General features: G+C 44.9%; 2 protein-coding genes and 2 long non-coding RNA genes across 12 annotated transcripts; 2 read left to right on the top strand and 2 right to left on the bottom strand.

Annotated features, from left to right (window-relative positions):
• Positions 1-17,426: 17,426 nt before the first annotated feature.
• Positions 17,427-19,626, top strand: LOC126994391 (uncharacterized). 8 transcript variants are annotated; one of them, XR_007749093.1, is made up of 5 exons: positions 17,487-17,631; positions 17,827-17,950; positions 18,146-18,278; positions 18,407-18,616; positions 18,752-19,626. It is a non-coding gene; the product is annotated as an uncharacterized LOC126994391 (long non-coding RNA). The 8 variants fall into 8 exon arrangements; XR_007749090.1 differs by having other exon boundaries at positions 17,827-18,015; XR_007749088.1 differs by having other exon boundaries at positions 17,827-18,080.
• On the bottom strand, positions 17,488-18,912 carry LOC126994392 (uncharacterized). Of its 2 annotated transcripts, none has more exons than XR_007749094.1 (4): positions 18,792-18,912; positions 18,439-18,724; positions 17,853-18,370; positions 17,488-17,589 (listed from the first exon to the last, which is right to left on the bottom strand). It is a non-coding gene; the product is annotated as an uncharacterized LOC126994392 (long non-coding RNA). The 2 variants fall into 2 exon arrangements; XR_007749095.1 differs by having other exon boundaries at positions 17,918-18,370.
• A 3,350-nt stretch (positions 19,627-22,976) lies between the features above and the next one.
• On the bottom strand, positions 22,977-110,177 carry LOC126994390 (protocadherin Fat 1-like). The gene is made up of 31 exons (XM_050853700.1): positions 109,389-110,177; positions 108,679-108,949; positions 107,308-107,999; positions 106,862-107,011; positions 106,468-106,679; positions 106,185-106,366; positions 104,615-104,638; positions 97,967-98,178; positions 97,528-97,741; positions 90,568-90,762; positions 89,567-89,705; positions 87,584-87,747; positions 86,480-86,688; positions 84,975-85,119; positions 83,462-83,623; positions 80,105-80,361; positions 79,664-79,798; positions 79,316-79,562; positions 79,056-79,192; positions 78,835-78,955; positions 78,480-78,715; positions 77,352-77,532; positions 76,189-76,386; positions 74,599-74,787; positions 68,794-68,902; positions 41,714-41,816; positions 26,203-26,838; positions 25,427-25,757; positions 25,157-25,267; positions 23,459-24,622; positions 22,977-23,158 (listed from the first exon to the last, which is right to left on the bottom strand). The coding sequence occupies exons 1-31, from the start codon at positions 109,863-109,865 to the stop codon at positions 22,977-22,979; spliced, it is 7,785 nt and encodes a 2,594-aa protein (XP_050709657.1). The 5' UTR covers positions 109,866-110,177.
• Positions 110,178-114,608: 4,431 nt separating this feature from the next.
• LOC126994393 (uncharacterized protein K02A2.6-like) lies at positions 114,609-115,388 on the top strand. Its single transcript, XM_050853701.1, has one exon. The coding sequence runs from the start codon at positions 114,609-114,611 to the stop codon at positions 115,386-115,388; it is 780 nt and encodes a 259-aa protein (XP_050709658.1).
• The last annotated feature ends 2,112 nt before the right edge of the window (positions 115,389-117,500 follow it).

The following is a 117,500-nucleotide window of genomic DNA, read 5'->3' as shown; positions in this document are numbered from 1 at the left end:
CAGCTGCAGTTCGAGCCACAGGCAGCTGCAGAATACAGTAAAAAAGATCACATTAACTACAAACGTACAGCCAGTAAGACACACGGCGTAAGAAAACCACACAGCACCAGAAAATACAGCACGAAAGCGTAACCCGAAGCGTAGAAATACATGTTGTTGTGCGCGGGGGAATGGTACGTAAGAGATGAAATTACATTTACATCCATTTGGCCTTATGACCGGCGGCGGTACTCCGTTTTTGCCGCGGCGGGGCAGGGCCGGCCGGGGATGATGAGGGCCCGTGCTAACCAGCTCTCGCGCCCACTACGGACCGGCCCCTTGCTTCTTGCCGCCCGCTTCTCACCGCCCGCCGCTCGTCCCTGCCTCGAGGGGCGACAGCTGAGCAAGGGAAAAAAGCTGACTGCATAAGGCAAGGCGTGTACTGTGCGGAGGAGGATGAGCAGGAAAACGGTGAGATATGTTAAATATGTTAGGTAAGGTGTGATTTGCTGAAGTTAGACGTATGGATGAGAAGGAAAAATGGCTGGGTAAGGAGAGTCGTGGTGTGAACAGTAGCTTGCGAGGGAAGATGAGAAGACGAAAAATATAGAAAAACGTTAGGAAGCTTGGCAAGGTATGGTTCGTAAGAGATGTGAAGGAGTATCAGAAAACTGGGCAATATGTGGTTTAGAAACGGTAAAACTATCGAGGAAAGAAGTTAAAAGGTAAAATAATAGAAAACGCAAGAAAAATTGGCACGGTATTGTTTGTAGCCTGGAGAGGTATTATGAGGAGGCAAAATTTTATATTATAATTAAAAAAAAACATATTAAGAGAGACATGACAAGGTAAATTAAGACAAATAGGCAAGGTATACTAGTTTGCAGACTGGAGAAGTATTGAGAAGAGGTAAAAATTGATAATATAACAAGAAAATACATTCAGGCAAAGTACGATTTACAGAAGGCAGGAAAATAATGCAAGAGAAAAAATAATACAACAATGAAGAAGTCTAGGAAACTGAACAAATTAATGGAAAAGAGACCTAAAAAAAAACATCAGACAGGCATGAACAGCAAGCCATGAAAACCCAACACTTGAAAGCCACCAAAAAAGTCAAGGAGCCTAAACAAATTAAAGAAAAAGAAAACCTAAAAATAAACATCAGGCAGGCAAGAACAACGAACCCAACACTTCAAGCTACAGAAGAATAAATAAAATAAAAAACTAAAATTAATGGAAATGAGACCTAAAACTAAGCATCACACACCCAAACCCAAACCATGAACACCTAACACCATGAGAGCTACAGACAGAACAAAAATATCACACCTTTTCTCTACAGCAGGGGAGGCAGGCAGCTCAGGGTCAAGTAGAACACAAAAACACAAAGGAACACAAGGCCCGCTAGACACAACACAAGAGAACAGAAGGAGAGGCCAGAAGAGAGGTCAGAAGAGAGAAAACTTATTTATTACTGAAGTCAGCGCGTATCAAGGAAAGAACACAGAAGGCGGGTTAAGCTAATAATTAAAATCAGCACATTGAGAGCCTTTTGTAAATTAAGATATGAGTTAAGAAGAAAACGAGGAATATCTTTTAGTCTAACCAAGAGAAGAGAATTTTAAGGAGCTGAAGAGATGGGATGAGAGGAGAGAGAGAAGAGAAGAGAGGAGAAAGGAGAGGAGAGGAAGAGAGAATAGACAACAGGAGTGGAGGAGGGAAGACAACATAAGAACATAAGGAGTTTGCAAAGGCCTCTTCCTCCTCCTCCTCCTCCTCCTCCTCCTCCTCCTCGTCCTCCTCCTCCTCCTCCTCCTCCTCCTTGTGTTACTTTTGTTTTAATTTTTTTACCTAACCTCCTCCTCGTTTTCCTATTCTCCATACTTCACCTATCCTCCTCCTCCTCCTCCTCCTCCTCCTCCTCCTCCTCCTCCTCCTCCTCCTCCTCCTGGTCTTCTAAGTTGTTATGAGTTGTAAGTCCTCGGAGATAAATAGAAGGATGACGATGCAGAGGTATTATGACACGTCCCTTGTGTGTGTGTGTGTGTGTGTGTGTGTGTGTGTGTGTGTGTGTGTGTGTGTGTGTGTGTGTGTGTGTTTCATGTTCCTATATTCCCTTAACTCCTATAGGCTTTTCCTGCGTAAGCTTCATCCTCATAATCATTACAGTAACCATCTGAGTGTCTAAAATTTAACCCTCAATATAATTATCATCATAACTCATTCTAGGAAGAAAGTCAGATCCCACGTCAGACCTTCGCGGCTTATCTCACTCCCCGGCTGAAGGAAGTGGGAGAGGAGGAAGAGGAGACAGAAGAGGAGGAAGTGGAGGAGGAAGAGAGGGGGAGGCTGGAAAGGGGGAGGTGGGGGAGAGAGAGATAGAGACGTAGGAAAGAGGGAAAGGGGGAAGGGATGGAAGTGAGGAAGGAAAGGGGGAGGAAAGATTGAGGATGGAGGGAGGGAAGGAAGAGAAGGAAAGATTGAGGAGAGGAGGAGGGGCTAGAATAGAGGGCAGAGGGAGGGAAGGAAGAGAGGAAGGAGGAATCATGTTTGGGAAATGACTGATGAGAGATACGAGAAAAAAATGAATACATAAATAAATAAATAAAAGTTAGTTCAGAGAGAGACCTCCTATAACCTTAAGCTTAACGATTTTCAGTGAGCGTTGAGAGTCCTTGAAAGGAACATAGATATGGATAGACAGACAGACAGATAGATTGACAGACAGATAGATAGCCAGATAGAAAGAAAACTCATATATAAAGACTGACACACATACACCCCACCCACACCCACATCCACACACACACACACACACACACACACACCATCCCCACACACACACACACACATACACACAGATATCACACACACACACACACACACCACACACAACAGCAAGAAGAACATTAGGTGACACACACACACACACACACACACACACACACACACACACACACACACAGGCCAGCGATACAAACATGATGACGGGGTGATAGCTAAATGTCAGATGGTGTGAGAGAGTGTGAGAGAGAAGAAAGGACCAATAATCTCCAAAAGAGTAGGTACCCACGTAAGTAAGAGAGAAATTAAATACAGAGAGATTACAGGAACGTGACAAGTATTCACATTCATATACACCCACATAGAGACTTACACCACTCCCATTCATACACCAAAGACATAGACATATACACCCACATAGAGACTTACACCACTCCCATTCATACACCAAAGACATAGACATATACACCCACATAGAGACTTACACCACTCCCATACATACACAAAGACATGAACATATACACCCACAGACAGACTCCACTCTCATCCACCCACAGACGGTATTTATACACCCACAAAGACAGACATATACCACTCCCATGCACCCACAGAAAGACATACACACCCACTTGGACAGACATATAATACTCCCACAGATCCACAGATATATAGGAATACACCCCCACTGACAGACATACACCACTTCAATATACCCATAGACATAGACATATACACCCACATGGATAGACATACACTCACTGACATAGAAGTAAACACATAAACCACTTCCATACACCCACAGAAAGACATTCACTCACATAGAGACGCACACCACTCCCCTACACCCACAAAGACATATTCACTCACATAGAGACATACACCATTTTCCTACACCCACATACACCCACAGAATGACAACCACACCCACTTTGACAGACATACCCCACTCCCATTCACACAAACATAGATATATTCACCCACATAGATAGACACACAAATAGACATAGAAATAAACACTAACATTGGCACATACACCACTCCCCTACACCACAGAAAGACATATACACCCACACTGACAGACATACACCACTCCCATACACCCACAAACATAGACATACGTATATAATCAATTTGACAAACATCACTCCCCAACACCCACAGAAAGACATATACACCCACTTGGACAGACATATAATACTCCCATAGATACACAGAAATATAGGTATACACCCACACTGACAGACATACACCACTCCCATACACCCACAGACATAGACATAAACCCTCAAAGAAAGACATACACCCACAGACATAGACATGAACCCACATAGATAGACATACACCCACAGACATAGACATTAACCCACAGAGATAGACATACACCCACAGACATAGAAATTAACCCACAGAGATAGACATACACCCACAGACATAGACATTAACCCACAGAGATAGACATACACCCACAGACATAGAAATTAACCCACAGAGATAGACATACACCCACAGACATAGACATTAACCCACATAGATAGACATACACCCACAGACATAGACAAACCCACAGAGATAGACATACACCCACAGACATAGACATTAACCCACAGAGATAGACATACACCCACAGACATAGACATTAACCCACAGAGATAGACATACACCCACATACATAGACATTAACCCACAGAGATAGACATACACCCAAAGACATAGACATTAACCCACAGAGATAGACATACACCCACAGACATAGACAAACCCACAGAGATAGACATACACCCACATACATAGACATTAACCCACAGAGATAGACATACACCCACAGACATAGACATTAACCCACAGAGATAGACATACACCCACAGACATAGACAAACCCACAGACATAAACATAAACCCACATAGACAGACATACACCCACAGACATAGACAAACCCACTGAGACAGACATACACCCAGAGACATAGACAAACCCAGAGACAGACATACATCCACAGACATAGACATAAAGCCACAGAGACAGACATACACCCACAGATATAGACATAAAGCCACATAGACATACACCCACAGACAGACATAAAGCCACAGAGGCAGACATACACCCACAGATATAGACATAAAGCCACATAGACATACACCCAAAGACATTGACATAAACACCCACATAGACAGACATACACCACTCCTATACACCCACAAACACAGAGATATACAACCCATATATAAACATACACCACTCCCGCAAGAACACCCACATATATAGAAATACACCGATCCCACAAAAACACCCACATATATAGAAATACACCGATCCCACAAAAACACCCACATATATAGAAATACACCGATCCCACAAAAACACCCACATATATAGAAATACACCGATCCCACAAAAACACCCACATATATAGAAATACACCGATCCCACAAAAACACCCACATAGACAGACATACACCACTCCCATACACCCACAGACATAGAAAATTACTCCAGAATATACAGACATACAACACTCCCATTCATACACCCAAAGACAAAGACATATACACCAACATAGACATACATACACCACTTCCATACATACACCCACAGACAAAAACATACACCCACATAGACACATATACACCACTTAGCCCTTGAAAGAGATAAAGAGGTGGATAGATAGACAGATTGAGAGGCGGTTGAAGACAGCCAGATCGATAGGAAGCTCATATATAAAAAGTTAAGCCCCACCCACCAACTCACTCACACCCACCCACCCACCCACACACACACACACACACACACACATACACACACATATCAAATGGGTTGCAAAAAGTACCCTTCATAATAGATTCTACAAGGACATTAGGTGGAGAAGGAAGAGGAAATCACACACATCTATACCTTCACACACACACACACACACACACACACACACACACACACACACACACACACACGCGCGCGCGCCAGCGATACAAACATGATGACAGGGTGATAGCTAAATGTCAGATGGTGTGAGAGGGTGTGTGAGAGAGAAAGGGACCAATAAACAGCAAAAAAGTAGGTACCCATGTAAGTAAGATAAAAATTCAATACAGAAAGACTACAGGATCGTTACAAGTATTCACACACACACACACACACACACACACACACACACACACACACACACACACACACACACACTTATACATCATAACACACACACACACACACACACACACACACACACACACATACACACACACACACGCCAAGAGATCCACATACACATCATTTTTAATATATCAGACAGGTGTTGATCGTGGGAGAGGAAAAAAGAGAGAGAGAGAGAGATTTACATAGATTTACATAGAAAGTCAGACCACACAGACCCCATGGTCCAGACTTGGTGGTCTGTCCTTAAACCTAAGTGATTTTACATTAATCAGAAGACTCCAAAACGTTGCATTTCTACTCTAGTTGATATTAAGTTGAAGGAAGTGACGGTCGAGCTTATTTTTGAAGGAGTCAATCGTGTTACACTGGACCACTGACGGTGGAAGCTTATTCCATTCTCGCACTACAACGTTGGTGAAGAAAAATTTGGTGCAGTCTGAATTTACTTGTCTACATCTGAGTTTTACGCCATTGTTCCTCGTGCGCAAAGTGTCATCGATCATAAACAATGTTGATCTGTCTACATTCGTGAAACCATTAAGTATTTTAAAACATTCGATCAGTTTTCCTCGGAGGCGACGTTTCTCAAGAGAGAACATGTTAAGGGTAGAAAGCCTTTCTTCGTAGGATTTGTTGCGCAAGGAAGGGATCATTTTCGTTGCCCGACGCTGAACACCTTCTAATCTAGCAATATCCTTTGCATGGTGGGGAGACCAAAACTATACCGCATATTCCAAGTGGGGTCTGACTAAACTGTTGTAGAGCGGGAGTATTACATCTTTATTCTTGAATACAAAGTTTCTTTTAATGAAGCCCAACATTCTGTTCGCTTTATTTGCTGCATCGATGCATTGCTGTGAGAATTTGAGGTTTGACGCGATTTTGACCCCCAAGTCTTTGACGCACTGAACGCTTTTGAGTTTAACGCCGCGCATTTCGTATTCGAACTTCTTATTCCTCGTTCCAACTTGAAGGACCTGGCACTTGTCTACGTTAAAGGGCATCTCCCATCTATCCGACCAAGCTGAAATTTTGTGCAAATCCTCTTGGAGGCTTTGCCTGTCTTCGTCAGTGAGAACCGAGTTGCCAATCTTTGTGTCGTCTGCAAATTTACTAATGCGGTTATTGAGTCCAACATCCACGTCGTTGATGTAAATAATGAAGAGCACTGGGCCAAGGACCGAGCCCTGAGGGACGCCACTAGTGACAGGCGCCCACTCTGAGTTAAATCCGTCAATCACTACTCTTTGTTGTCTGTTGCTCAACCAATTCGCGATCCATTGGTTTACTTGACCGTCAATACCTATTTGCTTTAATTTGTAAAGTAATTTATGATGCGGGACTTTATCAAACGCTTTCTGGAAATCAAGATAGACTACGTCCAGTGATTTGATACGTCATAAACAGTGAAGAGGTCGTTATAAAAGGTTAATAGGTTTGATAGGCAGGATCTTTTGTTTCGGAAGCCATGTTGTGAGTCCCCAATCAATGAGTGGCTTTCAAGGTAATTCACAATTTTGTCTCTAATTATGCCCTCAAGTAGCTTACCCACAACCGAAGTTAGACTAATGGGCCTGTAATTACCTGGTACTTTTTTGTCTCCTTTCTTGAAAATCGGTGTCACGTTAGCCTTTTCCAATCTGAAGGGATGATGCCTTGTCGCAAGGACATATTGAATACGGTTGTGAGGGAGGAGAGTATTTCGCTCTTTGTTTCTTTCAGCAGAGTTGGATATACTTTGTCAGGTCCAGGACTTTTATTTGTTTTAAGTGAATGGAGAGCTTTAAGGACTTCATCGGTTGTTATTTCAAAATTAGGCAATGCATGCTCGAGATTTACAATAGTACTGGTGTTGGTGGTAGCGAGAGGAAGACTGTTAGTATTAAACACCGAGGAAAAGTAATTGTTTAAGAGGTTTGCAATGTGTTGGCTGTCAGTCACTAGTGCACCGTCGCTGTTTGTTAAAGGTCCAATACCACTTTTGATCGCCTTTCTGTTGTTTATGTAACTGAAGAAAGATTTCAGGTTATTTTTACAGTTGGCTGCAATATTTTCTTCATATCTACGCTTTGCCTGACCTACTAGTCTTTTACTCGTCGCCTGGCATCATTATAGAGTCTAATGTTCTCAGGCGTGCTTTGTTCTTTCTTTAACCTGTAAAACAATTTTCTCTCATTGACTGATTGTTTAATTTCGCTATTAAACCACGGTGGGCTTTTATTAGTGTTAATTCGCTTCTCGCACAAGGGGACGAATGTGTTCTGCTGAGTGAGTAAGTGATTTTAAGGCAGCCAGGCTTCCTCTACGTTGCCGTCATCTGATAGTTGTATTTCTGTTAGTTTTGTCAGATTTCTACGAAGTTAGCTCTTTTGAAATTGGGCACCTTTACTTTATTTCCAGTCACTGATGATTGAGCTTTAATGTCGACGCGCACTAATTTATGATCGCAAGAACCGAGGTGTTCTCCTACCGTGACACTACTGACAAGGTTATCTTGGGTCGTTATAACAAGGTCGAGTATATTATTTTGTCGAGTTGGCTCAGAAACCATTTGGCTTAGATAATTTTCTTCTAGAAATTCGATCATTCTATGTGACTCGCCTTCTGTACCTGACAGTGTCGCCCAGTCGATATGGGGGAGGTTAAAGTCTCCTAATATAAGTGAGTCGTTGTTATTAAGTTACAGCCTTAAGACGCTGTACATTTCAAGGTCGTCATCAGTGATTGCCCGGGAGGTCTGTAGGTGACAGATATATTTAAATTGACTTTTGCAATGTTTACTCGCACGCACAAATGTTCAACGTTACTGTTTCCCGGTGTTTTGTCGGTGGGTTGCAAATAGCTTTGACATAAAGGGCGACGCCACCGCCTCTACGGTTTACACGATCTGTGTTGAAGAGTCTGTAGCCATCTATGTTGTATTCGGAACTTAAATCAATATTTGTGGTGTCGATAAATGTTTCGGTTATAGCAATTATGTCAAAATTTTCTGTTAAAGCAAGACATTTCAGTTCATCAAATTTGTTTCTTAGGCTACGCGCATTGAAACTAAGGATTTTTAAGTTATCTAGAGGCTTGGTAATACAGGTGGTGGTACTTGCGGGATCACGGTTACGGGTTTGTTGCGATGCACGGCGTCTATTTACACGGGTGGGGTGGAGGACGTGGCCGTGACCCGATGTTTGCTCGGATGACACGCACTGCTTCGTTGAGGAGCCTTCCGAGTCTGGCTGCCCCGATGGGAGAAAGGTGCAATCCGTCCCTGTGGAAAAGTTCATTTTGTCCATAGAAATTGTCCCATGCGTTTAGGAACTCCACGTCAAGCTCCCTGCAAAGAGTCTGTAAGCGGTTGTTTAGGCTGAAGGCCTTACTGAAAAGTCGCTCTCCGCCCAAGTCCGTGGTAGAACTCCTGAAATCAAAATGTTAGGGATTTAGTCTTATACTGCTGGCTGAGCCTACGGTACTTCTCCAGGAGTTCCTCAGACCGGGTCGTGGTGACGTCGTTCGTACCTGTGTGGATAACAAACAGTGAATCATTAGTAGCCTATATATATATATATATATATATATATACATATATATATATATATATATATATATATATATATATATATATATATATATATATATATATATATATATATATATATATATATATATATATATGTATATATGTGTATATATATATATATATATATATATATATATATATATATATATATATATATATATATATATATATATATATATATATATATATATATATATATATATATTTATTTTATTTATTTATTTTTTTTTGCAACAAAGGAAACAGCTCAAGGGCACACAAAAAAGTGAACAATAGTAAAAAAAACTCGCTTCTCGCTGCTTACAAAAAGAATCCAAAGAGGTGGCCGAAAGAGAGGTCAATTTCGGGAGGAGAGGTGTCCAGATACCCTTCTCCTGAAAGAGTTAAAGTTGTAGGCAGGAGGAAATACAGAAGAAGGAAGATTGTTCCAGAGTTTACCAGCGTGAGGGGTGAAAGAGTGAAGATGCTGGTTAACTTTTGCATAAGGTGTTTGGACAGTATAGGGATGAGCATGAGTAGAAAGTCGCGTGCAGCGGGGCCGCAGGGGGTGGGGTGGGGGAAGCATGCAGTTAGCAAGTTCAGAAGAGCGGTCACCTTGAAAATATCGATAGAAGATAGAAAGAGAGGCAACATGGCGGCGGAAATTAAGAGGTAGAAAACTATCAGTAAGAGATATATATATATATATATATATATATATATATATATATATATATATATATATATATATATATATATATATATATATATATATATATATATATATATATATATATATATATATGTATATATATATATATATATATATATATATATATATATATATATATATATATATATATATATATATCTATATCTATATATATATATATATGTATATATATATATATATATATATATATATATATATATATATATATATATATATCTATATATATATTGTCATTCTATTATTATATATGTGTTGTTACCTAACTCTACTAACTATGTAAAATTCTTTGACTATTTGAACTCTTAAGTGGAGCACATCTTGACTCACTCTCCTTTCGCTGCAATCTCCATCTTGGGAGATTTCAATGTTCACCACCAGCTTTGGCTTTCATCCTCTTTCACTGATCAGCCTGGTGAACAAGCCTACAACTTTGCTCTCCTCAACGACCTAGAGCAGTTGGTTCAGCACCCTACTCGTATTTCCGACCGTCTTGGAGACAGGCCCAACATTCTCGACCTCTTTCTTACCTCTAATCCTTTTCCTTACTCTGTCAAACTGCTCTCCCCGCTGGGATCCTCCGATCATGACCTTATTTATGTATCCTGTCCAATCACTCCTGTACATCCTCTGGACCCACCGAAGAGGCGATGCTTTTGGCATTTTGCTTTAGCTCGTTGGGATGACCTGAGGACATACTTTTCCGATTTTCCGTGGAATGATTACTGCTTCCAGGAGAGAGACCCCAATGTGTGTTCCCTGCACATCACAGAGGTGATTGTCTCTGGAATGGAGGCATACATTCCACGTTTTTTCTCTACTCCTCATGCTAAAAAGCCTTGGTTTAATCATGCTTGTTCACGTGCTGTCAATGATACAGAGGCAGCTCACAAAAGGTACCAGAGCCTTCAAACTCCCGCTTGCTTTGACCTTTACATTTCAGCCCGGAATCGTGCCAAATCTATTCTCCGACTTACCAAAACTGTTTTTATCGATAGAAAATGGCAATACCTTGCTTCTTCTAATTCGGCCTGTGACTTCTTGCATCTAGCAAAAAATATATCCTCCAATTTCATTTCTTCCTCTTTCCCTCCTCTCCTTAATCTTGACGGCAGCACTGCCGTCTCATCTGTGGCTAAGGCTGAGCTCTTCGCTTAAACTTTATATCTGATCGCCAGTATGGGTTCCGCAAGGGGCGTTCTACTGGCGATCTTCTTGTTCTCTTAACCGACTCTTGGTCATCCTCTCTTAGCCGTTTCGGTGAAACTTTCTCAGTTGCGCTAGACATATCGAAAGCCTTCGAAAGAGTATGGCACCAGTCTTTGCTCTCTAAACTGCCCTCTTTCGGATTCTATCTCTCTCTCTGTTCTTTTATCTCCAGTTTCCTTTTCGGCCGTTCCATCTCTGCGGTGGTACACGGTCACCGTTCTTCCCCTAAACAGTGGTGTTACACAGGGCTCTGTTCTATCACCCACCCTCCTCCTGTTATTCATCAATGATCTTTTTTCCATAACAAACTGTCCTGTCCACTCATACGCCGACGACTCCACTCTGCATTATTCAACTTCTTTCGATAGAAGGCCATCCCAACAGGAAGTACACGACTCCAGACTGGAGGCTGAAGAATGCTTAGCCTCAGACCTTGCTATCATTATGGCAGAAGGAACTTTGTGTCCTTCAATGCCTCAAAAATTCAATTTCTCCACCTATCAACTCGACACAATCTTCCAAACACCTATCCCCTATTCTTCAACAACACTCAGCTGTCACCTTCTTCAACACTAAACATCCTCAGTCTATCCTTAACTCAAAATCTTAACTGGAAACTTCATATCTCCTCTCTCGCTAAATCAGCTTCCTCGATGTTGGGCGTTCTGTATCGTCTCCGCCAGTTCTTCTCCCCCGCGCAGTTGCTATTCATATACAGGGGCCTTGTCCGCCCTCGTATGGAGTATGCATCTCACGTGTGGGAGGGCTCCACCCACACAGCTCCTCTGGACAGAGTGGAGGCTAAGGCTCTTCGTCTCATCAACTCTCCTCCTCCTACTGATATTCTTCTACCTCTTAAATTCCGCCGCGATGTTGCCTCTCTTTCTATCCTCTATCGATATTTCCACGCTGACTGTTTTTCTGAACTTGCTAACTGCATGCCTCCCCCCCTCCCGCGGCCCCGCTGCACACGACTTTTTACTCATGCTCATCCCTATACTGTCCAAACCCCTTATGCAAGAGTTAACCAGCATCATCACTCTTTCATCCCTCACGCTGGTAAACTCTGGAACGATCTTCCTTCATCTGTATTTCCTCCTGCCTACGACTTGAACTCTTTCAAGAGGAGGGTATCAGGACATCTCTCCTCCCGAATCTGACCTTGCTTTTGGCCACCTCTTCTGATTCTTTTATGGGAGCAGCGATTAGCGGGCATTTCTTTTATTATTGTTTTTGTGCCTTTGAGCTGCCTCCTTTGTCGTAAAAAAAAAAAAAAATATATATATATATATATATATATATATATATATATATATATATATATATATATATATATATATATATATATATATATATATATATATATTACATGTGACCTATAGCCCCAGTAGGCTAATTCATATGGGCCTGATGGTCGGTCCGAGGCCGTCGTGGCGCAGGCAGTTGTTTATTGTGGCGTCATTATTATTAGGTCATGGTGCCCCCCGGAGCTCATTCTTGATTTCACTTGCGCTGTACATCTTCTTGAGTCTGGGTTGATAAGTGAGCCTCAGGACAGCATGTGGGTAGTCTGTGGCCACTCGGCTGTTATTGAAAAATCCCTGGTCAACGCGCGGTTTGCTGGGCTGGCACGCTAGCCGTTCAGCCGCCCCTTCCCCCTGTTTTATATATATATATATATATATATATATATATATATATATATATATATATATATATATATATATATATATATATATATATATATATTTATATATATATATATATATATATATATATATATATTTATTTATTTTGGGAAAGCTGTGGCTGAGTGATTAGCGGGTTGACCCCGCATTCGCCGCGTATTGGATGATGCGTGTTCGAATCCGCCGCTACCACCTAGGATTTTTCAGTCACCGCCAAGTGGCCTAAGACTACCCACATGCTGTCCTGAAGATCACCTATCAACCTGAACTCTCGAAGAAGCTGCCCAAGTGAAATCAAGAATGAGTTCCGGGGAGCAGCATGTGGCAAGAATTATGGCGCCATTATAAACAACTATCTGAGCCTTAACGGGCTCGGGCCAACCATCAGGCCCCTAAAGAATAGCCTACCGGCAATATATATATATATATATATATATATATATATATATATATATATCTATATATATATATATATATATATATATATATATATATATATATATATATATATATATATATATATATATATATATATGTTTGTTTGTGTGTGAGTGAATGTATGTATGTGTGTGTATGTATGCTTGTGAGTGTGGTCAGGAGGAGGATGGGAAGGAGACCTCTTTTAAGAAGAGTGTATCAAGACACCTCTCCACTCGAAATTGACCTCGCTTTTGGCTACTCTTGACCTTGTACTTTTGTGGGAGCTGCGAGTAGCGGGCTTTTTAATCTTTTTGTTACCCTTGAGCCGTATCCTTAGATGTAGAGAGAGAGAGAGAGAGAGAGAGAGACGGACAGGCAGACAGACAGAGAGATCATCATGGATTAGGTAACAAACACAAAATAAAGATAATCTAATAACAAACAAGAACGATAAATGGACTCGGCGGGACACAGCACGCGGAGAACTGACATCAGGAGGACAGCCAACGCAACAGTGACGACCCAGAACATGTACACGTCAGGGCGGGCAGAGAGCGAGCAGGTGGAGAGATTACATTAGATCATTAGCCGGAGCAGGATGGAGTACACTAACATCAAACAGAGAAAGGTAGAGGAACAGACAACTGGGAAAGGCCTTTTTAATAGACTAGTAATAACTTACGATGATGAATATTAGAGTATTGCAGTCACTTAAGTTAGAGCATTTGCCGGAGCAGGATGGCGTAATCTAACATCAAACAGAGAAATGTGAAGGAATAGAGATGAACCATTGAGAAAGACCTCTGTTCCGCCATAGACTGACGATATGAAGTGTACAGTGTCAGTCCCTAAAGTTAGAGCATTTGCCAGAGCAGGATGAAGAGGTCTAACACCTAACATAGAAAGGTGGAGGACGTTGGGAAAGGCCTTTGTTTTGTATTGGACTAACAAGGCCTTAAGATGAAGATTAGATGAAGTTTGAGTATTTGCCAAACCACGATGGAGTATAATATCACGGAAAGGTGAAGGACGTTGGGAAAGGCCTTTGTTTTGTATTGGACTAACAAGGCCTTAAGATGAAGATTAGATGCAGTTTGAGTATTTGCCAAAGCATGATGGAGTATAATATCAGGGAAAGGTGGAGGACGTTGGGAAAGGCCTTTGTTCTGCAGTGGACTAGCAATGGCTGAAGATGAAGATTATATTATTTAAGAGTATTTGCCAAAGCACGATGGAGTAATATATCAAACAGAGAGGGGTGGAGTACGTTGGGAAAGGGCTCTATGCTGCAGTGGACTAGTCATGACTGAGGATTATGAGGACCAGAGTGGGGTTAGGTTAGGTTAGGTGGGGTTAGAATAGGTGGATGACGTTGGGAAAGGCCTCTATGCTGCAGTTGACTGGAAATGGGTGAAGATAATGAAGATCCGAGGGGGGTTAAATTAGGTTAGGTGGGGTTAGGAGAGGTGGAGGACGTTGGGAAAGGCCTATATGCTGCAGTGGACTAGAAATGGGTGAAGATTATGAAGATCAGAGTGAATAGTGACGTTAGGTGGGGTCAGGTTCACGGGAGCTGCCTTGTATACGCCCACCGGCCTGTTGCAGACTCCTTGGTTAGTATTGGCAGACACTTCCGCCTCTCACACCAACTATTTCCAAAGGCCAAAAATGGGATCAATTGGGTTCTCATGAGAGTGTTTTCAGGTTCATGGTACAGAAGAAGAATCAAACTACTACTAGGACCATTAAAATACTCCTGGAAATACCGAAAACTCATACGAAAACCGTGTCAAATATGTGAGCTCGGGCGCCGAAATGGGTTAAGATTCGTTTTAAGTCCGTGCCAGTATCTCATTACCTACTTTATGAAACATCAGTATCTCTTCATATATCTTTTCTAGAAACCTTCAACAGTCACGGAAACGCTTTGAAAATCCAATTCAAGGCCTCTTTTTTTACTCCTGAAAATAGGTGTCGCCTCCTCTGGCGGCGGCCGCGGCGATGCTGCAGCCGCTGTTACGAGAAATACCTCGTCACTGAAATAAGTCACATATACATGTGGGGGGAGGGGTCAATGGGGGGCTGGTTAGAAGGGGCGGTCGAGGGGGGCGCGGACCCCCCGTTAGTAGGTCGTAAAGTTCGGTTGGAGTAATTTAACTATGCTCCCCGACCCTAAACCCTCTGCGAGATATTTCACGGCTGCGGCGACTGCAGCGTCGCCGCGGCCGTCGCCAGAGGAGGTGACGCACTTTCGTAAACATACAGCACGTTTGTAAGTGGAGGAAGAAAAGGAGGAAGAGGAGGAAGCAGCGGAAGAGGTGGAGGAAGACATTAATCCAGACCCAATAATTCGTAGATAAAACTTTCTTCTCATAAGGATTGATCCCTATTTTGCTTCCCCATCTCTTTCAAAACATTTACCCGTTCAGTCATTTTTTCCGACATACTCATAGAATAAGTTCCGCACAATGGCAATATAAATAAAAAAAAGCTGCATGCTGAACTTTCATCAACATCAAATGAAACTCCTGTGATGTGAAAAATCAACGAAAGAAAAGAAAAAAGAGAAAAAGCACTTGATGGAAGCTAGTTTTTTTCGTTTGTTTGTGTTAGGAGAAGTGGTGCACAGACTTTTTTGTGTGGTATTGTTTTACCTTTGAGCTGCTTCCTATGTTGCGAAAATAAACAGATAAATGGGAGAGAAAAAAATAGAAAAAGCATATTATGGTGAGTGTTTTCTGATAGTGTGAGAAGTGGTTATGTTTTTGTGTGTGTGCTGTGTGTTAATGTTTGCCTTCTATGATGCGAAAATAAATATATAAATGAGAGAGAAAAAAACAAAACATGATGGTGAGTGTTTTCTGATTGTGGGAGACGTGGTTGGTGTTTTTTCAGTGAGTGTGTTTTGTTTTGTCTTTGAGCCGCCTCCTGTGATGCCAATAAATGAACAAATAACTAACAGTGCATATCCTTAACCCAACAAGAGGACACTCGACTTATACATGACAACTCCTAGGCCGGTATTCTCAGACGCTTCTGTCTCTCATACCAACTTTTTTCACAGGGGTCAAAGGAGATCAGTCGGATTCTCATGAGTGTTTTTTTTAGGTCCATAGTACAGATAGGAGGTCAGACTACCACCAGGGTCATTAAACTACCCCTGGCAATACCCACAACGCCTACGAAAGCTGTGTGTGTGTGTGTGTGTGTGTGTGAGAGAGAGAGAGAGAGAGAGAGAAGTGGGCCCCGATGCGAATGTTAAGAAACTCTAGCGGGCCGTCCTCGTGAGCGTCAGCACTCTCACTGGTGTTTTCTCTCCGCAGGTGTGTGGGTGCAATGTATACCTGAATGATGTTAATTGGTGAACAGATTCCTACCAAGTAAAATCAATCAATCAATCAATTAAAGAAGGATAATATAATAAAAAAGAAAAAAATGGAATGAGAAAGAAAAGGGAAACGGATGCTGCGTCGCAAGCCGTCGCGAGGATTCCTTTGGATGCTTGTGCGCGTTTCCCATGCCCGTCGGTCTTCCATCCCTGAACCGATAAACGCGGTGACCGGCGCCTTCACAGTAATTATCATTATTTTTATAATCCAGTCTGGTAGTTTTAAGAAGCGAGTTCTTGCATCCTCACCTCGGCGGGGGTGTGGAGCGCCAGCGAGCCCAAGGTCTCCCTGGCGAGCATGGCAGGACTGGAGGGCTCCAGGCAGGGCTCCTCGGCGTCCCTTGGGGCCCCGACGGAGGTGCCGGTGATCTTCCGGTTACAAACCCGGGCAGGTGGAGCTCGTTAGCCGTGGTAGGCAGTCTGCCTAGGAGAGCAAACTCCGAACAATAAACCCGGGCAGGTGGAGCTCGTTAGCCGTGGTAGGCAATCTGCCTAGGAGAGCAAACTCTAAACAAACCCGAGCAGGTGAGGCTCGTTAGCCGTGGGAGGCAATTCACCTAGGAGAGCAAACTCTATACAAACCCGGGCAGGTGGAGGTCGTTAGCCGTGGGAGGCAATTCACCTAGGAGAGCAAACTCTAAACAAACCCGGGCAGGTGAGGCTCGTTAGCCGTGGTAGGCAGTTCACCTAGGAGAGCAAACCCCGAACAATAAACCCGGGCAGGTGGAGGTCGTTAGCCGTGATAGGCAATTCACCTAGGAGAGCAAACTCTAAACAAACCCGGGCAGGTGGAGGTCGTTAGCCGTGATAGGCAATTCACCTAGGAGAGCAAACTCTAAACAAACCCGGGCAGGTGGAGGTCGTTAGCCGTGATAGGCAATTCACCTAGGAGAGCAAACTCTAAACAAACCCGGGCAGGTGGAGGTCGTTAGCCGTGGTAGGCAATTCACCTAGGAGAGCAAACTCTAAACAAACCCGGGCAGGTGGAGGTCGTTAGCCGTGGGAGGCAATTCACCTAGGAGAGCAAACTCTAAACAAACCCGGGCAGGTGGAGGTCGTTAGCCGTGGGAGGCAATTCACCTAGGAGAGCAAACTCTAAACAAACCCGGGCAGGTGGAGGTCGTTAGCCGTGGGAGGCAATTCACCTAGGAGAGCAAACTCTAAACAAACCCGGGCAGGTGAGGCTCGTTAACCGTGGGAGGTAATTCACCTAGGAGAGCAAACTCTAAACAAACCCGGGCAGGTGAGGCTCGTTAGCCGTGGTAGGCAGTTCACCTAGGAGAGGAAACTCTAAACAAACCCGGGCAGGTGGGGCTCGTTAGCCGTGGTAGGCAATTCACCTAGGAGAGCAAACTCCGAACAACAAACCCGGGCAGGTGGAGCTCGTTAGCGTGAGCAGTTCACCTAGGAGAGCAAACTCCGAGCTAAAAACACGGGCAGGTGGAGCTCGTTAGCGTGAGCATTTTACCTAGGAGAGCAAACTCCGAACAATAAACCCGGGCAGGTGGAGGTCGTCAGCCGTGGTAGGCAGTTCACCTAGGAGAGCAAACTCCGAACAATAAACCCGGCCAGGTGGAGGTCGTCAGCCGTGGTAGGCAATCTGCCTAGGAGAGCAAACTCCGAACAATAAACCCGGCCAGGTGGAGGTCGTCAGCCGTGGTAGGCAGTTCACCTAGGAGAGCAAACTCCGAACAATAAACCCGGGCAGGTGGAGGTCGTCAGTCGTGGTAGGCAATCTGCCTAGGAGAGCAAACTCCGAACAATAAACCCGGCCAGGTGGAGGTCGTCAGCCGTGGTAGGCAATCTGCCTAGGAGAGCAAACCTGAACAATAAACCCGGCCAGGTGGAGGTCGTCAGCCGTGGTAGGCAATCTGCCTAGGAGAGCAAACTCCGAACAATAAACCCGGGCAGGTGGAGGTCGTCAGCCGTGGTAGGCAATCTGCCTAGGAGAGCAAACTCTAAACAAACCCGGGTTTGTGGTGCTCGTTATACTGTCGTAGACAATCCACGCGATGGGAACACCAAAGAAAAGGAAAATAAAAAGGAACACCAGAAAAATGGAAAATACAGAAACGAAACATCAAGAAACAAAAAGATCATCCACCTTTAGGCCCTAACATCGCCAAAATTATGGATGGGTCTCTTCTGGGGAGAAAGCGGCTCATCCAGACCAAAGAACATCAACCAAAGGATGATATGAATAAATGAAATAAAAAAAAGCATAAAGAAAAACACATCAAGGAAAGAAAAATATAACAAACATCATCCACCTTCCGGCCCTGACTAACATCACCAAAATTATGGGTGGGTCTCTTCTGGGGAGAAAGCGGCTCACCCAGACCAAAGAACATCAACAAGGGATGATATAGAAAAGAACACCAAAAAAAATGGAAAAAGATCAGAAAAAACATCGAAAAAGAAAAGCAACAGAAATAAATGAACAACATCAAGAAAAGAGAAATACAAAGAAGCATCATCCACCTTTCGGTCCCAAACAACATCACCAAAATTATGGATGGGTCTCTTCTGGGAGGAAAGCGGCTCATCCAGACCAAGGAACATCAACAAGAGGATGATAGGAAAAAAGAACATCAAAAAGCATCAATAAGAAGTAAAAGAAAAAGAACAGGAAAACATCGAAAAGGAAAACTAAAGCAATAAAAAGAACGAAAAACACGACATCAAGAAAATGAAATAAAACAAACATCATCCACCTTTTGGCCCTAACAACATCTCCAAAATTATGGGTGGGTCTCTTCTGGGAGGAAAGCGGCTCACCCAGACCAACGAACATCGACAAAAGGATGATAGGAAAAAAGAACACCAAAAAAGAACATCAAAAAAGAAAACCAACACCGAGAAAACACAAAGGAAAAAAGAAAGAAAAAGAAAAGAAAAAGAAAACAAATAGAAAAAAGAAAAGAAAAAAAGAAAAGGAAAAAGAAAAAAAAATAATAATATAAATAAATAAATAAATAAATACAGAATATAGTAAAATTAACTAACTGACTCTAACTGCTTAACTAACTATCAAACTATCTATTTAACTAACCTACCTAACTGACGGTAATACAGCTGTTTGACTACCCATTAACAAACAAACAAACAAACCACTTAACGATCTAACATGGATAGTGAGGTAAGGTGGGATTAGACTTACAGGAGCTGCCTTGTATAAACCAACCGGCCTCTCGCAGACTCCTGACGTTCTTATGTTCTTTTACGTTTAAGAATATGGCCCTTAAACCCCATTCACACCTGTACTAATACCTGACTGGTTGGGTGACTCTTCTACCTCTGCCTGCCTCCCCTCCTGCTACTGTCTCCGCTATGAGCACACAATCTACGCTCCCCCATAAAACCCACACCTAACCTAACCTAACCTTCATGTATATCCCCTTCACACCCGTACTAATACCTTACTGTATACCCCTTCATACCTGTGCTAATACATGGCTGGCTTACTTCCCTACATTCAACCACTAACACCCCCCCCCCCACACACACACACGCATAAAACTATCAAACCCTCATTTAAAACAATATATGAAGCACTCACAAGAAAAAACACCAGGACGCAACACTGTATAAGGCAAAGATGATTGTGGGAAGAGGGGTGAAGGGGGGGTGGGAGGTCACACGATAACCTACGCATTACCCCGGCGCGCTCCTCCGTCCCCTTGGCCCGTGACCCCGCGCAGGTAACAGCAGACCCCCTCAGCCGGCGACACAGGACCGATTGTGACACGCAGCTTACCTTTCCCAGGCATACCCATTTCACTGACCCACGCGTGAGGAGGAGGAGGAGGAGGATAAAATAGCAAGGGAAAAAGACGACGAGGTAGAGGTCAAGAAAGGGGAGCTAGCGAGAGGGAGAAAAAGGAGGAGGAGGAACACAAAGAAACACAAAGGAAGAACAAACAACAGCAGAACTGATGGTCCTTACGAGGCTGTTTGTGACAAGCTACACTAACTATCTAATCAAAGGTGGAAGATGAAGGACAGCAAAGGTGAAGGCTCCTCCCCACCCCCCCATCCCTCCAGCCAAAGCTGGCAGGAAAGGAAAAAGAACCATGCAGCATGGAAAAACTGCATGGAATTTATGTAGGAAAGAGGAAAGAACTACCATTACTGCTACCACTAACCGGGCGATTAAAGCGGACAAAGACACCAGTATTCGAAAAATCTTAACGTTATTACGACAATGAGTAATATCTTAGTTGCTGGTTGGATTCAAAATACTTGTCTAATCTATTCTTGAAGGCCGTAACTGTTGTACTATCAACGACATCACAGGGAAGAGAGTTCCAAACATTAACAACTCGATTGAAGAAGTGTTTAGCTTCGTGCGACGATAATCTTTTACCACTTATCTTCAAATTGTGATTTCTTCTTGTTCTATTTGTGTGGGGGGGTACGTGTGTTTGTGTTTGTGGGAAGTACGTGTGTTTGTGTGTGTGTGTGTGTGTGTGTGGGGGTACGTGTCATTGTGTGTGTGTGTGGGGGTTACGTGTGTTTGTGTGTGGGGGGGGGTACGTGTGTTTTTGTGTGTGTGTGTCTGTGTGTGTGTGTGTGTGTGTGTGTGTGTGTGTGTGTGTGTGTGTGTGTGTGTGTGTGTGTGTGTGTGTCTAAGCCATCTACTCATATTTATCTATCTGCACATTACGTCGATATCTGAATCTATCCGTTAATGATATTTAAGAGGCAGGAATTGGTTGTTTTTTGTGATGAAAATTATTATCCAAGCTTATGACGATTACAAAATGTACAAATTGCAAATATTAACCTCGCCCTGATCCTCTTGTTTCAATCACATACAGAAGAAGAGCTAAGTTATTAGGCAATAGAAACTCCACAAGTAAACGCAAGAAAGTGTAAATACTGACCTCTTCCTGATGCTCCAATTTCTAACATGTACAGAGAAATCTTAGGTCGGCACTGTCAGACCCCTCCTCACCTCACATCAACAATTTCCAAATGCCAAAAAGAAGACAAATCAGGTTCTAATGAGTTTTTTTTAAGTTCTTTGGTACAAAGGAAGGGCCAAACTACCACCAGGGTTATTAAGCTACCCAAGGAAATACCCAAAGCTCCTAGGAAAACCGTGTCAAATATGTGTGCTTGCGCCGATATGTTTAAGAGTATGTTTGTCAAGGCCAGGAGGTTCAGATGGTTATAGGACTGATTGAAGCCAGAAGAACGGCGGCAACTACTTCAATCGAGTCCAAGTATGATTATACCTTCACCAGGTTTCTAAGGAAAATGATCAAAACAACCAAAAGTGGAAGTGTAAACATGTTGAGGTACAAAGTCCAATACACCTCCCGTACTCTCCACTAGACCGCGACAGGACCCAGGGAAAGCGGCAGCCCGACCCGGCAATTGTGAGTGGTGCCTCGTGGGAAGAGACGCCCGTTGCGGTGATGTAGAGACGCACACTGCCTCGTAGACGTCACTCGATGGAGGAGGACGGGCTCAGCAGAATGTCAGCTGCCTGAGTGCCCGGGGTAGACGGGGAGCCAAGGACGAACAAACGGTGTCAGCTCGGCGAGGAGACGAAACTGGGTAGGTGGGACGGAGGCGCAAGCAGGCCGTGCCCAGTGGACTGCGGGGCTCCAAGGTTGAGAGGGAGGATAGGGGACGCAGGTCCAGGATCGCTCTTGGGTCAGTTCCGCTCTGCCTCAGCTCTCGGGCAACCACACCACCTTGGCTCGCTTCGACGCTGCGTGAAGTCAGGGCGCCGACCGTGAAGCTGAATGAGACTGCATCGCCACCAGGAGCAGCTTCGGGTCGGCGAACAAAGCAGGCTGGGTGAAGCAGGCTGGGTGTAGCGGCAAGCTGGGAATAATCGAAAGAGCATCAACCCTTATACTGGTGTGTGTGTGTGTGTGTGTGTGTGTGTGTGTGTGTGTGTGTGTGTGTGTGTGTGTGTGTGTGTGTGTGTGTGTGTGTGTGTGTTAGTGGTAGTTCAGCCCTCACATAAGCCCCCTTACAAAAATCTACCGTAGGTAGATTAAACTGAACTAACACGATACAACAAGAAATAAGCAACCAGAAATGACAAAGAGGAACGGCTAACGTTCACCTCCTAAGGAGCGACTCAGAAAGTCTGCGCCCACGTTGTCTCGGCCGGCAAGATGAACCAACCGGAACGGGTAGTTCTGCAGCTGAAGGGCCCACCTCAACAGTCTGTCGTTGGAGCACTTGGACTTGTGGAGATATACCAGAGGTTTATGATCTGTTTCTAAAATGAACTCTTTACCTCTGAGGTAGAAGTCAAACTTGGAGATCCCGAACAAAATGGCAAGGGCTTCTCGTTCGATGGGGGCGTATCTCCTTTCCCGGTCAAGCAGCTTCCGACTGGCATACCAGACTGGATGGGGGGTGTCTTTGTAGTACTGCAGCAGCACAGCTCCCAACCCGAAGTTCGAGGCGTCTGTCCTAAGAACAAAAGGCAAGGCGGGGTTAGGTAATCGTAGGACTGGCTGCGATGGCAAGGCGTCCTTCAGTTGTTCGAACCGTGATAACAGGTCTTCAGTCCACGGCAGCGGCTCACGTGTGGGTTTCCGGGGAAGGTCGGAGATAGGTCCCGTGAGCTCGGCAGCCATGGGGATGAAACAGCGGTAGAACGAAGCCATCCCCAGGAAGCTGCGAAGACTTTTCTTGGTAGTAGGAGGGCTGATCTGCTTCAGGGCCTCAGTCTTGTCCCGCATGGGGCGAAGGTGCACCACGTCAATCACAAACCCCAAGTACTGGATAGAAGGGAAGCCAAACCGACACTTGGATGGTTTCGCCGTCGGCCGGTGATGACGAAGCCGCTCAAGGGCAGATGTTAGAGCTGTTAGGTGACTGGGCCAATCTGACGAGTAAATGAAGACGTTATCAAAATAAAAGATGTTAGGCAGATCCGCGAGAACAGTCCTCATGAGGCGGATGTAGGTGGAGCAGGCGGTGACGAGACCGAAGGGAAGTCGACAGAACTCCATCAATCCTTGGTGGGTGGAAAAAGCAGTGAGAGGCTTGGCACGGTCGGTCAAGGGGATCTGGTAGTAGGCCTTGCACAAGTCAAGCTCCGAAAAGTAGGTAGCTCCTGCAAACTTGTGCAAGTCCCCTTCGACGGAACAGGTGGGCTCAGCATCAAAAACAGTAACGGAGTTAAGTTGCCTGAAGTCTATGGCCATTCGGTAGCTCCCGTCAGACTTGCGTACCATTACCACGGGAGAGCAGTGTGGAGAGGACGACGGCTGGATGATGCCTAGTTGGAGGAGGTTGTTAACTTCCTTCTCAAAGTAAGGACGGAGGTGGATCGGCACAGGGTAGTTCTTCGTGAGGACTCTGTTGGTGGTGGTTAAAATTATGTCATGTTGCAGGGTGTTGGTGCAACCTGGAGTCTCTGAAAATACGTCCTTAAAGGTGGAAAGTACGTCTTCTAACGATGAGCGCTGGTTCCACTCCAGGGACTTGTTGATGTCCAGCGCCGGGTTGAGGGCGGAATCAGGAACGGAACAGACCAAAGGACAGGGAACAAGGTCGTCAGGGTCCTCTGCTTCCAAAGGTCCTGTGGATGAACTGTCATCATCCGGCGCTGAAGTATCGTCCTTGACATACGCGAAGTTTACTTGAGCGCGGCGATGGTACCTTTTTAAGAGGTTGGCGTGGTACAGCTTAGGCCCCCTCGGGTCATCAACCAGGTAGCCCACCTTGTTTCGTCGTTCCAACACTTTGAATGGGCCACGCCAGGAAACGAGGAACTTCTTGGTAGAGTCAGGGAGAAGAACTAGGACCTCGTCGCCAGGCTTGAATTGTCTATCTTGGGATCGCAGGTCAAAATAAGACTTGTACTTTGCAGTACTTACGTCAGCCTCCCGGGCGGCGAGCTGAGCACATTCGGTCAGTTTCTCCCTGAGCTCGATGACGTATTGCAGACTCGTCCGTTCTTCCTCCTGCAGGTCACGGTCTTCCCAAAGTCCTTCAGGACAGTCAAGGGCCCTCGCACAGTGCGCCCGTAGAGGAGATCGAGGGCCGACAAGCCGGTGCGGTCGCTGGGCATTTCCCTGAGGGCAAACAAAGTCGGAATAAGGTAGCGATGCCACTCTAGGCTTCTCGCTGCAAACCTTCCGTATAGCAGCTTTGAGGGGCCCATGCAGCCTCTCCACTCGACCATTACCACTCGGATGAAACGGTGTGGTGAACTGGGGCCTCACACCAAGTAGCTTGTGAAGCTCGGCAATTAGCTGAGAAGTGAATTGAGTACCTCTGTCGCTCAGAATTTCCCGGGGAATTCCGACCCTGGAAAATGAAGACAGAAGAGCCTCAGCAACAGAAACAGAGTCCACATCCTTGAGTGGATTGGCTTCAGGGAACCCTGTGGCAAAGTCAATCAGGATGAGAATATACCAGTGTCCTTCTGCAGACGGCGGAGAGAGAGGGCCCACCACATCCACAGCAACTCTGGAGAATGGTTCCGTGACGACAGGCAATGGTTGGAGGGGGACGGGTTTAACCTGGCCCTTATAAGACTTACGCTGGCATATGTTGTAGGACCGACAGTAGTCACGGATATCGGCCCACATGCCAGGCCAGAAGAAGTTATCGCTCACCTTCGATTCCGTCTTCCGATGAGAGAAGTGACCGGCGAGGGGACTCTCGTGGGACACTTGTAGCACGATTTGACGGCAGTCAGAAGGGAGCACCAACGTCCGAGTCCCGACCTTGCCGGGCCGGCTAGAAGCGACACAGTCTCTATCCAGGAGTCCATTCGTCCAGGAGAACTTGTAGGACGCTCCATTCCGGGCTACATCGGGCAGTCCGGCAGTAGCCTTGGCGCGCACTGCGCCGAGGGAGGGGCAGGTCTCCTGTAAACGAGCAAAGTCGGCGGGCGTTACCTTGAGTGGTTGTAAGTCGGAGAGAACAGGCGGATGCAGGCGTCTCACACGCGCTGAAGCAACACGAGTCTGAACAACACAGGCTAATTCAGACTCGGAAGGAGAGGAGACGACCTGAAGCGAATTAGAGGAATCTTGCGTAACAGGCGTTGAACGGAGAGGAGGACGAGCATCTTGTTCCTGAGGAGTGGAGATTGAGGCAGGCGCGGTTAAATCAGATGTACAGACAGGGTCGTCAGGCTTACGGGCCCCGGGAATGTCACCAATCATAGCGGTTGCAAACTTGATAGGTGCACGGATGGCATCAGCCCAGCCTTCATAGTAGGGACACTTTAGGTAGCACCGAACGACGGGGAAGGTGTCTGGCCGACCTAGGTAGTCGTAAACGGTTACCTTCTTACAGTTACGTTCCAACATCTGGCAAGGCCTCCTCGGAAACGATGAGGCTGGAACAACCGGCGTCACGGATGATTGTAGAAGTCCAGGCGCCGTTGATGGTCCCCGCAACACAGTAGTTGGAAACTTTCCTGTCCTCCCAACAGAAGCCTATGTTAACTGAAGAGGACGGTGCGTCCTTAAAGGCGCGAGGATTCTTAGGGCACCTGGGGCGGATATGGCCTACCTCCCCGCATTGATGGCACTTCAGGGTGAAGGCAGGAACTTTGGCGGCAGGAGAACTGGAGTCGAAGGAAGCTTTATCTTTCTTGTGTGTCTTCTTGCTGGCAGATGACGACTTGGGAGACCTGGGATATGAGTGGCGCGCCGATGACCAGTCGTCGGCTAACTGTACGGCGGCCGCCAGCGGCCGCACTCCACGTTCCTTAATAAACGTCCGAAGGTCAGGGAGAAGAGAGGAGATGAACTGATCTAGCAACATAAAGTCCTTTAAAGAAGTGTAGGTGAAGTCAATATTGGAAGCCTCTAACCACTGTTCAAACGAGCGGCCAAGTTGAATGCTGAACTGCTCGTAAGTTTCACCTGGCTGAATCTTGCCTGACCTGAAGTCCACTCTAAAGCCGTCGGGAGTCTTGCAAAAGCTCTTCAGCAGGGACTTCTTCAGAAGATGGTAGTCAGCAACAATCTCAGGAGAAAACGAAGTGTAAATCCTAGCAGCTTTACCAGACAAACGGGCTCCCAATCTTACAGCATAAGCATCCTTGTCAACCTTCAAAAGCTCAGCTATCCTTTCGAATCTGGTAAGGTAAGAAGCAAAGTCATCTCCATCCTTGTAAACAAGGACGGTCAGCACACTCACCGTCAAAACGAGGAGCAGACTTACTCGAAGCGGCGATCCGAGCCAGCTCCAGTCCCTTCTCGGCCTCAAGCTTCGCTAACTCGAACTTTCGCTCTTCTTCCTTCTGCATTTCTTCAATTTCTTTTTTCCTCTTCCGTTCTTCAATTTCTTTTTTCCTCTTCCGTTCTTCAATTTCTTCTTTCCTCTTCCGTTCTTCAATTTCTTCTTTCCTCTTCCGTTCTTCAATTTCTTCTTTCCTCTTCCGTTCTTCAATTTCTTCTTTCCTCTTCCGTTCTTCAATTTCTTTTTTCCTCTTCCGTTCTTCAATTTCTTCTTTCCTCTTCCGTTCTTCCATTTCTTCTTTCCTCTTCCGTTCTTCCATTTCTTCTTTCCTCTTTCGTTCTTCAATTTCTTCTTTCCTCTTCCGTTCTTCCATTTCTTCTTTCCTCTTCCGTTCTTCCATTTCTTCTTTCCACTTCCGTTCTTCAATTTCTTCTTTCCACTTCCGTTCTTCCATTTCTTCTTTCCTCTTCCGTTCTTCAATTTCTTCTTTCCTCTTCCGTTCTTCCATTTCTTCTTTCCTCTTTCGTTCTTCAATTTCTTCTTTCCTCTTCCGTTCTTCCATTTCTTCTTTCCACTTCCGTTCTTCAATTTCTTCTTGCCTCTTTCGTTCTTCAATTTCTTCTTTCCTCTTCCGTTCTTCCATTTCTTCTTTCCTCTTCCGTTCTTCAATTTCTTCTTACCTCTTTCGTTCTTCAATTTCTTCTTTCCTCTTCCGTTCTTCAATTTCTTCTTTCCTCTTCCGTTCTTCAATTTTTTCTTTCCTCAACTATCAGATGACGGCAATGCAGAGGACGCCTGGCTAAACTTTAAAAATCACTTACTCACTCAGCAGGACACACTTGTCCCCTTGTGCGAGAAGCGAATTAACACTAATAAAAGTCCACCTTGGTTTAATAGCGAAATTAAACACTCAGTCAAGGAGAGAAAATTGTCTTACAGGTTAAAGAAAGACCAAAGCACGCCCGAAAACATTAGACTTTACAATGATGCAAGGCGACGAGTAAACATATTAGTGCGTCAGGCAAAGCGTAGATATGAAGAAAATATTGCAGCCAACTGTAAAAATAATCCGAAATCCTTCTTCAGTTACATAAACAACAGAAAGGCGATCAGAAGTGGAATTGGACCTTTAATAAACAGCGACGGTGCACTAGTGACTGACAGCCAACACGTTGCAAACCTATTAAATAATTACTTTTCCTCGGTGTTTAATAATAACAGTCCTCCCACCACCAACACCAGTACTAATGTAAATCCCGAGCATGCATTGTCTAACTTTGAAATAAAACCCGATGAAGTCCTTAAAGCCCTCAAATCACTTAAAACAAATAAAAGTCCTGGACCTGATAAAGTATATCCAACTCTGCTGAAAGAAACAAAGAGCTAAATACTCTCCTCCATCACAACCGTATTCAATATGTCCTTGCGACAAGGCATTGTCCCTTCAGATTGGAAAAAGGCTAACGTGACACCGATTTTTAAGAAAGGAGACAAAAAAGTACCAGGTAATTACAGGCCCATTAGTCTAACTTCGGTTGTAGGTAAGCTACTTGAGAGCATAATTAGAGACAAAATTGTGAGTTACCTTGAAAGCCACTCATTAATTGGGGACTCACAACATGGCTTCCGAAAACAAAGATCCTGCCTGTCAAATCTAGTCACCTTTTATAACGACCTCTTCACTGTTTATGACGTAACCCACTCACTGGACGTAGTCTATCTTGATTTCAAGAAAGCGTTTGAGAAAGTCCCGCATCATAAATTACTTTACAAATTAAAACAAATAGGTATTGACGGTCAGGTAAACCAATGGATCGCGAATTGGTTGAGCAACAGACAACAAAGAGTAGTGATTGACGGATTTAACTCAGAGTGGGCGCCTGTCACTAGTGGCGTCCCTCAGGGCTCGGTTCTTGGCCCAGTGCTCTTCATTATTTACATCAACGACGTGGATGTTGGACTCAATAACCGCATTAGTAAATTTGCAGACGACACAAAGATTGGTAACTCGGTTCTCACTGACGAAGACAGGCAAAGCCTCCAAGAGGATTTGCACAAAATTTCAACTTGGTCGGATAGATGGAGATGCCCTTTAACGTAGACAAGTGCCAGGTCCTTCAAGTTGGAACGAGGAATAAAAAGTTTGATTACGAAATGCGCGGCGTTAAACTCAAAAGCGTTCAATGCGTCAAGGACTTGGGGTCAAAATCGCGTCAAACCTCAAATTCTCACAGCAATGCATCGATGCAGCAAATAAAGCGAACAGAATGTTGGGCTTCATTAAAAGAAACTTTTTAAGAATAAAGATGTAATACTCTGCTCTACAACAGTTTAGTCAGACCCCACTTGGAATATGCGGTACAGTTTGGTCTCCCCACCATGCAAAGGATATTGCTAAATTAGAAGGTGTTCAGCGTCGGGCAACGAAAATTATCCCTTCCTTGCGCAACAAATCCTACGAAGAAAGGCTTTCTACCCTTAACATGTTCTCTCTTGAGAAACGTCGCCTCCGAGGAAAACTGATCGAATGTTTTAAAATACTTAATGGTTTCACGAATGTAGACAGATCAACATTGTTTATGATCGATGACACTTTGCGCACGAGGAACAATGGCGTAAAACTCAGATGTAGACAAGTAAATTCAGACTGCACCAAATTTTTCTTCACCAACGTTGTAGTGCGAGAATGGAATAAGCTCCCATCATCAGTGGTCCAGTGTAACACGATTGACTCCTTCAAAAATAAGCTCGACCGTCACTTCCTTCAACTTAATATCAACTAGAGTAGAAATGCAACGTTTTGGAGTCTTCTGATTAATGTAAAATCACTTAGGTTTAAGGACAGACCACCAAGTCTGGACCATGGGGTCTGTGTGGTCTGATTTTCTATGTAAATCTATGTAAATCTATGTAAATCTTCCGTTCTTCCATTTCTTCTTTCCTCTTTCGTTCTTCAATTTCTTCTTTCCTCTTCCGTTCTTCCTTTTCTTCTTTCCTCTTTCGTTCTTCAATTTTTTCTTTCCTCTTTCGTTCTTCAATTTCTTCTTTCCTCTTCCGTTCTTCCTTTTCTTCTTTCCTCTTCCGTTCTTCAATTTCTTCTTTCCTCTTCCGTTCTTCCTTTTCTTCTTTCCTCTTCCGTTCTTCCTTTTCTTCTTTCCTCTTCCGTTCTTCAATTTCTTCTTTCCTCTTCCGTTCTTCCTTTTCTTCTTTCCTCATTCGTTCTTCAATTTCTTCTTTCCTCTTTCGTTCTTCAATTTCTTCTTTCCTCTTCCGTTCTTCCTTTTCTTCTTTCCTCATTCGTTCTTCAATTTCTTCTTTCCTCTTTCGTTCTTCAATTTCTTCTTTCCTCTTCCGTTCTTCAATTTCTTCTTTCCTCTTCCGTTCTTCAATTTCTTCTTTCCTCATTCGTTCTTCAATTTCTTCTTTCCTCTTTCGTTCTTCAATTTCTTCTTGCCTCTTCCGTTCTTCCTTTTCTTCTTTCCTCATTCGTTCTTCAATTTCTTCTTTCCTCTTTCGTTCTTCAATTTCTTCTTTCCTCATTCGTTCTTCAATTTCTTCTTTCCTCTTCCGTTCTTCAATTTCTTCTTGCCTCTTTCGTTCTTCAATTTCTTCTTGCCTCTTTCGTTCTTCAATTTCTTCTTGCCTCTTTCGTTCTTCAATTTCTTCTTTCCTCTTCCGTTCTTCCATTTCTTCTTGCCTCTTTCTTTCCTTAATTTCTTGTTTCCTCTTCCGTTCTTCAGTTTCTTCTTTCCTCTTCCGTTCTTCAGTTTCTTCTTTCCTCTTTCGTTCTTCCATTTCTCCTTGCCTCTTCCGTTCTTCAATTTCTTCTTTCCTCTTCCGTTCTTCCATTTCTTCTTGCCTTTTTCGTTCTTCAATTTCTTCTTTCCTCTTCCGTTCTTCCATTTCTTCTTTCCTCTTTCGTTCTTCAATTTCTTCTTTCCTCTTCCGTTCTTCCATTTCTTCTTGCCTCTTTCGTTCCTTAATTTATTCTTTCCTCTTCCGTTCTTCCCTTTCTAAGGCGCGTTTTTCCCTTTGTACGGCCTGTTGTTCCAACACATAGCGGCCGACTTCAGCTCCCGAGAGGCCCAGTACCAGCGTACGCCCGTACCGAAGGTAAACGAAGATCAAGCCTCTACCTGTAGCCCCTGAGACTACACCTCACCCATCGTGAGTAGTGGGGGGGGATTCTGGAGCTGCCCTGTGTAGGAAACTCGGCCTCTTGCAGTCTCCCTGTGTTCTTATGCTTTTATGTTACAATAGAGTATACGAGGCAGCTGACAATAATGAGAGTTACGATGTAGTTTATCTTGATTTTAGTAAGGCCTTCGATAAATTATCGCACCAGAGACTGTTAAATAAAGTCAGGGCTCATGGAATAGAAAAGGAGGTTTATGATTGGATTAGGGCGTGGATTTACGACAGAAAACAGAGGGTTACCATTAACGGTAAAAAAAAATCCGAATGGGGTAATATCACCAGTGGGGTTCCGTTTTAGGCCCACTTTTATTCATTATCTACATCAATGACACAGACAATGGGATAACTAGTGACAGGTAAATTTGCGGATGACACCAAAATAGGACGCACTATTAGGACAGGGGAGGATGTTAGAGCACTGCAGGAGGATCTCAACAAACTGTCAGCTTGGTCAGAGAAATGGCAGATGAATTTTAACGTCACCAAGTGTAGCGTACTTAGTGTAGGAACACGCAACCCATTACACGGGTATAGTTTAGACTCCACAGCGATAGGCAGATCAGAGTGTGAAAGGGACTTGGGAGTGTTAGTGAACACTGACCTAAAACTAAGGAAGCAATGTTTTAATGCGAGGAATTGGGCTAACAGGGTATTAGGCTTTATTAACAGGACGGTAACCAACAAAAGTGCAGAGGTCATCCTCAGACTCTATTTAGCTTTAGTTAGGCCACACTTAGATTATGCTGTCCAATTTTGGTGCCCACACTACAGAATGGACATCAACTTGCTAGAATCAGCTCAGAGGAGAATGACCAAGATGATTCAGGAGCTGAGGAACCTTCCATATCAAGATAGGCTGAAACATTTAAACTTACATTTACTAGAAAGACGAAGAGTGCGGGGAGATCTGATAGAAGTATTCAAATGGGTCAAGGGTTACAACAAAAGCGATATAAGTAAAGTACTGAGAATTAGCCAGCAGGATAGAACACACAGTAATGGATTTAAATTAGAAAAGTATAGATTTAGGAGAGATATAGGCAAGCATTGGTTTAGTAATAGGGTGGTGGGGGAATGGAATAGACTCAGCAATCACATAGTGCAGGGACGATAGCTTGTTTTAAGAGTAGACTGGATAGCTACATGGACAAGGATGACAGGTGGCAGTGAGGTGTGGGTGCAGTTTATCTCTCACCTAACTCTACCAACTATGTAAAATTCTTTGACTATTTGAATTCTAAAGTGGAGCACATCTTGACCCACTCTCCCTTCGCTGAAATCTCCATCCTAGGAGATTTCAATGTTCACCACCAGCTTTGGCTTTCATCCTCTTTCACTGACCATCCTGGTGAACAAGCCTACAACTTTGCTATCCTCAACGACCTAGAGCAGTTGGTCCAGCACCCTACACGTATTCCTGACCGTCTTGGAGATCGGCCCAACATTCTAGACCTCTTCCTTACCTCAAACCCTTCTGCTTATTCTGTCAAACTGTTCTCTCCGTTGGGCTCCTCCGATCACAATCTTATTTCTGCATCCTGTCCTATCGCTCCTGTACACCCTCTGGACCCACCGAAGAGGCGATGCTTCTGGCATTTTGCTTCAGCTCGGTGGGACGACCTGAGGATGTACTTTTCCGATTTCCCGTGGAATGATTATTGCTTTAAGGATAGAGACCCCTCTGTGTGTGCTCAGCGCATCACAGAGGTGATTGTCTCTGGAATGGAGGCATACATTCCTCGTTCTTTCTCTACTCCTCACGCTAAAAAGCCTTGGTTTAATCACGCTTGTTCTCGTGCTGTCAATGATAGAGAGGTAGCTCACAAAAGATACCAGAGCCTTCAAACTAATGCTAATTATGAACTTTACATTTCTGCCCGAAATCGTGCCAAATCTATTCTCCGACTAACCAAAAATTATTTCATTAATAGAAAATGTCAAAACCTTGCTTTCTCTAACTCTTCCCGTGACTTCTGGCATCTAGCCAAAAACATCTCCTCCAACTTCACTTCTTCATCTTTCACTCCACTCCTCAGTCCTGACGGCAACACTGCCGTCTCATCTATCTCTAAGGCTGAACTCTTCTCTCAAACTTTCTCTAAAAACTCCACTCTGGACGATTCTGGGCATATTCCTCCTACTCATCCCCCCTCTGACTCCTTTATGCCTGTTATAAAGATTCTTCAAAATGATGTTTTCTATGCCCTCTCTGGCCTCAATCCTCAGAAGGCTTATGGACCTGATGGAGTGCCTCCTATTGTCCTTAAAAACTGTGCCTCCGTGCTGTCACCCTGCCTGGTCAAACTCTTTCGCCTCTGCCTGTCAACATCTACCTTTCCTTCTTGCTGGAAGTATGCCTTCATACAGCCTGTACCTAAGAAGGGTGACCGCTCCAATCCCTCAAACTACCGTCCTATTGCTTTACTTTCTTGTCTATCTAAAGCTTTTGAATCAATCCTTAACCGGAAGATTCAAAAGCACCTTTCCACTTCTGACCTTCTATCTGATCGCCAGTATGGGTTCCGCAAGGGGCGTTCTACTGGTGATCTCCTAGCCTTCTTAACTGACTCTTGGTCATCCTCTCTTAGCCGTTTCGGTGAAACTTTTGCTATTGCGCTGGACATATCAAAAGCTTTTGATAGGGTCTGGCACTAATCTTTGCTTTCTAAACTACCCTCCTACGGTTTCTATCCTTCTCTCTGTACCTTTATCTCCAGTCTCCTTTCTGACCGTTCTATTTCTGCCGTGGTAGACGGTCACTGTTCTTCCCCTAAATCTATTAACAGTGGTGTCCCACAGGGTTCTGTCCTATCTCCCACTCTTTTTCTGTTGTTCATTGATGATCTTCTTTCCAAAACGAACTGTCCTATCCATTCCTACGCCGATGATTCCACTCTGCATTATTCAACTTCTTTTAATAGAAGACCCACCCTTCAGGAACTTAACGACTCAAGGCTGGAGGCTGCAGAACGCTTAGCCTCAGACCTTACTATTATTTCCGATTGGGGCAAGAAGAACCTGGTGTCCTTCAACGCCTCAAAAACACAGTTTCTCCACCTATCCACTCGACACAATCTTCCAAACAACTATCCCCTATTCTTTGACAACACCCAGCTATCACCTTCCTCAACACTAAACATCCTCGGTCTATCCTTAACTCAAAATCTCAACTGGAAACTTCATATCTCATCTCTTACTAAATCAGCTTCCTCGAGGCTGGGCGTTCTGTACCGTCTCCGCCAGTTCTTCTCCCCTGCACAGTTGCTGTCCATATACAGGGGCCTTGTCCGCCCTCGTATGGAGTATGCATCTCATGTGTGGGGGGGCTCCACTCACACAGCTCTTCTGGACAGAGTTGAGGCAAAGGCTCTTCGTCTCATCAGCTCTCCTCCTCATACTGATAGTCTTCTACCTCTTAAATTCCGCCGCAATGTTGCCTCTCTTTCTATCTTCTATCGATATTTCCACGCTGACTGCTCTTCTGAACTTGCTAACTGCATGCCTCCCCCCCTCCCGCGGCCCCGCTGCACTCGACTTTCTACTCATGCTCATCCCTATACTGTCCAAACTCCTTATGCAAGAGTTAACCAGCATCTTCACTCTTTCATCCCTCACGCTGGTAAACTCTGGAACAATCTTCCTTCATCTGTATTTCCTCCTGCCTACGACTTGAACTCTTTCAAGAGGAGGGTATCAGGACACCTCTCCTTCCGAAACTGACCTATCTTTCGGCCACCTCTTTGGATTCTTTTTAGGAGCAGCGAGTAGCGGGCTTTTTTTATTAATGTTTACTTTTTTGTGCCCTTGAGCTGTCTCCTTTGCTGTAAAAAAAAAAAAAAAAAAAAAAGGAGACAGGGTACTGGCGCGTACGCCCGTACCGAAGGTAAACAAGGATCAAGCCTCTACCTGTAACCCCTGAAACTACACCTCACCCATCGTGAGTAGCGGGGGGAATTCTGGAGCTGCCCTGTATTGGCCACTCGGCTCTTGCAGTCTCCCAGTGTTCTTATGTTCTTATGTTCTTTCGGAACGTTCTCTCCTTCCTCCCATTTGTATAACATGATAATATTTTGACGTAGGGAGGGGATTTTTTTCTTGTTTTTATTTTCTTGATTTTTTTCTCTTATTGTTCTTGGTCTTCCTTGTGTTCTTCTTCTTCTTCTTCTTCTTCTTCTTCTTCTTCTTCTTCTTTTTCTTCTTTTGTTTCTTCACTTTTTCTCTTCATATTTTTATTTCATCTATTCATTCAGTATTATAATTGTTACTTTTTATTTTTCTTATTATTCTTATTACTTGTTATTTTCTGCTTATACGCATTCAATTTTTTTTTTGTCTTGAAGCGAAAAACAACGAATAAATAACAAAGAGTGGTGATTGACGGATTTCACTCGGAGTGGGCACCGGTCACTAGTGGTGTCCCTCAGGGCTCGGTTCTTGGCCCAGTGCTCTTCATTATTTACACCCATCAACGATGTGGATGTTGGACTCAATAATCGCTTTAGTAAATTTGCAGACGACACAAAGATTGGTAGCTTGGTTCTCACTGACGAAGACAGGCAAAGCCTCCAAGAGGATTTGCACAAAATTTCAGCTTGGTCGGATAGATGGGAGATGCTCTTTAACGTAGACAAGTGCCAGGTCCTTCAAGTTGGAACAAGAAATAAGAAGCTCGATTACGAAATGCGCGGCGTTAAACTCACAAGCTTTCAATGCGTTAAGGACCTGGGGGTCAAAATCGCGTCAAACCTCAAATTCTCACATCAATGCATCGATGCAGCAAATAAAGCGAACAGAATGTTGGGCTTCATTAAAAGAAACTTTTTATTCAAGAATAAAGATGTAATACTTCCGCTCTACAATTGTTTAGTCAGAGCCCACTTAGAATATGCGGTACAGTTTTGGTCTCCCCACCATGCAAAGGACATTGCTAAATTAGAAGGTGTTCAGCGTCGGGTAACAAAAATGATCCCTTCCTTGCGCAACAAATCCTACGAAGAAAGGCTTTCTACCCTTAACATGATCTCTCTTGAGAAACGTCGCCTCCGAGGAAAACTGATCAAATGTTTTAAAACATTTAATGGTTTCACGAATGTAGACATAACAAAATTGTTTATGATCGACGACACTTTGCGAACGAGGAACAATGGCATAAAACTCAAATGTAGACAAGTAAATTCAGATTGCACCAATTTTTTCTTCAGCAACGTTGTAGTGCGATAATGGAATAAGCTCCCACCATCAGTGGTCCAGTGTAACACGATTGACTCCTTCAAAAACAAGCTCGACCGTCACTTCCTTGAACTTAATATTAACTAGAGTAGAAAAGCAACGTTTTGGAGCCATCTGAATAATGTAGAATCACTTAGGTTTAAGTTCAGACCACCTAGTCTGGACCATGGGGTCTGTGTGGCCTGATTTTCTGTGTTCTCTCTCTCTCTCTCTCTCTCTCTCTCTCTCTCTCTCTCTCTCTCTCTCTCTCTCTCTCTCTCTCTCTCTCTCTCTCTCTCTCTCTCTCTCTCTCTCTCTCTCTCTCTCTCTCTCTCTCTCTCTCTCTCTCTCTCTCTCTCTCTCTCTCTCTCTCTCTCTTTACATCTAAGGATACGGCTCAAGGGTAACAAAAAGATTAAAAAAAGCCCGCTACTCGCCGCTCCCACAAAAGTAAAAGGTAAAGAGTAGCCAAAAGCGAGGTCAATTTCGAGTGGAGAGGTGTCTTGATACACTCTTCTTAAAAGAGGTCAAGTCATAGGCAGGAGGAAATACAGACGAAGGAAGACTGTTCCACAGTTTACCAGTGAAGGGGGATGAAAGAATGGAGATGCTGGTTAACTCTTGCATAAGGGGTTTGGACAGTATAGGGATGAACATGAGTAGAAAGTCGTGTGCAGCGGGCCGCAGGAGGGGGGGAGGCATGCAGTCAGCAAGTTCAGAAGAGCAGTCAGCATAAAAATATCGATAGAAGATAGAAAGAAAAGCAAAATGGCCGCGGAATTTAAGAGGTAGAAGGCTGTCAGTAAGAGGAGGAGAGCTGATGAGACGAGGAGCCTAAAACTCCACTCTGTCCAGAAGAGCTGTGTGAGTGAAGCCCCCCACACGTGAGATGCATACTCCATACGAGGGCGGACAAGGCCCCTGTACGTATATGGAAAGCAACTCGTTATCTTCTTCTTCCGTTTTATTCCGCAATTTGTAAATTAGTATTAGTATTAGGTATTTACCTTGTTTACCTAGTTGTGAAATACAGGAAAAGAGCCGTACTAGGCTCGTGCTGTCCCGTCTCCATAGCGCTTATTATCCAGTTTGGCTTTAAATTCATGAATCATTTTTGCACACACAGTCTCCTCGTCAAGTCCGTTCCATGTTGTTATGCTTCTGTATGGAAAACTGTATTTCTTGACGTCTTTCCTACAGTTGCTCTTCTTCAATTTCTTACCCTCTTTTCACACTCCTATCACGTACCACTAGGTCTTCCGTCCAATTTCTCCAATCCCTCTTGTATCCTATATTAGGTCCCTTCTCTCCTTCTCTCCAGTGTTGTTAGTCCCAATTTCTCCAGTCTTTCTTCATAAGTATGTTCTCTCAGAGTTTCCGGTAGTTTGGTCGCTGCTCTCTGTATTCTTTCCAACTTTCTAATGTATTTCTTCAATCTAGGTGACCACACTAACGCTGCATATTCCAGTCTTGAACGTATCATCGATGCTATTAGTTTCCTCACCATTTCTTCGTCTAGATGTGTAAATGCTGCTTTCATGTTTCTAAGAAGATTGTATGTTTCTCCAGTTATCCGATTTATATTCTCTCCAATGGATAACTTTTCTGTTATTGTTACTCCTAGATCTTTTTCCTGTTTTTTTCATGATTCTATCATTACTCAGAGAGTAGTTCCCCGATATCCGTCTACTGCTCTTACCAAACTCCATCACGCTACACTTCTCTCTGTATTGAATGTCATTTCCCATTTGCGTGACCATTCGCTTATTCTATCGAGATCTTGGCTCAAGGCTACACAGTCTTCTTCATTAGCCACCCTCCTCATTATTTTAGCATCATCAGCAAACATATTCATATAGCTTGTCACCCCTTCTGTCATGTCAATTATATATATTGCAAAACTAATCGGAGCCAACACCGATCCTTGGGGGACTCCACTAGTCACTTCCGTCTAGCTTGATTTATTGTTCCTGATAACTGTTCTCATTTATCTCTTCGCTAAAAAGTCTATAATCCAACCCTTATATTATATTGCATCATCCTGTAGGTTTCTCCAAATAACTTGTTTATGTGCTTTTCTAGGGAGTAGGTCTTGCATCGTTACTCCCAAATCTTTTTTCTTCATGTGCTAACTTTAAGTTTTCTTCTCCCGTCCTGTATGTCTTCCTTGGTCTTTTTATACTTTTCCCCATTTCCATAACATGGCATTTGTTTGCATTAAATTCCATCTCCTGTAACTGGCTCCATCTATACACTCTGTCCAGGTCTTTTTGCAGTTCTTCACAGTCTTCCTCCATCTTCACTTTCCTTATTAATTTTGCATCATCTGCAAAACGGCTCATATAACTTTTTATATCCATTGGCATATCATTTATATATATTATTAAGAACATTATTGGTGTTTGTGTCATTTCAGGTAAAATATATGTATCATGTATATAAAAAAAAAATAGTCCTGTTAGGCTTGTGTGGGTCATGTCACGTGTTTGTGGAGGTCATCTTAGGTCCCAAGGGTGAGGTGATTTTTTTTTTTTTTTTTTTTTTACCTCTTGGCCTATTGCGCCGGTAGGCTTCCTCCCGGTGAATCCTGATGGTCGGTCCAAGGCTTCTTCCAGGTGGGTCCTGATCATGGAGGTATTAAGGTCCTGACCTGATGGTCCGCCCAGCCTGTTCTGGCGCAGACGAGTGTTTATAGTGGCGTCATCTTGCATTGGCTCATGCTGCCCTCCCGAAGCTCATATTTAATCCTAGAATCTAGAGTCCGGGTTGATAGGTGGTCTTCTGGACAGCATATGGATAGTTTTAAGCCACTCAGCGGCGGTTGAAAAATCCCAGCCTGGTGGCACCGGTCGGGGATTGAACTCGCGTCCTCCTGAACGCGGGGCCGTCTTGCTATCTGTTCAGCCACCGCCTAAAGTGCCTGTTCCAGAGCCTCAAGGGAAGTGCCGGTAGCCTGGAAGGGGTTTGGGGGCCCCTTATTCAGAGTGCCTTAAAATGTGTGTGTGTAATTCACCACGGCCTGATCACAAGTTACATAAGAACATAAGCACGTTGGAATCTGCAAGAGGCCGGTAGGCCTATACAAGGCAGCTCCTTTGACCCTAAGCTCCCGTGTATCTAACCCCACCTAGTATCGCTGTCCATGAATTTATCTAATCTATTTTTGAATGTGGCAATTGTATGGGCACTCACCACATGACTGCTAAGCCTATTCCACTCATTCACAACCCTGTTGGTAAACCAATTTTTGCCTATGTCCCTGTTGAATCTGAATTTTATCCGGTTTAAACCCATTACTTCTTGTCCTACCCGATTCTCTTACCAACAGAACCTTATGAATATCTCCCTTATTAATGCCCTTCATCCATTTATAAACCTCGATCATGTCTCCACGCACCCTTCGCCTTTCTAGAGAATGCAAGTTTAACTGTTGGAGTCTTTCCTCGTATGGCAAGTTTCTCAACCCCTGAATCATCTTAGTCATCCTCCTCTGCACTGATTCTAATATTTTGATATCCATTCTATAGCAAGGTGACCAGAACTGAGCCGCATAGTCAAGATGAGGTCTAACTAATGCTAAATATAGTTTGAGGAAGACTTCGGCGCTTCTGTTGCTTACGCTCCTTGAAATAAATCCCAGTACCCTATTTGCTCGATTTCTAGCTTGAATGCATTTTGCCCTTGGACGGAGATCAGAGCTCACTAAAACCCCTACATCTCTCTCGCACCCAGACCTGCTTATGAGAGCGTCATTTAAGCAATAGTTGTGAGAGGGGTTGTTCCTACCTACACTCAGAATACTGCACCTCCCTACTTTGAACTCCATCTGCCATTTATCCGCCCAGTCATACAATCTGTTTGGTTCATCCTGGAGAATACTAGCGTCCTGATCCGACTCAATTACTCTACCGATCTTGGTATCATCTGCAAACTTACTGACATCACTACTAATTCCTGTATCTAAATCATTAATATAAATAATAAACAAGAGTGGACCTAATACCGAACCTTGTGGGACCCCACTCGTAACACATCCCCAGTCAGATCTTTTACCATTGATTTGCACTCTTTGCTTCCTATTGCTAAGCCACGCCTTGACCCAGTTCAAAACCTTACCCTCTACACCGTGAGCCTGTAATTTAAGCAACAGTCGTTGGTGAGGAACTTTGTCAAACGCTTTACTAAAATCAAGATAGATTACATCATAATTTTCATCTCTGTCTACCGCCTCAAATACTTTACGGTAGAAGGACAAGAAATTGGTGAGGCATGACCTACCTTTCGTGAACCCATGCTGCGAGTCATGCATTAAGCTGTGTTTCTCTAGATGCTCCCGAATATTCCTGGCTATTATGGACTCCAGCATCTTGCCTATAACCGATGTTGGTCTCGCTTTCGCCAGCAGGTACCCTCACGACGTGAGCAAGTGCTCACTATTGTCGATCTCTGGATACTGCCAGGACTTCACACACCACACACCCCATCCCCCTTGATCAAGGGGGGACAGTAACCACTCCTAGTCAACGGAAAGAATCCGGCCTGAGCGGGGCTCGAACCGCCGCCTGTTTGACCGTGAAGACTTGCAGCGCAACGCACTACCGATTAAGCTACCGGAGCGGTGTATATATATGTGTGTGTGTGTGTGTGTGTGTGTGTGTGTGTGTGTGTGTGTGTGTGTGTGTATATATATATATATATATATATATATATATATATATATATATATATATATATATATATATATATATATATATATATATATATATATATATATATATATATATATATATATATATATATATATATATATATATATATATATATATATATATATATATATATATATATATATATATATATATATATATATATATATATATATATATATATATATATATATATATATATATATATATATATATATATATATATATATATATATATATATATATATATTTATATATATATATATATATATATATATATATATATATGAAAAACCAGGCTAGGAAAAGATCACGATTTCCCTTATAATGATAATTTTTTTATGCTTTTTAATATTTGTCCTGTCTGTTTACAAATTACATCATTTAGCAAATATTTACTTGTATTTCTTAGCTTTTGGAAATGCGTATCATCACTTTCTTTGCTAATATCCAGCCAGCCATCTTGTTTCTTTCTTTACTTATCAAGTCCTTCCTTGCTCTCCAGGAATCAGCATCACCAGACCTTGGGAGCAGCAGCAGCCCAGTGCCAGCACCACGCCACTGGACCCCAGGCTGCCCAGCCCACTGCCAGTGCCGGGGATCTTCAGACCCGTCTCCAGCCTTTGGGTTTGGAGGGCGGAGGGCTGCATTGGCGGTGGCGGCTGTAGTAATGTGTCAACAGTATTTTTTTTCTGCCTCTAGGTGTGGTAGTCTTTCTTGGTGGTAGGTCCCGTCGGTCAGCCCCAGCCCTCTATGTTGCAGGCAAGGGTTTATAGTGGCGCCATCTTGCCTGGCTCACCATTTGGTCCCCTCTTTTAGAGAGAGAATCTAGAGGCTGGGTTGACAGGCGTCCACCAGGACAGCATGTGGGTAGTGTTGGGCCACTCGGCGGTGACTGAAAAATACTGTCTGTGGTGGCGGGCGGGACCCAAACTCCCATCCTGCTGCCTCCTGGACACAGTGCCGGCACTGGTGGTCACTTTTTGTGTTATCTATTATTACTGTTATTATTATTTTTATTATTATTAATATTATTATTATTATTATTATTATTATTATTATTATTATTATTATTATTATTATTATTATTATTATTATTATTATTATTAATATTAAGGGAGTCTAGTGGGTCATTATTATCATTTCCTTATATTGAAAAAAATTGTATTTGTTTTGCAGTTTTGAGTCAACAGGAAAAAGAAGAAGAAGAAGAAGAAGAAGAGTATTTGCTACTACACATTCTCTCTCTCTCTCTCTCTCTCTCTCTCTCTCTCTCTCTCTCTCTCTCTCTCTCTCTCTCTCTCTCTCTCTCTCTCTCTCTCTCTCTCTCTCTCTCTCTCTCTCTCTCTCTCTCTCTCTCTCTCTCTCTCTCTCTCTCTCTCTCTCTCTCTCTCTCACAGGTCACACAGGATGTCACCCACAGGTAGTTGATAACATCCCACAGACACATGCCCTCCCCCAGACACATAATGGACCCTGCCCTGACCCCCCCCTCCCACCCCCCATAACCAACATAGCCCCCCTACATAGCCACATGACCTTCCTTATGTTACTATGTGTATGTGTGTGTTTGTGTTCTTGCAATAAAAATATCAATTTGCAAAGTGTGTTCTGTATTACATTCAAATGGGTTTTGAGAGAGAGAGATGAGAGAGGACGGGAGGTAAAAAGATGACAAGAGAGAGAGGAAGAAAACATCGAGAACAACAACAGTTTCCCTTGAGCTGCTTCACTAAATAACAATAAAAAGATACACCTAAGAAAGGAATATGGAACAGAAAACCCATTTAACTAATACAGGAAATCTCTCTGGTGTCCAACTAGCCAGGAATAAATAGCATAAGATACCAGTGCCAAGTCCTAGTATAATACATGGCTCCATGGTGCTGTGGCTGGCATGCCTACCTACCAATCCGCTGGCCAGGGTTTGAATCCTGGCCTGGGCAGTCAGTATGCAGGTCATCCTAAATAATATATAGTAGTGGTGGTGGTAGTAGTGACAGTAGTTGTAGTAGTAGTAGTAGTAGTAGTAGTAGTAGTAGTAGTAGTAGTAGTAGTAGTAGTAGTAGTAGTAGTAGTAGTAGTAGTAGTAGTAGTAGTAGTAGTAGTAGTAGTAGTAGTAGTAGTAGTAGTAGTAGTAGTAGTAGTAGTAGTAGTAGTAGTAGTAGTAGTAGTAGTAGTAGTAGTAGTAGTAGTAGTAGTAGTAGTAGTAATAGTAATAGTAGTAGTAGTAGTAGCAGCAGGAACAGCAGTGTTAGTAGTTTTAATAGTGGCAGCAGCACAGAAATGACGCACTCCCAATGTATATAACTGTGTTACTACCACACAATTGTGGAGTACCTTACGGGTCAATGTTGTGACTCATCTTTTTGCCATATACATCAACGGTTTAGACGCAGGACTGAAATCCTCCTCATCAAACTTTGCTGATGGTACCAAATTGAGTGGAAGGGTCCTCACCACGGCCGATTGCGAAATTATCGAAAAGGACCTTAATCATATTTAGCCAGTGATTTGAAAAGTATCAGATGTCCTCCAGTTTTGGCGAATGCAAAATCATGCACTTAAGGACGTTGAAGGTATGGCAGGGGAACCGTAGAAGAATGGGTGCCCAAGACGGGGCGCGGACGAAATCAGTGTTAACTACTCGGGAAACCATTAAATTAAAATGAACTTGACTAATACAAGGAAAACTGAGCGACGGTAAGTAACATGAAGCTTGCAGGATATTAAACCTTATTATTCGAAGCAGCGTCAACTTAAAATAAACTATATTTATATAAGAAAAATAGCATTGCTGAAAATTAAACTCAACTATTTTGAAACAACGTTGGATTAAGATGAACTTCACCAATAAAGGAAAGCTTATAACTTATCTACCTTATTAATTCCTGTTATACTCAATTATTTTCAACTTTTTTTATTACTTTTCCTCCTCCTCTTCCTCGCTTTGTCTCCTCCGTGAGAGCATGACTGGCTATCAGCACCCAGCCCACCCAGCTGGTCATCCTCCCCTTCGGGCTGGTCGATAAATGGGTGCCTGTGGAAGCCTGGGGAAGGCAGACTGTTTTCTTACTTTCCACAGACACAACGGCCAATGAGTCGGGGATGAGCACCGAGACCACGCGCAGCTATAACGTGTGCCCCTAACTATATCTTTACTTTCTTTCCTCCTCTTCCTCCTCCTTCCTTCACTTTGCTTATATTTTTACTTCAATTAATTTCTTCTTTCCTGTTCTCCTCCGACCACTTAGTTTTTCGTATCCTCCTCTCCTCCTCCTTCACCTCCTCACCTTCCAACAGTTTTCTTCCCTCCAAACTTTATTCCTTCTCCCTTCCCTGCGTCATCACCTCGTGTTTCCTCCTCCTATTATTTCTCCTTTCGCTCCTCCTACTTCCACTTCTTTATACTTTTGAGTTATCTCTGTTCTGTCCTTCCGTGTTCTCTCCTTCTCTTTGAAATACTTTTTTTTCTGTTTGTTTCCTTTAATTTTCTTTCAGGCATATCACTGTCATCCTCATCCTCCTCCTTCCCTTCATTTTACTCCCCTATCTTCTCTCTTTACTTTGCTTTTTTTTTACAGCAAAGGAGTCAGTTCAAGGGCATAAAAAAGGAAACATATATGAAAAAATAAACGCTAATCACTGCTCCTAAAAAGAGTTAGAGGAGTGGTCGAAAGAAAGGTCAAGTTTGCGAGGAGAGGTGTCTTGATACTCTCCTCTTGAAAGAGTTCAAGTCGTAGGCAGGAGGAAATACAAATGAAGGAAGATTGTTCCAGCGTTTACCAGCGTGAGGGATGAAAGAGTGAAGCTGCTGGTTGACAGGCAGAGGCGAAAGAGTTTGACCAGGCAGGGTATCAGTACGGAAGCACAGTTTTTAACGACAATAGGAGGCACTCCATCAGGTTCATAAGCCTTTTGAGGACTGAGGCCCGAGAGGGCATAGAAAATATCATTCTTAAGAAGCTTAATAACAGGCATAAAGGAGTCAGAGGGGGGATGAGTAGGAGGAATATGCCGAGAATCGTCCAGATAGTCCGGTGAAAAAATGGCCATTTTTTAGTGAATCTGGTTTTGAGACATTTACAATGTTTTATTGCATTTTATGTTGTATTAGGGTCTACTTATCAGAAATCAGCCGCAAGCCAAGCTGGCATGATTGTAATTTTTTTTATGGACGAAAATCCAAGATGGCCGCTTTGCAGCTATGAAAATTCTGTTTTTCACCATAACTTTCTTAATATTTCATGTAGAGGCTTGATTATGGTGTCAAACCATAGATTTTGGGGATCAAGGAATTCATTTGGAAGCAATAAATGTATGTATTTCAACACCGAATTCGCAAAAAATTGCATTTTACACTGGACTATTGGCGAATGTCTATGGTTTCGTCACTAATAATTATGAATAAAGTGCTAATACATACATATATGTATATAATGCTTGCTTTCCTTTTTTTTAGAGGAGTTTTATCGAAGATGAATGACGAGGACTGCTTTTTGAAGAACTATACAAACGGTTGTAGTCGGAATAGTGAAGGCGGCTTTTGTAGTGTGGGCGTATAACGTCTTGGAAAGTCGAGCATTCTCCGCAATGATGGACTGCATAAACATTTTCCCAGTGATGAATCTAGGTCTACAACCTACAGATGCCTCTAAAATTGCATCCCTACCTGCAGCTCAAGACATCATATTAAACGGTCTTCAAAGCCTCAAGGGATAGAACCTGCACCAACAAGTGCTGAACCTGTGACGAAGCGATGCAGAAGTGTCACCGAACGCTGCTTTAGTTTTAGAGAGCACTGTATCTTCTGTGGAGAGAAATGTCTTCCATTTGATCCACGACATGCAGACAGATGGTGGAGGGTTGTCTTTTGTAGAACTGCAGATCGGGTAAGTCACAAAAGTCAGTCATAGAAACTATCCTTGAGATATGTAGTGAACGGAATGACATATGTGCAGAAGACGTTGGATTTAGAGTACTGCAAGCTACAAGCGACCTTCATGCAACCGATGGCCAGTATCATAAGGACTTTTTCATCCTTCTCTCTCTCTCTCTCTCTCTCTCTCTCTCTCTCTCTCTCTCTCTCTCTCTCTCTCTCTCTCTCTCTCTCTCTCTCTCTCTCTCTCTCTCTCTCTCTCTCTCTCTCTCTCTCTCTCTCTCTCTCTCTCTCTCTCTCTCTCTATATATATATATATATATATATATATATATATATATATATATACAGGTAAGGCCAATTAAGGTAATGCAACTCTTCACTAATGATTCTCTCCCTTCTCTTCCAGGTGAGTAGAGAGCGACTAAGTGACACACGCACGCACACACCTACGTCCGTTAAGTATGCCATTAACCGTAAGTGTCTGTGTGTATGTGTATGTATATGTGTGTGGGGGGGGGGGGAGAGGGGGAGCAGGTGTTTATGGGTACTCTTCTTCCCTCTATTTTCCTTTTTATTACACCTAACTTTTTCCTCTTCTGCATTTTGCTTTTCTACATAATTGGTGTAGCATAATGTGTGTGTGTGTGTATGTGTGTTTGTGAGAGACAGGACAGGTGTTTTGATTACTCTACTTTAACTCCCTTTTTATTGCACCTAACTTTTCATCGTCTACATATTTACTTGTATCATTATTGGTATAGGGTAGTGCAAGGTGTACTCTGTCTATCAATTATATTCTTTCTCCCCTCTACTGCGTCAATTTCCTCCCGTTCTCTATCGTCCTGTACAGTTTACTTTCTTGTGGTACCGTTGATGTGGTGTAATGAAAGGGGGGACTCAAATGGTTTGGTGTATAATTATATGTTTTTTCTTCCTCGTATAGAATTTCATGCTCGCAAATAGACAGACAGACAGACAAAAAGAGAGGCAAACAGGTTCACGCACGCATGTACACACAAAAATAAACACCCACACACACATGTATACCCGACCACACACACACACACATAAAACAAAACATACAGACAGAGACAAACAGGCTCACACACGCATACACACACACAAAAAAAAAAAAAATACTAGCCCCACACACAAACACCCACGCACAAACACACATGAATTAGTTGCCTTATATGAAAACAAGTAAATAAAAAAGAGACATATAGTAAACGTTTTCAGCAGAGGGGAGGGATCAAGTGCACACCATGACATTAAAACGAGAAGAAGGTAGTATGGTGGAAAAAAAACTACAGCCCTTCTAGCCTTCCTTCCCTCCCTTCCACTGCCTTCTGACGGGGCGAGGGAGGAAGGGGATTAATACGACATGGAACGAGGGGACAAGGACGAGAGGGAAGGGAAAATTAAGGTCACACAGTACTCACAAGGGACGCTGGAAGGCAAACATTTAAGGACCTTTTGAAGTAGTTGCTGGAATGTTGTTGTTGCTGTTGTTATTGTTGTTGTTGTTGTTGTTGTTGTTGTTGTTGTTGTTGTTGTTGTTGTTGTTGTTGTTGTTGTTGTTTTGTCTACACATTTTTTTGTGTGTGTATAAATGTTTTAAAGTTTGTTTGTTTTATTGACACGTGACTGAGAGGGTTATATAAGTCATGAATTTCAAACACTATCTATTACTTTTGTAGACATTATTTTTGTTATTCTTGTTCTTGTTCTTATTCAAATTTTCATCATCACCGGCTATTATCATTATTATTATTATTATTATTATTATTATTATTATTATTATTATTATTATTATTATTATTATTATTATTATTATTATTATTACTATTATTAATATTACCTACTATTACAACTGGCATTCACAATACTATAATAATTCCCCCCTAAAGGTTACGTAAAGTCAGTGTCATTACTTGCAGACGACTCAGTATATAATCAAAAACAAGACCTTTGAGCCTCTGAAGTAAGGGAACCATTTGCGCCAATCGTGCCAGAACCCAGCGAGTCAAACCCACACTAACACATTCCTTAACAAACACATCACAAGGGAAACCAAGCACTCCACACCTCCACCTCCACCCACATCATCATTTACTCCACAGCGAGGCTCACCTTTCGTCCTTTCACTTCTAATTCACGTCACAGGTAGCCCGATGTCCTGTCTGTCCCTCTGACCTTACCCTTCCTCTGTCTGCGCGGGAGGAAATGAATGTGATAGTCTTTGAAAGGTCGAAGAGAGACCGTACATATCCGGTAACCTCGGGCCACATCTGGGAACCTACCTAGCATTAATCTATCAGAGAGGTGAGAGAGTGAGAGTGAAGTAAAGGGACAGTTTCTAATTATCAAATGTATATTCTTTATGGTGATTTAATTTCCTCTTTCTTACCTGTGCCTGAGGTGTGAGGTGTTTGGTCCCAGGTGGTGATGCTCGGGTACCAGGTCGTCATTCCTTCCGTTGATTTCATTGGATTTATTCTTTCTGTAGACAAGGAAAGAAAATGTCACCAGTTGAACGCCATTTACGGGGAAAAGATGTTATTGTGGTTTCATTTATTTCGTTTTGGGATTAGTTTACAGACTTAGACGTAGGCAGGACTGAAAACTGATTGCAAATGAAAACAAGTTAGATAATGAGGACAAAGTGTGTGTGTGTGTGTGTGTGTGTGTGTGTGTGTGTGTGTGTGTGTGTGTGTGTGTGTGTGTGTGTGTGTGTGTGTTATATGAAGAAAAAATGAAACTGGAAAGAACGGACGGGGAAGATTGGGAAATAAAAAGATACAAAACTCGAAATAAAAAGATACAAAATAAAAATACAAAATAAAATAAATAAAATAAAATAAAAAAGATACAAAAATCAGAATAAATATGTACAAAATAAAGATACAAAACTCGAAATAAAAAGATACAAAATAAAAAATACAAAAAAAAGATACAAAACTCGAAAGAACGGAGGGAGAAGATTGAGAGATAAAAAGAAACAAAAACTAGAGCACAGAGTTTGAAAGATAAAAGAGGAAGAGAATCGAAGAGCCACACTGTATCAGAAGAGGGAGTGACAGACAATAAAAAAAATGTCTATGAATGGAATAGAGGAAGGAAGAGAGGAAGGAAAGGGAAACTAAGAAAAGCGAGATGAAGTAATAAAAAACACACTCATAAAAAAAGGTGCTAGGACAAAATGAAAAGAGAAAACGAAAGAAAGATATGAGAGAGGAAAAGTTCAATAAGGACGGAATGCATGAAGACAAAGAAAGACGAGAAAAAGAGGAGCAACAGAGAGAGAGAGAGAGAGAGAGAGAGAGAGAGACAATCGCAAAAAAACAAGAGAGATAGAGAGAGAGAGAGAGAGAGAGAGAGAGAGAGAGAGAGAGAGAGAGAGAGAGAGAGCTGTGAAGGATTAGCTCCGTTCACATGACAAATAAATGGAAAAAGGGATATGCAGGTATTAATACACACACACACACACACACACACACACACACACACACACACACACACACACACACACACACACACACACACACACACACACACACACACACACACAGAAAGTAAGTTCAGAGAGGCAGAATGACAGGGCAGAAAAACACATGCAAAAGACAAGGAAAAAATAAGACACACGAAGATGTAATTATAAAACTTTACTTCCTTACTTTTCTTTCATCAGACAAACTCCATTTCTTTCATGTCTGTGTGTGTATGTATGTGTGTGTGTGCGTATGTCTGTGTCTGTCAGTGTTTACCTCTCTCTCTCTCTCTCTCTCTCTCTCTCTCTCTCTCTGCGACTTTCCACATAGGAGAAATATTTTTTCAGGTGACAAAAGAGAAAGGAAATATTCAGAAGGAAAACCATATTCATGAGAGAGAGAGAGAGAGAGAGAGAGAGAGAGAGAGAGAGAGAGAGAGAGAGAGAGAGAGAGAGAGAGAGAGAGAGAGAGAGAGAGAGAGAGAGAGAGAGAGAGAGAGAGAGAGATGGGACACACGGACATAGCAGATAGAAAGAGTCGCAGGCGGAAAAACACCAGAGAGAAAGAGTGGACACAGGGTCATAAATAAGACAACAAGACTATCCCCGAAGGACTGAAGACAAGGCGCCGGTGGACAGGTGGAGGGAAAACAAACAAATACACCAAACCGAGAGAAGAAGAAAAATAAGATGAAGAGGTGAAAGAAACAGAGAGCAAAGTAAAAGGATAAAGAAAAAAGAAGAAAGGTGGGAGAGGAAGGATGAGAGGAAATGAAAAACAGAAGATAGAGGGGAAAAGAGCAGAGATATAAGGTAGAGAAACTAAACACGAAAAGAAAAAAGGAAGAATTATGGGAGAGGAAGGATGAAAGGAAAGGAAAAAGAGAAGATAAAGAGGGAAAGAGCTGAAATATAAGGTAGAGAAATTAAAAACGAAAAGGAAGAAGGATGGTAAAGAAATGACGCAAGTGGAAAGTAAAGAAAATAAAAGGAAGACAGGGTAAGAAAACAAATAATGACAAACCAACGTAAAGAAAGAGGAGGAAAGATAGAGAAGAGAGAGGACGTGAAGAGAGGGTAAAAAAAATAAGAGAGAGAAGGAACAAACGGCGGAATATATTAAAAGAAATGATGGGAGACAGAGAGAGAGAGAGAGAGAGAGAGAGAGAGAGAGAGAGAGAGAGAGAGAGAGAGAGAGAGAGAGAGAGAGAGAGAGAGAGAGAGAGAGAGAGAGAGAGAGAGAGAGAGAGAAACGGGAGAGAAAAAATAAGATTGAAGAAGAAAAGGAGCGGAGAGAAAAGATGAGAGAGGAAGAACGAGAGGGAGGGAAAGATAAAATATTAAGAAAAATGAGGCAGAGGGAGAAAAACAGGAAAGCAAACGGCGGAGAAAAATTAGGAGGAAAGATGAGAGAGAAAAGAAAGAAAACCGAGTAAAAAATAAAATGTGGAGAGAAAGAGGAAAGAGAAAATAAGGCACAACAAATGGCAAAGAAAGAAAAGATGAGAAAGGAAGGATGAGAGGTGGGGAAAAACGAAGAAAACAACATAACAAAAAAAAGAGAAAGAGAGGATAAAGAAGTGGAAGAATGGGAGAAAATGAGATAATAGAAAAGCTAACTACTAAAAAAGAGGAAGAAAGTTGGAAAAGAAGGAGGAGGAGGAGGAGCAGGAGGAGAAAGAGGAGGAAGATGGAGAATAACACAGCATGCAACAGAGAACGAGAAAACACAAAATTCAGACAGAAGAAAAAAAAGGAAGAGGGAGAATGGGAGAAATAAAGACCAACAAAAAATGGGAAGTGTTAATAAAGAGAAGTGAAGAGAGATATGACTGATGAAAAAGAAAACAGGGGCGAAGAGAACACGAAAGAGAGTGAAACGAGTAAAGAGAGACAACAAAAAAAAATGAGAAAGAGGAAAATGGAGAAAACGAAGAGGGAGAGAAATGCGGAAGGAGATTTAAGAGAGTGTGACATGAGAGAAGGAAATACTCTCAACACACACACACACACACACACACACACACACACACACACACACACACACACCTTGACACTCCCATTTTTTCACCACAGCCTCTCACACTAATTCTCAGCACCACACCATCACACCACTCATACCACCATCACCATCATCACCACCAATGGCACTTTACCAACACCACAATACATCGCATCACAACACACACACACACACACACACACACACACACACACACACACACAACAGCACGCCATTCCACCAAGCTTTCCCAACATCACAAAGACATACAATTTCCCGTCAAACGCATTACAACCAAAACCGACCAAGGAAAAAGATGAACTACGAAGCTACACGATAACTTATTTAAAGCTACCCAAATGCAAGCCTTTACCAACACACCCACATACATACACCAACTATAAATTAAAACCACCAAGCTACGATCACCCACCAACCGGAAAAAGACGTTCAACCAAGGAGCATTTCAATCTCTATTTTATTTATTTTTCTACAGCAACGGAGGCATCATCTCAAGGGCATAAAAAACAAGAACATCAACAAAAAGTCCCGCTAACGTCAATGAAAAAAAGCCCGCTACATCAACAAAAAATAACGGTATATTCAATGCTGGCCTCTCGTTCATTTTTGCTTTCGTTCGGAGCAGCGTCTAGCGGGTTTTTTTTTTGTGTGTGTTTTATTCCCTTGAGCTGCTTCCCTTTGCTTCATTTTCTTAATATTTTCTCTTTCCCTCCCTCTCGTTCTTCCTCTCTCATATTTTCTCTTTATTTCCGTTGGTTTGCCTTTTTTTCCTCCCTGTTCGCTACACCAACAAAACAGCGTGGACGAAGGTCTGGACTAAGGTCGGTATTATAAGACCTTTTCGGTTCTCACCACCTATTTCTAAAGGTCAAAGAGGGGCTCAATCGGGTTCTAATGAGTGTTTCTTTAGGTTCATGGTACAGAAGAAGGGCCGCACTACCACCAGGGTCACAAAACTACCCCTGGAAATGCCCACAACGCCTACGAAAGCCTTCTCAGTTATGTGTTTCTTAGGTTCACGGCACAGAAGAAGAGTCAAACTAATACCAGGGTCATAAAACTACTCCTGGAAATGCCCCAAACTCCTACGAAAGCCTTGTCAAATATGTGTTTCTTAGGTTCACGGCACAGAGGAAGGTCACACTACCACCAGGGTCACAAACTACCCCTGAAATGCCCACAACTCCTACGAAAGCCTTGTCAAATATGAGAACTCAGGCGACGAACTGTTTAGTAATTTGGCCCTAAGGCGAAGGAAGCAAATAGCAGTGATGGTTTAAATAGTCAACTGATAAGGAAAACGGAATAGGTTGCCTCCATCTTGATTCAGCAATGCAGGTGAAAGATAGATGGGGAAGGAGAAAGGAGAGGAGAGAGACCGCACTGAACAGGTGTATAAATTATGGGACGGCATATTTTTCCTGAAACAATTACCGGGAGAGAAGGGAAGGAATGAAGGGCACGGGAAGAGCGGGCGAGTGAGCCAAGGTAAGGGAAGGGAAGGAAGGAAGGAAGGAATGAAAGGCAGGGAGGGGCGGGCGAGGGAGCCAAGGAAAGGAAGAAAGGGAAGAGGAGGGAAGGGAAGAAGGAAATGAAAGGCAAGGGAGGGGCGAAGGAGCTGAGGAAAGGAAGAAAGGAAAGGAAAGGAAGGAAGGAATGAAAGGCAAGGGAAGAGTGGGCGATGGAGCAGAGGAAGGAAAGGAAAGGACAGGAAGGAAGGATTGGAAGGTAATGCAGAGAAAGGAGGAGAATCAGATATTAGCATAGAAGGTCATGAGTGAAAAAAAGAAAGAGTTGGAAAGAATAAGAATAGGAAGAAACTACAAAGAGAAAGAGATTTGAAAGTACTGAATGAAAAAAAAGTGACAATAAACACAAGGAAACTTACAAAAAAAAAGAGAAGGAAAAAAATGGAAGAGAAAGAAAAGATAGATTAAACAGACTGAAAAGGAGTAAAAGAAACACAATCATGTGAAAATTTAGTCTAATAATGTCCTTTTTATACTAAGAAAACGGGAAAAAAGGAGAAAGAAAAAGGAAAAAGGGGAAAATAATAGCAATAGGAGGGAAACTAAACAAATTAAAGGTAAAGGTAGCGGGCTTTTTTTACATCGTTTTGTTGCCCTTGCGTTGCTCTCTGTGCTGTAAAAAAAAAAAAAGGAAGGAAAGAAGAAAGCAGGCGATGACAAACAAACTGAAAATCGCACAATGGAATCCTGAAATCTTGTTAAGTGGAATTGGCTTTAGAACACTTTGGATCATCAGGTTGATTTTACAAAACTGATGATTGAGAAATATACAGGACGAGCGTGACATTTCATACTGCAGAGACAAGCCCCACACGACCTCCACACACACACACACACACACACACACACACACACACACACACATATCTATTACAGGAAAGGAAGTGAGCCATTGTTGAAAGCGGTATTTGCTCATGGGTATAAAGGCATACATATAGAAATTAAAAAAGGTAATATATCCGGTGAGCTTACAATTGTCGGCTGCTTATATATTACAGAAGAGGAAATAAACAATTGTTGAAAGCGAGTAATTGATCATGTTTTTAAAGGGATACTCGTTGAAAAAGGAAAGTACACAATGGTCTGACTCAAACGTATTATATCCGGACCACTTAAAATGATCTGTTTCATGTACATTACAAAAGAGGAAGTGAGCCATTGTTGAAAGCGTTAATTGGTGATGATTTTAAAGGGAAACCAGTTGGAAAAAAGGTTAGTACAAACGATACACTAAAAAAAATGCCCTGACCCATATACGTTACCGACCAGGAAGGTAACTCTTTATATTTTTTTACTGTTCCGCGGTTGTTATTTCAGCAGGCTTATGTTTCATTGCGGCGCGGTAAGACAGTATCATCCCGCATATCAAAATGGAATCGCCCGAGCTGCCAGTACCGCTCAAAACTTTATATGAAAATCATTTAAATATTTTTTTCAGATGTTTTTTTAATAGCAGACTTTTTTTTAGTGGGCTTGTTTTCTAATGGTCTTCTTTTCTGGCGGGCTGGGAAGAGTAGTCACAGAGGAAAAAGTGTGAGCTTCCTTGTAGCGTGTTGCCAGTAGAGTTGTGATGTATGCTGATCAGATGACTTGGCAATGACTAGGGAAGAGTAATAACAGGAGAAAAGAGTATCAGGGTATTTTTTTTATTATTGTTTCCTTTTTTTGTGCCCTTGAGCTGTCTCCTTTGTTGTGAAAAAAAAAAAAAAAAGGAGTGGTGAGCTGCTTTAGACTTGACATTGGTTGAAATTGGACGCTGACAAGAGTATATATTGGACTGTATGCTGCCTTGGTGACTTGACAATGACTGGGGAAGAGTAATAACAAGACATACAGGAGTGACGCGAGCTGCCTTAGACTTAGACGTGATTGAGAATGGGTGTTTACAGGTGTATAGAACTGTTGTGAGCTGCCCCGGTAAACTGACAATGACTGTGGAAGAGTATTAACAAGTAGAAGTGAAGTGACCTGCCTTGGCCATGACAGAGAAGATTACAACTAAGAGGTAGGAGTGAAGTGAGCTGTCTTAGACCTAACCATGACCGAAAAAGAGCACGAACAGGAGTATAGGGGCTTGTATGCTGTCTAGGTAACTTGGCAAATACTGGGAGGAGTAAGAAAGGAGTGATGTGAGCTGCCGAAATATCGAAGGGCCTTACAATGGCAATCCGCATTAACAAAAGCATAGAAGTGTTGTTTGCTGGCCTCAAGACTTAACAATCGCTAAGAGTTTTGAGTTAAGTATAAAACTGATGTGTGCTGCTCTGAAAGCACACATCCAAGAGTTGTCACCCTCCCTTACACTTTGAGGACATTTCCCCTCCTTTCCTTCCTTTCTACAGGTATTCTACCCAGCCTCTAGTCTCAGTCCTCCTCCGATGTTTCAGACACACACACACACACACACACACACACACACACACACACACACACACACACCAGACTTTACATCCCAATTTCTCGCCGTCGAGTGTGTTCCTATAACGGAGGAAGACCCGAGAGGATTATTTTCCATGCCCGGTCTGTGTTCCGGAGGCCATTCTGTTTTCCATCCCAGACTGGTTTTCTGTGACAAAACCCTAACTCTTCTTAATTTTATAAACTTTCATTCAGCAATCATGAACCTCTTGAAAAGGTTTTGCCCTCGGTGACGGAAGAAAAACTCCCCGTTGTGACAAAGGAGAAGGTTGTTGAGCAGGCTGCCCCTTCGGTGACACAGGAGATCGTAAGTGTCTCTAAGGAGCAAGCAGAGCTTCCTCTCGTGGCAGAGGAGAAGAAGGTTATTGAAAAGATTGTCCCCTCGGTGACAGAAGGAAAAGTCCCGGTAGTCCCTCAACAGGAGGTTGTTGAAAAAGTTGCCCCTTCGACGACAGAAGAAAAAATTCCTGTTGTGACACAAGAAAGGGTTATTGAGCAGAATTTCCCACAAGAAAGGGTTATTGAACAGTCTGTCCCACAAGAAAGGGTTATTGAACAGTCTGCCACACAAGAAAGGGTTATTGAAAGAGCTGTCCCACAAGAAAGGGCTATTGAACAGGCCGCCCCTACGGCGACAGAAGAAAAAGTTCCTGTTGTGACACAAGAAAGGGTTATTGAACAGAATGCCCCACAAGAAAGGGTTAATGAACAGAATGTCCCACAAGAAAGGGTTATTGAACAGAATGTCCCACAAGAAAGGGTTATTGAACAGAATGTCCCACAAGAAAGGGTTATTGAACAGAATGTCCCACAAGAAAGGGTTATTGAACAGAATGTCCCACAAGAATGGGTTATTGAACAGAATGTCCCACAAGAAAGGGTTATTGAACAGAATGTCCCACAAGAATGGGTTATTGAACAGAATGTCCCACAAGAAAGGGTTATTGAACAGAATGTCCCACAAGAAAGGGTTATTGAACAGAATGTCCCACAAGAAAGGGTTATTGAACAGACTGTCCCTCAAGACAGGGTTATTGAACAGAATGCCCCACAAGAAAGGGTTATTGAACAGAATGTCCCACAAGAAAGGGTTATTGAACAGAATGTCCCACAAGAAAGGGTTATTGAACAGAATGTCCCACAAGAAAGGGTTATTGAACAGAATGTCCCACAAGAAAGGGTTATTGAAGAGAATGCCCCACAAGAAAGGGTTATTGAACAGAATGACCCACAAGAAAGGGTTATTGAACAGAATGTCCCACAAGAAAGGGTTATTGAACAGAATGTCCCACAAGAAAGGGTTATTGAACAGAATGCCCCACAAGAAAGGGTTATTGAACAGAATGTCCCACAAGAAAGGGTTATTGAACAGAATGCCCCACAAGAAAGGGTTATTGAACAGAATGTCCCACAAGAAAGGGTTATTGAACAGAATGTCCCACAAGAAAGGGTTATTGAACAGAATGCCCCACAAGAAAGGGTTATTGAACAGAATGTCCCACAAGAAAGGGTTATTGAACAGAATGCCCCACAAGAAAGGGTTATTGAACAGAATGCCCCACAAGAAAGGGTTATTGAACAGAATGCCCCACAAGAAAGGGTTATTGAACAGAATGCCCCACAAGAAAGGGTTATTGAACAGAATGCCACACAAGAAAGGGTTATTGAACAGAATGCCCCACAAGAAAGGGTTATTGAACAGAATGCCCCACAAGAAAGGGTTATTGAACAGAATGCCCCACAAGAAAGGGTTATTGAACAGAATGCCCCACAAGAAAGGGTTACTGAACAGAATGTTCCACAAGAAAGGGTTATTGAAAGGGTTGCCCCACAAGAAAGGGCTATTGAACAGGCTGCCCCTACGGCGACAGAAGGAAAAGTTCCTGTTGTGATAAAAAAGAAGGTTACTGAACAGGCTGCCCCTTCGGTTACAGAAGAGATTGTCACTGTTTCTAAAGAGAAAGAAGAAGTCCCTGTTGTAACAGAGGAAAAGGTTCCCGCTGTGAGAAATGAGACAGTTATTGAAAAGATTACTCCTTCCGTAACAGAAGAAAAAGTTGTCAATCAACGGAAGGTTGTTTCTTACGAAGATGCTACAGAAAATCAGGAAAATCAAGTTACTGGAGATGAAGAAACGGACAAAACTGAATTGAAGTTTATCATCACCATACAAGAGAGAATAGTCCGTGAACAGACAGTCTCGATCATACCCGTGATGGACAAGGACGCCAACACAAGAAGGAATGGAAAAGTGGCGAAGAAACAACTGAAAAGAATAATGAAGGTGGCCCGCGCCGTACGGGAAGAATTAAGCAAGGAACACAAGACAGCGGGGTAGAGACAGTAGCAGGAGAAGCTGTAACCAGTGTGAGGGAACAGGCTGCCTCTCCACCAAACCGACAGCCACCACCACCAAAATGTCCCCTCAACACCCAGCTGCTTGCGATGGGATCCCTAAGAAAGTGTTCCATATTTTCTTGTCTTTTCTTATCTATCTATCTTACTATGGTGTACATTGTAGTATAAACACTTACACTTTGCGTCCCGATGAAACCCGGTGTAGCTCTTTCCAACTGACTGAAGCAACTCTTTTGAGATAGGAGGAGAAGGAGTAGGAGGAGGTGGGGGGTGGGGGGTGGAAGAGAACGATTTAAAATAATAAAGAAATAAGAAAATAATAATATAAATAAGAGTAATACTAAATAAAGGAGGAGGAGGAGGCACGAAGAGGAGGAAAGGAAGAACGATGCTAGACAAGAAAAAAATGAGATAATTAAGGTAATGGTAAATAAAGAGGGAGCAAAGGAGTGAAAAACAAGGAAAATGGAGGAGAGAGGAGAAAATCGGGCGTGAAGGAAAATTCAGGAGACCGGGTCGTGGTGACATCGTTCGTACCTGTATGGAGAACAAAAGTGAGTCATTAGAAGCCTCAGCGGAGACCTCGTCCACGGCAGCTGTGATGTCGTCAACTCCAGCTCCGGGAAAACAATAGTTACGCCTACGACGGGGGACTCTGCCACAGAATTCAGCCACCTGATGGCGAATCATAGAGAATCATTGAGAAAAAAAGATGCCTCCCTCCTCCCTCTCCTTCCTCCTCCTCCTTTTCTTAAGTTCTTTTATTCCACCTCCTCCTCTTATGCTCTTATGTTATTGTGTGTCTTCCCCCTGTGTTTCCCTTTCCTCCCTCTCCCACCCTCTTTCACTCCTGTCTCCTCTTCCCTCTTTCTATCTAGTTATTCTAGTATATCTATCTATCTATCTATCTATGTCTCCCCGCTAAGTTTTCATGGACTTGCGAGCCTGCGGTAAACACAAATTGTTGCGTGTGGCAAATAAAGTTCCCCCAGCTACACCTCCCCTCTTCTGCATATTTCCCATTTCTATATCTTGGTCCTGTCCCTCTCCGGTTACGTCACTACTACTACTACTACTACTACTACTACTGGGTATGGGTGCGAGAGGGATTTAGGGGTCTTAGTGAGCTCTGATCTCCGTCCAAGAGCACAATGCATTCAAGCTAGAAATCGAGCAAATAGGGTACTGGGTTTTATTTCAAGGACCGTAAGCAACAGAAGCGCCGAAGTCTTCCTCAAACTATATTTAGCATAAGTTAGACCTCATCTTGACTATGCGGTTCAGTTCTGGTCACCTTACTATAGAATGGATATCAAAATGTTAGAGTCGGTGCAGAGGAGGATGACTAAGATGATTCAAGGTTAAGGAGCTTGCCATACGTGGAAAGACTCAAACAGTTAAACTTGCACTCACTAGAAAGGCGAAGGGTGCGAGGAGACATGATTGAGGTTTATAAATGGATGAAGGGCTTTAATAAGGGGGATATTCATAAGGTTCTGTTGGTAAGAGAACCGGGTAGGACACATAGTAATGGGTTTAAACTGAATAAATTCAGATTCAACAGGGACATAGGCAAAAATGGGTTTATTAAGAGTGGTAGATGAGTGGAACAGGCTGAACAGTCATGTGGTGAGTGCCAATACAATTGTCGCATTAAAAAAATAGATTATGTAAATTCATGGACAGCGATATTAGGTGGGGTTAGATTCACGGGAGCTTAGGTTCAAAGGAGCTGCCTTGTACAGGCCTACCGGCTTCTTGCAGACTTCTACGTTCTTTGTTCTTATGCTCTCTCTCTCTCTCTCTCTCTCTCTCTCTCTCTCTCTCTCTCTCTCTCTCTCTCTCTCTCTCTCTCTCTCTCTCTCTCTCTCTCTCTCTCTCTCTCTCTCTCTCTCTCTCTCTCTCTCTCTCTCTCTCTCTCTCTCTCTCTCTCTCTCTCTCTCTCTCTCTCTCTCTCTCTCTCTCTCTCTCTCTCTCTCTCTCTCTCTCTCTCTCTCTCTCTCTCTCTCTCTCTCTCCTGGGGTACTACCTGCCACTCACACGACACGAATAAATGAAAAATTGCTGAAGGTAACCATTCTTAGCTTACCCTTGAAGTCCCTCGTGTGTGTGTGTGTGTGTGTGTGTGTGTGTGTGTGTGTGTGTGTGTGTGTGTGTGTGTGTGTGTGTGTTCGGGAGGAAAATTCAGTTTATATCTTTTGTGTGTGTTTGTGTGTTTTCTGGCAATAAATGAGAACCAGAAAGTTTCCCGGGGAGTGTTTCTTGACCATAATGGAAGGCTTGAGAGTTGGCCAGTATCTGCAGCGCCACCTGGCCACACTTTAACACACCAGAGAGTAGACGGAGGCAGACTCTTGAATCACCTGGATAGTCTCGCGAAAGGAAAGTGAAAGGAGATCGTGAAAAGGCAGGGAAGGATAGGAAAGAGGGTACTGAGAGAGAGTGATTTACCTGGACTGTCTAGGAAGGAAGGTGAAAGGAGAAAGTGAAAAGGTCAGGAATGAGGGGAGAGAGTGTGTGGGAAGAGTAAACACACACTCAACCTGTTAAATAAAGAATGGAAGGTGAAAGGGAGAAGGATTAGAGAGGGATAGAACGCAGTTGAAACAGGGAAAAGGTAGAAAGGCCGTTGAAGAAATAGGAGAGGAGGAAGATGACCTCGCTCCTTACTTCTCATTTCGTCGTCATAAATATGTGATTCTGATTTTTTTCCTTTCACTATTTCTATTTCTCCTTCTTTCTTTCCTTTCCTTCTCGTCCCCATCTTCTCTTCTGTCTTGCTCCTTTCTTTTCCTTTCGTTATCCCGTCTTAATTCTCTGTATCTTATCCTCTTCTTTCCCACTCTCTTCTCCTTCTCTCTTCCTCGCTTCTTTCTTTTCCGTTCCTTTCTTCGTCTGAAATGTACCACTACCTCCTTCCTTTCCTTTTTTCCTTTATTTTTACGACGAGAGGATTAAACCACAGCGTCTCACACCTCAACGCCTCTCTTTCCACCCATCCCACGTCCACTCTCCTCGACACCCTATTCAATACCTTTTTTATGGGTATTTTCTGGCAGCTTTCCTCGATCCATCTTCCAGCGCCACTCTACCTTTCATAACCTGTTATTACTATTCCGCCTTCCCGCCTCGCCCACAAGAAAAATGAAAGTGGATTGGGAAAGATTTATGCCAGAGTAGATTTCCTTATTCCCGCCGCAATCTGTTATCCGTATAGGTTTCAATGTGATTTTATTCTTCTCCCTTTATTATGGATCCGATTTCCCTCTGTTCTTCTTTAATCTTCCTTACTTCTCAGTGCTGTTTTTTTACTTCATTTGCTTCTTTTCATCTTTTCAACAATATGTATTTTTGTGAATCAGCTGTTTTTATTTTTACTAATACCTCGTTTTTTTTTTTGTCTTTTTCTTTATCAGCTTCCTTCCGTCTTCCTCTTCGTGTTTACCTCAATCTTTTATCGTTCATTTTTATCTTCTTTTCATCTTCTAAACAACATGTATTTTTGTGAATCAGCTGTTTTTCTTTCTACTAATACCTTCGTTTTTTTTTTTTTTGTCTTTTTCTTTATCAGTTTTCTTCCATCTTCCTCTTCGTCTTTACCTCACTTTTATCGTTCTTATTTCCTCTTCTTCCTCTCCCTTTCCCTCTCCCTTTCTCCTTCTCTCCTCAGCATCACCGCCATCTTTTTCTTATTTTCTTTTTTTCATCTTATAAGCAGTATGTACTTGTGTTTCTTATTCCCATCCCTCCTATTATTTTTTTTCTATCTTCTTCCTTTATCAGCTTCCTTCCATCCTTCTCAGATTTACCTCACCCTTTTATCATTCTTTTTTTCTCCTCTTTCTCTCTCTTTCACTCTCTTTTTCTTCGTCCTCAACATCGCCATCACCACCGTTTATTTCTCCTTCCCACTTTATCACCAGTTATCAAACCTTCACTCTCTTCCCATCTGTTTATATCACCTTCCCTCTCTTCCACATTTCTTCTCTTCCTCTTCCTCCTCCTCTTCGCAAAATGAGTCACCTCTAATTCATCACACCACCAGACACACGCTTATTGCATCCTTCCCTTTTCCTCTTCCTTCCTTCCTTCCCTCTTCCCTCAGACTCTATTTATACTCTGCGTATCGTCATGCAACCAGACACATCCTTGCAACATCTCTCTCTCTCTCTCTCTCTCTCTCTCTCTCTCTCTCTCTCTCTCTCTCTCTCTCTCTCTCTCTCTCTCTCTCTCTCTCTCTCTCTCTCTCTCTCTCTCTCTCTCTCTCTCTCTCTCTCTCTCTCTCTCTCTCTCTCTCTCTCTCTCTCTCTCTCTCTCTCTCTCTCTCTCTCTCTCTCTCTCTCTCTCTCTCTCTCTCTCTCTCTCTCTCTCTCTCTCTCTCTCTCTCTCTCTCTCTCTCTCTCTCTCTCTCTCTCTCTCTCTCTCTCTCTCTTCGTATCAGTAAAGACGGGACGAAGGAAATAAGAGAGAATGAGAGGTGGGTAGGGAAGGGAGAGAAATGCAAGGACGGGTGGAGTGAGAGAGAGAGAAGACTCTGAGAGGACGAGAGAGGGAGAAGATGAGGAGGAGGAGAGAGGGAGAGAGGAAGACTATGGAGGCAAAGAAGCTGCGGCGTGGTGGAGAGAAAATGAACACAAGGCCCCGAGGGTGAGCCATCGGTCAGAGGCAGTCAGTCATCACACACACACACACACAAACACACACACACACACACGGACATACGTCATGTTCTAAGTAGTTGTATAGAAAGCTAGAATTAGAGATAAAATTTAATGATGAATGTGTGACTAGGAAAAAAATAAATACTCTTGCAATCTGGTAAAAAATATATAAGTATTACAAATGTTATTAGTATTTCTATTAATAAAGCTCCTTGAATTAATAACACTTATATATATTTTTCACCTGATTTTTCCTAGAAGTATGGTAATGAAAACTGTCTACTACTACTTCTACTAAACCTGGTGCCACTACTACTACTACTACTACTACTACTACTACTATTTTTTTTTTTTTTTTTTTACGTTGTTGCCTATTGCGCCGGTAGGCATCTTCCCGGTGGGGCCTGATGGTCGGCCCAAGGCTTCTTCCAGGTGGGGCCTGATGGTCGGCCCAGCCAGTTCTGGCGCAGGCGAGTGTTTATAGTGGCGCCATCTTGCATTGGCTCATGCTGCCCCCCGGAACTCGTTCTTGATTCGCTTGGACGGCTTCCTCTAGAGTCCGGGTTGATGGGTGGTCTTCAGGACAGCATGTGGGTAGTTTTAACCCACTCGGCGGTGCCTGAAAAATCCGTGAGGATTCGAACCCGCGTCGTCCATCACGCGGCGAATGTGGGTCCAGTACGCTATCACTTCGGCCACCGCCTACCCTACTGCCTACTCCTACCACTATCCCCATCTCTTATTCCAGTATACTAATATTAGCCCAACAGTGACCAGGCCATCGAAGGGAACCCGCAGGCAAAACCCAAGAAAGACATACACCACTACGCGAAAAAAGAGGAGGGGAAAGGAAGGGAAAGGGAAGGGCTCAGAAATGTAAGGAGGGAGGAAAGAGTCTGAGATCAAACGAGCAGTGGCCGGAGGAGGAGGAGGAGGAGGAGGAGCAACAACCAACATTAGGTCTCATTGTGTCTCCCATTCATCCGTGAAAGAGCTGCTGCTTGTGTATGTGTGTGTGTGTGTGTGTGTGTGTGTGTGTGTGTTAAGAGGAGAGATGAGGCAATCAAACTATACACGAGGGCAAGAAAGAGCAGGAAAGGAAATTGCCATGGACTGACTCTCTCTCTCTCTCTCTCTCTCTCTCTCTCTCTCTCTCTCTCTCTCTCTCTCTCTCTCTCTCTCTCTCTCTCTCTCTCTCTCTCTCTCTCTCTCTCTCTCTCTCTCTCTCTCTCTCTCTCTCTCTCTGTCTCTCTCTCTCTCTCTCTCTCTCTCTCTCTCTCTCTCTCTCTCTCTCTCTCTCTCTCTCTCTCTCTCTCTCTCTCTCTCTCTCTCTCTCTCTCTCTCTCTCTCTCTCTCTCTCTCCGCTCAAATCAAAGAAACACTTGTAAAAACTCATTGTAATCCTCTTGACTTAGTTTGGCGTTTCATTTAAATTGCAAAACGTATTTACGGACGAGTGACCGAGGAAGAAAAAGCATATATACATTAATACATATACAGACGTGTGTGTGTGTGTGTGTGGGGGGGGGACATACGTAAAGGTTCATGTCATTCATATTATTCACTATATATTATTCCATTCATCATTCCTCTCCGTCTCTTTACTTATTTACACTCCATCACACCCTTTTAATCCTCCACCAATTCAACATCTCTGCCTCCTCCGCCTCCTCCTCTTATTTGTGTAACTCAGTGGTAAGACCTCACCTTGAGTATGCAGTACAGTTATCTCCAAATTACAAGGATGCCAATAAATTACTAGCGAGAGTTCGGCGACGCGCTACGAAAATGATTCCACACTTGAAGACCTGCCTTATGAAGAACGACTCAGGTGACTCAACCTCTTTAGGCTGAAAAAGAGAAGCTTACGATGGGATATAATTAAAGTCTTCAAGTAACTGAGGAGGTTCAGCAACATCGACCACTCTCTCTAGGTATTTTTTTTAGCTACAAACCAACTCAAAAACTAGAAATATTGGTCTACTATTCAAGCGAGTCGAGGCAGTACATACATTGGCAGGATTTTTTTTCTCAAACCGAGTCATACGCTACTGGAACAACCTTCCTATAGATTTAGTACGTGCAGGAACCATCAACTCCTTTAAAAATCACATAAACCTTTACTTCTTTGCGTCAGGAGTAAACTGATAATACTCGTACCGAAGCGCTTTGAGTGACTGTCGAGCAGATCAGATTACCAGAGCGGGCAATCTCGTAATGAGCCAATGGACTTCCTGTAGCCTATCTTTCCTTGCTTCCATGCTACCTCCCCTTCCTATCCCTCCTCCTCATTCTCCTCCTCCTCCTCTTTTCTCTCTCTCTCACTGTCTACTTGTCTTACTTTTCTTCCTCTTTATTTATTTCTCCTCCCAAATATTTTTTTGAGCTCCACCCCTTTTTGTCTTCGTTCTCAGAATTCTCTGCTTTTTTTTAATTTCTTCGCTTTTATTTTTTTCACCTTTATCGCCTTCTAAATTTTATCTGCCGACATTCTCCATTTAATTTTGACAATATCTAGTATATCGCAATAATATTTAATTTCATGATATTTACTCCTCTTTTACTTTCCTTTATATTTTTTCCTTGTTTTTGCCGCACACTCCTCCTCCTCCTCCTCCTCCTCCTCCTCCCCCGCCATCAACACGTCCTCCTCTTCATTTTCTTCCTCCTCCTCCTTCTCCTCCTATCGTGAGTAGCCAGCTGTCAATACCTCCTCGCTCGCCTTCTCCTCCTCCTCCTCATTTTTCTCCTCCTCCTCCTCCCCTTTCTTCTATCTCCCTTCAAGCGCATCGGGCAAGGAAAAAAAAGGGAAAAAAGGACTCCAGCTGCCTCTATTTCCGCCGAGGAGAAAACCCAGACCAGGTCGGCTCCAAGTTACACTCCAGTTTCGTCCCGTTTTCATTAGTACTAAGTGGGTGACTTTTTTTTATTTCGTCACTGGTGGTGTGGGAAAAGTCAATTATGTTAGTGTTTGTTTAGCTTTTGTGGAGGAAGGAAGGTGGGGGGGTGAGGGGGGGCAGAAGGAAAAGTGTATGGGGGGGGTGTGGGTGTGGAGAAGGTTGGTGGGGGAAGGCAGGGGGAGTGTATGGGGGAAGGGGGGGTGTGGGGGGGGGTGGGGGAAGCAGGGGTGGGAAGGCAGGGGAAGGGGGGTTGTGTGGGGGAAGGGGAAGGGGGGTTGGGGAGGGGGGGAAGGGGGGCGGGGGGAGGGGGGGGGGTTGGTGTGGGGAAGGGGGTTGTGGTGTGTGGGAGCAAGTAAAGGTGTGGGGGGGGGGGTTTGTGTGGGGAAGGGGGTTGTGTGTGGGGAGGCAGGGTAAAGTGTATGGGGAAGGGGTTGTGTGTGGGGGAAGGGGTTGTGTGTGGGGAAGGGGTAAAGTGTATGGGGAAGGGGTTGTGTATGGGGGAAGGGGTTGTGTGTGGGGGGGGAAGGGTGTAGTGTGGGGGAGGGGTTGTGTGTGGGGAAGGGGTTGTGTGTGGGGGCAGGGTAAAGTGTATGGGGAGGGGGTTGTGTGTGGGGAAGGGGTTGTGTGGGGAGGCAGGGTAAAGTGTATGGGGGAAGGGGGTTGTGTGTGGGGGGAAGGGGGTTGTGTGTGGGGAGGCAGGGTAAAGTGTATGGGGGAAGGGGGTTGTGTGTGGGGGGAAGGGGGTTGTGTGTGGGGAGGCAGGGTAAAGTGTATGGGGGAAGGGGGTTGTGTGTGGGGGGAGGAGGGGGTAGTGTGAGTGTGTGTGCGTGTCTGTGTGTGTGTGTGTGTGTGTGTGTGTGTGTGTGTGTGTGTGTGTGTGTGTGTGTTATAATCCCCTACCATTTTTATATTCACAAAAAAATGGTATTTTTTATTATGGTTATTAATATCATCACCATCACTACTACTATTACTACCACTACTACTACTACTAATACTAATACCACCACCACTCTATCATTATTCGTATTATTATGAAGCGATAATCACCTAAGACACTTCTATCAGTACTATTAAGCTTCCACACATTCATCTCGTTAATGGATTTTTCTGATAATACACACTTCATTTCCTCCCCCCCTCCCCCCCCTAGCCCCCACACACGATTTTCATTAACTGTATTACGTCAAAAATATTATGATGATATGATTTCAGAAGAGATATTGCCACGTGGATATATACACACTAGCACGAACACCGTCATTATCACCATGCTACAAGGTCTGCTATCACCATTATCACCACCAGGAAGTCATAAATTATAATCAACATTACCCAAGTCAAAATTACCTTCACAGTGTTCTCTCAACCATCGCCAAAACGAACAGTCACCCCTCTCTCTCTCTCTCTCTCTCTCTCTCTCTCTCTCTCTCTCTCTCTCTCTCTCTCTCTCTCTCTCTCTCTCTCTCTCTCTCTCTCTCTCTCTCTCTCTCTCTCTCTCTCTCTCTCTCTCTCTCTCTCTCTCTCTCTCTCTCTCTCTCTCTCTCTCTCTGTGTGTGTGTGTGTGTGTGTGTGTGTGTGTGTGTGTGTGTGTGTGTGTGTGTGTGTGTGTGTGTAATATGTACATAAATATAGAAGCACAAACGATGAACGCAAAAAAAACTAGACATTGGACACTCTAACGATTGATAACCGCCCGCTGCCAACACTCAAAATACTCACAATGTGAAAATATGAAATTAAGTCTTGGGTGAGGTCCTGCCCTGTTTCACTTCTCAAAACTTGTGCCAGTTTTATTTTTGACCTCGGCGACCTTGACCTTTGACGTTTGACCTTGAAAATCGAACGTGTCCTGTGTGGCGCCAGTAGTAGTCCACATATTAATATAAAAATAAAACAATTTACACAACTGAAAACAATACAATATAAAAGCTAGAAATACAAAATCACAGGTCTCTTCCTCGCGCTCTCTCTCCATCTCTTCCAGCGTCCCTCTTTCCCCATCTTCCCTCTCACCTACACAGCCACTCACACCCACACAAACACACGCAGACGAAGGAGAAAAAAATTATACCCTTTCCCTTCCCGACAGAAAATTGAGTTACAGAAAGACTCACACGGCGACATCCAGAGGGCAGCACCACCACCACCACCACCACCACCATCAGAGGTTAAATCGGTCAGAGGAAGAAGCGGAAGGGGGGATGGAGAGGGGGTGGGAGGAAGGGCGAAATTGGGGCGGGAAAAAAATATGACAACCTACAAAGATAACAATGTCAACAACGCCTTATTGGGACCAGAAATCGTCCGTTGGGTGGTGGTACTTTTATTTTGTTGTTTTGTGTTGTGTTAATATTGTGTTTGGAGAGAAAGAAAAAAAGATTATATATATAGTTTCCTAAGGGTGATTCTGTCTCTTTCTGTGCCTCTCTATCTATCTATCTGTCTCTTTGTCTGTCTGTCTGTCTTCTCTTTTATTACTGGCACTCACTTGTTTTCTATTTCCATTTCATTTTATCTGTTCCACCTTATTCTCCTTCGTTATCAGTCAATAGGAATACTCTCTCTCTCTCTCTCTCTCTCTCTCTCTCTCTCTCTCTCTCTCTCTCTCTCTCTCTCTCTCTCTCTCTCTCTCTCTCTCTCTCTCTCTCTCTCTCTCTCTCTCTCTCTCTCTCTCTCTCTCTCTCTCTCTCTCTCTCTCTCTCTCTCTCTCTCTCTCTCTCTCTCTCTCTCTCTCTCTCTCTCTCTCTCTCTCTCTCTCTCTCTCTCTCTCTCTCTCTCTCTCTCTCTCTCTCACGGCCCTACTCTCTCTCTCTCTCTCTCTCTCTCTCTCTCTCTCTCTCTCTCTCTCTCTCTCTCTCTCTCTCTCTCTCTCTATCTCTCTCTCGCTCTCTCTCTCTCTCTCTCTCTCTCTCTCTCTCTCTCTCTCTCTCTCTCTCTCTCTCTCTCTCTCTCTCTCTCTCTCTCTCTCTCTCTCTCTCTCTCTCTCTCTCTCTCTCTCTCTCTCTCTCTCTCTCTCTCTCTCTCTCTCTCTCTCTCTCTCTCTCTCTCTCTCTCTCTCTCTCTCTCTCTCTCTCTCTCTCTCTCTCTCTCTCTCTCTCTCTCTCTCTCTCTCTCTGTCTATCTCTCTCTCTCTCTCTCTCTCTCTCTCTCTCTCTCTCTCTCTCTCTCTCTCTCTCTCTCTCTCTCTCTCTCTCTCTCTCTCTCTCTCTCTCTCTCTCTCTCTCTTTTTTTTTTCTCATACCTTATTCATTATTTCAGTTCATAAATCTTGCATACATCTCACAGCGAGGTTCCCGCAGACTCCGAGCTCTTCCCTCCAGGCACTTTCTGTTACCTGCGCGATTCACCTGTCTGGGCTGACTCATGAGGGCTCAGGTGGGCGGAGGGAGGTGCGGGAAGGGTTGGGTCGGCAGGTAGGTAGAGGAAGGTAAGGGCTTGAGAGACTGGGGAAGGTAGGAAGTGGATAAGAGGGAGATGTGTTAAGGGGAGGAGGAGGATGGGAAGGATGGAGTGGATGGTAAGTAGAGGGAGGCAATGGATAGAGACTGGGGAAGATAGGAGGTGGATAAAAGGGAGATGTGATGTTAGGGATGTGCAAGGTATTGGGATAGGAGGAGTAGAGTCGAAGTAGGAGGTGGAAGAAGTAAGGAAGAGCAGTGGAAGGGTAGCAGGGTAAAGACAGGGAGGGAAAGTAATGCAAAGGAAAAGTAGAAAATGTATTATGGAGTAGAAAAGAAGGGAGGTAAGAGCTGGAGGTTGCAGAGGGAAGAAGAAAGGAAGAAAAATGGGAGAGTAAAGGATAGGGAGACAAGAAATTTGAGGGAAAGAAAGGATATGGGTATAAATAAGGCAAGTAATATAAGCAGCTTACTTCCATTATTTTGCTCTTAACAATTTCTCCACTTGTGTGTGTGTGTGTGTGTGGGGGGGGGGGGGGGGGGGGGGGTGTCGAAACCAGGCGTTGGTGTGAATATCAAATGTATAATAAAATTGATAACTATTGGTCAACCGAGGGAGGAGGAAGAGGAGGAGGAGGAGGAGATTGAAGAAGAAGAGGAGGAAGAGAAGGAGGTTACGATGAAAAAATCTAAAATATGACAAGAAAAACAAAAACGAAAATAAAATACGAAGAAAGGAGGAGAGGAAAGAAAAAGGAGTAGAAGGAAAAGAAAAAAACAGAAGCAGTAACCATTTAGTCAACATTATTCTGTCTTCTATGAATTTGGCGACTTACAACGAAACACACAAAAAAACGTATCTCTTTCTTACAGTGTCACCTCGCAACCCAGCCTTCCTTATTGCCAACCTCCTATATTAGAGCATTGCAAACACCCTCTCCACTGCACCCTGACACACCAATAACAGGAATTCGATATACTAATAATGTAATAAATTATGAGATAGCTTATATTTTTTTTTCTTCTTTCTCCTAAATTCATTCTTCGTTTTCTTCCTCTTTTTCTCTTCCTTCTTCTTTTTTTTCGTTTTCTTCTTCTTATTATTATTATTGCTGGTCCTTTTGCTCACCCTCCTCCTCCTCCTCCTCCTCCTCCTCCTCTTCCTCCTCCTCCTCATTGTCTTTCTCTTTTTATATCGTTCTTTTTCTCCTCCTTCTTTCTCCTCTTCTTCCTCCTCCCCCTTTCCGTTTCCATCTCTTTATAAATATTCTCTCTCTCTCTCTCTCTCTCTCTCTCTCTCTCTCTCTCTCTCTCTCTCTCTCTCTCTCTCTCTCTCTCTCTCTCTCTCTCTCTCTCTCTCTCTCTCTCTCTCTCTCTCTCTCTCTCTCTCTCTCTCTCTGCAAAAAATTGTCCTGGATTATTTAAAAGCTTCCTTCGCCTTAATTGTACCAGACTTTAGGCTTCCCAATCTGCCTCCTCCTCCTCCTCCTCCTCCTCCTGCTCCTCCTCCTCCTCTCTTCCTCCTCCTCCTTCTCATCGTAGACTTTCCCGACTTTGTTCAGTAAGTTTAATCAAATACTATTAAAGAAAATTGCATGCGCATCAGATTTATAGTGATTCTATGATGACACACACACACACACACACGCACAAACACACACACACACATGCACACACACAAAAAAGTACACACCAAGTTAACATTTTTTTAGTTATATCTTTTTTTCTGTTTTCTTCGTTTCCTTTTTTTCATTCTTTCTTTTCGTTTTTTTAATCTTTTTCTTTTACTTTTTCTGTTTTTCTTCTTATTTTCTTTTCAATCTTCTTTCTTTTCTAATTTTTCTTCTTTTTCTTTTTTTTTTCTCTTCTTCTCCTTCTTCCTCCTCGTCTTCTTCTGTTTTCTTGTATTTCTTCTTGTTTTTATTATAATTATTACGATTATTATTATTATTATTATTATTATTATTATTATTATTATTATTATTATTATTATTATTATTATTACTATTATTTACGAGCTCGGCCTTGATTTAAAACAGCGCCCCGGAGCTTGCATGGCCCCGAAAGCCTGTTGGGTCCGATAACACGAGTTTGGCGCAAAAAGGAAGATAGATGGCCGAACTTTCCAGCCCCCTCCCCAAAACTCTCTCTCTCTCTCTCTCTCTCTCTCTCTCTCTCTCTCTCTCGCTCTCTCTCTCTCTCTCTCTCTCTCTCTCTCTCTCTCTCTCTCTCTCTCTCTCTCTCTCTCTCTCTCTCTCTCTCTCTCTCTCTCTCTCTCTCTCTCTCTCTCTCTCTCTCTCTCTCTCTCTCTCTCTCTCTCTCTCTCTCTCTCTCTCTCTCTCTCTCTCTCTCTCTCTCCACCCCTCAGGCATGAATTTATTGACCTTTCAGATTTGGGGGCAGTGGAATGAGGAATGGACTGGGTGGGGTGGCTGCGGTGTGCTCTGCCTGTCTGTCTATCTGTCTGTCTGTCTGTCTGTACCATTTATTTAACGTCCTTCAAAGCCATCTACCTGTATATTTGGCTGTGGCGTCTGTCAACCATGCTCTCAATCAAGCGCTCGTTCTGTCCTATGTGTATTTATTTTACTATTTTTTTAAGCTGTTTGTATATTATTTACTTCTTTGTACCTACTTTTCTTACTGCCTATGAAACTGTTCTAATATTTATCTACTTTTCTCCTCTGTCTACCTTTCTCCCTTACCACCTGTTATGTTGTTTCTATATTTATCTAGTTCTATCTTCTGTCTATTTCTTTTTCTTACCTGACATGGTGTTCCTATATTTATCTACTTCTGTCTACTGTCTCCCTCCCTTATTACTTATCAAGCTCTTCCTATATTCATCTCTCTTTGTCTTCTGTCTACTTCCTTTACTACCTTACAAGCTGTTCCTATTTACCTACGTTTTCTGTCTATTTTTTTTACCTACCAATATATTAGTACATTTTTTTCTTACATTCATATCCCCGTTTATTTCCGTCATATCCAGGTATCACTTAATCTACCTTTCCATGTTTTTTTGTTTTTTTGGCTTCATAGAAAAACAGGATTTCTATGCAGTTTAGCGATGTACCTGTTAATATTACACGGTTCTCCACATATCTGATGGAGTATATTTTATAAGCCATGTGTTACCTGGTCTCTAATTACACTCTACATAATTAATTAAACACTTACCTGCCTATCATTCCATCTGACTCTCATTTTATAGATCGGTTTTCAAATTACCTGCTTATCTCTAACGACTAGCTACGGCAAAGTCATAAAAATGATAGCTAAGGTGAATGAGAATCTTGAGGTGCAGAGAAGTTTCCTTGGAAAAATGTAATAAAAGCAGAACTAGTCATCACCTTCAATGAATTACCTATGTATTTGTTAGTTTTCTCTCGATGACAAAATTATCTATCAAGGTATATCTGTAATTCTGTATATCAGCTTCCAATGCCCACTCTATCTATCTTTATCACTGTCTATTCACTCTCATCTACCTTACTATCTATCTGCATCTATTTTTATTCCATATCACAGAATTTCCTATCTCTGTATCCTTACCTATCCCCTTCTCATGCCCTCCTTATCTATCTATATTTCCACCTATTATCTTTTAACCACCTACCTATCTCTATCTGCAACTATATCTATCATCTTGCAACTAGTTCTTTCCATCTGTATCCATCATCACCTATCTATTCATCTCTTTATCTAAATTACCTTTAAACTACCTGTCAACCTATATGTCTTTTTCAATTACCTGCCACCTTCCACTCTACCTGTTTGTATATCCGTCTTGCTGCTGGCCCAGACTATTGGCGCAGCACGTGTTTAAATGATGTATACATGAATAGCCGGGCCACTCCCCTCGGCTCTCGCTCTCTCCCTTTCTATTTGCATTTATACACAATGTGCCTTTTACATTTTAAGTGCTTCTGCATGATTGTGTTCCTGTGCGTGTGTGTGTGTGTGTGTGTGTGTGTGTGTGTGTGTGTGTGTGTGTGTTTACTAGTTGTAGCTTCCTGAATTTGAATCATGTTCCTTTTGTCCAATTTCCAAACTCATATTTATCAAAGTTATCCCAAGACTCGTAAAAGTTATCTGTAAACGTGTATGCGTGGATGTGTTTGTGTGTGTGTGTGTGTGTGTGTGTGTGTGTGTGTGTGTGTGTGTGTGTGTGTGTGTGTGTGTGTGTGTGTGTGTGTGTGAATTTTTATTACGTTTATGAATCATTCAAAAGCACCTTTCCACTTCTGACCTTCTATCTGATCGCCAGTATGGGTTCCGCAAGGGGCGTTCTACTGGTGATCTCCTAGCCTTCTTAACTGACTCTTGGTCATCCTCTCTTAGCCGTTTCGGTGAAACTTTTGCTATTGCGCTGGACATATCAAAAGCTTTTGATAGGGTCTGGCACAAATCTTTGCTTTCTAAACTACCCTCCTACGGTTTCTATCCTTCTCTCTGTACCTTTATCTCCAGTTTCCTTTCTGACCGTTCTATTTCTGCCGTGGTAGACGGTCACTGTTCTTCCCCTAAATCTATTAACAGTGGTGTCCCACAGGGTTCTGTCCTATCTCCCACTCTTTTTCTGTTGTTCATTGATGATCTTCTTTCCAAAACGAACTGTCCTATCCATTCCTACGCCGATGATTCCACTCTGCATTATTCAACTTCTTTTAATAGAAGACCCACCCTCAGGAACTTAACGACTCAAGGCTGGAGGCTGCAGAACGCTTAGCCTCAGACCTTACTATTATTTCCGATTGGGGCAAGAAGAACCTGGTGTCCTTCAACGCCTCAAAAACACAGTTTCTCCACCTATCCACTCGACACAATCTTCCAAACAACTATCCCCTATTCTTTGACAACACCCAGCTATCACCTTCCTCAACACTAAACATCCTCGGTCTATCCTTAACTCAAAATCTCAACTGGAAACTTCATATCTCATCTCTTACTAAATCAGCTTCCTCGAGGCTGGGCGTTCTGTACCGTCTCCGCCAGTTCTTCTCCCCTGCACAGTTGCTGTCCATATACAGGGCCTTGTCCGCCCTCGTATGGAGTATGCATCTCATGTGTGGGGGCTCCCTCACACAGCTCTTCTGGACAGAGTGGAGGCAAAGGCTCTTCGTCTCATCAGCTCTCCTCCTCATACTGATAGTCTTCTACCTCTTAAATTCCGCCGCAATGTTGCCTCTCTTTCTATCTTCTATCGATATTTCCACGCTGACTGCTCTTCTGAACTTGCTAACTGCATGCCTCCCCCCTCCCGCGGCCCCGCTGCACTCGACTTTCTACTCATGCTCATCCCTATACTGTCCAAACCCCTTATGCAAGAGTTAACCAGCATCTTCACTCTTTCATCCCTCGCTGGTAAACTCTGGAACAATCTTCCTTCATCTGTATTTCCTCCTGCCTACGACTTGAACTCTTTCAAGAGGAGGGTATCAGGACACCTCTCCTCCCGAAACTGACTTATCTTTCGGCCACCTCTTTGGATTCTTTTAGGAGCAGCAGTAGCAGGCTTTTTTATTAATGTTTACTTTTTTGTGCCCTTGAGCTGTCTCCTTTGCTGTAAAAAAAAAATATATATATATATATATATATATATATATATATATATATATATATATATATATATATATATATATATATATTTATATATATATATATATATATATATATATTGCAGAATGATTTGGACTCTGAAAAAAAAAAAAAAAAAAGGGTGTTGATCACAAGTGTACCAGTCTTTGGGTGGATGTGCAGGTACTCCTCCAGCGTGGTGTGCTGAAGGGAGTAAGAGATTTCTGCATTGATGCCGATGTCCCTTGAGGTGGCCATGACCCGCAGGACTTCTGTCCCCACGGCCGTGTTCTCTGCCACGGAAGTTTCGTGGAGTTTCCTCACAAACTCAGGAGCATTATCATTCACATCTGTGGAGGACGGAGCTCACAGCCTTGCTTTGAAGCATTCTCGTACAAGAAGAGATCATAATGCAGATATACGGGACAGAGGCTCAAAAATATATGGAGGATGGACTCATTATCTAAAATACAAATAAACTTGGCCTTCCAAATGATATCAGTGAGACTAAGTTTGAAGAATTGATTATTCCTTGAAGTTTTTAAACATAAACATCAAAGCAACTATTTTTTTTCATGCAAGTAAACTCAGATTGCTGTTGATTACTGTTGGCAGGACACTTTGTTTTGTAAAGACTCAATGGCCAATTTAACGAGAGCATGTTGGAATGGTTCCTACAAACATAGGTTATCAATCATGACTTATGGATAGAGACTACCATTAGGAAAACCTGTCTGTCTGGTCAGGGCAGTTAAGGTATTGCTCTGCTACTGGTAACATGTAATCCTGTACAACCAGCCGCATGGTTGGGTAGTCGGCGACTAAACTGGCAACCCCACTGGTTTTGTTTTGGACCGGTGAGGAGGGTGTGCTGGACCCCCAGGTCGATCAAAATCAAGACCATTCTAAGGGCAGATGAACTCATGTTTATCAGTCAATGGCCATCCAGTCCCAGCTATGGGTGAAATAGCGGGTGGTAAACCTCAAAGCCACTTTCTGCCTTGTAGGGTTTGTCTCTTTTGTTCAGGCAAAGGCTAGGGCCACCACTTGAAATAGGTGGTTGGGTGTGCAAGGGCATGCACCCAGAAAGTCTTGGGCCAAAAACTGAAAATGGCTCGATTCACGAGGCATAAACTGTCTAACCGTTCATGTAGAGTGAAAATGGACGTTAAACGAAAGAATGATGATGATGATGATGATGATGATTAGGAAAACCTGTTTGAGTAAATTGGGTAATATAAAACATGAATTTCAGCATAAATCTGATCCTCTGTTGGAATCCACTCGTCTTAAACTAGCAAGACTTAGGACATGAGTACCAATGGAGACGCATGCTCCATTAGCTCAGTAGCAGCGATGGGCCAAGCTTGTGGCTTTACCGCGTACCAGCGACAGGCCAAATTTTTGCCTTGACATGAACCCCCAAAAATAGAGGATGCAAAAACTGATCACAAATGGGTTGATATATATAATATAATGATATGTGTGAGTGATGATTTTTTCTCTTTATTTTGTTTAGAGGGGCCTATAAGAAACATGATCCCCACAGCTATAGGGTTAGAGATAAAAAAAAATATCCTAAACTTTTTGGTATTTTTTGATAGATTTGTTCTGTTTTTGGGTACTAGTTTGTGCATGACAGATTTTTGTAAGAAGTGTGTCTCTAATGGCCCATGCACCTCCACTGCTACCTACTTATGCCCCACAAGACATTTTGGGAGGGCAGTGCAGGGCAGCGGCATGTCACAAACCTGACACTGTGACGATGAGCTGCGTGGTGGATGATAGCGGTGGGCTTCCCTGGTCCACGGCGCGCACTGTCAGGCTGTAGGAGTCCAATGTCTCACGGTCCAGGGGCCGGGCCAGGCTGACCACACCCTCCATCTCGTCAATGGTGAAGTGGCCCTCCGCTGAGTCCACAAAGTTGTACAGCAGCCGTCGATTGATGCCTGGGGGTAGAGAGGAGACGTTCTTCTTCTTATTATTATCACCTCCGCCAACGAAGTTGGGAGGAGTTTATACTTTCGGTCTGGTCGGTATGTTTGTTTGTTTGTTTGTTCGTGAGCAGTCTCCTGTGCACAATTTTGCGGATATCTCAACCAATTTTTCAGGGAAGCTTCGTGTCCATCCAGAATAGAACCCATTCAATTTTTTGTCAAAGGTCATGGTCAAGGTTACAGTCTCCTGTGCACAATTTTGTGGATATTTCAACCAATTTTTCAGGGAAGCTTCGTGTCCATCCAGAATAGAACCCATTAATTTCTTTATGTCAAAGGTCAAGGTCAGGGTCGCACAAAACGTCAGATTTACATATTTTTGGCCATAACTTCAGTTCTCCTCATCACAGACTTCAGACTTGGTTCATATTTTAGCGCATGGAAAGATGCACCTTGAACGGCCTTTGACCTTTGACCTTGACCTCAAAAAGTTTGCTCAAGGTCAGTTTCCAAAAGAAAAAAAAATCATCAAATTTCGAAACAAATGCTTCCATATGATGCACCTTGCATGGCCTTGACCTTGACCTCGAAAAGTTTGTCCAAGGTCAAAGTAAAAAAAAAAAAAAGAATTTCATCAAATTTCGAAACAAATGCTTCCATGTGATGCATAAGGTCACAGTTGATGCCCATACCAATTTTCAGGACGATCTTTGGCAGAGATGCGCACTCTCCGAGTGCTATGAGTCTAGTTATTATGATCATTATTATTCTCATAATCATTATCACACATTATTGATTATGAGCCTCACAGAAGAGCATAAAAGCCCTAATACCCGTGTTTTTTGTGAGGGGCATGAACAGCAAGGAAAAAGGGAGTGAGATTTTTGCCCCTGAGCTGCCTCCCTTGATGTAAAAAAAAATAAAAAAATAAAAAAAAATCACACAGACCTAATCCCCTGCCACAACAAAGCCTTTACCGAGGTCAGGGTCCGTGGCAGACATCTTGAGGACGACGGTGTTGATGGGCGCGTCCTCCGGCAGGGTGGCGGCGTGGGTGGCCAGGGAGAAGGATGGGGGGTTGTCGTTGGTGTCCGTCACCAGGACCTCCACCACCACCTCACACTGCCAGGCCTTGTGCTCCCAGTCCTCCACCACAACCTGGACAGTCACACCCAGAGTTTTAGACCCATCCTAGGCACCATTACCCTTACCTGGCTACAACTAGTATTAATATTGTTATTACCTATCATTACTGAGAGCCATGAGAGGCCAGTGTGTGTGTGTGTGTATTTACCTTTTTACCTATTTATAGTATACAGGGGCTGAGCTCAAGCTCGGATAGTCCTGTCTCTTAATCTATATTTGTCCAACATTTCTTTTATTATATGGACACTTCCTGCTTCAACAATGTCTTTGTTTAGTCCATTTCATATATATATATTCACACTTCAGTATGGAAAACTGTACTTCTTTATGTCTTTCAAACAAGTCTCCTTTCTCAATTTCTTGCTGTGTGTGTGTGTGTGTGTGTGTGTGTGTGTGTGTGTGTGTGTGTGTGTGTGTGTGTGTGTGTGTGTGTGTGTGTGTGTGTGTGTGTGTATTTACCAATTTGTAGTCTACCGGGCCCGAGCTAAGCTTTAATAGTCCCGTCTCCATATCTACATTTATCCAACCTTCCCTTCATTTGTTGGACACTGTTCGCCTCCACCACTTCTCCCCGCAAACTGTTCCATGTGTTAACACTTCTATGTGGAAAACTATACTTTTTTTAAGTCACTCAAACAGGTTCCTTTATTAAGTTTCTCCCTATGTCCTCTCAGCCCCTGCATTCTCGCAGTTAAGAAGAGATCATCTTTATCCACCTCATCAAACTTATTTACCAACCTATAGCCTACAGCATGATCAGATCTCTCTCGACCTTCTTTGTTCCAGTGTCGTCAAGTCCATCTCCTTCAATCTGTCTTCATACGTCATATTTGAGAGTTCTGGGACCATTTAAGTTGCAATTCTCTGTATCCTTTCAAGCTTTCTGATAGTCTTTTTTATTTATTTTATTTTTATTTTTTTTTGTGTGTGGGTGTGTGTGTGTGTGTGTGAATACTTACAGTGAGGTGGTAGTGGTCCCGTGCCTCTCTGTCCAGCTGGGTGGCTGTGGCCACGTGGCCATTCAGCTGGTCAATACTGAAGTGGTGGGCGCTGTCCCCGGTGAGAATGTAGCGGCTCCGGGCAGCAGTGCCTTCATCAGCATCCCAGGACACAACAGAGGCCACGTGGGTGCCTGGGGTGGCATCCTCAGAGATCTCCCGACGGTAGATTGGCTCCTTGCACACCGGACCGTTGTCTGTCGTGAAGCACATCAGTGTGAGTCACAGAAGTGCTAGACACTCTGCTTACTTAATTCATGATCTATTACCATACATTATCCATTATCATCTCAGGCAAAACTATACTGTCACCAACCGTTGATGTCGATGACGGTAACAGTAACAGTCGTGTTGGCCGTAAACTTCCCATCAGTGACGGTGACGGTGAGGGTGTACTCGGCCTGCCACTCCCGGTCCAGCTCACCGGCCACGTACACCTGGAATATGGACCACACCACCGTGACTCTCTCTTTAAAGAACAGTTTCGTTGTTAGCAGGTCACCATTGTTGTTATGTCTCACCATCCCTCCCACCCACCTCCCCTGAGGCGTGCACCAGGAATTGGCCGTCAGGGTCGCCGCCGGTGATGAAGAAGTCAAGTTCGGCCACAGACTGGTCGGCGTCCGTCACGCTGAGCTCCACCACCGCCGTGCCCGTGGCGGTGTCCTCAGGCACTGGAGTCAAACAAAATTAATTTGGCAATGTAGATATATAAAACCTTCACGGCCAATGACATATTACAGAGAAAATCAATTTCCTGTCAATCATTTATCTATAAAACCCTTGTAGTGCCTCACCAGCAGTGACGTAAGTGTCTTTGGTGAACACTGGAGGGTTGTCATTGTAGTCCTTGACCAGTACAGTGACTCTTGTGCTGGTGGACAGAGGCTTGGGGCCCCCATCAGTGGCAGTGACGGTGAAGGAGTACTGGGCCATGGTCTCGCGGTCCAGCGGGGCCGCCAGGGTCAGCATCCCGGTGTGTGGATCAATGCGGAAAGTTGACTTCACTACAGCGCTTTCATCAGGGCTGAGGCTGTACTGGATCTGAGGAGGGAAGAGCAGAGAGCAGAGCAGACATTTAATAATTTATTCTGAGGAATGTTTTCATGGACTGAAAATAACATGGTGACACAGGCAACATTTACCTGGCCATGGTTTCCTTCATCGTCATCAGTGGCCGTGAGGATGGTGATGGTGGCGCCCACCTCGCTGTTCTCGGCCACCAGAGCTGTGTAGCCGGACTCAGAGAAGCGTGGAGGGCAGTCATTCACGTCCATCACCTGTTGGTCATACAAGAACAAGACCCAACCAATTCAAAATCCATAAATTAAAATGTCTTTCTTTGACTGTCATTTCAGCCCAAAAACCAAACCGTATTCAACCATAAGGATAAGAGATCAAAACTTCATGCACTCTGCCATCATTCACATCCATCACCTGTTGGTCATGCCAGAGCAAGACCCAATCAGTTCAAGACCAATGAACTAAAACGTCTTTCTTTGACCCTCATTTCAGCCCATAATCCAAACCCTAATCAACAATACAGACAAGAGACCAAAACTTGCTGCTTCCTGCCATAAACTCACCACCACAGAGATGGTCATGTAGTCCACCATGGGCGGCGTGGTCAGTGTACGGTTGGTGACGCTGATGCGATGTGTGCGTCGCCGCTCATGGTCCAGGGCCCTGTGCACCACCACCAGGCCAGTGGAGGTCACGGTGAAGGGCCCTGAACTCTCCCCAGACTCCCTCTCCTCACTGGCTGCCTTCATGTCCTCGTCCACCATGATCAAGTACTGCACCGACTGTGGCCCCGCCATCCACAGGGACGTGATCACATTGCCTACCAACACAGGCAAGACTTTGAGCATACAGAAGCTGGCTTGCTGGGGGTTGGTATGTTATGGCTTTGAGCATACAAAAGCTGGCTTGCTGGGGGTTGGTATGTTATGGCTTTGAGCATACAGAAGCTGGCTTGCTGGGGGTTGGTATGTTATGGCTTTGAGCATACAGAAGGTGGCTTGTGGGGGGTCGGTATGTTATGGCTTTGAGCATACAGAAGGTGGCTTGTGGGGGGTCGGTATGTTATGGCTTTGAGCATACAGAAGGTGGCTTGTGGGGGGTCGGTATGTTATGGCTTTGAGCATACAGAAGGTGGCTTGTGGGGGGTCAGCATGTTATGGCTTTGAGCATACAGAAGGTGGCTTGTGGGGGGTCAGCATGTTATGGCTTTGAGCATACAGAAGGTGGCTTGTGGAGGGTCAGCATGTTATGGCTTTGAGCATACAGAAGGTGGCTTGTGGGGGGTCAGCATGTTATGGCTTTGAGCATACAGAAGGTGGCTTGTGGGGGGTCGGTATGTTATGGCTTTGAGCATACAGAAGGTGGCTTGTGGGGGGTCGGTATGTTATGGCTTTGAGCATACAGAAGGTGGCTTGTGGGGGGTCGGTATGTTATGGCTTTGAGCATACAGAGGGTGGCTTGTGGGGAGTTGGTATGTTATGGCTTTGAGCATACAGAGGGTGGCTTGTGGGGGTATGTTATGGCTTTGAGCATACAGAAGGTGGCTTGTGGGGGGTCAATATGTTATGGCTTTGAGCATACAGGTGGCTTGTGGGGGGTCGGTATGTTATGGCTTTGAGCATACAGAAGGTGGCTTGTGGGGGGTCAATATGTTATGGCTTTGAGCATAAGGAGGGTGGCTTGTGGGGAGTTGGTATGTTATGGCTTTGAGCATAAGGAGGGTGGCTTGTGGGGGGTCATTATGTTTTTGACTTTGAGCATACAGAAGGTGGCTTGATGGGGCCAGAATGTTAAGAGGTGCAGTTTTTGATGTGTGTGCTAGTATGAGTCATCTAAAGAAATGAGTGTATGCTTTCCCAGTACTGTAATGTGTGTGTGTGTGTGTGTGTGTGTGTATTTACCTATTTGTATTTACTTATTTGTAGTATACAGGGCCTGAGCTCAAGCTCGGTCAGTCCTGTCTCCCAATCTATATTTGTCCAGAATTTCCTTCGTTTTATGGACACTGCTCGCTTCAACAATGTCTTTGCTAAGTCCATTCCATGTATCCTCCGTATGGAAAACTGAACTTCTTTAGGTCTTTCAAACAAGTCCTCTTTCTCAATTTCTTACTGTGTCCTCTTAGTTGCCTCCTCCCTTCTATCTCGATTAAATCATTTCTATCCAACACTTCCATTCCACTTTGACCCGGAAATTTAATGCCTACGGAGAGCCAAAGTTGCAGTGAAACTCGAAAAATATTTTTTGTAAATTTTTGTAGTTATTTCATTCTGGAATGAATCTCATTGAATAAAAGTTGTAGAAAATCATTCGTATAATTCAACTGCGAAATCAGATTATTTTTGGGACAGACCGTTTAGCTGGAATTCCATGATTCCCAAAAAATTACAACTTCCGCTCCCACTCCTTTGAACTAGATATTGGTTCATCTAGAACACCAGATAAATCAGTGGAGGTGTCAAGACTACACTCAGTACGCACACTACGAGCATAAACTACAGGAAGACCGCCAAAAAAGGACGGCTGAGGAAACAGAATTGCTCTACAGACAGACACCATGATGTGTAGGCAGGAGTTGTAGATTATTTTTTGCACGGAATGGTGGTGGGGGACATTGCAGGAACAAAAGAGGTGCCAGTTAGTCACTCAGCATCAACAGAGACCTATAGCTACACGCGCCCTTCAAATTTTGGATAGCTTCTCATTCTCCAGCGCTGGCGTCATGATTGTTGCCCAAGTCTGATAGAACTATATGATGCCAGCAGCATCATCGTCATTAAGGGATTAATCAATATCTATTTCTACTTGAGAGTAGGTATACGGTCCCTGAATGTCAAGATCAAGACCAAGTTGGCCCATCGAACATAGCATCCCCGTGTGATTAGTTCCCTCAGTAGCACAGCGAAAGTTACCACTTGCACACTGTGCAGTGAGTGAATTTACCAACCAACCCTTTTGTTTACCATTTCAAAGTCACAGCTGCTCGGGGTAAGAGCACTGTAATTCTTCACCCAACAGTGGAACACTTTGAACACAGAGAAGGGCACAAAGCAACATACGGTATCATAGTCATAATTGTAAGTAAGGTGGCCAAATGTAATACTGCATACACATTAAGTTCAGGGAAAATGTTTTTTTTTTTTTTTTAATATATCTTGCCAAATTATAGGTGTGTCTTATACGTCGGTGCGTCTTATATGGCGGGAAATACGGTATACATGTTTCTCCGAATATCTTATTTATGTGCTTCTCAGATGTCAGTGTATCTTGTATTATAATTCCTAAGTCTTTTTCTTCCTTCACTGTATCGATGATTGTCCCTCCCATCCAATACACTCCACTTGGTCTATTTTTACTCTTGCCCATTTTCATTGTGTGACAATTCTTTTCACTGAACTTCATTTCCCATTTTTTACTCCATTCATGTATCTCATTGGAATCTTCCTGTAGTTTATTACAATCATCATCATCATCTCTTATTTTTCTAAGCAGTTTGGCGTCATCTGCAAACATACCCTTGTAACTCTTTACTTGTTCTGGCATATCATCTATAAATATTAAAAACATAATATTCGCTAACACTGACCCTTGTGGAACGTCACTTGTGACCGTTCTCCATTCTGATATCTCACTTTTCAACACGGTTCTCATTTCTTTGTTTGTCAGGTAATTTTTCATCCATTGTGTCATTTTTCTCCCAATCCTCCTCTATTTTCTGATTTCCACATCAGTCTCTTATCAAATGCCTGTGTGTGTGTGTGTGTGTGTGTGCCAAGTGATCTGCATATTGTTTCCTTCCTTGTATTTTCTTAAATAATATGTATTTTACCAATGACTTTTTAATTTTATCTTATTTTTTTATGTGTGTGTGTGTGTGTGTGTGTGTGTGTGTCATATTACTGATAGCTGTGGGTGCTCACCGATGGGGGCGTCCTCCCTGATGAAGAACTGTGCATACTTCCTGGCGCAGTGCGGGGGGTTCTCATGAGGGGGCAGCAGGAAGATGGTGACGGGCACGTCAGAGTGGTGCTGGGGGGAGCCGCTGTCCTCGCCACGGATGAAAAACTGGTACACCTCATTTTCTGTAACATTTGGGAGTTCAGTGATACTTATGGAACTAATGGAACAGTCTCTCTATATACGATAATCACTTGTGCATCCAAACTCACACTTTTTAGAGTAAAGAAAACAGCTCAACAAAAAAAAAGGGCAAAAAAAGATACAAATATTTGGAAGTTCACTGCTACTTATGGAACAGTCTCTCTATATACGATAATCACTTGTGCATCCAAACTCACACTTTTTAGAGTAAAGGAGACAGCTCGAGAGAGAGAGAGAGAGAGAGAGAGAGAGAGAGAGAGAGAGAGAGAGAGAGAGAGAGAGAAAAAAGTACAAAAATAATGGCAAAAAAAGATACAAAAATTTGAAAGTTTACTGCTACTTGTGGAACGATTTTATTTTTTACAGGAGAGAAAGCAGTTCAAGGAAAAAAAAAAAAAAAAATAAAAAAAGCATCCAAGCTCAATTTCTATACAGTAAAGCAGACAGCTCAAGATATAAAAATGCTCACTGGAGTAACTATCCTAACCCAGACACCCTCCGGACCCACATCAGTAAAAAATATAAAGAAAGCATGTGTGATTTTGGAGAGGTAGATGTAGTACTTGTGCACGAAGATGACACAGCCTGGTGGAGCATTAGCAGACAGCAGTAAGGCGCATTATGTCAGAATTATTATACGCTTCTGACTCTCACATCAGGTATTTCCGAAGGCTGAGAAAGATAACCCCTTGACTGCAGATTTCCAACAAGAAGACATCAGCAAGCTACAGGAATGGAACAAGAAGTGGCTGCTATAATTCAATGAAGAAAAATGTAAAGTCATGCACCTTGGGAGGGGATATCCAGCATACCAATAACACATGGGAAACAAACACTCCACTACCCACAGGGAGTATATGCTACCAGGCTACCAGTGAAAGTCAAATCCGTGCCAATTGCAGCGGACGGGTTAATTTTATTCTAATGAGTAGCTTTGTAGGTTCATGTTATAAAAGCTTCTTCAATCTACCACTAGTATCCATGGAAACACCTAGAAATCCTATGAAAGCCTTGTCAAGTATGTGAGCTTGGGCACTGAAATGTATAAAAATATGGTCCTTAGGTTCTTGGAGAAAATATTTTGAGGCAGAGGGAAATACTAAATGTTACAAAGGAAACTGATAACACAGAGGAAATGGAGATAGAAAATGAACAAGTTAGAGAAATAATAAGACTCGGAAGACTGAAATACAAACTGTTACAAAGAAAAATGATGACTGAGAAAATAGAAATAGAAAATGAACATGTTAGGGAAATATTAAGACTCAAGTTCGACTCTGGCGACTCGACTCCGACTCTTCACCCATGACCGTGAGTAAGTGGATGAATTACCTCGGCTGTGGATGGTCTGCACCACGGTGACCTCGCCGGTGGTGGGGTTGACCGAGAAGAGCTCCAGCGCCTCAGAACTGTTGGCTTCATACATGCGGTACCTCACTTCACTGTTTGCCCCTTCATCTGCGTCAATGGCCTCGACCTGTGATGGTGAGCATGGGGAAAGGATAACAAACGAGATCCATAGCTAGGTAAGGGTAATCTGGAACCACTGCATGTATTCTCAAACTATTCTTCACTGTTAACTCCTTCATCTGCGTCAATGGCCTCTCTAACTAAAGAAGTGAGCAGGGAGAAAGTATAACAAACGAGATCTATAGCTAGGTAAGGGTAATCTGGAACCACTGCATGTATTCTCAAACTATTCTTCACTGTTAACTCCTTCATCTGTGTCACTGGCCTCTCTAACTGTGATGGTGGGCAGGGAGAAAGTATAACAACTGAAATCTGTAGTTAGGTAAGGGTAACATATGGAGCCATTGCCCATATTCTCAGACTATTTTTCACTGTTTACTTCTTCATCTGCGTCACTGGTCTCTCTAACTGTGATGGTGGGCAGGGAGAAAGTATAACAACTGAAATCTATAGCTGGGTAAGGGTAACATGGAACCACTGCCCGTATTCTCAGAGCATTTTCCACTGTTTACTTGTTCACCTGCGTCACTGGCCCCAAACTGTGATGGTGGGCAGGGAGAAAGTATAACAAACAAGATCTATAGCTAGGTAAGGGTAATCTGGAACCACTGCATGTATTCTCAAACTATTCTTCACTGTTAACTCCTTCATCTGCGTCACTGGCCTCTCTAACTGTGATGGAGAGGTCTAGGAACGATCGCCAGATGCTGAGATGGCACAGTGTGAACTCAGTTGTCATGGTCCAGAGTCAGCACAGTGTGAACGGGGCCTAAAAGTCACTCAGTTGTCATGGTCCAGAGTCAGCACAGTGTGAACGGGGCTTAAAAGTCACTCAGTTGTCATGGTCCAGAGTCAGCACAGTGTGAACGGGGCCTAAAAGTCACTCAGTTGTCATGGTACAGAGTCGGCACCGTGTGAACGGGGCTTAAAGTCACTCAGTTGTCATGGTCCAGAGTCAGCACAGTGTGAACGGGCTTAAAAGTCACTCAGTTGTCATGGTCCAGAGTCAGCACAGTGTGAACGGGGCTAAAAGTCACTCTGTTGTCATGGTACAGAGTCAGCACAGTGTGAACGGGGCTTAAAAGTCACTCAGTTGTCATGGTCCAGAGTCAGCACAGTGTGAACGGGGCTTAAAAGTCACTCAGTTGTCATGGTCCAGAGTCAGCACAGTGTGAACGGGGCTTAAAAGTCACTCAGTTGTCATGGTCCAGAGTCAGCACAGTGTGAACGGGGCTTAAAAGTCACTCAGTTGTCATGGTCCAGAGTCAGCACAGTGTGAACGGGGCTTAAAAGTCACTCAGTTGTCATGGTCCAGAGTCAGCACAGTGTGAACGGGGCCTAACTCCTCCCTGCCCAGTGTTCCACACCTTGAGAATGGTTGTCCTGGGAGCCACGTCAGTGTTGATGTTCGCCTGATACTCCGGCAACATGAAGAATGGCGGGTTGTCATTCTTGTCACGGACCGTCACACGCACCGCCGTGAAGCTGGCCCGGCCCCCCTCGTCCATCACAGACACCTTGAGGCTGTGCATGGGCAGGGACTCGCGATCCAGAGGTGTCTCAGTGTATAGGTTGCCTGGGAAGGGGTGAAGTTTGTACGGTATAAATTACAAAGATGGGGTCACTTTTTATTTTTTATTTTTATTTATTTTTTTATTTTTATTTTTTATTTTTACAGGAAAGGAAGCAGCTGAAGGGCATAAAAGAAAAGAGTAGCAAAAAAGCCCACTAAATGCTGCTCCTAAAAAAAGATAAAAGTAAAGAGTGGCCAAAAGAGAGGCCAATTTCGGGTTACATAGAAAGTCTCATTAGTAAGGACGCATATGTGATTTTTCCGAGTCAAGACATATGGTACTTGTTTGGTGATCGCCGGCGTTTTGTTAGGTTAGGGTAAGTTTAGGGTATCTTTCATTCAAAGCCTCACAACAGTATGCTCTAGTGATGTAGTTCCTTTAGGTTTAAAATGTAGGTAAATATACAAGCTATTGTAATGCTGTCTCAGGGAAAACTTCAATAAAATATGACTGGAAGAGCAGCATATTTTCCTTTTTTTTTTTATCTCCTTAACCTTTTATTGCTACCATTACTCTTACTACTATGACTACTACTACTTCTCCTCCTACGACTACTCCTACTAATACTATGAACAACAACATTCACACATCAAACCTTCAAATGAAATCTTTTACTGCAGGAACCTAAAATTCAAAAGTAAAGTACAAGCAAATTCAAAGGGCCGTATTACTAAACATTTCGTCTCCCAAGTTCACATATTTGACAAGGCTTTCGTCGGAGTTTTGCGCATTTCTAAGGGTAGTTTTAAGACCCCGGTGTTAGTTTGACCCTTCTTCTGTACCGTGAACCTAAAGAAACACTCATTATAACCTGATTGATCCCCTCTTTGACCTTTAGGAAATAGTTGATGTGAGAAATGAAATTGTCTAAGAATACCATCCAATGTCTCTCTCTACCTTCTTTGTCCACGGTGAAGGCTCCCTCTGAAGTCTGGTGCAGGATGGTGTACTGCAGCTTGCCCAGGTCCCAGGCATCATGGTCCGTGGCTACCAGGTTGATGACTAGCTGGCCAGGAGATGAATTTTCCTCCACGTAAGCTTCATATAGAGTGCGATTAAACCTGAGGAATATAAACAGACACTGAGGTTGTATGATGTATGATAGCTAGTGCAATGTAGTGTGTTCCAATGGTTGATGAGAAGGTTGAGGAGAAGAGTTTTCCTCCATGTAGGCATCTTAAAGAGTGTGATTAAACCCAAGGAGCATTAACAGACACTGAAGTTGTATGGGATCGCTAGATAGGATGTGTAAAAGGTAGTGCGATGTAGTGTGTTCAAATGGTTGATGAGAAGGCTGAGGAGAAGAGTTTTTCTCCATGTAGTCTTCATAGTGTGATTAAACCCGAGGAGGATATACGGACACTGAGGTTGTACGGCGCTGCTTGGTAGGATGTGTGGTAGGCAGTGCGATGTAGTGTGTTCCAATGTTTGATGAGGAGAAGAGTTTTCCGCAATGTAAGATTTGTAAAGAGTGCGATTAAACCTGAGGAGTATAAACAGACACTGAGGTTGTACGGCACTGCTTGGTAGGATGTGTGGTAGGTAGTGCAATGTAGTGTGTTCCAATAGTTGATGAGAAGGTTGAGAAGAATTTTCCTCCAGGTAAGCTCCGTAGAGAGTGCGATTAAACCTAAGGAGTATAAACAGACAGTGAGGTTGTATGGCACTGTTTGGTAGGAATAGGATGATAGGTATTGCAATGTTGTAGTATGTTCCAAAGATAGTGCTCATTTCCTGCTATAATGCCTAGGTAAGGTCTGGGTGTTTGTGGCTGACTGGGCTACTTGAGGGCTTTGCTGGCGTTGCTTATTATACTACATGCCGTCTACCTATCAGTGCCTTACAAGGGGAGATGGTGGGAGAGAACAATATGAAAACTTGAAGATAGCTGACTGTCTTGGGCCTCCTTAAAATCTGCCACACTGAGAAGAAGTATACCCCTTGCTATCTTTTATTACTGTTTTCATGTTGACTGCTCTTGTGAAAACTTAAAGGTAACTGACTGCATTGACTCTTTAAAGGATGCCATATTGATATTTCTCTCGCTGTCTTTTATAAATATTTTCATGCTGACTGACTGGTGTGATAACCTTAACCCGTCCGCTGAGATTGGTACGGATTTGGCCTTCACTGGTAGCCTGGTAACATACAGTCCCAGGTCTTTCTCTGCCTCTGTGGTGGATAGTGGAGTGTTTCCATGTGGTATTGGTATGCTGGATATCCCCTCCCAAGGTGCATGACTTTACATTTTTCTTAATTGAATTGTAGCAGCCACTTTTTGTTCCATTCCTGTAGCTTGGTGATGTCTTCTGGTAGGAAATCCGCAGTCAAGGAGTTAAGATAATTGAGTGTTTTCAACCTCTTTGGTCTCTGCCACAGTGATATTTCCCTTGCTGTCCTTTATCAATGCTTTCATGCCAACTGACTGGTGTGAAAACCTTAAGATAAAAGACTTTCGGTTGACCTTTTTGACTGTCTCATATATCGTAAAAAAGATGACGTTAATGTTAGCGGCTTCATAAATTGCCATCACAGCCTCAAAAACTGCCATCACTGCCTTAAACACGGCCATCACAGCCTTAAACACGGCCATCACAGCCTTAAACACGCCATCACAGCCTTAAACACGGCCATCACTGCCTTAAACACGGCCATCACAGCCTTAAACACGGCCATCACAGCCTTAAACACGCCATCACAGCCTTAAACACGGCCATCACAGCCTTAAACACGGCCATCACAGCCTTAAACACGGCCATCACAGCCTTAAACACGGCCATCACAGCCTTAAACACGCCATCACAGCCTTAAACACGGCCATCACAGCCTTAAACACGGCCATCACAGCATTTGTACCCAAAGACCATAATAAAAGGTTACCTCGGCGCGTGGTGGTTGGAGGTCAGCCCCGAGACGTGCAGGCCGGTGAAGGCCGCGTGCACCCCGTCACTCACGGACAGGTTCAGGGTGAGGGAGGCCACGTCCTTGAGCTTGTGTGGGGCCGTCACCGTCAACACACCTGGGGAAAAAGATCCACCTTTCAATAGTTAAAATTCACCATTCTCAAGCCAACACATTCCATCTCCTCTTCCTGCACCACTCTGGTCACTGCAGGAGCAAACAATCGTGCCTTCAACCCTTCATCAAAACAACAGCTTTTCTTTCCAACACGTATCCCTGAAAATGTCTAAAATTTTTCCTCCAAACTTCAAGCTTCCTTAACCCTTAAACGACGGATATTGTTTTCACTAAAATGGTCCCTGGATACGGGTAAAAACAGCTGCTATTTTGTTGTTGTTTATTCACATTGTATAAAGCGTCTTAACTCATTGAAGACAGCGGTGAAATCCAAATTGCGATACGTTGTGTAACAGTCATGCTGGAGCACTTGCACAGATAATGAAATAACACCATCACTCTTTAGGTCACTCTCACTACTGCATGCTTTCACTATTTTTTATTTATTTACATATTATAGTGCAATTAAGTACAAGTATGTCGATGAGCGGGCAACGGCCTGCCGCTGGGCTGTCACTACTCACAATGTTTTCGTCACTGTTATCCTTGTACTCAGAATGATCTTCACTCTCTATCCTGTCCTGTGTTTCCCAGTGTTTTCTTATCTTACGGTTCCAGGGCTGCTCAGTGAGGACTAATGATCTTATTTCAAATCTACGAGGGTCAGATAATTATGCTGGCAGACACCTCGGCAAATCACAGAACCCGCCAAATTTGATCTAAACATTCAAATTAGTGGCGCGAAAGAGTCTGATTAAATGAATGATGGCCGTCTGTGCGGACCGAGCCGGGTTTGATTAAATAAACGATGGCCATTGTTGAAGGTTTAAGTCTAGTCATCTATACGTGTACATGAACCTTACCAGTCAGCTGATCCATTTTGAAGATGGCGTCTCGGTCTCCCGAGTGAATGGCATAACTGAGCGGCGTGACCTGACCAGCGTCTGGGTCAGTGGCAGACACCGAGGTGACCACATGGCCGGGCTGGGCCTCGGCCGACACGCGGCAGGAGTAGCTGTCCTGGCGCCACGCTGGAGGGTTGTCGTTGAAGTCCACAACTGTAGGCAAAGAAAACATAACGAAACACGACTATAGGATCGGTGTGGTCTGACGCTTCCATCCCTCACATCAATTATTTCCAAAGGCCAAAACGGAGCTTAGTCGGTTTCCTAGGAGTGTTTTTTCAGGTTCGAGGTACAAACAAAGGGTCAAACTATTATCGGGGTCATAAAATTACCCATGGAAATAACCACAACTCCATTGCAAACCTAGTCAAATATGAGCGCTTGGGTGCTAAAATGTTTAAGAATATGACCCTAGATATATTGTAGTTACTTTTGTCCACTTTTTCTGCCCCCTCCTACATGCGTGTCCTGCCCAGAGTTGGCAGGATTTTAATCAAATATTTATAATCGAAAAAAGTGGTTTTCTATTGTTGTGCTGGAAGCTTCCCCCGGCGACCATAGGCCTCTAGAAGGCTCCCGGAGAAACGAGCAAAGGGGCGGGGAGGAAGGCGAGCCGTCCGCGCCCCACGGGGCGCGGCCAGGCGCCAGGCGGGAAGTGTTGCCAACTCGCATATATTTTTGCTACATGTTCTTGTATGATCTGAAATATACTGTAATATTCTAGACTGTACTGTTCTGGATATATATAGGAGAAGAGGGCGAGAGAGAGTCAGTCCCAGTCATAGTAAGCTAGTGGTAAGTGAAGAGTCAGAGTGAAGTGTACTACTAAGGAAGAATATTAAATTACAGAAACTGTGCAAAGTGTTTACATATCTCCCTCCCACGGAGTCTCCTGACGGCGACACGGAACCCAAGTAACACGTCCGGCATAACACTGGTGTCAGGAGTGTAGGCATTTGTTTTTCGCCATGGAGACTCGTTCCCAAGCTGCCCAGAGGGACGACATGTTGACTGAACTTTTGGAAGCCTTGAGACTACAGGGGGAGAAACAAGAAAGAGCACTCCAAGAACTCAAAGAACAACAAGAAAGAGCACAGCAACAACAAGAAGGAACACTCCAAGAACTCAAAGAACAACAAGAAAGAGCACACCAAGAACTCAAAGAACAACAAGAAAGAGCACAGCAACAACAAGAAGGAACACTCCAAGAACTCAAAGAACAGCTAGAAGATCGCTTCACAGGATTACAGCTACAGCTTAAAGCAGTACAAGATGGAAGTGAGTCAGTGCGAAGAGAAATGACTGATGTGACCACGAACTTGGGACAACGCCTGATAGAAGTGGAGAAAGAACACACAACTCTTCAACAAGAGATGGAGGTGGTACGGGAGACGACACACAAAGAAATATTAGAAGTGCAAGGAAAGGTGAACCGTACTGAACAGGCAGTTTGTGACGTAAGTGACAGAGTGAAGGCCCTTGAAGACTGCTTGGCTGGAAACGGACAGCCAGTGCCTGCAGGGGCTAGTTGTACCCAAGATGCTTCTCCTACGCAAGTCCGGGGTAGTTTGAGCCCTGTTTCGCCTGAGTTTATCCCCGCAAGAAGTTCCGCCAGCCCCATGGGTCTGCTGGGTTCGCCTGTTAGAAAGAAGCCTCAGGAGTTTGATGGCAAGGTCTCCTGGGAGGCTTACCGCGCTCAGTTTGAGCTGTTGGCAGCTCGGAACGGATGGGATGACCAAGAGTGCGCGGTACAGCTGGCCACTAGCCTGAAAGGGGCGGCGCTGGAGGTCCTTGCTCAGCTCGACAATGCGACAAAGGGCAGCTACAGCGGGCTGGCACAGGCGCTGGAGCAACGATATGGGACCAAGCACCAGAACGAGCTCTTCAGGGTTAGGTTCAGAACCCGCAACAGGAGGCGCGGCGAGTCTCTTCAGGAACTCGCTCAGGACCTTGAGAGCATGGCGCACAAGGCATACCCAGGTGCCACCCCTGACCTGCTGACGGTTTTGCTGCGTGATCAATTCATCGATGCCCTGGACAGCCCTCAGCTGAAGATACAAGTGAACCAAGCTAAGCCAACATCAATGCAGGAAGCTCTGGCACGTGCCATGGAGTTTGAGTCCTTTGTTAGGTCTAGCTTGTCAAGCTTCAGGGACGACTCGACTTCTGGCTTTAGGGCACGAAAGGGCGCTGTCAGCGACACAGACAGGTTCCAAGGAACGTGCTGGTACTGCGAGAAGGTTGGGCACAAGGAGAACGAATGCTATAAGAGGAAGAAGGAATATGAAGGTGCCGCTAAGAAGAAGCCCAGGGAAGGACCCAAGTGCTGGACCTGTGGAGAAAAGGGGCACTGGAAGAATGAGTGTCGGAAAAATGTGCCCCCAACGATCGAGGGACCACCACTCGGGAAACTAAGAAGGACTGGTTCACGGGGGCAACGACCAGTCTGTCCTGTACATGCCCCGAAGATATCAGTGTGCAGGAGAACCACCATGACAAGCTGCCAAGTGGAGGGCAAGGTTGACGGAGTGTTGTGGCCTGTGGTCGTCGACACAGGCTCGGAACGCACATTGGTGCGGCCTGACGTGGTGAGTCATCGTCGGCTTCCTAAGACGCCGCATCGACTGTGCGGAGTCACAGGACACTACGCAGAGCTCAGAGGCCCAGTGGACGTGAAGTTTGAGCTCGGAGGAAAGGAAGAGTTCCTCTCTGTGTACGTGGCCGACATGGATGACCCCTGCATCCTAGGTATGGATTATCTTGTCTCCCACAGGTGCGAGCTGGACTTCCGCGCTAAGCAGCTGACTGTAAGAGGAAGGAGGGTGCCACTGACGACTGTGAACAAGGAAGACCTGCCAGTGACGGTCAAGCGCACCACCATTATTCCTCCGAGGTCGGAGATGCTGTTACCCTGTCAAATTACGGGTGCCCCCCCGGCTAGCCTGTGTGTGGTAGAGAGTGGAAGTCGATGCCCGGTAGAAAACGGGGTGATTGTAGGCAGTACTTTGGTAGACCCTGCTGCAGCGGAAGTGCCTGTCGTCGTGGCCAATGTCTCCTTCAGCCCAAAGAAAATAAAACAAGGGACCATGGTGGGGTTTTGCCAAGAGATCGACCAGAAACCAAGAACCTGTGTCTGCAGGAGAACCCTGACGAAGCCCCAGGAGGAGCTGCCTGACTACCTGTGCGACCTGTTTGACAGGAGCTCCAAGTGTCTAGAGGAACCCCAAGTGGAACAGCTCAGGGAGCTTCTCGTGAGAAATGCAGATGTGTTTTCCACAGGAGACCTGGACTTGGGGTGTACGGACCTGGTAGAGCACCACATCGACACAGGTAGCCACCGCCCAGTGAAGCAAGCTCCTCGAAGGATGGCACCAGCCCGTCGCAAGGAGATGGATGAGGTAATGGATGATCTCCGGCAACAAGGGTTAATCGAGCGGTCCAGCAGCCCGTGGGCGTCTGCTGTAGTGCTCGTCAGGAAAAAGGACGGTTCCCTCAGGTGCTGCGTGGACTACCGAGCCCTCAACGATCTCACCATCAAGGATTCATACCCACTCCCACGGATCGACGACACGCTCGACGCCTTGGTGGGCTCCAAGTGGTTTTCAACACTGGATATGAAGTCTGGGTATCACCAAGTCAAAATGGCGGAACAGGACAAGAGAAAACAGCCTTCTCCTACGGTCAAGGCCTGTGGCCGTTTAAGGTCAAGCCCTTTGGCCTGTGCAACGCGCCGGCCACGATTGAGCGGCTGATGGAGAGGGTGCTGGAGGACTTCACTGGAAGACGGCACTCATCTACCTCGACGACGTGATTGTCTTTGGCCAGACCTTCGAGCAGGAGATGGAAAGGCTATCAGAGGTTTTCGCCCGGTTTAGAGCTGCACACCTTAAGCTCAGCCCGAAGAAATGCTGTCTGTTCCAAAAGGAGGTCCAATACTTGGGACACATCGTGAGCGAGGCTGGAGTACGCACTGATCCTGAGAAGGTGGCTGCGGTAAGGGACTGGGCGACACCCACCAACGTGAAGGAGCTGCGGAGTTTCCTCAGGTTATGCTCATAGTACCGCAGGTTTGTGAAAGGCTTCGCTACGATTGCTGCACCACTGCACCTCCTGTCGAAGAAGGGGGACAAGTTTGAGTGGACAGCGGAAACTCAGGTTGCCTTTGAGAAGCTCAAGGAGGCCCTCATCAGCTCGCCCGTACTCACCTACCCAGACCCCTCTAAGCCTTTTATACTGGATTGTGATGCCAGTGATGAGGGGATTGGTGGAGTGCTGTCCCAAGCATGTGCCGACATGGAGCGGGTTGTGGCCTACTTCAGCAAGAAGCTCACCCCAGCCGAGAAAAAATATTGCGTGACCCGGAAAGAATTCCTGGCAGTAGTTAAGGGCCTTGACTTTTTCCATGCTTACCTGTACGGTGCAACTTTCACCATCCGCACGGATCACGCTGCATTGCGGTGGCTGAAGTCACTGAAAAACCCTGAGGGCCAGCTTGCTCGCTGGATAGGTAAACTAGAGCAGCATCACTACACTATTGTGCACCGATCTGGACTAACACACGGTAACGCGGACAGCTTGAGCCGGCGCCCATGCCTACCGGAGTGTCAACATTGCCTCCAGAGGAAAGCGTCCAGAATATGTGCCGCCGCACTACAGTGGAACAGACAGCGGAGGTGCCATGGGAAGACTTGGGAAAACTGCAGCGGAGGACCGAGATCTGAGACCAATTATGGAGTGGCTGAGTCAGTCGTCAACGCGACCTGGGTGGAAGTAATCTCGAGAAAGCCCTACCAAGAATTACTGGACTCAGTGGGACACTCTTCGGATAGACGACGGGGTGTTGCAGCGACGCTGGGTCTCTCATGATGGTCTTGACCACTACTGGTCCACGGTGTTACCTGTGAAGTCCCGGGAAGGCGTCTTGAAAGAAATGCACGACAACATCACCAGCGGACACCTAGGGGTAAAGAAGACACTGAGTCGCCTGCGCCAAAGGTTCTACTGGGTTGGCATGAGGAAGGACGTGGAAGAATGGTGTCACGCGTGTGAGGTGTGCTGTGCAAAGAAGGGCCCCAAGAAGCGTCACCGTGCCCCACTGCAACTATACCAGGTTGGAGCCCCCATGGAACGGGTGGCAGTGGATATAGCAGGACCCTTGCCTCTGACGACGAACGGAAATAGGTACATCTGTGTCACAATTGATTACTTCACCAAGTGGCCGGAAGCCTACGCCATCCCTGACCAAGAAGCCACTACCATCGCCAAGGTTTTGGTGGAGGAGTTCTTCTGTCGCTTCGGTGTGCCTAACGAGCTCCATTCCGACCAGGGAAGGAATTTTGAGTCAACAGTCCTTGCTGAGTGCTGCAAGCTTCTGGGTATCAAGAAGACCCGGACCACCCCTCTGCACCCACAGTCAGATGGAATGGTGGAGAGGTTTAATTGGACGTTAGGCCAGGAGTTGGCCAAGCAGTGCAACAATGATCAGTCTTCATGGGATCAGAAGCTGCCTGCGCTTCTCATGGCCTACAGGTCTGCCGCCCACGAGACTACGGGGTATTCACCGGCAAAGCTGATGTTTGGACGTGAGCTGCGATTGCCGGTGGACCTACTGACAGGAAGGCCTCCTGGGGAAAGCCTTCCAAGGGACGCCTCCAGTTTTGCCCGTCAACTAGAGGAACGGCTGGAAGAGGTGCACCATCAAGTCCGTGGTGCCTTGAAGTTCTCCTGGGAGGCCATGAAGCGCGGTTACAATATGAGGGCAAGCCACGTTGACTTCAAGGAAGGAGACCGAGTCTGGCTTTACAACCCGCAGAGGAAGAAAGGACAGTCTCCGAAGTTACAGAGCCCCTGGGAAGGCCCTTACACTGTGCTAGAACGCCTCTCCGACGTGACTTACCGAATCCGGAGAACGGAAAAGACCAAGCCGAAAGTTGTCCACGTCAACCGCCTATGGAGGTACCACGGTCCGGGAAACTACACCTGGAACAACTACAGACACCCACCAGCCGACGAAAACGCACGGGCCGTCCAGGACCGAGAGGAGGTCGACGACGACGTAGGCCTCCTGGCCCTTTCAGCCGAGGGAGATAACCTCCCGGCTTCGGCAGATGTTCCAGGGACACCCCAAGAAGCGGACGACGACGAGGCGCACCAAGAGACAGACGCGCAGGAGGCAACGAACAGAAGACAGAGACAACGCAGGCGTCCACAGCGATACGACGATTATTATGTTTTGATTAATTCTCTTATGTTTGTACATAGTTAAGTGTGTGATCGGGACGATCACAATTAAGAGGGGGGGATAGTGTTGTGCTGGAAGCTTCCCCCGGCGACCATAGGCCTCTAGAAGGCTCCCGGAGAAACGAGCAAAGGGGCGGGGAGGAAGGCGAGCCGTCCGCGCCCCACGGGGCGCGGCCAGGCGCCAGGCGGGAAGTGTTGCCAACTCGCATATATTTTTGCTACATGTTCTTGTATGATCTGAAATATACTGTAATATTCTAGACTGTACTGTTCTGGATATATATAGGAGAAGAGGGCGAGAGAGAGTCAGTCCCAGTCATAGTAAGCTAGTGGTAAGTGAAGAGTCAGAGTGAAGTGTACTACTAAGGAAGAATATTAAATTACAGAAACTGTGCAAAGTGTTTACATATCTCCCTCCCACGGAGTCTCCTGACGGCGACACGGAACCCAAGTAACACGTCCGGCATAACACTATATTCATATTTTTTCTATTACTTAATTTACTGTCTGGATGCATACCAAGGTTGAGAACCCACTCTAAAAAACAGCTGGTGTGGGAATATACCTTCTTTGTCAGCCATAACGTTCAGTACCTCATATGGAAACTTCATGCATACAATTTGCCTTTGGCCCAATTAATCTGGCTATATAAGTGTTTACTGTCCACATGTAATTTACCGTCAATAACCACTGTGGCGGTGGAGGAGAGCTGGGGTATGCCTGAGTCCGTGGCCAGCACAGTCAGCACGTGTCGAGCCTCAGTCTCTGCATCCAGCTCCTTGGTGAGTGTGACGGCACCGTCCAGGGCACGCACCTCAAAGCTGCCACACTCCATGACACACGAGTAGCGCACTGAACCGCCCGGCCCCGTGTCCACGTCACTTGCCGAGACCTGTACAAGGCAGAGGGTGAAGGTGTCTTGACAATGCAAAAAGAATTCAAACTTTTGATTTTTCGATCAGCTTATCAAACTTATGCATAAGATCCATTTTTGATTGATTAACAATGAAATGTTACTAGGCAGTGAATGGGAATCAATATTTATAAAAGAGTTTATGGTCAAATTTTCATATTAAAAAAAGTGGAAAAACCTGTAATATTTGCTGAAGTAATTTACCTGCAGCACCACGTGGCCCGGTGATGCAGCCTCCGACACGTCTCCCTTGAAGACGGAACGGCTGAACTCCGGCGGGTTGTCATTGACGTCCGTGACTGCGACTGTGACGTGGGTGTCCGTGTGGCCCCCGGTGAAGGGGTCCCGCGCCCGCACCGTCAGGTTGTGGCTGGCGGAGGCCTCGTAGTCCAGCAGGGCAGTGGTCTGGACGACGCCTGGACACAGGGCGACACCATTACCTTTGTGTGCTAAGACCAGTGAGGGAAGCAGTGCTGGACCAGTAAATGCCTACATACTCAGACTAAACACCTCACCAGTACCATATAAAAACTGTTTTATATAACAAGGTTCATGCAAGTGCATGGAGGGAAAAATGAAAAAAATGTGTTGGCAGGGATAATGAATGATGCAAACACACACACACACACACACACACACACACACACACACACACACACACACACATCTTATGAACATCATGAGAAATGTCTCTGTACATGTTTTCTAGTGATAAGTTGTCAAGGCAGGCGGGGAAACAGAAGGCAGCAACCACTTCATGTACTTATGATCAACAAAACTGGCAGACATTCATTAAGTGTCATGTCAAAGTGTTAATGGTTGAATAATGTATCCAGAGTGCATAAGAACATAAGAACGTAAGGAGTCTGCAAGAGGCTGGTTGGCCTATACAAGGCAGCTCCTGTACACTCAACCCCACCTTACCTCACCATCCATGGCTTTATCTAACCTCTTCTTGAATGTATCTATGGTATTGGCACCCACAACATGGCTCCCAAGCCTGTTCCATTCGTCCACCACTCTATTAGTGAACCAATTCTTGCCTATGTCTTTGTTGTAACTTAAAACCATTGCCACGCGTCCTACCTTGGCTCTTTTACTATCAAAATCTTATTGACATCCCCTTATTAAAGCCCTTCATCCATTTATAGACTTCGATCAAGTCTCCTAGCAACCTTCGCCTTTCTAGAGAGTGTAGATTTAAATGCTTCAGCCTGTCTTCATAAAGCAAGTTTCTCACCCCCTGAATCATCTTTGTCATCCTCCTCTGTACAGATTCTAACATCTTGATATCCATTCTATAGTAGGGGGACCAGAACTGAACTGCATAATCGAGATGAGGTCTAACTAGTGCTAAGTAAAGTTTGAGGATGACTTCAGCGCTCCTATTGCTTACGCTCCTTGAGATGAAACCCAGTACTCTGTTGGCCCGATTTTTAGCCTGAATGCATTGAGCCCTAGGCCGAAGGTCTGCGCTTACTAGGACTCCTAAGTCTCTCTCACGCCCAGACCTGCTTAGAGGAGTGTCATTTAAGGAGTAATTGTGTGAGGGGTTATTCCTACCTACACTCAAAATGCTACACTTCCCGACATTGAATTCCATCTGCCACTTCCCCGCCCAATCATATAGTCTGTCAAGCTCATCCTGGAGAATAGTAGCGTCCCTGTCTGATTGGATTACTCTACCGATCTTGGTATCATCTGCGAACTTACTGACATCACTACTAATTCCTGTGTCCAAGTCATTGATGTAAATAATAAAAAGCAGAGGACCCAGCACCGACCCTTGAGGGACTCCACTCGTAACACTGCCCCATTCAGATTTTTTACCATTGATTTGCACTCTTTGCTTCCTACCACTAAGCCACGCCCAGATCCAGTCCAAAACTTTCCCATCTACGCCGTGAGCCTGTAATTTTAGTAATAGCCGGTGATGAGGGACTTTGTCGAACGCTTTACTGAAATCTAGATATAATATGTCATAGTTTTCATCTCGGTCAACCGCCTCGATTACTTTAGTGTAGAAGGACAACAGGTTAGTAAGGCAAGACCTACCCTTTGTGAACCCATGCTGTGAATCATGAATTAAATTATGCTTCTCTAGATGGTCCCGAATTCTCCCGGCTTTAATTGACTCCAACATCTTTCCTACAACTGATGTTAAGCTAATTGGGCGATAATTTGAGGTGGCTGACTTGTCTCCCTTTTTGAAAATCGGCGTCACATTAGCTACTTTCCATTGATTGGGCACATATCCAGAATTTACCGACATCTTAAAGATATCGGTAAGAGGGCCACTAAGGACTTCCTTGCACTCTTTCAGAACCCTTGGGAATACTCCGTCTGGGCCCGGCGATTTGTTTTTCTTCAACCTACCAATCTCATCCTAGACTACTTGCCTAGTGATGATCACATCCCTCAACTTGTCGCTCTCTTCGCCCTCATATACCTGAACTCTCTCCGGAATGGTTGTTAGATTTTCCTGCGTGAAAACTGAGAGGAAATAGTCATTCATCATTTGGCTCATATCTTCTCCATTCTCAACGAGCTCGCCCGTGTTTGTTTTCAACGGTCCAATTCTGTCCCTTGTTTTCGTTCTGTACAATTTGAAGAAGCCCTTGGGATCGCTCTTGGCCTCGTTGGCTACCCTAATCTCATAATTTCTTTTTGCTAGGCGGGTGTTCTTCTTCACCGACCTGGCTAGCTCAATATACCTACGCCTGAGGTGAATTTCTCCGTTCTTTATTTTCCTATAAATCCCTCTCTTCAAGCCTATCTCATGCTTGAGTCTGCGGGTCATCCATTTGGGGTCGTTATTTTCCTTCCTACGTGCTTGGTAAGGGATATGCTGTCTCTGACCCTCTGCAATTACTCTAACTAAATTAAATTATTGTAGGTCATTTCTACATGGTTCCCCTGTCTTTCCGGTTCCAGCCCTGAGATCTGTCCCTCATCCAGCCCTAGGGTTCCCCAATTTACCTCCTCAAGGTGTCTTCTGAGCCCCTCATAATCAGCTCTTCTAAAGTCAGCTGACTCTAAATTTTATACAAAGTTATATTTATGAGTCCTAAGGAAACTTGCGTATGTGTCAGTTCTTATTAGAGCTAAGTTTTAGTTTGGAACCAATTCCCCGCTGGAGCCACTCCTCCTGGCAGTGTGTTGCACCCGCAGCCACGGCCACGGACAGGCTCCTAAGCCAAGGCGGATTTTTAATATAAAGACTAGAGATTCTTTACAAAAATCCCAATTACACATAGTAATAATTGGATATATATATATATATATATATATATATATATATATATATATATATATATATATATATATATATATATATATATATATATACAGTCAAACTTCGGTATACGAGTGGCTTAGTTTACGAGTGTTTTGATTTACGAGCAATAAAACCCCACAAAAATGCCTTGCTGTACGATCGGTGACTTGGAATACGAGCATCCTGTTTGTCCTTTTTTTTGTGTGTGTGTGTCGCCACCCCACGGGTGGGGACACGGGCTATATGGAGCCCGTCATGGTCAAGCGCGTACGTCCCTTCGAGGAGATACCACAAAGGCCGGGCACAAACCCTTGCCGGGTGACGGCTCATGAAGGGGAGGGGAGGATGCCGATAGACCGACTCTATCGACTTACGTCAGCCTAACCGACCAAGTCGGTCTTTCGACGAGGATTGGCGTGTCTCTTTGTACAAGTCGAAGACGTTAGCGTGGGTTCCCTTTGTTCGCTGCAAGACGAGAGTGCTCAGAGCAGAAAACAATAGGAATAGAACCTCAGTTAGGGCTGCCACCTTGATCTAAAACAAATAAGAAACGCAGCATCCCATCCTCCAATACAGAACGAATCCATATTTTAAGGAACTGATGGCAACCCTAAAATTAATCTGGCCTGCCATGACTGATAGCCGCTGCCCGCTGCTATTGAAGGCAAGAGGAAGGGGGGAGAGACATTACGACGCGTATTTTACACGTATTTCAGGACGACCCTTGACAAATATAATTTTGTGGACTGGTTTTGTGGTTCACCGAAAAATGCGCTCACTACCTTTTTAAAATACTGAATTTTATCTGCTTAACCATTCAGACAGGCAAATACGGAACAAATGGCGTTTCGTATTTTAACTAATGGGTGGCAAGTTTGCAACCCTAAGGTGTCATCTGACAATATTTGGCCTTCTTGAACGACCTCCCATTCTTAAGACTGTTTTTCACCTTCCACCCGTAGTCCCGTAATCCGCCAGAGCGGTCTCTATCTTGTCCATTTGATTGAATGAACCAACACTATTTCTCATTTTGTCACTCATCAAGGACAACACGTTAATTTAGTCACAGTTACGGGATCTACAGTTCATTAGGAGTATTTCAGTAGCTAGTTAGCATTACTGTATGCGATGGAGTTTCTTAAAACGTCCTTTTTCTCTACAACATATTGACAAATGGCATCGTTTCAATTTCTTGTTTCGAACGATGACGATTTCATACCGCTAAGTTCTTACTTATCATTCAGTGATGCTTTAAAATGGTTTGTGGTGCAAGAGTAACATAACAGTAACCTCGTGAACTCTATGTCCACCCCCACCTAGTAGGGTTACCCATAGGAATCTCAGGAAATGGCCATCGCCAAAGGCCTATGGAGGTGCGGCCAGCAAGACAGTGGCTGTACCCAGCCCCGCCGCGGCTTGCCCAGGACCCCCGATTCTTGCCAAGAATTTGGGGGAATTCTTTAAAATCTGACACACCAAAACAGGAAACCCAAGAACTTCGCAAGAATTGGGGTTAATTCTTGCTTGATCTAGGATAATTCCTGACCGCCAGATGACGGCTCTAGTCTCACTCCGCGTTGTAAACTCGTAGAAATAGCATCCGTGCGCTCGTGTCATGTTTTCAGCACTACAGTGTGAGTTCTTTGTGCTTTAACAATGTCCCCCAGAAAGATGGTTAAAAGGCATGGTGCTGCAAAGAAAACAGGAACGGTGGCTACTATGCTCGCAACAGGAACGGAGGGCGAGCCTCGGCATATACGTCGGGTTAGCTTCACGTTGGTGGTCGCAAAGTCACTTACAACAAGTCAAGTCACTCTGCCTTCAAAACTGCGACCAGTACGCGCAGGGGCGGTTTGGGGCGGAGCAGCGGGATGACGTCACTTGATTCCAAATACCCGCCAGTTCACGAGTGACTAAAATTGCGGTCGGGTAAGCACTTTGGATGTGCATGTTTGCCTTCTTTCACCGCGCGTTCAGGCAAGCCACTGATGAAAATATATGCCTTTTTATTATGCTATGCGTGACTGTAAATTCAATGCCTACAAATGGTGGTGTGGGGTGTGAGGGGGGCGGGGGGGATGTTGAAGTGTTTGATTTAAATTAGTCCGCCTTCCTTCGTTTTCTCTAAATCCTATATTCTACATTCTCTGGTTTGGCACCAAGCAGCGTCACGCATAAGCCACGCCTCTGCCGTGTCTCCTCCCACAAAGTTGCGTATGACTTGACTTAATATAAGTGACTTTGGGTGGTCGAACGTAGTTCCGGTGCCTCGAGAATAGGGAAACTGCGGCTTCTAAACCCCCGGGCGAAGCCTACCCCTCGAGCGTAGCTAGCGGTTGCAGGAGTCTCCGTAACAACCGTAACACATTGATTTGTGTTCCATATTATTAATCATCGCTATTTTTTTTAGAAAAATTACTTAATTCTGTTAAAAATAACATGTAAAATGATTATATAATTTTTTTTTTTTTTTTGAGATATGGGACGCATTAAGGGATTTACATTAATTCAATGAGGAAATTCATTTTGGTTTACAAGCGTTTCGGTGTGTGAACAATATTCCGGAACGAATTAAACTCGTAAACCGAGGTTATATATATATATATATATATATATATATATATATATATATATATATATATATATATATATATATATATATATATATATATATATACACACACACACACACACACACACACACACACACACACACACACACACACACACACATATATATGGTCATGTGGTGCAAAGTCGTTAATAACACACTGTTCTGTGGCATCAAGGCACTTGGTGGCAGAAGGCATTACATGGAGGGCTTGGAAACTATAATTTCTGCATCCTGTTTATATATATATATATATATATATATATATATATATATATATATATATATATATATATATATATATATATATATATATATATATATATATGTATATATAAAAGCAGGGTGGGTGGGAGTAAACGCTGTGTGCGGCAAACAAGCGTCTGGCTGCCCGAAACACAGGCGGGTAAGCTGAGGAGTTTCTGATTGCAAGGGTTTGGACTTCATGGCGGGAACACATCAACCAGGAACATGATCAGGCATGTTTAGGATACACACTGCATCTAAATGAATCATAATCACTGATATTACAAGGTAATGATGAAGCACAAATGTGTAGCATGAAAGGAATCTCTCTCTCTCTCTCTCTCTCTCTCTCTCTCTCTCTCTCTCTCTCTCTCTCTCTCTCACCTTTTATTTGGTTATTATCAAATTTTCCTCCTACTGATGACAATTTTTTCTGTTCCTTAAATTATCTACATATTGGTGTTTAACTATTACTCCAGAAATACGCGGTCATGCTTTATAAGGCTTCTCGTGCAGTAATGTCTGAAAATTATGTACAAAGAAAAATTAAATCCATCCACCTCAACCATCCACCTCAGGCCCTTTAAAGATAGGCCTGTGCTCCGCCCCTGGCCCGGCACACGACTCAGAGCTGTCACAGTGCCCGGGAGGAAGGCTTCATCATAAATATTTACACTGAACAAGTAGGACAAAACGGGAAGATAAAACAAATACTTACATTCAAGATCCACTGCATTGCCACCTGGGAAAGCAGACAAACCTTTCATGAAGCAAAGTACGGAGGTTCAGGGATGACAAAGAGATACATTTTTTTTTTTCATGATGTGTGAGTAAGGACAAACAGGTGGGTGAAGGGAAGATGCAAGGGTAATGGACATGTTACAGGAGGGAGGCAGTTGGGTGGTTTGTGTGTACTTAGATCTGGACGAGGCATTAGACAAAATACTACCACACAAGACTAATATGAAAGCTGGAGAATATATAAGGACTGACAGGGAGAATAGCAGAGTAGACGAAAGACTTTCTGAGAGACTGACAGATGAGGAAAGTAATCTAGGACAATATGTCAGGGTGGAGGAAAGGAATAAGTGGAGTTTCCCAGGGCACAGTGCTGGCACCCATTGTTTTAATGACATGGTGGAAGGGATGGGCAGATATACAGGCCTGTTTGCGATGATACAAAGATCACAAAATAAATGGAAGCTGAGGATTGTAAAAGACTGCAAGGTGGTCATGACAGGATTTATCAGAGGAACCAGGAATAGACGGTAAACTTAATGAAGTTATTGGAAATGGGTGACTGTACTGAAAGGCTGCCATGGGAGTACTCAATGAGAACTGACAATAAAAAAAAGGAGGAGGAGAAAGGCATGGAATGATTTGTCACCCGAAAGAAAGTTTGGAAAGTTTCGTTTAGTCGGCGCAACATCTGTGGTCATATGCCGGAGAGAGACAGAAAGGGAAGGAATTATAGGAGAAAGGAACAGATCCCACGAGACGGGACACAACCCCCGATTAATACCTGGTACCCATTCACTGCTGGGTGGACAGGGGTGTAGGGTATCGGAAAAGCCGCCCAAATTTTTCCACTCCGCCCGGGAATCGAACCCAAGCTCTCTCGGTTGTGAGCCGAGTGTGCTAACCACTGCACCACGAAGCCTCCTGTCACCTGAAAGACACATTAACGAGAGACAGCCTTGGGAGCAGCTGAAAACACTGGACTGGCATTTCACTACACAGACTAAAAGATGATGAAGAAACTAAGCTGATCAGGTTGGAATATGTGGCAGTAGTACGGTCCCCACATAAAAATAAACATAAACAAAAAACAAAACAAAAACAAAAAAAACCCAGCAATCAAGTTTGTCCTTTCCCCATGGAGGAGGAAGAAAGCTTCTGTCAGTGGCAGATAATTTTGCAAGGTCACAGTTATTAGCAGCTGGGAAACTCGTGTTACTGGTTGCACTACTCATTGACACTCATGTTAAGGCCAATCACAATGAAGTGCTCCAAGGTATGGTGGAACAACTATGATTTATAAGAGTTAGCAAGTGTCCAACAGTTCTCACTCTGGACAGCTGGCACGCCGGGCCTCCCTCTGCCTCTCACCTTACCTACACACCTCTCAAGGTCAACATCAGTGAGGCAGCTCATGTGTTAGTAAGATTTCAGTGGTGGTGTAACTCTAAGATCCACAAGGCATGTGTCATCACTAATACTGGTGTGCTTTTGGCAAGGTGAGCCACTGCCACTAAAGGCCTTGCTGCTGCCTGCCATGGTGCCCCCACCTGTGGAATAGTCGAGGCCGAACAGCTCCTCAGTGTTGCCGGCCACAATGGTGTACATGATGGGCTCCCCGGAAGGGCTGGCGGCCTCCACCCTTACAACGGGCGTGCCCTTGGCGGCGTTCTCTGGCACGGCTGCTTCGTACCGTGCGGCGGTGAACATTGGCCCTTCAGAAGACACCACCCTGGGGACCCGTGACGGGCAGGTTAACATCTTCAACACAAGAACAACCCTGAGGCTAACAGGCCTGACCCAAGGCAAGGTGGTCCTGGCTGCGTGACTCACCTTATGAGGACATGGGCCTGTGAGCTGAGGGGAGGCTTTCCCCCGTCGTAGGCAGCAACGGTGAGGCTGTAGGTCTTGTCGGCCGCCATCAGGGTCTGCTTCAGGGAAATTTCACCCGTCTTCTTATTCACGGCGAAGAGCTCACCGCTGCCTCGCACCAGCTCGTAGCGGACACTTCCGAACTCCCCAGAGTCAGCGTCTATTGCCTGCACCTGGAGACACAAGGGAAAGGGCTTGGTAATAGGACCATCTCATAATCAACAATTACATAACTTTGGGAGTCACTGCAAAGGTTCACAGCTTGATCATGGAGGAACCTACTACTTTATGGAGAGCACAAGTTATGCCCGGCATGTGTCTGACAAAAAAGATCTGCTTGGGCTCTTATGCTCACCTTAGTGACCACGTGGCTGCGCGGAGACACGGTGGACACCAGGGCGTGGAAGGGCTGGTTGAGGAACACCGGCTCGTTGTCATTCACGTCCATCACCGCCACGTGGACCAGCACATGGGCCACGTTTGCTGTGCCCTCAATGTCCTGCGCCTGAACCACAAGAGGATGAACAGCAGTAAGACAAAAGCAAATACAAGTAGATGCAACAGAGGTCTAGGGCCAATGCATAAGATGAATGGGGAGAATGATCAATGTCCTCTGAGCCAAACAAGTTTCATGTTATTTAAGGTCCCATGCTGCAAGTCTTAAAATTTGCTGATTTCCAGGTAAGGGTTTATGATTAGTAAAAACAAAAGATGATGATATTATAGTGCACTGAGTCTTGGTAATAACAGTCCAGTACAAGAACACTGAGGTCATAATAATTGCGCTGGCCCCGGACTCACTTCCACCACCAGCGTGTAGTGGTCCTCTGTCTCCCGGTCAAAGGACTTGCCGGTGGTCTTGATGACACCAGCGGTCGGGTGGATTTCAAATTTAATGTTTGGGTTGAGAATTGAGTAGCGGACGTGATGGTTGAGCGGCTGACCCTTCACTCCCAGGGCAGCAACATTCATCTCCTTAGTGGAGTTCTCAATGACGTTGGCCCAGTACTGGTCCTGAGTGAAGACCAAAGTAGACAGCGGCGCTTCTTCAATTATAATCTCTGCTGTTGCCGTGGACGAGGCGGCCCCGTCGCTGGCCTGGAGGGTGAGGTTGTACTGAGGCTTGAGGCTGTACTGGTCCTGGACCTTGACACACTTGCTCACGTTGTCAAACACAAAGTTTTCTCTGTCGTCACCGGCAGCGATGGAATATGAAATATCGGTGATATCATTCACATCCACGTGGTGGCGTAGCTGCTCCTCCCGGCCCAGGCAGAACACCCTCACACCAGGGTAGGTTGGCAGGTAGAGGACGGCTGAGTAGTGGGTCTTGGGGAAGGCCACGGGGGCAGCCTTCACCTCCCTCACCGTGATGAAGACTGGGGCGGGCGCCACACACTCCCGCCGGGGGCTGCCCCCGTCCGTGGCCCACACACTCAGCCTCACCGTGGTGCCGGCCACTGTGTCCAGGCTGCCAGACACCCACATAGCTCCTGAAGGATGTGGAGGATGAGGTACAGTTAGTGTTACTTGTCTTCAGGAGTGGTGGACAGCTAACATGTCTAGAAATTTTTTTTTTATCTCCTCAAAGTGAGTCTTAAAATGTAGGAAAACAGCATTAGGCATGGATATGTGTGTGTGTGTGTGTGTGTGTGTGTGTGTTTATATATATATATATATATATATATATATATATATATATATATATATATATATATATATATATATATATATATATATATATATGATGCTGTTTTCCTACTTTCTTTTACTCACTTTTGACACACACACACACACACACACACACACACACACACTGCTACAGAGATTTGCTATAAAGAGGATGAAAAACTGAAAATACTTTGTAATCTTAACAAAGGAGGAAAGAATAACGAAGAGTAAAGTCTATGCAAAAAGACAACATAAAGAGCGAACCATTTATTCTGCAAATTTAGATGAACAGTAAAAACAAAGTATCACTTGGAGGCAGTGAGGGAAGAAACAGAGTGTGGCTGAACACTTCCTGTGGCAGGCAGCATAAACCAGAATTGGGTGGTAATGTTCCTGGCTGCAGGAGGAACGTTGATTAGTGAGGGAATGGGACGTTTATCTCCCCGCGTGCCTGTATTCACTAAGCAGAGTGCCTTTAATTAAACAATCCCAAACGTTCACCTGTGCGTCGGTTGATTGAAAACAACTTTGTGATGTCCTTCTCCACGATGGTGTAGGTCACTCTGCCGTTGTAGCCTTGGTCACGGTCCCGGGCGGTCACCGTGAGCTGGCTGGGGCTGGCCTGGGCGTGAGCATGGGCGGTAAGCACGGGGGCGCCGCGGCCGGCGGTCTGCAGGACGCTGCCGTGGTAGGAAAGTCGCTCCCACTCCGGCCACCAGTCGTTCTCGTCGAGGACCGTCACGCCCAGCCACGTGCTGCGGGACACCCCGGCCTGGGGGAGGGTTAGGGGGCGCGTCACCATGGCAGAACACCAGTGCTGAAACCCACTTTTTTATGTGCTGCCTGTAGCGCTCTTTACCGAAGTCGCTGAAGTTACGGTTGATTGAAGATCAGGACAGCATGTGGGTAATATCTTATCTGAGGCTGTGTTTATAAGGAGTGGCAGAAATGCTTCAGATAATGTTGACATTAGTGGTGAAAAGAGAAGTCAAGTTTCCCTAGTCTAGATATTCTAGATTCACAGACCATGAACTGCCTTTTTTTGGTAATGGCTTGACGTCTAGGCCTATAAACATTTCTCTGGGCCAAACTACTCTGTCTGGATTTAGATCGCTGAGTACCTGTGATTTCTCCCCCTGAAAAGAATATCCTCCTTATAATGAACATTTGTTGAGTGTTTTCCTCGCGTACCAGGCGGGGCAGGGACTCACCAGGTTAGTGGCCGTGATGGTCAGGTTGTACCAGGAGGTAGTTTCATAGTCCAGGGGCGTGGCCACGCTGACCACCCCCGAGGCGGGGCTGATGACGAAGGCGCTGTGTTCATTCCCGCCCGTCAGCGAGTAGTGGAGGGCCGACGGTGAGGACGCCGTGACGCGCGCCAGGGCCGTGCCCACCGCCACCCACTCCCCGACCTCCTCCACGTGCGGCTTATTGCCCTGCCAGGAGGGCGGCGAGCTCTGCGAGGCGGTCACCATGACCCGGACCGGCACCGAGGCGGCGCGGGCCTGCGCGGCGTGGTCCGTGGCCCGCACCAGCAGCAGGTACTCCGGGGGCTGGGCCTCGGCCAGGGTTCGGGTGAGGCTGATCACGCCGAGGGCAGTGTCAATGTTGAAGATTCCTCCAGCATTACCTGAGGGACAGGGAAAAGCAACGAATAACCCCGAGTGCAGGGAAACAAACAAACACATAGGACCAATTACGGTTAGCAGTATCTACCTCATCATGTCTTCACTCATTTGGTAATCTTTCGCTCACGAGGTGGGCAAAACTTTTGAGGACACTGAACAGCCAAGCTCCTGTTTCTGTCTTCAGAATCAGTACATCGCTCTTCCTCACCCGCTCACCCAAACCACCTGTCTACCTTTAGCAGCTCACCCAAACATGTCTAGGCAGCACTCACCCATGCCTTCCACTATCACGCACTTACTGTTACCATAATACCTACTCCATTATCCTTCAACTGTTTCGCGCAGCTTCCTCGAATACAACCTTAAGTACATCATTCACACTTCTTCATTCTACATTCTCATTCGTACCTTCCAATATGAAGCACTCGTTCACCATTTAACTCATTATTCTCTCAACGTTTCCACGTAGGTTTCCCTAAAACAACTAAATTTTTCTCTCTTTCCTCGCATATCACTCAAAACGGCACTCAATCATTCCTGTTCCCTGCTCCATTCAACACGATGGGCCGCAGACGCTTCCCTGCTCATTAGAATTAGACTGATCTCCCTTCTGGATAGTGCTGATGAGGCGAAAGTGTCGTAGAAGATCAACCTTTGACGCATGCTGGTTAGGGTAAATGCCCCTATCAGCACTCTTTATGCGCGGGAAGTTAATTTCTAATACAAAAACTCAGCATTTAGTCGTTAATCGCACTTCACCGCAGAGTGGGGAGGGCATTTAGCCGGAGACGCTGCCCCGCCGGGTTTGGGCTCCCTTCCGCAGCGGAAGGAAAGTGGCCAGAAAAATAGAACTCAGTGCAGGGTGAAGTATATAAGTGTACGCAGTGAAGTAACCAAGAGTGCGTCGTGAAGTATCTAAGGTTGGTGTTATAAGACACTTTCGCTTCTCACATCAACTATTTCTGAAGGTCAAAGAGGGGATCAATTGGGTTCTATTAAGTGTTTTCTAAAGTTCACGGTACAGATGAAGGGTCAAACTGCCACCAGGGCCATTAAACTACCCCTGGAAATGTCCTAAACTCATACGAAAGCCTTGTCAAATATGTGTACTTGGGCGACGAAATGTTTTAAAATACAACCCAAGTGTCAAGAAGTATCAAGGAGGACCTAGTATGCAGCGAAACAAAGCGGAACAGCTCAAAAGAAGATGGTAACAGGCAAGGTGGCTCGTTACTGCGGTGCTCATTCCCAGCGAAGCTTCAGTCTGCCCAAACTTACTCGTACGTGCTGAACACACTCCCTTGGCAAATTCTTCGCCAACATTGCAGACAGCCTATTACTGTAGTCTTATTCTTATACTCTCACTGTACGATATGTTGGGTTGCCACCATTATTGGCCGGCACCACCGCTGTGAGGCAGTCTGTTACCAGCAGCATTAAAGGACTCACGTACGCTCAGCCCGTGTCTCACTTGTCCCCTCGTACATGGCGCAGTGAGTCTTGGACCATAGGATCCCGACGCCCCCACTTCTCTGCAACACCACGGTCTGGTCACCGGCCCCGGCGGGCACCTACGGCTCTTGAGGCGCAGACTCAGGCCATTGTTGCACTTCAGCGGCAGATGACGCCTCTCCCTCCTGGGCAGCGCCCTCCGCCCAGACCACCGGCGTCAGCCGCGCCCGAGAAGTGTGAGGCTGTGATGTCAACTACAGCGTTCAGATCCTGGAGGAGATCTATGGAGTGCTGGCTGGAACTCAATATGTGGGGACGTGAAGAGGCAGTTCTTCACATACGCCTCTTCTGCACCCCAGCCCTGCAGCGCGCCCTGGATGCGAAGCTCACCGTGGTGGAGTGGCAAGGACTATCAACAGTGGAAGCCTTGGATCAAGTCGGTCGCCTTGCGCTCCAGGCCACGAATCAAGCCGCGGAGTGGCGCAGATTCTTCGCCATCAACCAGTTAGCCGAGGAATCCATAAGTGAGTACTTTGTGCGCTCGGCACATGGCGCGGCGGACTGTGACTTTCTGTGCCCTAGTTGTGATAGTAGTCTCACGGATTATGTGCTGCTGCGGAAGCTCATGTCGGGCCTGTACTCTGTGGTGTTAAGAGAGGAAGTGTTCCGCAACTTTGCGTCATTCAGTGATGTGGACTCGCTGCGTAGTTATTGCACAGCGTTTGAAGCGGCTCACAAGGACGCCGGTCAGGATTCTGGCGGGAAACCGAGCGTCGCCCGAGAAGGCGCCGTGGCGGCGGCCGCAGCCCCGCAGCCAGACGTAGCAGACAGCTGTTGCGCGGCGACCAACACTCACCACCCGTGCAACAAGACCCGCAAGTGTGGCGATTGTGGCCGCAAACACCCCCCAAGAAAGACTGATTGCCCAGCTAGGAAGGCGGTGTGCTACAACTGCAGCAAGGTAGGGCACTTGGCGTCAGTATGCAAGCAGAAGAAGCAGGCGGCGGCAGCGGAGGACGTGGAGGCGTCTGGCATTGTGGTAGCGGCTACCGGCAAGGCACCGCCGCAGCCGAGTATCGCTGTGACGGTACGCTGCGCGCATGGGGCAAGCAAGCTGGTAGGTACCCAGGGGGTGCCAGACACGGGTGCACAGGTGTGTGTGGCCGGACCGAAGCTGATGAGTGCCCTCGGCATCTCACACTCACTGCTGAAGTGCCGTGGCGGCCTGCGCGACGTAACAGACGTGCTCCTCCAGCCTTTGGGTTCCGCCACATGCAGCGTCCAGTATGGTGGGCGGTCCACAACTCAAGAGGTGTTCTTTGTGAAGTCGGCAAGCAACTTCTACATTTCACTTGAGGCATGCAAGCAGCTAGGGCTGCTGCACAGCGACTTTCCTCACCAGCCTCCCACCGCAGCAGTCGCCACACTGGACAGCGCCAGTAGCGGGCCTGGGCCAGCAGTCAAGATACCCCCCAGCCTCAGGCCTGACGCGGTTCCCTTCACCCCGTTGGAGGAAAGTGTGCCGCAGCTGGAGGAGTGGCTCCTCCGGCACTTTTCAGCCTCAACCTTCAACACCAGCCGGAACCCCTTACCTGTAATGGCTGGTAAGCCCCACCAACTTCACCTGATTGAGAACGCAAAGCCCTACGCCTGCAACACACCAGCGCCCGTCCCAAGGCACTGGGAAACCGAGGTGAAGCGGCAGCTTGATGAAGATGTAGCAAGAGGAGTGATTGAGCCAGTACCAGTCGGTGAGGCGACAGAGTGGTGCGCAAGGATGGTGGTGGTGGCCAAAAAGTCTGGGCAGCCACGGCGCACCATTGACTACCAGCAGTTGAATGCCGCCTGCCGTAGGGAGACCCACCACACTCCCACGCCATTCGACATGGTGTCCAGTATCCCGCGCCACGTCTACAAAACAACGGCTGACGCTCATTGGGGTTTCCACCAGGTAGAGCTGGAAGAATCAAGCAGGAGGCTTACGACCTTTATCACGCCCTGGGGACGTTACCGGTATCTGAGGACACCCATGGGTCACTGTGCAGCCCCGGATGCGTACACTAGGAGGTACGACGACGCCATCGCGGGAATCACGAGGAGGCTGAAGTGCATTGACGACACGCTACTGTACGACACCTACGAGTTCCTGGAGACGTGCACGAGGAAGGGCATCACACTCAAACCAGAGAAATTCAAGTTCTGCAGGATGGAGACTGACTACGTGGGCTTCCACATAGGGTGGGACTCCTAAAAGCCCACAGCTGAGCGACTGGCTGCCATACAAAGTTTCAGCATGCCCGAGGCACCCACGCTGACAGACATTCGCTCGTGGCATGGTTTTGCGAACCAGCTGGCGCCGTTCCTCGCCACAGCACCCGTCATGGAGCTGTTCAGAGAATTACTTCGTAAACCACAAGGCAAGAAGGTCTACTGGGACACGCAATTGCAGCAGAAATTCCTACAAGCGAAGGAGATCATATGTAAACTGGCTAAGGACGGCTTAACGTTCTATGACAAAAACAGACCAACTATCGCCATCACTGACTTCAGCAAAGTAGGCATCGGTTTTGTGGTGCTTCAACAGTACTGTTCGTGCCCAGCTAACGACGCTCCGTTCTGCTGCAAGAGTGGGTGGCGCCTTGCGCTTTGTGGCAGCCGTCATTTAACAGCTGCAGAGGCGGGTTATGCCCCGGTTGAGGGTGAAGCACTGGCAGTGGCCTGGTGTCTCCGCAAGGCGCGCCTCTTCCTCCTCGGCTGCCCAAACCTGGTGGTTGTCACCGACCACAGACCACTAGTGAAGCTCTTGGGCGACAGGGCATTGAAGGATATAGTCAACCCAAGGCTCTTCGCGTTGAAGGAAAAAACGCTACAGTACAAATTCCAAGTTAAATACCTTGCAGGAAAACGTAGCTGTGCTGCTGATTTCCTGTCCCGCTATCCAGTGCTTGGGGAGCCTGACGCCACAGACGAGGAACAAGCTGACGACCTCGAGGTGGCCGTGGCTGCTGCAACTGTCAACGCCCTCGCCATAGATGAACTCATAACGCTGGATGACACCATAGTGCGACAAGTTGCTGCTGAAGATCCAGATTATCAGCTATTGGTGTCCAAAGTGTCAGCTGAGGACTGGCACCAACAACGAGCCCGTGAGCCAGCCTGCGGCCCTTCTATGGTGTGAGGGACAGGCTAGCTGTCTCCCAAGGATTGGTGACTTACACATACGACCAGGGAGCTATTCGCCTGGTTATCCCTGAGAGTCTTCGTCGGCGGGTGGCTCTTAACCTTCATGCAAGTCACCAGGGCCTTGACAGCATGCAACGACGAGCGAGACAGGCGGTGTACTGGCCCGGTATGGACGGTGACCTGCAGCATATCCGTGACTCTTGTGCCTCATGCAACGCCCACGCGCCTTCCCAAGCAGCCGAGCCTTTCATCCTGACGCCCCCACCGGAGTACCCATTCCAGCACACGGTAGCCGATCTGGTCCAGCTCGAAGGGCAGGTGTATCTGGCATATGCTGACAGGTGCACAGGTTGGCTGGAAATCAACCACCTTCCCAACGGCGCTACGTCAAGCAAAATTATGGCAGTGCTTCGGCAGTATTTTGCAAGATGGGGCGCCCCAGAAAGCATTTCCACTGATGGTGGCACCAACCTCACCAGCGACGAGGTGAGCAAGTTTTTGGAGTGCTGGGGTGTTGCCATGAGGACGTCATCGGCGCACTTTCCCCAATCAAACGGCCGGGCAGAGGCAGCGGTCAAATCAGCGAAGAGGCTTCTACGTGATAACACCACCCCGGGAGGCAGTTTGAACAGTGACAGGTTCCCCAAGGCCCTACTGCAGTACCTGAATACACCTCTGAGGGAAGGGAATAAGTCACCCGCACAGTTGGCTACAGGGCGGCAACTTCGCGACGGCATACCAGTACACCGACAACACTATATGGTGGACAAGTATTGGCAGCAGACGCTCCGCGGCAGAGAGCGTACGGTAGCCCGTCAGCGCCTTACCGTGATGGAGCGACAGGGATCCCCCAGGACGCTCCCTGCCCTGTCGCCCGGCACTCAGGTCTGGGTCCAGACCCAGGCCACACTCGTCTGGGACAGACGCGGCGCGGTTGTGGAGGCTTAACCTCACCGCCAATACACGATCAAGCTGGAGGGCAGTGGCCGCGTATCACTGCTTAATCGGAGGCACCTTCGGCCCGTCCGTGCTGGGAGCACGCCCCCGCCCCCGTCCCCGCAGCACACCCCGACGTCCCCGCCATCCGAGTCACTAGTGTCTCAGCGTCCGGAGCGACGTGTCAAGCGACCAGGATGGCCAGGGTTAAGAGAATTACGGGTTGGCTCGCTTCCCGAGTTCTGCGCACTGACGTGACGTCACTCAGATGCGGGGTGGGTGGTGGCTGGGAGGTTGGTACGGGGCAGGGCACGGGGGAAGGGGAGCATGTTTACCAGAAGAAAAAAGGGTGTATAGGAAGAGTATCTACGACAGACTCACATTAATCTCATGTACACAGACTCTCAATCTCTCTCTCTCTCTCGCTGTGTGTGTGTGTGTGTGTGTGTGTGTTTGTGTGTGTGTAGGGGCTTACAGAGAAACGGTTATCGGTTAAACTGTCTCTCTCTCTCTCTCTCTCTCTCTCTCTCTCTCTCTCTCTCTCTCTCTCTCTCTCTCTCCCCCCTTCGTGTGTGTTTGTGTGTGTGTGTGTGTGTGTGTGTGTGTGTGTGTGTGTGTGTGTGTGTAAGACAGCTGCGTGACGTCAAGCGCCAACCCTGTTCGTTTTTACTCAGAAATGGGCCAACCCTGTATTCTCTTAATCCTGAGGATGGCTGTCTGACTTTGTGACAGATACACCCACGTAGGGTGCGTGTGTGTGTGTGCTGTTGTGTGCGTGCTGAGTAGAAGGATATTTCTGTACTTTGTTAGTTCTGCCTAACACAGGCTGAGGTAATTTATTCTCTGTACCACCATTTGCACTTAGTTATCAGATATTACACTTTTGTTCCTATTACTTGTCAATATCTTCGGGGGGGATGTACGATATGTTGGGCTGCCGCCATTATTGGCCGGCACCACCGCTGCAGTGTTGCCAAATTAGCGGTTTTCCCGCTAAATCTAGAGGTTTTGTTTGAAATCTAGCGGGAAAAATCTTAAAATTAACAGGAGTAACTGGCGGATTTTTAACTCCAATCTAGCGGCAAATTTTTATGGTTTCACCTATAATCTGGCGGATTTTTCATGCCATTCTAGCGGATTTGTAAATTTTGAGTTGGCAACACTGCACCGCTGTGTAGTGTAGGCAGTCTGTTACCAGCAGCATTAAAGGACTCATGTACGCTCAGCCCGTGTCTCACTTGTCCCCTCGTACACTCACCTCCTATGAACTGAATCACATACGATTGAGAAAAGAAAAAAAAAAACTCTTGTTATACCAGAGATTTGAGCATCACTTACCCGACACATCCTTGAGCCATCCAGTGAGTACCAAGAACTTCAACAGAGGTTACGCCACCATTCCATCTATCTTCAAGCTCACAAGGGGATCCATATAAACTATTGTCCTTCCTGAAGTGATTGCTGCGCCCATCTACCACACACAAAGCCATATTAACCCCAAAAATCGAGATACTACACGGGCACTCTCCTTCTCCACGGCCACAAGCAGACTCCGCTCAAGTTCTCAATAGGAGTGGGCAGGTACTAGTACCAGTACCGCTACTAACGGTAACTGCTATACGGTACGGTACCGGTACCAGACTGCTCGGTACCGATACCGATACAGACGAGTCGCTCATGCAGTCCCTCATTTCTTCCTCACACGAGTGAGAGGCTGAGACTGAGTGCCTGAGCGGATATCTCGGTGATATGGATATTCTCTCTCTCTCTCTCTCTCTCTCTCTCTCTCTCTCTCTCTCTCTCTCTCTCTCTCTCCCCCTGAATGGAGTAAATATTATTCTTTTCGATAAAGAAATAAGCATATATATATATAGTTATTATGGATGGATTCATAGTTTAATAACATTAACAGTATATATATTAGCAAACCTTTAAAAAAAGAATCGGATATGAAGAATTATCTAAGAGATAAGTTAATAAAATACTGGAGGCGGGCGGGAGGATGGAAACAAGGCAGGACAAAATGGCGGGATGACGGACATGCAGCGACTCGCACAGCCAGGCCCACAACTCCACAGCCAAGCATGGCGGGCGAGCGTGTCACTATAAGCGCCGGCGTTGGGA

This window comes from Eriocheir sinensis, unplaced genomic scaffold, assembly GCF_024679095.1.
Source record: "Eriocheir sinensis breed Jianghai 21 unplaced genomic scaffold, ASM2467909v1 Scaffold786, whole genome shotgun sequence".
Classification (NCBI taxonomy): domain Eukaryota; kingdom Metazoa; phylum Arthropoda; class Malacostraca; order Decapoda; family Varunidae; genus Eriocheir; species Eriocheir sinensis.
Note: the sequence above shows the minus strand (reverse complement) of the source record. Positions and strands in the feature narration are given on the sequence as shown.

Excerpts from the sequence above, each read along its gene's own strand:
- LOC126994390 (XM_050853700.1), bottom strand. The coding sequence starts at position 109,865 with ATGTGTTTGTTTGTTTCCCTGCACTCGGGGTTATTCGTTGCTTTTCCC. Across the intron at positions 104,639-106,184 it reads CGGCCTCGACTATTCCACAG|GTGGCAATGCAGTGGATCTT; the intron begins GTGGGGGCACCA and ends CTGCTTTCCCAG. Across the intron at positions 79,563-79,663 it reads ATGAAGGAAACCATGGCCAG|ATCCAGTACAGCCTCAGCCC; the intron begins GTAAATGTTGCC and ends TTCCCTCCTCAG.
- LOC126994393 (XM_050853701.1), top strand. The coding sequence starts at position 114,609 with ATGGACGGTGACCTGCAGCATATCCGTGACTCTTGTGCCTCATGCAAC.